This window comes from Leopardus geoffroyi, chromosome B3 (assembly GCF_018350155.1).
Source record: "Leopardus geoffroyi isolate Oge1 chromosome B3, O.geoffroyi_Oge1_pat1.0, whole genome shotgun sequence".
Classification (NCBI taxonomy): Eukaryota; Metazoa; Chordata; class Mammalia; order Carnivora; family Felidae; genus Leopardus; species Leopardus geoffroyi.
The window spans coordinates 45,812,331-45,938,711 of record NC_059337.1 but is presented as its reverse complement, the minus strand read 5'-3'; the positions used below and the strand labels follow the sequence as shown (position 1 = coordinate 45,938,711).

The 126,381-nt window shown below is 37.6% G+C and overlaps 2 protein-coding genes, 1 long non-coding RNA gene and 1 other non-coding gene across 9 annotated transcripts in view; all 4 read left to right on the top strand.

Moving 5' to 3' along the window:
- The first annotated feature begins 13,886 nt into the window (after positions 1 to 13,886).
- Positions 13,887 to 111,651, top strand: RNF111 (ring finger protein 111). Of its 5 annotated transcripts, none has more exons than XM_045449592.1 (15): positions 13,887 to 14,269; positions 19,565 to 19,667; positions 55,930 to 56,828; positions 73,466 to 73,592; positions 77,537 to 77,700; positions 80,674 to 80,868; positions 90,881 to 91,200; positions 95,076 to 95,334; positions 99,281 to 99,629; positions 101,269 to 101,421; positions 102,441 to 102,567; positions 105,796 to 105,888; positions 106,701 to 106,796; positions 108,112 to 108,239; positions 110,015 to 111,651. In XM_045449592.1, exons 2-15 carry the CDS (start codon positions 19,627 to 19,629, stop codon positions 110,130 to 110,132), a joined length of 3,069 nt encoding a protein of 1,022 aa, XP_045305548.1. In that variant the 5' UTR covers positions 13,887 to 14,269; positions 19,565 to 19,626; the 3' UTR covers positions 110,133 to 111,651. The 5 variants fall into 5 exon arrangements, with proteins under 5 accessions (XP_045305548.1, XP_045305552.1, XP_045305551.1 ...); XM_045449596.1 differs by lacking the exon at positions 19,565 to 19,667 and adding an exon at positions 16,563 to 16,675; XM_045449595.1 differs by lacking the exon at positions 13,887 to 14,269 and having other exon boundaries at positions 101,296 to 101,421; positions 108,136 to 108,239.
- On the top strand, positions 74,454 to 76,004 carry LOC123582944. Its single transcript, XR_006704659.1, has 2 exons — positions 74,454 to 75,132; positions 75,392 to 76,004. It is a non-coding gene; the product is annotated as an uncharacterized LOC123582944 (long non-coding RNA).
- Positions 96,922 to 97,055, top strand: LOC123584487. Its single transcript, XR_006705459.1, has one exon. It is a non-coding gene; the product is annotated as a U4 spliceosomal RNA (small nuclear RNA).
- Positions 111,652 to 123,390: 11,739 nt separating the features above from the next.
- CCNB2 (cyclin B2) overlaps positions 123,391 to 126,381 on the top strand; it is a 29,288-nt gene continuing 26,297 nt past the window's right edge. Inside the window, exon 1 of one of the 2 annotated variants that reach the window (XM_045449581.1) lies at positions 123,391 to 123,599. In XM_045449581.1, coding sequence (XP_045305537.1) covers positions 123,576 to 123,599 — 24 coding nt within the window. In that variant the 5' untranslated portion in view covers positions 123,391 to 123,575. The remainder of the gene's footprint in view (positions 123,600 to 126,381) is intronic. The other variant, XM_045449580.1, reaches the window with a different exon arrangement.

Genomic DNA, 126,381 nt, shown 5'->3' with positions numbered 1-126,381 from the left:
ACTTATTGGCTTTGACCAAAAGGAATCTAAAGCTAAATTTGTGGCTCACATCTAAAAATTGTCCAGGATTCTATGGTATGTATTTCTTGTGTCATCTCATAATTACTTCAGGCTGCATTTGGTATCCTCCCTTATTTTTAATTGTTTTTCTAAAGTGTTGATCTATCTACGTTTCTACCCTGATATTACTGTGCTCATGTAAGCTACCACAAGTACCATTAGAGAATAGGTTTGAGAGTATTTGCACACATAAGTAAATAAAAGATGGGTTCTCTATTCTGTTCCATTATCTATGTGTCTGTTTTTAAAAAGATTTTTAAAAGTATATTTATTTTGAGAGAGAGAGAGAGAGAGAGGCAGAGAGAGAGAGGGAGAGAGGATCCCATGAACCATGAGATCATGACCTGAGCCGAAATCAAGAGTTGGATGCTTAACCAAATAAGCCACCCAGGCGCCCCATCTTCCTCATGATTTTCTTAATAACATTTTCTTTCCTCTAGCTTACTTTATTATAAGAATACAGCATATAATACATATACACATTACATGTTAATTGATTATATTATCAGTAAGACTTTCGGTCAATAGTAGGCTACTAGTAGCTAAGTTTTTGGGGAGTTAAAAGTTATACATGGATTTTAGACTGCTTGGGGGTTTGGTGTTCTTAAACCCTATGTTGTTCAAGGGGTGATGTAATAGAGTTTGAAATCAAGGAACACAATGCCTCCAACTTTGTTCTTTCTCAAGATTGCTTTGGCTATTCCAGATCTTTTGTGACTCCATACAAATTTTAGGATTTTTTGTTCTATTTATGTGAAAAATGCCATGAGAATTTTGATCAGGATTGCATTGCATCTGTAGATTGCTTTGGATAGTATGGACATTTTAACAATACTAGTTCTTCCAATCCATGAGCATAAAATATCTTTCCACTTATTTGTGTCTTCCTCAATTTTTTCCCTTAATTTCTTGTAGTTTTCAGTATACAAATCTTTCAACTCCTCGGTTAAATTTATTCCTAGGTATATTATTCTTTTTGATGAAACTGTAAATGGGATTGTTTTCTTAATTTATTTTTTTTTTTAATTTTATTTTTCAACGTTTATTTATTTTTGGGACAGAGAGAGACAGAGCATGAACGGGGGAGGGTCAGAGAGAGAGGGAGACACAGAATCGGAAACAAACTCCAGGCTCTGAGCCATCAGCCCAGAGCCTGACGCGGGGCTCGAACTCCCGGACCGCGAGATCGTGACCTGGCTGAAGTCGGACGCTTAACCGACTGCGCCACCCAGGCGCCCCTTCTTAATTTATTTTTTGATAGCTTGTCATTAGTGTATAGAAATGCAACAGTGGGGCCCTGGGTGGCTCAGTCAGTTGAGCGTCCGACTTTGGCTCAGGTCATGATCTTGCTGTCCGTGAGTTCGAGCCCCACATCTGTTTCAGATTCTGTGTCTCCCTCTCTCTGTGCCCCTTCCCCACTCATGCTCTGTCTCTCTCTCTCTCCCTCTCTCTCTCTCTCTGTCAATAATAAACACTAAAAAATTTTTTAAAAAGGAAAAGAAATGCAACAGATTTTTATGTATTGATTTTGTATCCTGCAACATTACTGAATTCATTTATCAGTTCTGACAGTTTTCTGATAGAGTCTTTAGGGTTTTCTATATACAGTATTATGTCATCTGCAAATAGTGACAGTTTTACTTCTTCCTTACCAATTCAGATGCTTTTTACTTATTTTTCTTGCCTAATTACTGTGGCTAGGACTTCCAATACTATGTTGAACAAGAGTGGTGAAAGTGGGCATCCTTGTGTTATTCCTGATCTGAGAGGAAAAGCTTCCAGCTTTTCAGCTGAGTATGATGATAGGTGTGGGCTTGTTGTTTATGGCCTTTATTATGTTGAAACACATTCCTTCTATTCCCACTTTGTAGGGAGTTCTTTATCATAAGTGTTGTTGAATTTTACCAAATACCTTTTCTGCATCTATTGAGATGATCATATAATTTTTGTCCTTCTTTTTGTTAATGTGGTATATCACATTGACAGATTTACAGATGTTAAACCATCCTTGCATTACTATAATAAATCCCACTTGATCAAGGTGTATTAACCTTTTAATGAATTGTTGAATTTGATTTGCTGATATTTAATTGAAGGTTGTTGCTTCTATGTTCACCAAAGATATTGGCCTATATTTTCTTTTCTTATGGTGTCCTTGTCTGGTTTTGGTATCAGGGTGATGCTGGCCTCATAAAATGAATTTGGAAGAGTTCCTTCCTCTTCTACTTTTGAAAGAGTTGGAGAAGAATTGGTATTACTTGTTCTTTGAAATTTGGTAGACTTCACCTGTGAAGCTGTCTGGTCCTGGATTTTGTTTGTTGAAAGGTTTTTGTTTTATTGATTCTATATACTTGCTAGTAATTGGTAAGTTCATATTTCTTATTTTATGATTCAGTTTGGGTCAGTGCATGTTTCTAGGAATTTACCCATTTCTTCTAAGTTGTCTGTTTTTCCCCTCATTTCATTGATTTCTGCTCTTGGTTTTCTTCTGTATGAAATATTAAAAGTTAATTTTGTTTTCCAAAGTACAGTTTATATCATGTATAAACATAACAACATAGTACATAGACATAAGAGGTCTCAGATGATTTCTGTAAGTAGAATTTCAAGCACAATGTCCTGAACACATTTAAAGATGAAGAAGCACCCCCCCCCAACACACACACACACACACACACACACACACACACACACACACGACAAAGAAGCACACAAAGAGACAAGGGACCATGAGTTAAAATCAGCAGCAAAACCAAACAGAAGAAAACAATTCACAGGGACTCCAGAAATTTTAATTATCAGGCACAGTCAAGCTTGAAAATTTTAGCAAGGAGTTTTAAACTATAAAAAAGTGACATAGCAGATGTGGAAGGAAATCAAAATTCCAGAAATGAAAATGAAATACAAAAATTTTTTAAATGGTTTAGTATATTAGTCACGATCTAAGACAGAATTAGGTGACTAGAATAAATTACAGAATAAACTATCAAGAATGAAGCTGGGAGCAGTTAGAAAATAAATAAAACAATATAAAAGACAAGCAACATATCACACGCAGTGAGAGGATCTAACGTATTTAATTGGAGTCCCAGAAGAAGAGGAGAAGAAATGGATCTGATGCAATCCTTTGAAGACATGATTGCTGATAATCCACTAATTCAAGACGCCTTACAGAGCCCAAGCAGAATATATAAAAATAAATCATCACTTAAGCATGTAACAATGAAACTTTAATAAATCAAGACAAAGAGGAAAATGTTGAAATAGCCAGAAAAAAAGATGAATTAGCTTTGAAGAAGCTGAAGTTAAACTCACCACTGATATCTCAATGACAAGAGCTTCAAAAGACAGTGAAATGTTATCTTCACGGTACTGTGAGAAAATTATCATGCTAGAAATACTTCAGTAATGAAAGCAAAATTAATAAATTTCCAAGGAAAGTAAAAGATTTGCCCATAGAAGATAAGCATTAAAGAATGTTCTAGAAGTTGTTTGTCATGCAGAAGGAAATCTGGCATGAAAGATCAGGTGCAGAAAGCAATGGAGACCAAAGGAAATGATAATTGTGATGATGAGTCTAAATCACATTGTGAAAATAAGCGGTGTGAAAAAATAATAATGTCTGTGGCATTTAAATGATACAGTTGTAATACATGACAAAAAATAGCATAAGTGATGTGTGTGCATGTGTCTGGGGGTGTATGTGGTAAATGTTGCTCAACCATTTATGGATTCTTCCCAGGCAGGTATAAAGGTAACAATAATTTCTAAGGTAACCACTAAGGGAATGAAACAGAGTGTAACCACACTAAGTTGCCACTTTCTACTCACTAGGATGGCTATAATCAAAAAGACTGGTTAACAAGTGTTGGCAAGGATATGGAGAAACAAAAACTCTCAAATATTGCTGAATGTACAATTCACCAGCCACCCACTATGGAAAAGTTTGATGGCATTTCAAAGAGCTAATCTTATAATTACCATATGACCCAACAATTCCACTTTTGGATATACCCAAAAGAGTCGAAAACAGAGACTCAAAAAGCTACTTGTACATGAATGTTTATAACAGCGTTATCCACGGTAGCTAAAAGGTGAAAACAATCTGAGTATCCATAAGAGATGAATGAATAAATGATTTTGGGATTTTATAACTCATCTTCAGTTCTGGGTATTTATTTTCTTTTGTAATTTCTTTTCTCTATATTCTTTGTTCTCCCTGGAACTCGTATTAGATATTTTACTTCTAGGATTGGGTCTCTAGAACTCTTACCTTGTCTCTCATGTTTCTTTTCCTTGCCTTTATCCTTCAACTTTCTATTGAATTTTAGTTTCAGAAACCATCATTTTAATCTCTAAGCATTCTTTCTTGCTTTTTTGTAACATCCCTTTCCTTTCATAAGGATGCAATATCATTTTTAATTTCTGAAGATATTAGAGGTTTCAAATAATTTCCCACTGAGTTGTTATATTATGCCTACTCTCTATAGTCATTTTTTTAAATGTTCATCTTAGTCTCTTTTATGTTACAGTTTTTCACTCAAATATCTGGCATATCTTGGTTTGTCAATAAATATTTTTAAATGATGTAGTATAGCAAAACTAATGCAAAGTCTGTGCAAAAAGGTGATGCCTACTGCTATGCAGGTATGGGCAGGTACGGCCTAGAGGTATTTAGTATAGGTTGTTATACCAGCTGCTCTAGTTCTCCTCAACTAGTTCAATCTCTTTCTTTTCAGGATTGCCATCCTTGTTTTTTAACTTCAAAGCCTAGATGCCATATATTTTTTTACATGGTTAACAAAGGCATAGAGACTTTTGACCATGCTACATGTACACTTAAAATTAATCTCTTTCTTTTTTTTTTTTTTTTTTAATTTTTTTTTCAATGTTTATTTATTTTTGGGACAGAGAGAGACAGAGCATGAACGGGGGAGGGGCAGAGAGAGAGGGAGACACAGAATCGGAAACAGGCTCCAGGCTCTGAGCCATCAGCCCAGAGCCCGACGCGGGGCTCGAACCCACGGACCGCGAGATCATGACCTGGCTGAAGTCGGACGCTTAACCGACTGCGCCACCCAGGCGCCCCAATCTCTTTCTTTTATTTTGAAGTAATCTCTACATCCAACGTTGGTCTTTAACTCACAACCCCAACATCAAGAGTCACATGCTCTACCAACTGAGCCAGCCAGGCATCCATATCTCTCTCTCTCTCTCTCTCTCTCTCTCTCTCTCTCTCTTTCATTTCTCCATTTTGTTTCTCAGCCTCCCTTGTTTTGGGCCCATATATCTAGCCTCTGGTGTATTCTGTAAGAATATCAGCTCCCTCATTGGTGTAGCCCTTCTAGTAGTGTTTTGTGGTATAGATTTTTCCACTCTGCTATACCAGTTACTAGTTCTCTATCTGATTTCTATCTTCCAGATGTTTGGGAGGAATAACTCACTTGCTAACAATCTGCTCCCATTTTCTTTTTTTTTGGGGGGGTGTACTTTTTTTTTTTTTAACATTGTGTGTGTGTGTGTGTGTGTGTGTGTGTGTGTGTGTAGGAGAGGAGAAGAGAGAGGGAGCCAGAGGATCTGAAGCAGGCTCTGCACTGTGAGTGCGGAGCCCAATGTGGGTCCAGACCCACAAACCATGAGATCATGACCTGAGTGGAAATCAAGAGTCATCAGCCCAACTGACTGAGCCACCCAGGTGCCTGAGTTTGTATGTTTTTTGATTCCTTTATAATTTCTCAGGATGATGTTGGGGATAGTAGACACATATGGCCAGTCTATTATCTTTTACTGCGAGAGAACATTTAGTTGAATGATTTTTTAAGGAAGATTTTCTGTTTGAAGATCATCTTTTTAAAAATGTTTATTTATTTTTCAGAGTGTGAGAGTGAGACCAAGAGAGCACACGCAGGGGAGGGGCTGAGAGAGAGAGAGAGAGAGAGAGAGAGGAGAGAGAGAGAGAAGAGAGAATCCCAAGCAGGCTCCATGCTCCAAGCTGTGAGATCATGACCAGAGCTGAAATCAAAGGTCAGATGCTTAACTGATTGACCTACCCAGGCACCCCTGTTTGAAGATCATCTTAAATGTACATCTTTGAGAAAAAAATGCTAGAACTTTAGATGGTCTGAAAAACAATGTTGACATGTTTAAGTAGTTTTTATTCAGCAGGTGGCACTCTTTCCTAGTTTAACTCAATCCTAAAAGACTGAAGGTTTCAGAGTAGAATGATTTTATTTATCCTTATAATCCAAATAAATGAGATTTCAGAGTTTGCTCTTCGTCAACTTTGACCCGTTCATATTTTCAAAACTTAAAAACTTGGAGCAAATTTCAAAATAAGACATTACACTAAAATCTCTAAATAATCTTTCCAATGTTCTGAAACAGTAGTGTAATAATGACTTATGCTTTATAAAATGTGAAAATAGTTAAAATCTTACCAGAAGCACTGAATACTATAGTCATTCAGACTCAAGGTGTAAAATACTTTTAAAATCTCTTTTCATGACATGGGCAGTTTTGTTTATTTCTCTTCTTTTTTCTTCTATATACTTCTGAATAGTCCCCCATTATATGTTATATATTTCAAATGTACTGTATTATCTAAAAACTAAAAAATCACAGTCTCTGTTTGTAATCTTATAGCCCACAATTATATTCAAGGTACACGTTAGACAATTAAAGAATTGCAGTATGGTTTGGGGAAACATTTGATGTTTGGAGAAAACTTTATGTGATCTGTGAGTAGCAAGCAAGTAAATAAAAACATTTTTACTTCTTGTTCTGAATTTGCAAATAATTTGCCAGTGTGTAAATCATACTTGAAATTGTAATATTTGCAGGGTTTGTATAAATCTTACAAGCAAACTGTGAAATGTTAGAGCTCTGACATTGGAGATTATGTAGCCTAACTTAATGATCAGAAACTTGCGAATTTTTTAATGCTAACAGGAGTGAGTTCTTCAAAAATTATGGATTTTATTTTTTTAAGTTTATTTATTTATTTTGAAGTAGAGAGAGAGAGAGAGAGAGCATGCAGGAGGGTCAGAGAGAGAGGGAGAAAAAATCTTAAGTAGGCTCCGCACCATCAGCCCAGAGCTAGGTGCAGGGCTCGAACTCACAGCCTGAGATGAAATCAAGAGTCAGATGCTCGAACCACTGAGCCACCCAGGCACCCCCAGAAACTATGGATTTTAAAAACAGCATTGCAAAAACATTCCAAAAAGTGTTAAATTAATGTGAAACTTCAGTGGTAAACTTATGACCAATTTGACAAAGAGTATATAAATACTAGGGATTAGCAGACGAAACTAGTTCTGAGAACAGTTGGCAATCAATTCAGACACCTCAGTTGTGTTTCTAGGCCTATATGACCATGGTGGGTGGTGCCTTTCTCTTTCATTTTCCTATAGTTTTATTTGAAAATATACTTTCACAGAACCAGATGGCCTCAAACTTCTGGCCAGAATTAGGCCAGATATCCAGAACTATTTCAGGATACTTGAAATTTCTACAAAATTTCAGGCATTCTATGCCTCCCTCTTAGTCCATAATTTGTTGCCTCACTTTTTCAGAAACTGAGCCACATGGATAGTATTAGTGCTTCGTAATTCAAATGTGTCTTGAAGGCTGCATTCCAAAAGCAGTCAGAGAAACTTTAAAAATTACAAATAGTCACCAAAATTGTACTCTTTTGAGGTTATCCTTCCAAATAACTCCTCAAATTTTCTTTTTTTTTTAACTTTTTAAAATATTTATTTTTGAGAGAGAGAGAGAGCACACACGCGTGCACGAGTGCGGGAGGGGCAGAGAGCGAGGGAGACACAGAATTCAAAGCAGGCTCCAGGCTCCTAGCTGTCAGCAGAGAGCTGATGTGGGGCTCGAATCACAAACTGTGAGATCATGACCTGAGCTGAAAGCTGGACGCTTAACTGACTGAGCCACTCAGGCACCCCAACTCCTCAACTTTTTAGTCTATATTTCAAAATAGTTTCATTAGATTAAAAAATGACTTTAAAGTAGGTTAGTAATAGGAAAGAAGTTCTGTGTCTAAAGATTTTCTCTTTGTTTCTCTGTTTTACTTCTTCTGTATGTGTAATAAAGATTTATAATCTTTAAACAGTCTGTGTTTTATAATCTAAAATCAAAATTTATATACAAAGTTTTAAATCATTTGTTTTTATTTGAGAGAGAGAGTGCGCGCACAAGGGGCGGGGGGGAGAAAGGCAGAGGCAGAGAGAGAGAGAGAGAGAGAGAGAGAGAGAGAGAGAGACAGAGAGAGAATCCCAGGAAGTTTCCATGCTCATCACAGAGCCTGTTGCAGGGCTTCATCCTGAGCCTGTGGGATCGTGTCCTGAGCTGAAAATCAGGAGTCGGACACCAAACTGGCTGAGCCACATAGGCAGCCCTATATATAAAGTTTTAAGGAGGTCCTGTACTGCCTCAACTAAATCAGCAGTGTTGTAAAATCTGTAACATTTTCTTTTCTGTTTCAAGTTTCAGTGATATCCTTGTACATTAATTGGAAAGTAAAATGTTGTGAATCCCTAAATATTCTGACTAGTGCATCTCTTAGGTCCTTTTAATTCTTCCCAAACCTTTTCATCTGAGGAAATATATTTATTGAAATAATTATATTCAGCAAGTTCCCAAGGTCTCCGTAACTCATTGCATTTAATCTCCAAACATCATTTTCTTCCGAAGAGCTCTCAAAGCTGACCACACACTCAGTTACTCTCATTTGCAGACTTTCTGTAATTGTGAAGTATGCGATGGTTGGTGGGCATACCAGGCTTTCCCTCTGACTTTGGTAATTTGTAGAAATTGTTCCTTTTTCCCATTTATTGCAAGTGACCCATTAATTCAGCTCAGTATTTTTGTGTTCAAAGCAAGCTTCTCAAACTCCTGCCTACTAGATAGTTAGATACTGCTGGCCCATATATGCAGGCTAATTTGGTAAATTTTATTTTGCTGCAGTTTCACGCAAGCAGAATTTGGCTTGGACTATATGCTGGGTAGCTGTGATCTTTACACAGGAGAGTAAAATTAATTTTTGGAAGGCTTCAAATGATTTGATTAAGATTAAGGATTTCTAGCTTCTTAGTGGCAAAAATAGACGAGAGCCACATCTCCTTATTCTGTAAATTCAGTAAATATTTAATGAGCAGTATTTTTCTACTGAAGGGAGGACATGATTTGTTTTATTCTTAGTTTTTTTGGGGGGGTGTGGGAAGACAGGTATATATAAATATACTTCTAATAGAAGTATATGCAAAGATTGAAGAGAGTGCAAAAGCAGGAGTGATTATTAGCTCTGTTGTAAGAACAAGGGAGCAAGGAAAGGGAATGTTTCATGGAGGAGGGCTTTGAGGAATGGATAAGAGTTTGCTAAGCAGATAAAGCAGGGATGAAGAATATGGAGGAAAGAGGGAGGATATTTTAAGACAGAAGGAATAGTAGGTGCCAAGGCAGGGAGATACTGGAACACTATATTTTTTTTTTCTGGAGAACTACAAGTAGTTTGAGAAGTTCACCAAAGTCTAAGCTGGGACAGGCAATAGGATGGTGGGAATGAGTGGTGTGAAATGGCTCTGGGGAATCTGGATTTTGAAGAGCTTGATTTGACAAGCCAAGGACTTGTGACTTTATTGTGTAGGTGATGGAAGGTCCTTGAAGGATTTTAAGCAACTTAGTGTCTCAATCAGTTTCTACCATACTCCGAGAGTGGTTGAAGGTTGCACTGGGAGTGGTGGGATAATTGTGGTGGGAGCAGAAGCACAGAAATCAGGAAACTGTATGTAATTCAGGTGAGGGATCTCTCCCAATTCTATAATCTATAATCTACCATTATTCCCCTAAATACAACTTCCCTGGCACCTGACCTCTCAGTCATACCCCTGTCCCCCTATCTGTTCTGGGCTTCCTGCCTTTGATTTGTTGTCTACCTACCGTCTGCCCTGCCATCATGTTAATGACTATTCTGATTTTTTATCTCTGTCTCCTAATTACTCTCCACCCAGCCATTTCCAAAACTGCTGCCTTAGTAGATGACCTTACTTAGAGTTTCACAGAGACATCAAGGTCATTCAATGAGCAAGCCCTGGACCTGTCCCCTGAAGCTAACAAATTTAGTTCATTTGTGCAATCCTTTCCTCCCTCTCCTCACTTGTTTCAATGAAAGGAATATCCCTTCTATCCAAGGCTAATTCTTCTATCTGAGCTTTAAATCCCATTTCCTCTGTCTCCTTTGAGCATCCCTATATTTTCCATTATCTTTCATTTCTCTTTTTCTGCTACTCTCCTCCCCTGAGCCTACTGATAGGATTCAAACCTTCCCTTTCTTGACTCCATATCCTGCTAAATATAGGTCTATCTTTCTTTTTCCAGTTTACCATTTTCATGAAAAAGTACTGGTCCTTGTCTATGTGCAATGTTCAGTGCATTCTAAGCCAGGACTTATCAACTGGATCATTATGGCATTTTGGGCCAGATAATTCTTTGTTTTAGGGGCTGTCCTGTGCATTATAGGACGGTTAGCAATGTCCCTGACCTGTAGACATTAGATATCACCAGCATCTTCCCCGTTGTGACAACAAAAAATATCTTTGGACATTGTCAATCCCTGGGGGTCACAGTCAACCCTGTTGAGAACCTCTGTTCTAAAATGTATGACAGTTACTGAGATTACTCTTGTTTACAGATCTCCTTATTGCCAAACTAATGGACATTTCATATCTTTGATCACCCACTTCATCATTGAAACTCTTTTTCTCACTTGGCCTGCCACCTATTTGTTTGGGTTTTTCTTTCTTTGCTTTTGTTCTGGGCCATCCTTATTTTTCTGGGACTCTTCTTCATTCTTCCGCTCTTAAAATATCACCTTTCCCCAGATATCTGTCTCTTTTCACTGATATTCTGGGTGACCTCATCAAAATTACTGCTTCAGTGATCACAAGCTAATTCCTATCAAAACTCTGTCTTCAGCCCAGACTTTTCCTGAGCTCCAAACCCACATATCCAACAGCTTACTGGAATCTACACTTTGGCTAAATATTAGACACCTCAAACTCAACTTGCCCAATAAAGAAGTAATTATTTCCTTTCAACCTCCTTTCTCATCCCACCCAATCAAAATTTCCATACCCCAAAGTTGGGTTTTGCCATTCTTTTTCCTGAATGGTATTTCCACCCAACCGCTTACTGTAAATTTGGAAGCTTCTGAGATTCTCCTTCTCCTTCACTCCAGTTGTTTATGCTTCTTGTATCTGTCTCTTCCTTCTCATTCTCATTTCCACCACCCTCGTCACTTTTTGCTTGCCAGTTCAACTGGTCTTCGCCTCTCTATTTTTGTCCCTTTCCAATCCAGCCCCTACTCTGAATATATAATGATATCTCTGACAGTCAATCTGATTGTTACTCCTCCAGTTGATTTCCTTTAATGGCTTACCATAGTTTTAAGTATAAAATAGTTCAAATTCCTCATGCTAGCAAAAATAACCTTACTTAATCTGTTTCTATCTACTTTTCTTCCCTTATCTCTCAATAGTTTCTCTGCACAACACATTCAGTAGATCCTATTAGAGAATTTGCTTCTTGCTGTTTCTGTACCTTAGTGTACTGATCTCTTCTGCCTGGATGTTCTATTTGCTTCATTTGATTGTCTTCATTTATGTCGCAAAGTTTAGTTTACACATCACTTCCTCTTGGTTTGACTATGGTGTTCCATCTTTGTGTTCTCAGAGCACTACTACACCACCCTGTTCCTTCCATGTTATAGTGTAAATACAGTATACCTACATTTATTTATTTTTATTTATTTTGAACATGATGTGTTAGGGATACCTGTGGGACATTAAAGTGGAAATTACATATCCAGTAAAATAGCCATACGGGTCTAGATCAGTCCACACTGTCCAACAGAAGTATAATGTGAGCTACAGATGTAATTTTAAATTTTATAGTAGTTATACTTAAAAAGTAAAAGAAACAGGTGAAATGAACTTTAGTGGTATATTTTATTTAGTCCCAGTATTTCTCAACTGTACTATTGACATTTTTGGCCAGAAAATTCTTTGTTGTGGAGGGTTGTCCTGTGTATTGTAAGACGTTTAGCAGCACCCCTGGCCTCTTGTTAGTAGAGGTCAGTAGCCATCCTTCCCCCAAGTTGTGAACACCAAAAATGTCTCCAGATATTGCTAAATATCCCTGGGGGGGGGTGGGGAGGGGACGACAAAATCATCCCTGCTTGAGAAACACTGATTTACCCCAATCTAACCAAGATATTATTTCAACATGTGATGAATATTAAAATTATTGAGATTTTTACAATTTTTTTGTATTGTATCTTTGAATTGGATGTATATTTTTCACTTAATGTGCTTTTCAATTCATACTCACCACATTTCAAGTGCTCAATAGCTACATGGGGCCAGTGTCTACTTCCTTGAAGAGCACAGGTCAAGAGCTTGAAAAAAAGGTTAGGTCTGGAAATATCGTTCTGGAAGTACATGATTTTGAGAAGTCATGAGTCAATAACAATTGAAATCATGGCAGTAGATAAGATAGTCCAGGTAGAATTTTATGTTTAGAGCAAGAAAATAGGAGGACTGAGAAAATTCCTACTCCAATGCTCTTCCAGTTTTCCCACAAAACCTGTGATCTTTTCTTTTCTTTTTTTCTTTTTTAAAATATTTATTTTTGAGAGACGGAAAGAGCATGAGTGGAGGGGCAGAGAGAGAGAGAGAGAGAGAGAGGATCTGAAGTGGGTTCTTTGCACAGAGAGTCCGATGTGGGGCTGGAACCCAGGGACCTTGAGATCATGACCTGATCTGAAGTTGGGTCCTTAACTGACTGAGTCACCCAGGTGCCACTATTATTATTATTTTAATATATTTCCTTCACACAACAGTATGGAGAACACAAGTGAACAAAAGAAAACATATTGAGAAAGATAGGTTGATAACAAAGGGAGGGAATTAATGTTTATTGAACACTTAATTGGTAAATAATGTTCACAACATTATATGAACTGTCTTATTTAATCTCACAATAACCCTTTGAGGTAAATAATGTTCTTTTTGTAAAGAAACAATTTTATTTTATTTTATTTTTTGCTTAAGATGCCCTTTTATTTTCTTTTTAAATTGAAGTGTAACTAACGTTTTCTTTCTTTTCTTTTCTTTTTTTGGAAAGATTTATAAAGGTATAATGAATCCGAATGCTGTTAATTGGCATCATCAGGATTTGAAAGGAAGTCTGTCTGACTGATTCTAAAGCCTATATTCTCCTTCCGTACATCCTCCTAATGCACGTAATGAAGCAATTGCTATCTACTGATTTTCATAAAATAATTAAGAAGGCGTAGGTGATTGTACAGTCAGTTCCCAGGATATGTTACCACTTTTGATGTGATTCTGGAAGCAAATTCACCCTAAGATCGGGGTGCTATGATCTTTATGTGATTAGCGAGTATGATTTGGGTATCATTTTTTGTGTGTGACAGTAAACCGTGTTTTCGTTTAAATGTACTGTAAATGTAGTCAATAATTCTGTGGTTAATTGTACTTTTCAGTTACGAAAAAAAATTAGCCAATAAATAGTATTTTGCTTAAATGTAGAATACAATCACCAAGGAAAATAAAATAACGAGCTTCATGAAATCGTTAGGCTTCGCTAACAGACTTCGTAAAGCAAGTACAAAGGGGCAGGGCTGAGGAAGAGGGGGCGGGACATTGAGAAACATGAATCTGAGCAAGCGCAGAAACAGATATTAATGGAGGCGTGAAGACTACTGCTCCCTCACTTTCCGAACTGTCGTAAAGACCCTGAGTGTCGTGCTCTCTCGGTAGAGGAGGGATTGGTTAGGCGGCGGCAGCGGCGGCGGCAGGAGAACAGCAGCAGTGGCGGCGACGGTGGCGAGGTGTTCGGTCTGCGCAGCACAGAAACGCCCGCAGCTTCAGGGAAGGAGTTCTTGTGGGATCAAATCAGGCGTTCTGAACCCAGGCCGGGTGAACTGGGCCGAACCAGGCGCTGCCGCTCGTACGGTTTGGTGGCGGTGACAGACGCAGCTCTTGACTACAGGGGCCTATTAGGCCGAGATCTGAAAGCCCAGATCACTGGCTCTCGACGCATCCTCTTCCCCTCTTCCATCTGCTGTCTTCCTTCCTGGGCCAGTGATTCCCGGACTCTGGGAAAAGGGTAGCTAATGATTAAGGTGAGGGGGCTAGGGGGGAGGGGATCGATTGGAGGCCGCGCGTGCGCGCAACGGGGGAGGGGCCGGCCTGGAGGGGAGAAAGAGGAAGGGCTGCGGCCGCGGAAGGCTGGGGTCGGCGACCGGCCGGTTACTGCTGGCTCCATAGTGACTTAGGGTCTGGGTCTTCGCAGGAGAATTAATTGTGTTTGAGCAAAGCATTCGTCTACAGACACACCCACACCCCACAGTAAGGGAGTGTGGGTGAGGGGATTTCTTTTCCTCTTTGGACTCTACCTAGAGTCTAGGAAGGGGACTGAGGACTGAGGCGTGGGAGTGCGATTTGACAATGGAGTGATGAAGGTAACCCGCACCGGGGGTGTTGGAGGGCGCTAAGTCAGCCCCGACGGTTAGGGAGTTGCCGTCTTATGTGATCAAGGAAACGTCCGCGGAACAGCAGAAATACAGACGCGTCAGATTTTTGTGTAGAGTTGGTTTGGTCATTAGAAAAGAAGCTGTATATTTTATTATTGTCCTTAGGTAATTTGTCAGAGGCAGTGGCAAGGCTGTAATGGAAATATCTGTTCTGTACTGTAGAAATAGAGGTTTGTCACCATAGCTTTTAAATAGGCTATAATAGATCTTTACAGATACTTCTTAACGCAAGTCCCAAGTTTTAGTGCTTAAAAATACCAGGAAGTATATAGGGTATTCATTTAATTTGTTCATGTTCGTACTGTGAGGTGACTCCATTGTATTGTGTGCTTTCCTGTTTCTTGATTTATGTGCAGTATGAATTTAGAACTCTCTGGAGTGGTCAGGTGCCAGCTGACATAGACTTCATTTTATAGTTGTTTGAGCTTTTGAACCCGACTTAATACAAACTTTATTTTACTTGGTATTTTTATGTTTAATTTTCTTGTATTAGGGACCTCTTCAGTCGAAAAGAACAGCCTGGGGAAAATATAAGCTGAGGTCCCATTTGCTTTCCCATTTTGTGTGTGTGTGTGTGTGTGTTTGCTTTCAAACGTTAGAATGTGATTTCGATATTACGTGGAAGTTCTGTAATACTATTTTTACTCAGCTTTATTATGGTGAAGATCTACATTTTGATGGTTTGTTACTATATGTTTTTTAGTAAATATTTTCATGTCAATATAAACTGTTGCTTTTCATACTAAACAGTAGTCTTTAGTTGTGTTTGTGAGATAAAACGGGATGAGAGAGAGGCCCTCTTACTCTGAAAACAATCCTTAATTTTTTTTAAAGCCTTGAATTATTTTACTTTTGTCCATTTCTTCTCATTAACCTTGGACACATGACATTTTTCCCCTGCTCATTTGTTTGCCATCTAAGATTCAGAGTAGTATTCTAAAAGCTGGTGACGATGTTTGTGAATTCGTCTGAACAATATTTTAAGAAAAACTGGGAAGAGTGGAGACTCTCTCCTTGTTCACAGGGATGGTGGATCTTATATATGTGGCTCTTTACTTATTTTTTAAGTAATTGCTACACCCAGTGTGGGGCTCGAACTTAGAACACCCAGGTAAAGAGTCCCATGCTCCACCAACTGAGCCAGGCAGGTGCCCCGTTATTTTCATTTTAAAATTTAAACTGGGTTTAAAAACTCTTGAGTCATGCTAATTAAATTTTTTAGACATTTTATTATTTTGCCAAAGAGGGGTTTCTGTAACATGCTTTATTTACTTAGAGCATAGTTATATGTGTCTTGTTTTAACTTTTCCCTCTGTGAGCTAGGACTTCAATAGGAAGAAAAAAAGTGACAACATTAAAAATGATAATAATTAAAGTATGTTAGTAACTTGACATTAGCATTCTATGGGTGACATTATCTTATGAAAGAGTATAAGGCTGGAGATAGGAGATCTGGATTTTAGATCTAGCTTTGCTTGCTATTCATTAGATAGGTGACTTTATTGATAACCATCCTTGGCTTCTGATCTCTTTGAATTGTTAAATGAGAAGTGTGGGATGGCTTTCTAGGTTTCTCTAGGTCCCAATTTAATGATTCATATTTTTAGTTAGGTGTTTTTGGTACTTATTGGTGTATTCATTATAATTCAATTCCTAGAAAGAAGTGCTATACTGAGAGTTAAATTCCTTCATGTTTATATTAGGTGAGAAAAAAAAAAAGAAAAAAACCCAGGAGGCAGCCATGTTTGTTGTTCTAGATAATACTTCTCTCCCGTTGTAGATATTGTATATGATTTAATAGCTCTCATATGATACTAAGAGATGAAATTTGTTCTATTTCTGGTAATGCTCTTTAAATCATCCTGAATAATTTTTCTTTCAGAAACCTGTAATCGTTCAGTTAAAGTCCAGAATTGCGTTTGAATGCCTTACACCTCTGTTCTTTCTTTCCTGATCCCACCGATTCTTGGTAACAGCTGACCCAGGTTTCTACAGGTATTCAATTCATATCATTACACGTGGAGTGAGCTACAAATGTTTAAAAACAAATACAAAATTGAGCTTACATTTTATTTATTTATTTATTTATTTAAAAAAAATTTTTTTTCAACGTTTATTTATTTTTGGGACAGAGAGAGACAGAGCATGAACGGGGGAGGGGCAGAGAGAGAGGGAGACACAGAATCGGAAACAGGCTCCAGGCTCTGAGCCATCAGCCCAGAGCCTGACTCGGGGCTCGAACTCACGGACCGCGAGATCGTGACCAGGCTGAAGTCGGACGCTTAACCGACTGCGCCACCCAGGCGCCCCGAGCTTACATTTTAAATAAGGGTACTGAGTTATTACTTACTCAGTATGTATTTATTGAATGTCTCATGTTCTCAGTATTGTTTTTGGTCTCCAGTGAGGAAGGCACTTTGCCTTCAGGGAGTTGTTATTCTACTGTGGGAAACCTAATAAACAGAATAGTTTGAGGTAGTGGTGAGTGCCATGAAGAAAATAAGACCATGTAATGAAGAATGAGTGGAAGTGGAGCTGTACTGTGGATTGAGTGGTTAGGGAGGGCCTAACTTCTTTTTAGAGGTGATGAGTTGTGATCATTTACTAAAAAGAATCAGCCATACTGATAATTTTGAGGAACCTTGCAGATAAAGGGAACAGCAAAGGCATTGGATTGTGTTTGATTCTGGAGAATCTACAAGTGTAAGTTGTTTGGTTTGTGTGTTAGGCTTTTCCATAATTGCTGACAGACGATGTTAAAAATATTTTATGTGTAGCAACCAAATGTAATGTGTTGACCTTGTTTAAATCCTCACTCAAATCAATTGTAGGAAGTCATTTTTGGAACACTTTGGGGGAAATATGAATGTGAATGGATATCATATATCAAGGATATTAGATATTAAGGAATTATGTTAATTTTGTTAGGGATGATAATGACATTATGTAAACATCCATTGATGATTCTTGCCTCTGTTGATCTTTACTTTGATGGTTGCAGAATGCTTATTTCAAACTCTACCATCTCTAATCAATAGGCTGTTGTATGGAAGAAGCACTCTTTTATCTATTATCAATATGAACCTATCTACTTCGTGTTTTATTCAATGGATTATAAGTCCATTACTGTCTTTACTTATTTTGATGCTCAAATTATCCCGCGTTTGTCCAGTGAGAGCCTCTCCACCCTGGCTCCTGTGTTTTTTGACATACATAATTTTTTATGAATACTGTATTTCCTTTCTCTCTGGCACAACAAGAAGTTCAAGCTCATCTTATATCTTTCCTGTCTCAGTCTTGGAATCTCTAAGGAGCCCTGGTTCCTTTTAGTGGGGAGTCCAATTTGTCTTTGAGTTTTCTGTTTAATTTTTTTTTTTAACATTTATTTATTTTTGAGAGAGAGAGAGAGAGAGAGAGAGCGAGCGAGCATGAGTGGGGGAGGGGCAGAGAGAGAGGGAGACACAGAATCCAAAGCAGGCTCCAGGCTCTGAGCTGTCAGCCTAGAGCCTGATGCAGGGCTCGAACTCACAGACCACAAGATCATGACCCGAGCTGAAGTCGGACACTCAACCCATCGAGCCACCCAGGCACCCTTGAGTTTTCTGTTTATATATAGAAATAATCTCTTATTTCCTGGATCAGGACATCCTCTGAGAAACCTAAACTTAGATGTTGATAGTGGGTTTATATTTGTATGAAGATTTTATTTATTAAGTAAGTAAATGTAGTAATTTATTATATTTGCCATAAAACACTGTATTATTTTTCTATTTTTTAAAATAAATAAGTCCTGATTTGATCTTAATTATGATCAAATTAAATAGAAAAAAATAAAATATTATTTTACTTTGTGTTACATTTCATATGTTGAGGGTTTAATCACTTAACTGTTAAAAATGACAAGGTGTAGGGGTGCCTGGGTGGCTCAGTTGGTTGGGCGTCTGACTTCGGCTCAGGTCATGATCTTGCAGTTCGTGGGTTCGAGCCCTGTGTGTCGGGCTCTGTGCTGACAGCTTCCTCGGGCCTGCTTCGGATTCTGTGTCTCCCTCTCTCTGCCTCTTCCCTGCTCATCCTCTCTTGAAGAATAAATAAGCATTAAAAAAAAAATTAAAAATGGCAAGGTGTGCATACTTCATTGTTTTTAACTAAGTCATCAGACGTTCTAGTCTGAAGGAAATTGTTGCTTTTTAACTAGCCTTTTATTTTATTTATTTATTTATTTATTTATTTATTTATTATTTTTTTTAATGTTTATTTATTTTTGACAGAGAGAGAGAGACAGAGCCTGAGCCGGGGAGGGGCAGAGAGAGAGGGAGACACAGAATCCGAAGCAGGCACCAGACTCTGAACTGTTAGCACAGAGCCCAACACGGGGCTCGAACTCATAGACCACGAGATCATGACCGAAGTCAGACGCTGAACCGACTGAGCCACCCAGGCGCCCCTTAACTAGCTTTTTAAATGAGATTTTTAATTATAATATAGAATAATGTTTCAAATATGAGTGGAAATACATGGACATTTTTCTGGAAAGTTATTGTTACAAGGTATGTCTCACAGCCATTTTCTCACCTGTGTGTGGGTATTTGCTTTATTTATTTATTTTTTAACCCTGATTTGTAAGTATTTTTCCAGACAGTATTTTGGGCTTTTTTGTTTTTTAAAACAAGCTCTGGCCAGTTTTATTTAAGGAAAATTTTGTGTAATTTGCTGTTCACCAGTCTGTTCTGGCATGCTTCTAATGATACCAGAATCACCTGGGTCAATGATAGCCAGTGTGCATACTTTGTAATATTTCCCACATGCTGTGCCCAGTTCAGTGTTATTGCCACTCTAGTGATAGACACCAGTTTTGGCCAAACATGGTGTAATAATCTATTTCAGTTTTCCTCAGGGCTGGGCAGTTGTTGGTGAGGATCATCAGTTTTGCTTTGCCATGTCTGATCATGTTCAGCTGCTTGTACCCCAGTACATACTTCCACTTTTCGTAAGTAGTTGGAGACTAGAGGTAATTGACTCCAGCGACTTTTTTTGTCTTCTTTGCGGCCACCATCTTCCTGCCTTAGGTGAGGGATGGCCCCAAGCAGGAGCAGCCACCAAGATACCAGACAATATTTTGAATGGTTTTTAACCAGTTAATTTTTGAGGCAATTAATATATGTACATGGTTTAAAAATTTTTTTAATGTTTGTTTATTTTTGAGAGAGAGAGAGTCAGAGCGTGAGTGGGGGAGGGGCAGAGAGAGGAAGACACAGAATCCAAAGCAGGCGCCAGGCTCTGAGCTGTCAGCACAGCGGGTTCAAATCCACAAACTGTGAGATCATTACCCGAGCTGAAGTCGAACTCCTAAGAGGTTTTTTTTTTTTTTTCTGGTATTACTATCATATTTCTTATAGTATGCTTATATATCTGCTTAGTTACTTTTGATGTCAGTGATTTTGTTGTCTTTTAAAAAATATATTTAAGTTTTAAAGATAAAAGCAATACACAGGGTACCAAATTCATAAGATATGAAGGGTATACACAGAAAAATAAATTTTCTTGCCATCCCTCTTCTTTTCCCTGAAGATCTATCTCCTCTTACTATTTTATATGTATACAGCACAGCAGTATGGCCTCTTGTGGGGAGGTCTGCAAGTGTTTCAGCAAATTGGCTGGGTTGAATGAAACTATTTGATAATAGTAAGTTCTTCTTCACTACTTAACTATGTTGGCATTTGCAGTGATAGTACAAACAGTGATGGGCAAAACTGCTGGCCCTGCAGTGCGTATTAAGACCGTGGCTAAAACTGTACTAATAGTCATCATATTTTTCATTACTACACATTTACAAAGCCAGTTTCATTTAAGAATGAAAACCATGAAAAAAACAAAAATAAAACCAGTTTCTTTTAACAAAGTTCTTTATAAAGCAGTAAAACCTGTTTTATTAATCTTGTCCCTTGAGTACATGTCTTTTTAATATTTTTTTTCTTTTTAATATTTCATGTGATAAAATGAGAATGTTGTAAGGCACTTTTGCTTCATCCCAAATTATGCTTGTCTTGAAGAAAAGTACTTGTGTGATTGAGTTGCAGGATGAACTAGCAAACTTAGTTGCTTTTTTTTAATGGAACTGTATTTTTACTTGAAAGAATGAAAACTGTAGTTACTTAAACTTGGGTATTTGTGTATGTTTTCTCAAAAATAAATGAAGTGAGGGAAAACAACTGACAGAAATTATTGCCAAGATAAAATTAAGGCTTTCAAGCAAAAATTAGAATTTTGGAATGCGTATCTGCCACTATGAGTTTGGCAGCTTCTTAGGACCTTTTTGATGAAATTGATGGTAATATTAACAAAATGTGTATAAAATGACTATTGTATAATGAAATGTGTCAGTGTTTGGAAGATATGCATAACTTTGTGGACCAACTTTTCTAATGACCTGTGCATGATATTACAAAATCATGTATGTGCAAAAGATCTATTTAAGTGCAAGATAAATCAATAGATATTTAATGAAATGATAAGAAGTTTCATTGCTAAGTTATCAGATTCAACATTGCAAGTAACCTTTACAAAATTATACTTACTAAGTTTTGTTTTGGGTTAATATCAAAGAATAGTATATACACTTATCTGACAAAGTTATTAAAGATACTCTTTTTTTTTTTTTTTTAAAGTTTATTTATTTTGAAAGAGTGTGAGCAGGGTGGTGGGGGGCAGAGAGAGAGGCAGAGAGAGAGAGAATCCTAAGCAAGCTCTGTGCTGCTAGCTGTGGAGCCTGATGTGGGGCTCAAACCCATGAATTTCTTAGATCATGACCTGAGCCAAAATCAAGAGTCGGATGGTTAACCTACTCAGCCACCCAGGTGCCCCAAGATATTCTTCTCTTTTAAGTACATATTTGTGTGAAGCTGGGTTTCTTTTTTTTTTTTTTTAATGTTTATATTTATTTTTGAGAGAGAGACAGAGAGGAGGGTGAGTGGGGGAGGGGCAGAGAGAGGGAGACACAGAATCCAAAGCAGGCTTCAGGCTCTGAGCTGTCAGCACAGAGCCCAACGCGGGGCTCAAACTCATGGACCATGAGATCATGACCTGAGCTGAAGTCAGACGCTCAGCCGACTGAGCCACCCAGGCGCCCAAAAGCTGGATTTCTTATTAGACAGGATACAGAGGCAGATTTAAGAATCCAAGTTTCTTCTATTAAGTCAGACATTAAAGAGATTAGCACAAATGTGTAATAGTACTACTCTTTAACTTTTTTGAAAAGATAAAATGTTACTTAATATTAGCATGTAATAGACTTACTATTGCTGTTTTTAAAAAATAAATTTTTAAGCATTAATTTTATTTTCTAATATTGTATTAAATATAACCTAGAATTTAAACTTTTGGGAGGTTCTCACTTATTTTTAAGAGTCTAAAGGGGTTCACAAGTCAGAACGTTTGAGCCTTGCTGTGCCAGTTATCTTTTGACTTCTTATGGAAAAGAAATCCACACTTTTCTTCACCCTTTCTTTTGATATAGTTGTGTCACAACTTTAGGTTATTTTAAGTAATAACTCAACACGTATTTATTGAATACCAACTCTGTGTTCTAAGCTTTGGGGCACATAATAATGGTGAAAACAAAGACTAGGCTCTATTGGGAAAACAAGTAAATTTTACATATGGTGATTATGGCAATAACTGAGCTGGTAAAAGAAGATGGGAGTGAGGTTAACTTTTTAAATGTAAGATGATCGGGGATGGTCTCAGGGACAAGGAAACATTTTTAGCACAGACTGAAAGGAAACAAGTGAGATCCTTGTGGCTATCTGGGGGACATGCATTTCGGGCAGATTAAATAGCATAGCATACTTGGCCTGCTCAAGGAAAAGCCAAGAAGCTGTTGTGACTGGAATGGAGTGGATGAGGAGAATGGTGATTTCTGAAGATGGAGGTAGCAAGGGCTTATGTCCTTCAGTTTTAAGAAATATTTTTGTGTTAGCTTTCATGACATCTTAGTCATTTTTTTTTTTCTGTTCTTTTTTGTGAGTTGTTGTCAGATGATAAGATTTTGTTGCTCTTTCTTGTTGTTAGCTCCTTTTCTTTTTTGGTGAATTAAAATATTTTTTCATTTAGTGGGGATTGCAAGGAAATTTGAGAGAAAGCTACATGTATAATTTACCATGTTTAAACAAAATGTGAACTTTTGTTTTTGATAAATACCAGCAGCAAGTTACATTGTTGATACAGAAATTGGCTCTTCTCAACTCTTAGTGGTAGAATCATGTTTAAATATGTGAAAAAGTACACATGTAAATAGGTTCACTTTACAAAGTCTAAGTCTACTTTAACAACTATGTTCTTTAATAGAAAGTAGTCATTAAGTGAAGAAAATCATGTGATGTAATACTTTTATTACAAAACATCTGCAGACTGACTGTCACAGATTTGATTGTACTTTCTGTGAAATCACACTTCTTTAAAGAACTGTATATAGTACCAGATGAAAATGGCCATTTTATGGAATCTTATACAGCCATAAAAAAGGGATGAGATTTTGCCACTTGTGACAACATGGATTGATCTAGAGGGTATTATGCTAAGTGAAATAAGTCAAAGAAAGACAAATACCATATGATTTCACTTATATGTAGAATCTAAAAAATAAAACAAATGAATAAAGAAAAAGCAGAACCAGACCTATAAGTAAAGAGAACAAACTGGCGGTTGCCAGAGGGGAGAGGTGGGGATGGACAAAATGGGTGAAGGGGAGTGGGAGATACAGGCTTCCAGTTATAGAATGAATAAGTCATAGGAATAAAAGGTAGAGAATAGGGAATATAGTCAATGGTATTATATAGCATTGTATGACAGATGGCAGCATCTTGTGGTGAACATAGCATAACACAGAGAGATTGAATCACTATGTTGTACGCCTGCAACTAATGTTACATTGTCAACTATACTTAAAAAGTTTTTTGGTCATAACGAAAACAGGAGGACTAGGTCAAACAGAGACTGCTTTACCTCTATAAATCTGAGAGAATATGTAGAGAATTTTGGTTGTTAAAAACAATAGCTAACCATCTTTTTTTTTTTTTTTTTTTTTAATGTTTGTTTACTTTTGAGAGCGAGAGAGAGAGAGTGAGGGAGAGAGAGAGGGTGTGCAAGCCAGGGAAGGGGCAGAGAGAGAGGGAGTCACAGAATCTGAAGCAGGCTCCAGGTTCTGAGCTGTCAGCACAGAGCCCGATATGGGGCTTGAACTCATGAACCTCGAGATCATGACCTGAGCCAAAGTCAGACGCTTAACCGACTGAGCCACCCAGGTGCCCCTAACCATCTTATTTTCATAACCACCTTCCTGCCTGCGATTCCTCTGATTTGCCTTTATCCTTATTCTCCACTTGAGGTCTTTTTTTTAATTTTTAAATGTTTTATTTATTTTAGAGAGAGAGAGGAGATAGAGTATGAATGGGGGAGGGGCAGAGAGAGAGGGAGACACCGAATCAGAGGCAGGCTCCAGGCTCTGAGCTGTCAGCACAGAGCCCAACATGGGGCTTGAACTCATGAACCTCTGGATCATGACCTGAGCCAAAGTCAGATGCTTAATTGACTGAGCCACCCAGGCACCCCTCAGTTACTCCATTTTAATAGACCTTTAGCATTCTCCCACTGTGGAGGCTAAGTTCCAAAAATCTCCAAGGAAAATAGAAGACATTGTGGCTGAGTAACATAATCTTATATAAAAATAATGTCATTGGAACCAGAGTCGTGAGTGAACATATGAAAATGTGCATAACTATACATTTAATTTTTAAAATGTGAAAGACCAAAACCAGCAATTTCTGTCAGAATTAAGATCCAGATGTGTGTGTTAGACTTCGGGCAAGTTGCCTAACTTTCTATAATCCTTAGTTCCTTCGAGATAATAGTTTTTAGTGAGGATAAAATGAAATAAAAGCATGGCATGTGGTTCCTTAACAGACCTTACCTGATCTGGCCCTTGACCATCTCTGAACCATCTTGTGTACCATCTTTCTTTCCTCCCCTCCCCTTCTTTCTGTTGTTTGTTAGGCCTCTTCCTGCCACATGATCTTTCTTCTATTGTTTCCTCTGCTAGGAATGCTCTTCCTTTAGCACTGTGTGCTGTGGCTGACTGGTGGCTTCTTCCTTCTCATATTTCAGGTCTTTAGCTTCTTAGTGAGGAGCCCACTGATGGTCAGCTTTTCCTTTTTGTTTTATTTTCTTAATAGCACAAATTTCTCTCTAAAATTATCATGATTGTCTCCTTGTGCCTTGTTTGTCCTCATTTGCATCTAATTTTCATGAAAGCAAAGACTTTCTATATCCTGCTCATGGCTGCTGATCCCAGTGCCTACAACAGTGGCCACGTTATAATAGACTCTCAATAAATACTTGTTGAATGAAAATAGTAAACTGAATAAATGCTAGCTAATATATTATCAATGGTAGTATATCTTCTAAAATATTAATAAGCTACTGTAAAATTAATTTCTGTTGCCTAGTTAACGTTTCCAGATTCTGATCTGATCCCAGGTGCTTGGATGGAAAAAGTTTGGATCACCTAACTTGGATTTATCCTGTGATTTGCCATCACAGAGTACATCATTCTTTTTAAACTCTTGAAATTACCCATTTTATTCCCATGTGAATGAATATTTTTCTTCACAAATAGTAGTTCTAGATAGCAGTTCTAAGGCCTGAACTCAGTTTCAGTCATCTTCCTTTATCTTGAACAAGCTTCAATTTAAAATATTTTTTCTTTTCAGGGTGCCTGGGTGGCTCAGTTGGTTAAGTGTCCTACTCTTGATTTCCATTTGGGTCATGATCTCATGGTTTGTGAGTTAGAGTCCCACATAGGGCTCTGCTCTGACAGCCTGTGTGCACATGCTTTCCTGATTGTTCTCTCTCCCAAAAATAAATACTTAAAACATTTTTTTTCTTTTCTTTCCTGTCATTTTTATTAATCTTCAGTTGCTCTTTTTTCTGATTATCTCTAACAGGAAGAACTCATATATATACTGAAACCAAAATTCTAAAGATTGCCCATAAAGTATATAAGTAAATGTGTTTAGGCTAGACTTAGACATGTATGGAAATCCACATTGGGGTTAAGATTACTATATTTATCCAGAATGTGAGATTTTTGGGGGATAGAATAGTATCTTAACTATCTTCTAATTATGACCTTGAGCAGTGGCTAGTAGCAAAACAGCCAAAAAGGGTTTGTTGAATAAGGTGGCTGACATTAGCATAGAGGATCGTGAATCCTTGGTTTCTCCATACTAGTATCCTCAGTTGTCTAATAGGCTTGCTATTTTAGTTCTCGCCACTAGGATTTTCACTTTGCTGTCAGAATACACAGACCCAAGGTAGGCAAAAATGTCAGTCAAAATAACCTTGGAAATCCCTAAAGTTGGCCATAAAATATAGACATACAGTCTCTTAGAGTCCAGTGTATCCTGTTTTTCCTTTAGTATTGGAACAAATCACACTTCATTGTTAAACACTAGAAGAAGTAGTAGGCTGTGTTTATGGTTCATGTTGTGGGAAAAATAAATGGCTCTCAACATTAGAATCTGACAGACAGTAAAATGTTTATATCACGAGAGGCACATGGGAAGTGAGACCAACTAGAGAATGGTAAAATTTTATCTTTCTTGTGTTCATTTGGGTATATAATTATTGAGCAGAATTGCAAGCATAATCTACATGGTTTAAATTATTTTTTCGTTGTTTTCATATTGTTGAATTCACATTAAGGGTGTGCTCTCTACCCAGAGGTGTTTTTCCTAATCCAGTTTTCAGTATGCCTTTACCTTCAATCATTAGAATGTAAGTAACTCTGTTTTTTCTCCTTATGACTCTTAGTTCTTTAGAACATGTTCTTAATATCCTCCAGCTTACATATTTTGACCCAAATGATACAGGAAGAGCAAAAACAAATTTTGTTTAATAAACTTGTTGGACTTTATCCGAGGAGAAATTGTTTCCTTGGGCAGTTTTGCTCACCACATTAGATCCTACGTTCTCAGCCAGCTGCCATCTTTCCTAATCTAGTTTTTTGTTTCATTTGTATTTATTTTGTTACCCCACCCTTTGGGTGCTTTAACAGTTCAGGGGTTTTTGTTTTGTTTTGTTTTTTAATGTTTTCTTACTTATTTTGAGAGAGAGAGAAAGTGCAAGTGGGAGGAGGGGCAGAGAGAGAGGGAGAGAGAATTCCAAGCAGGCTTTGTGCTGTCAGCATGGAGTGACGTCTCCATCTCATGGTTATGAGATCATGAGCTGAGCCTGGGCTGAGCTGAAACCAACAGTTTGACTCTTAACAGTCTGAGCCACCCAGGTGCCCCCAGGGTTTTGATATGATCTTCAAGAGGAATTGAGGTTCATTTGAATAACATAGACTAACTTGAGGTGGGTGTACCTAAGAGGATTAAAGGCCTACCCCCCTCTCCCCCGCAAAAAAAGAAAGAAAACGGGAAGCTTGTGGATTTTTTTTTTTGCCAGGATGATTTTTTTTTTTTTAATGTTTATTTACTTTTGAGAGAAAGAGAGAGACAGAGGCATGAGCGGGGGAGGGCAGAGAGAGACACACACACAATGTGAAGCACGCTCGAGGTTCTGAGCTGTCAGCACAGAGCCCGATATGGGGCTTGAACTCATGAACCTCGAGATCATGACCTGAGCCAAAGTCAGACGCTTAACCGACTGAGCCACCCAGGTGCCCCTAACCATCTTATTTTCATAACCACCTTCCTGCCTGCCATTCCTCTGATTTGCCTTTATCCTTATTCTCCACTTGAGGTCTTTTTTTTTTTTTTTTAATTTTTAAATGTTTTATTTATTTTAGACAGAGGAGACAGAGTACGAATGGGGGAGGGGCAGAGAGAGAGGGAGACACCGGATCAGAGGCAGGCTCCGGGCTCTGAGCTGTCAGCACAGAGCCCAACATGGGGCTTGAACTCATGAACCTCGAGATCATGACCTGAGCTGAAATTGGACACTTAACCGACTGAGCCACCCAGGCGCCCCTGCCAGGATGATTTCTAAAAGCTAGGTGACTCTTCACCTTTAAAAATAATAATAAAAGCCAGCATGTGCATACATTATTTTGTTTAAAATTTACAAGAACCCTTTAAGGTAAATATTTCCATTTTTCAGATGAGGAGATTTAGGCATACAGTAGTTAGTAACAGTAATGGAGTTGAAGGGATTTAAGTTAGTAGGTTTTGACTCACCTGAGAAAGGGATTCTAAAATTCAGGGGCTTAACTAGTATTTTTGTATTGCCTTCAAGGAAGACATGAGGTATATTTTTATTTCCAATGGGCATGGTCTTTGTCAGAAGAGAGAAGGATGGTGATACTTTATTTGGTTGGTGTGATGGGCGTGCTTAATTTCTCTGCATATTCCAGATTTTCTATAGGGAACATCTTAAAAAAATTTTTTTTAATGTTTGTTTTCAAGACAAAGACAGAGACAGAGAGAGGGGGAGGGGCAGAGAGGAGACAGAATCCATAGCAGGCTCCAGGCTCTGAGAGCCTGATGCAGGGCTCGAACCCACAGACTGCGAGATCATGGTCTGAGCTGAAGTCAGATGCTTAACTGACAGCCATCCAGGTGCCCCTAAGTTTTTTTTAATGTTTACTTTTGAGATGGGGTGAGGGGCAGAGAGAGATATAGGGAACATATTTTAGACATCAATTTAAGTATAATTTATATATAATGTAAGGCATATATTTTTACTCTACAGTTCAGTGAGTTTTGGTAAATGTATATATCCATGTAGCCAACACTCCAATCAGGATATAAAATAATTCTATCACCTTAGAAAGTTTTTTCTTGCTCCTCTGTCATCATTCACCCCATCTCTTGCCATAGGCAACCACTGATTTGATGTTTGACATTACGAATCAATTTGTTCTAGAACTTTTTCTGTTTGGCTTCTTTTGCTCATCATGTTTTCCTTCTAGCATTTTGTTGTGGAAAATTTCAAACATAAAAGTTGAAAGAATCGTACAGTGAACACCCATTTCCCCATCACCTACATTCTGTAATTAATGGTTTGCTGTTTTTTGTTTTATCACCTGTCCATCTATTCATTCTTCTAACCATCTTTCAGTCATGCTTACTGGTTGGTGGTTTGTTTTTATGATTTATTTATTCATGAGTATATGAATTTATAAGTTTATTTTGTGAGAGAGCGAGTGACCCAGCAGGGGTGGAGTGCAGAGAGAGAGAGAGAGAGAGAGAGAGAGAATTCCAAGCAGGTTCTGTGATGTTCTGTTATTGTGCTGCCAGCACAGAGCCCACTGTGGGGCTTGATCCCACAACTGTGAGATCATGATCTGAGCCGAAATCAAGAGTCAACACACTAAGTCACCCAGGTGCCCCTGTTATGTGTTTTAAAGTAAATTGCTGAAATCAGTGCTTTTTTTTTTTTAATTTTTTTTAATGTTTATTTATTTTTGAAAGAGTGTGAGCAGGGGAGGGGCAGAGAGAGAGAGAAAGACAGAATCTGAAGAGGCTCCTGGCTCTGAGCTGTCAGCACAGAGCCCGACACGGAGCTTGAACTCACTATGAGCTGTGAGATCATGACCTGAGCCGAAGTAGGATGCTTAAACCGATTGAGCCACCCAGGTGCCCCTAGATATCAGTGCATCTTATCCCCAAACAAATTCAGCTTCCATATCATTAACTAAACTTGAATATTCATTTAATTCTTTGTTTTTATAGTAAAATTTACATACAGTGAAATGCATAAATTTTAAGTGTATGATTTAAGTTTTGCCAAAAGTTTGTTTGTGAACCCAAATCCTTATGAAGAAATAGAACACCAACACTTCTGAAAGTTCCCTCATGTACCCCCTACTCAGTTGTTTCTCCTACCCTTTAATCCTTTGTAGAACACAACCAGTTTTAATTTGCCTTTACCTTAGATTGGATTGGACTATTCTATAACTTCATATATATGGAATTATATACTTTATATCTGATTTCTTTCCCTTAGGATGTTTTTGAGATTTACCCATAATGTTACTTGTATCAGTGGTTCATTCTGTTACTGTCATTGTTGCTGCAGTTTGGTATTTATATATCATAATTTTTTTATATATCCTAGTTGATTTTTATATATCCTAGTTTTATATATCCTTGTTGATCTGTTTTTTCCCAAATTTTTGGTTGTTGTGAGTAAAGCTATGAACATTCACATACAAATTTTTTTGTATACCTATGTTTTCAAACCTAGGTGTGAAATTACTAGGTCATAGGTTAGATATATGTGTGACTTTATTAGAAGCTACCAAAGATCTGTACGTGGAGTTCCATTTGTGCCACATCCTTGTTAGCCTTTGGTGGTTTTGGTCTAAAAAATTTATCCTTTTATTGGGTGTGTAGTTTTATCTCATTGTGGTTTTAATTTGCATTTTCCTGATGACTGAAGATATCAAGCATTTTTTCATGTACTCATTGTCCATGTGTATATCTTTTGACAATTTTTTTTTGGGTGGGCTTCTCTTATTAAGATGAAAGAGTTTTGCATATATTCAACTTATGTGTACGTATTTATATACATACAAATTACACTTATGTAAATGGTTTTTTTTTTAATTTTTTGTATTTAGCTTGTTACCTTGCTTTTTTGTTTTAATGGTGCTTTTTTGTTTTCTTAATGGTATCTGTGAAGAGCAGATTTTCAGTTTGATGAAGTTTAGTATTTCAATTTATTTTAGGTGTATTTATTTTGAGAGAGAGAGAGAGCACAAGCAGGGGAGGGGCAGAGAGAGAGAGAGAGAGAGAGAGAGAGAGAGAGAATGAATCGCAAGCAGGCTCTGCACTGTCAGCACAGAGCCTGACACGGGACTTGAACCTGTGAGCTGTGAGATCATGATCTAAGTCAAAATCAAGAGTCAGTCGCTTAACCGACTGGGCCACTGCACTTGTAATTTATCGATTTATAAAAATTGAGTGGTGCTGTTTGTGTTCTATGAGACCTTTGTTCATGGTATGATGACATTTATCTTTTGCTATGTTTCTTTTAGAAGTTTAAGGTTTAGCTTATTTTTTTCCTGAATTTGTTTTTTGAGAGAGAGACAGAAAGCACCTGCGCATGCACACACATGCATGCAAGCAAGGAGGGGAGGGGCAGAGAGAGAGGGAGACACAGAATCTGAAGCAGGCTTCAGGCTCTGAGCTGTTGGCACAGCGTTCAGCAAGGCTCGAACCCACAAATCGTCAGATCATGACCTAAGCTGAAGTCAGATGTTTAACTGACTGAGCCACCCAGGGGCCCCTAAGGTTTAGCTTTTAGGTCTAAGTCTGTCATCCATTTTTTTTTTTTTTAAGTTTATTTATACATTTTGAGAGAGAGGGAGAGTGATTGCGTGCATGCGTGCCCATGTGAGTGGAGGAGGAGCAGAAAGGGAGAGAGAGAGATTCCCAAGCAGGCTCTGCTCTGTCAGTGCAAACCCTGACTTGGGGCTCTATCCCTCAAACCATAAGATCATGACCTGAACCAAAATCAAGAGTCAAATGCTTAACCGACTGAGCCACCCAGACACCCCAGTCTGTGATTCCCTTTGAGTTAATTTTTGTGTCTGGTGTGAGGTGTAGAGGTTAAGTTTTTTCCACATGGTTCACCAGTTTTTCCACCACCATTTGTTGAAAACTGTATTCCTTTGCTAGTATCTTGGCACCCTAATTGAAAATCACTTGATGATATGTATGAGTCTATTTCTGGACTCTCCAGTCTATCCTTATGCCACTACCACCCTGTTTTGTTACAGTTAGGTTTTAATCCATCATCTTGCTGTTTGTTTTCTATTTGTCCCATCTGTTCTGTATTTTGTTTTCCTTCTCATGTATCCTCTTTCGGGGTTGAGTTTTTTTTGTTTGTTTTGTTTTTTTGTTTTCTGTTTTTTGTTTTTTAGTTTTTTGGCATTTTTTTTGGTGTGTGTGTTATATTTTGTTTTCACTTTTGGTTTATTAGCCAAACTTGTTTTATTTTTTATCTTTTGTGGTTGCTCTGGGGTTTATGCTCTACATCTTTAACTTTTCACTTTTTGTCTTCAAGGAATAATGGACTATTTCACATGATATAAAAACTTAACACAGTCTACTTCTCTTTGCTCCCCTCCTATGCTTTTTGTTATTGTCATACATTTTACTTTTATATGTTATTAGTTTTGGGAAGATTTCCTCAAATTTAGGGTTATATTTAGAGAATAATTTTTACAAGGGTATCTCTATGACAAAAGATGCTAGTAGAACTTGCTTTATTCTATTTAACTTTTACAAAAGTCAGTGGGTGGTGATGATTTGTGAAAAAAGTCTTGAAAATTTGATAAATTCAGACTAGAAAACTTTCATATGAGTCTGAAAAAAGATGGTTGTATCATTTACTCTTTTTATAGAACTAGACAGAGAACTTGGAGCATTTGTGAATGAATATCTCTGAATATTACCCAGTTATTGACTTTAGGCAAATTATTCAGGTAAAAACAAACAAGCAAAATACCCCTTTATGTCTTTATCTATATATAAGCTAAATTTAGTGGCAGTATTTTACTTTTATTTATTTTTAATGATTTCGGTAATTATTCTAAGCTTTTATTTTCAGGTCTCGATTTTGTCACTCAATTTGTATGTAATACACTTTTCAGCTTTTTTTTCCTTTTTTTGTGTTTTTAAAAACTTTAATTTTATTTATTTTTAATTTAAATCCAAGTTTGTTAACATATAGTGTAATAATAATTAATAGAATTTAGTGATTCATCACTTACATATAATACCCAGTGCTCATCCTAACAAGTGTCCACTTTAAAAAAATTTTTTTTTAATGTTTATTTGTTTTTGAGAGAGAAAGCACCAGAGCGTGAGTGGGCGAGGGACAGAGAGAGAGGGAGACACAGAATCTGAAGCAGGCTCCAGGCACTGAGCTGTCAGCACAGAGCCCGATGTGGAGCCCAAACCCATGAACTGTGGGATCATGACTTGAGCTGAAGTCGGATACTTAACTGACTGAACCACCCAGGTGTCCCCCAACAAGTGTCCTCCTTAATGCCTCTCACTCCTTTAGCCCTCCCCTCCACTCAAGACCCCTCCAGCAACCCTCAGCTTGTTCTCTGTATATAAGAGCCTCACATGGTTTGTCTCCCTCTATTTTTATATTGTTTTTGCTTCCCTTCCTTTATGTCCATCTGTTTTGTATCTTAAATTCCACATATGAGTGAAATCATATAGTATTTGTCTTTCTCTGGATGGCTTATTTTGCTTAGCATAATACACTTTAGTTCCTTCCACGTTGTTGCAGATAGCAAGATTTCGTTCTTTTTGATTGCTGAGTAATACTCTGTTGTATATATATACCATATCTTTATCCATTCATCCGTTGATGGACATTTGGGCTCTTTCCATACTTTGGCTATTGTTGATAGTGCTGCTGTAAACATTAGGGTGCATGTGCCCTTCAAATCATCACTCCTGTATCTTTTGGATAAATACCCGGTAGTGCAGTTGCTGGGTCATTGGGTAGTGCCATTTTTAATTTTTTGAGAAACCTCTAGACTCTTTTCCAGAGTGGCTACACCAGTTTGCATTCCCACTAGCAGTGCAGAAGGGTTCCTCTTTCTCTGCATCCTCACCAACATCTGTTATTGCCTGAGTTGTTAATTTTATCCATTCTGACAGGTGTGAGGTGGTATCTCATTGTGGTTTTGATTTGTATTTCCCTGAGGATGAGTGCTATTGAGCAGTTTTTTTATGGGTCTCTTAGCCATCTGGATGTCTTCTTTGGAAAAGTGTATATTCATGTCTTTTGCCCGTTTCTTCACTGGATTATTTGGTTTTTGGGTGTTGATTTTGGTAGGTTCTTTATAGATTTTGGATACTAACCCTTTATCTGATATGTCATTTGCAGGTATCTTCTCCCATTTGGTTGGTTGCCTTTTAGTTTTGCTGATTGTTTCCTTTGCCATGCAGAAGCTTTTTATCTTGACTGAGGTCCTCATAGTTCATTTTTGCTTTTGTTTCCCTTGCTTCTGGAGACATGTCAAGTAAGAAATTGCTGCAGCCGAGGTCAAAGAGGTTTTTGCCTGCTTTCTCCTCTAGGATTTTGATGGCTTCCTGTGTTACGTTTAGGTCTTTAATCTATTTTGAGTTTATTTTTGTGTGTGGTCTAAGAAAGTGGTCCAGGTTCATTCTCCAAGTCACTGTCCAGTTCTTCCAACACCACTTGCTGAAGAGATGTCTTTATTCCATTGTATATTCTTTCCTGCTTTGTCAAAGATTAGTTGGCCATACGTTTGTGGGTCCGTTTTTGGGTTCTGTATTCTGTTCTATTGATCTAAGTGTCTGTTTTTGTGCCAGTACTGTACTGTCTTGATGATTACAGCTTTGTATTACATCCTGAAGTGGAATTGTGATGCCTCCAGCTTTGATTTTTGTTTTCAACATTACTTTGTCTGTTCCAGGTCTTTTCTGATTTCATACAAATTTTAGGATTGTTTATTCTAGCTCTGTGAAGAATGCTGGTGTTATTTTGATAGGGATTACATTAAATATGTAGATTGCTTTGGATAGTATCGACATTTTAACAATATTTGTTCTTCCAATCCATCTTCTTCAATTGATTTCATAAGCTTTCTATACTTTTCAGTGTATAGATTTTTCACCTCCTTGATTAGGTTTATTCCTAGGGATATTACGGTTTTTGGTGCAATTGTAAATGGGATCGGTTCCTTGATTTCTCTTTCTGTTGCTTCATTATTGGTGTATAGGAATGCAATCGCTTTCTGTAAACTGACTTTATATCTGAAACTTTGCTGAATTCATGTATCAGCTCTAGTAGTTTTTCAGTGGAGTCTTTTGGGTTTTCCACATAGAGTATCCTGCGTCTGTGAAGAGTAAAAGTTTGACTTCCTCCTTGCTCATTTGGATGCCTTTTATTTCTTTGTGTTGTCTGATTGTTGAGGCTAGGATTTCCAACACTATGTTGAATAACAGTGGTGAGAGTGGACATCCTTATCGTGTTCCTGACCTTAGGGGGAAAGCTGTCAGTTTACCAGTGAGGATGATATTAGTGCATTTTTTAAATTTTTTTTTTTCCAACGTTTATTTATTTTTGGGACAGAGAGAGACAGAGCATGAACGGGGGAGGGGCAGAGAGAGAGGGAGACACAGAATCGGAAACAGGCTCCAGGCTCTGAGCCATCAGCCCAGAGCCTGACGCGGGGCTCGAACTCACGGACCGCGAGATTGTGACCTGGCTGAAGTCGGACGCTCAACAGACTGCGCCACCCAGGCGCCCCATATTATTAGTGCATTTTTGTATATGGCTTTTATGATCCTGAGGTGTGATCCTTCTATCCCTTCTTTCTTAATGGTTTGTATCAAGAAGGGATGTTGTATTTTGTCAAATGCTTTTTTTGCATCCATTGAGAGGATCATGTAGTTCTTATCCTTTCTTTTATTAGTGTCATGTATCTATCCTTTCTTTTATTAGTGTGATGTATCACATTTTTTTTTTTTAATTTTTTTTTTCAACGTTTATTTATTTTTGGGACAGAGAGAGACAGAGCATGAATGGGGGAGGGGCAGAGAGAGAGGGAGACACAGAATCGGAAACCGGCTCCAGGCTCTGAGCCATCAGCCCAGAGCCTGACGCGGGGCTCGAACTCACGGACCGTGAGATCGTGACCTGGCTGAAGTCGGACGCTTAACCGACTGCGCCACCCAGGCGCCCCTATGTGTGATGTATCACATTGATAGATTTGCAGATATTGAACCAGCCTTGCATCCCAGGAATAAATCCCACTTGATCATGGTGAATAATTCTTTTCATGTATTGTTGGATCCAGTTTGCTGGTATCTTGTTGAGAATTTTTGCATCCATGTTCATCAGGGAAATTGGTCTATAGTTTTCCTTTTCAGTGGGGTCTTTGTCTGGTTTTGGAATCAAGGTAATGTTGGCCTCATAGAATGAGTGGAAGTTTTCATTCCATTTCTGTTTTTTGGAACAGCTTCAAAAGAATAGGTGTTAACTCTTTAAATGTTTGGTAGAATTCCCCTGGAAAGCCATCTGGCCCTGGACTCTTGTTTGTTGGGAGATTTTTGATTACTGATTCAGTTTCTGTACTGGTTATGGGTCTGTTCAGATTTCCTATTTCTTCCTGTTTCCGGAATTTGTCCATTTCTTCCAGATTGCCCAATTTGTTGGCATTGCTTTTCAGCTTTGTGTCAGTTGGGAATATAGTGAATATTCCACTTATGTCTTCACATGAAACCATGGCTAAAAACAAATTTTGGAATGCATGTTGTTGGCTCATTTTATATTGCTGATTATTGATACATTTCTTGACAGGTTTTGGGATTAATCTTTATTCTGTTTTAGCTTTCTATTATAGCTTATAGTTCCCTCACAACTGAAAGGTCAGTGAAGGTGAGACTGCTGCCTGATGTGAGAGGGAGGGAGTTTAGTGTTCATGTTCAAGATTAAGGGAGAATATAGGGTTCTATGTACTGTGGATTCTTCCCTGTATTATTAAATTGAAACAAATTCTGGGGGAAATTTGGTAATTATCTGGACCTTTGTTTAGTCGTTCTTAATGCTGAAAAATATCTCAAGAAGTCATTTTATTTTTCCTTTTTCTTCCTAACAATAATTCTAGACAAATAGTTGAAATAGAATGACATTTTTGAAGATTAGATGTTGTTTATCAGAAGATCATATGTTGTCTCTCAGAAAACTGGTTTTGTACATTTGTAGGTGTACTTCATCATTAAATATGTGTTTTATTCAGAGAACCTCTGCCATGGAAAACAGGGTGATCAAGTCTTATTTCTTCCCGCTTCACTCCTTTTCCTTTTATTCTTCCTAGAAAACCTTCCCTGGTGTACATACCCTCCCCTTTAGAACTGAATTAGGCTCTACTCCAATTTGTTTCAGTGCATACCTCTATTATAACACTTACTGTATTTTAATTACCTACTGATATGTTTCCCTAACTGCTAGACTCCAACTTGTTAAGGACAAGATTATGTCTTATTCATTTTTGTATTTAGAATATTTGGGACAGTCTGGCATATTTAAAATACTAAGGAAGTGTTTATTGTATGGTGTGTAACTTTGATGGGGCTGCTATGACAAAGTATTTCAGACTGGGTGGCTTGAACAACATAAATCTATTTTCTCCCAGTTCTATCGACTAGAAGTCCAAGAATAGGTGTGGTCAGGTTGGTTACTCCTGAAGTCTGTCTCCTTGGTTTGCAGATGACCACCCACCTTCCTGCTGTATCTTCACATGGTCTTTTCCCTGAGTCTCTGTGTGTGTCCACATTCCCTTTTCTTGTAAATGATACCAGTCAAATTGGATTAGAGCCCACCATATAACTTTATTTAATCTTAACTACCTCTTTAAAGACCCTATTTATACTCTTATTCATGGTATTAGGGGTTAGGCTTTCAGCATATGAATTGGGGGGAGATGCACAGTTAGATCCATAACACATGGATAGTTTGATTTGGCCTACATTCCAGCTAATGGTGATTTCTTTCTTTCTTTTTTTAATTGTTTTTATTTTGAGAGAGAGAGAGAGGGAGCAGAAGAGGGGCAGAGAGAGAGGGAGACAGAATCCCAAGCAGGCTTCACCCTGTCAGCACAGAGTTTGATGCGGGGCTCAAACCCACAGACTGTGAGATCATGACCTGAGCTGAAGTCAGGAGTCAGGCACTTAACCGACTGAGCCACCCAGGGGCCCCTAATGGTGATTTCTTATGGGCCAATACCAAATCAAGGTTGTCAAAGTTGGAACCACAGGTTTCCTAGCTTGTATAAGGAAAAGGTGGCTTAATTTTAATGTTTTGTCTTAATTCCCACTTAGGTAATTATATTTAATGATTAAGATGCTGTAACTTTTAGTGCTTTGAAGTGTACTCCCTTACTGTACTCATTTAATAATAGGTTTTCTTTATGTCAGAAAATATTTTTTTTTATGTCACAAAATATTGATAAAACATACATACATTTACACACATACCCGGGAACATGTGTGCTTTGTGTACATATTGGCTATGAAAGCATGATTGCTGAACATTTTAGCCCAGGAAACACATGTTTATTTGCCCAATTCCCAGTGGTAGTTTGGAAAGAATTCAGTAATTTCTCTATAGAAATGCCATGAATTATACATAATTTCCCAGTTTATGCAGATTCATGCCTTGCTATCCCAGTGGAGTGACCAGACAGTTGTAAGCTTTTTCTTTCTACATGGTAGTTCCAGCTTTAGATTTCCCTCCCTCTACCTCCCCAGCAGTCCAGTGTAAGATTTTTGGAGATGTTTTTGGCAGTGGTGAGGGGCTGGTGAAGTTGGAAAGCAGGGTAAGCTCCATCTTCACTCATTTGTCTCTTCCCTTTTTAAGGGATTTCCTTGGGAGAAATTTGTATATAATGCCCTAGTGCCCTTCCCTTTAAAAATAATAGAGCTTTTATTTTACAGTAGTTTTACATTTACAGAAAAGTTGCAAAGATAGTACGAAGAATTTGTTATGTACCCTTCACCCATTTTCCTTTATTGTTAACATCTTACCTATCATACATCTGTCACAACTAAGAAACCGACATTGGTACATTACTGTTAACTAAACTCCAGATATTATTTGAATGTAGTCTCCTCTGTTCTCACAGTTTCTCAGTTCTCATTGTTTTTTTATGATCTTAACAGTTTTGAAGAGTGTTCATCAGGTATTTTGTAGAATGTCCCTCAATTTGAGATTGTCTAATGTTTTACTCATTGGTTTCACTGGGGGTGTGGGTTATGTAGAAGAGCCCCACAGAGGTGAAGTTCCCTTGTTAGCAGCATGATTTACGGTATTAACCTTGATCATCTGGCCGGGGTAATATTTGCTGCATCGTAGTTATTCTCCTTCTTAGTCCTTTCTTTGGAATCAAGTCGGGAGCAAGTCACTAAAGGGAGAGGAGTTAAGCTCTACCCCCTTCCTGGAAGGTACGCATTTACATAAGTCATTTGGAATTCTTCTATAAGGAAGTTTTGTCTCTTTGCTCCCACTTATTTATTTGTTCGGTCATTTATGTCAGTATGGATTAATGAATATTTATTTTATACTTCGGGTTAGAATCTAATAATATTTATTTTGTTCCTACAGTTCTATTTTTTGGCCACTGGGAACTCTTTCAGGTTGGCTCTGGTGTCCCTTTGACATGCCTCTGTTCTTTTGAGTGTGTGTGTGTGTGTGTGTGTGTGTGTATGTGTGTGTGTTCTTTACTTTCTACTCCACGCTCATCTTGTATCTTCCCTGTCACAGATCTAGAACTGAGGAGCCCTGGTTGCTTTTTTATTGGAGAATGATATTAAAAATCAAAATTTGGATGCTGGGTCCTAGTGTCCTTTTTACTTGACTCTTCAGTTCCTATTCAGAATGCCTGGAAAGTCTGAACCTGGACATTTGGTTGAATGATGAAAGAGTTTTAGCATCACACATTTGTATTATAGTACGTTGTAGTATCTGTGTGTGTGCTTTGTCTTGTGCTCTGGAGTCATAAGGAACAGCTTTATAAAAGCACTTCTAAGCGTTTAAAAAAAGAAAAGTTGGAATGCTTTAGAAGAATGTGTGCTTATTTTAGGGGCAGGCAAGTAGGGAAAAGTCAGATACTTCTGTTTTATTTTGAGCCTCAAAAAATGAACTCTTCTTTAGATACAAAAAGAAAGGGTGTCATCAGGAAACCTGCCATGGACAAACAGATGTATTTGAGAACTCATGCTAACAGGAATTGTAGACTTCCTAAAGTCTGTTCCTCTCTGTCATCATCATCACCATCATCATCATCGCTACCATCATCAATAATATTAGTATTATTTTGCCATAGCTACTGTTACTCCAGCCTTACCTCTCTTTCCCATAATGCTGGCTTTTTTCTTTTTTTTCTTTTTAATTATAGAAATCATTTGCAAATGATTTGTAGACTGTCAGGACAGGTAAAAAAGATGAGGGAGATTGGAGCCTCTTTCCAATTGCTTTGGCTGGAGTTTGGCTCCAAGTAATGGAAACTGGAGCTTTTAAATGTATTTTTGCCTTGGGGCACCTGGGTGGCTCAGTTGGTTAAGCATCTGACTTTGCCTCAAGACATGATGTCACAGTTCATGAGTTTGAGCCCCCGTTGGGCTCTGTGCTGACAGCTTAGAGCCTGGAGCCTTCTTTGAATTCTGTGTCTCCCTCTCTCTCTGCTACTCCCCCGCTCATGCTCTGTTGCTCTCTCTCCTTCAAAAATAAATAAAAACATTCAGAAAAATAAAAAAAATGTATTTCTGCCTTGAAACTTTTTTATTAAACATTTTAGAAAATGAGTGGACCTTGATCTAGGAATGAGTTTATTGTTGAACTCTCTTGCAAAATCTGATTTGAAATAGCAATTGCAGCTCTAAGAAAGGTTTTAATTAGAACAGCAGAGTTTGTCCTTGTCAAAATGGTGAAAGAGCCGGTGATATTCACAAGTTTTCTAAGTTTCCTACTTTCTTATCCTTTAAAAATCTTTCAGTTCAGCCTTTATCCTCCTAATTATATTTAGCCTTAGATTTTAGGATTGGTACCCCCTAGGAACCAAAGTTTTTAAATAACCTGAGTCTCTATTTTTAAAAACATTTGGTTATTTTGCTTCATAAATTTCTCAAAATAAAAAGAAGGTAAAGAAAAAAATAAATAAATAATTATAGGTAAGATAGAGAAGTCACCCATGTTTTCCTTCTTACCAGTTTGAAGAAACTCTGTGAGTTAGGAATATAGTTTGGTATTTTGCAAGTATTTTGTGTATTTTAAAATTTTATTCTTTTACCACTTTTATGAATTTATATGCAGTTTTTTATACTGTTGAAATTTTCATGTTATTTTTTACATTTTCATTAAAAATTGAGATAATTTTGGGGCACCTGTGTGGCTCAGTCTTTTGAACATCCAACTCTTGATTTTGGCTCAGGTTATGATCCCATGGTCATGGGATTGAGCCCCGTGTCAGGCTCTGTGCTGAGTGTGGAGCCTGCTTAAGATTCTCTGTCTCTCCTTCTGCCCCTCTCCCCACTTGTGCACCCTCTCTCTTGCGCGCTCTCTCTCTCTCTCTGTCAAGTAAAAATTGAGATAATACTGTTAGTCACAATTGGCATGTTTCCTTGCAAGCAACTAAAATTTATTAACCGTATTGTTGTAAATATGCCTCAAACATGCCATGTACATGTTTATTTTACTGAGAACAATCTGTTTTCTGGTTGGCTCAGAATTACGATTCTGAACATCAGCTTTTATTCTGTGCTATATTACAGTGTTGTCCTCAGAATCTGTTCACATAAATAATCTTATTCTAGACAAACTGAACTTTTTAGTTTTTGGGACAAAAGTGCATTAGTTCTTCTGTCTCTTACTTGTTTTTAGGTGTTGCCACCAATATTCTGCTGTTATACCTGGAATCCAGACAACTAAGCTTATTAGAATTACATGTAAAATAAAATAGTCTCTAAATATTGAATTGCATGTGGTTTTTATGACAATTACCGTTATCCTTCAGAGAATAATTTTCCTGTAGGCTATGTTTCTAAGAATTGAAGTTGCGGAAATCTAACTTCCAAAGAAATGGACTATTTATTACTGCCTTACAGAAAGAGAAAAGAGTTATTTGAACGGTATGATAAGACTTGAAGAGTATTTTATGCACGACAATTGCAATTATGAAAGATACCATATTTTAATATGAATATTTGCCTAGATATGATACCAGCAAAAAACAGCATTGATTCCAAAGTAAGATACTTCTTTAGGGTTCTGCAGTTTGTGATTCTAGCTTGATTTTTGAGCAGTGCTCTGAAAAAATGTTGAAAGCTTCATGGTCATACTCTGGTATTTTGGCTCAAGTTTGGTTGATTCTGGGGATGTAGTCCTTGATTTGGTAAAGCAGCCTACCCTCCCTTCTTCTCTCTCTCCCTGCATCTCTTCTTTCCTTCCACACCGGGAGAGTAGGTAGAAAAGAATATAAGCTGGAGCACCTGGGTGGCATGGTTGGTTGAACGCTGACTCTTGATTTTGGTTCAGATCATGATCTTGCGGTTCATGGAATTGTGGAATCATAGGCTTTGGGCTGGCAGCGTGGAGCCTACTTAGTATTCTCTCCCTCTCTCTCTGCCCCTCCCCCACTTGCATTCACTCTTGCTCTCTAAATAAACTTAAAAGGACTATGAAGTAAGGTTTATCCATGTAATAACTGATTATAGTGGCTTTTGGTTGGGCTGCCTTAATAGCATAAAGTTGCCAGTTTAAGTCCTTTTTTGAGTGGAGGGATGCTGTTATCTATTTTCCAGTATAGGAGGGCATGTTTGATTAAGGGTCCTGATATCAATTGAAAAGTTAGAGATTGAGTAAAGGGAAATGAGATGCCAGACTTTATTTTGGTAGCCTCTATTTTCTATAAAGTAAGAGGCAGAGGTTAGTAATTTGCTCAAAATGAGAGGATGTAAAAGGAGGAGAGGGCTTGAGGAAATAAGTTAATATTGGAGTCCTTTACTATGAGGAAAGAAAGAGTTGCCAAGTTGTTACTAGTTTCGTTGATGTTAAAAAATTTCTTTTCAATTAAAAATAATTGGTACTGGGTTAGGATGATTTAAATATAGCAGCAGCCTAAAAGCAAAGGCACGTGGTTTAATTGATACAGAATTATTGCTAAGAAAAGTGTTTACAGAAGAAAGGGATAAAGAATTTAGAGCAGAGCTTTTTAGCTGTGTACTATGATTGGGTTGCAGGTATATGGAGATATCTTCAAGCCATGAAGATAGAGGGTCTGGGATGGCTGGAGCCCCAGGGCTGGCACCTTATAGATGTCTTATCTACCCTAAATGCCCAACATATATAATATTCTATGCGTATCATGACATAAAAAATAGTTGGGAAGCACTAATTTCTGGAGCTGGTGAGAGCCGTACTGAGGTGTATTACGAGGTCTTGCTGGTTAGTCAAAATGTGAAGTCAGGAGAAGATTAATAAATAGAATGGCTTCCAGGGTTTTGCCTTCTCAAATCTTCTCCTGTCTCAGACTTTTTTTTTTTTTTTTTTTTTTTTGCTGTCTTACTTATGATGCATATTCTATCATACAATACTCTTAGCTGTATGTTCTCTATATTCTGAATTTCACTTTTATGAAAGCAGATAATTTATTGACTAAGTGATTTTATTTTCCTCCAAGTAGATGATGCTAAAATCTGTATATTTTAGGCATAGTCCCACCTTGTTGTCTTACTATTATTTCAAAATCAAAATATCCAAAACTGAATCCCTGCATTCTCTTTCCAGTTAACTTTATTTCCAACAGAGACTTAACGTTTCCTGTAGATATCCAATCAGGAGGTCCCAGACTGGGCATTGGCTTTTTTCTTCTTTCCTGTTTCCCTATATTATTTCTTTGTCTTAAATGACTCTCACATTTTCCTATCCTGCCTTTTCCTTATTTCCTTATTTCAGCTCTCCTGTCTCCTCCCACTTCCCCCCTCCCTCCACTCCCACCTTCAAAGCTGCCCTCTGCTCCCATCACAACAAAGCTTTCTCCCTGGTCTCTGACTTTTCCTTCAAGCCTACGTCTGTCATGACAGTACCTCCTCAATTAAATTTTCTAAACTGTGTTAAGTGGAAGCATAGAATTCCTCACTTCTTGATAATTTGACTCCAGCTTATTCCCTCCCACTGAAACAAAAACAAAAGCAAAAACACCCATACCCCAAACATGAGAGTATTTAAATACTACCATCTCTGGCTACCATCATCTTGTACATCCTTCGTGGTTTGACATGGATGTCATCTTCTCTATGCAGCCTTTCCCAGAAACACCAGTTGCTTCCTCCTTTGTGTTCCCATGGAGGGTACTATTATTTATATCATTATTTATAGCATTCTATATTTTGGCTATTTACATTCTTTTGTGCTAAATTATGGATTTCTTGAAGGATAGGAGCCTGTATCTTATATCTTTGCCCAGAGATCTGGCATACAAAGTAGTTTTCTGTAACTATTTGAATAACTGAGCATTTTCGATATCAGTCAGAACTTTTCATCTTGACTTTTAGCCCACCATAATTTGGTTCCAGTCTACTTTAAAAAAATTTTTTTTTTTTTAACATTTATTCATTTTTGAGAGACGAGACAGACAGGCTCCAGGCCCTGAGCTGTTAGCACAGAGCCTGTTACGGGGCTCAAACCCACTGACTGTGAGATCGTGACCTGAGCTGAAGTCAGACGCTCAACCAACTGAGCCACCCAGGCATCCCCTCTACCTACTTGTATTTCCTTGCTTATAAGGATGTGCTGACTGTTTCTTTGAGGTTGTTTTTCTTCAAAGAGTCTTGTCTAAGCCACAATAACTTTTATTTTTGTATTTTTGATTTTTATTTCTCCTATAGCATCTTTCAGCATATGTGACTATAAGACCAAATCATTGTAAATTATTGACAAAAATTTGTTCAAAATGGTAAATGTGTTTCTGTAAAGATTTAAGATTCTGTTTAGCAGTATGGTTTAATTCTATAGTTAGCTCTTGCAGATTGTTAAAATTTGATTAAGATATTAGGTGTATTAAAACAGATAATTTCCATATTTTAAAATATTGATCATCTTTAAATTGGCTTCTACCACTTTAAAAAAGAATTTTCAACTCACTGAGTTCCAATCTCCAAGGAAACCTGGTGTCCACTTGAAGTTCAGTTTTGGAAACTGGAAGTTTAAGAAATAGTAATCTCTAAGATTAGTTTGTAAATTTGAAGTTTTGAAAGTGGCAGATTGATTTCTTAAAGAATTATCAAGAATGAAAGATGATGAAGGTTTGTTTTCCTTGTACATTATTTTTTTTACTTCTTACTCCTTTCAGTTAACCCAACAATACTAATTATTCTTTTAATGATGACTTTATGAAATGGTTATATGATAAATTATTATTTTCCAAGTATTAAAATTTCTTTGCAAAGGTAGCTCAGAAACAACATGCCTAAAACCATAGACCAGTATCAATAATTAAAAAGCGTAATCCATTTTTTAAAAAGGGGAGGGGGGGCGCCTGGGTGGCTCATTCGTTGGTTAAGCGTCCCTCTTTAGCTCAGGTCATGATCTCATAGCTCGTGAGTTTGAGCCCCAGGTCAGGCTCTGTGCTGACAGGTCAGAGTCTGGAGCCTGATTTGGATTCTTTGTCTGTCTGTCTGTCTCCCTCCCTCTCTCTCTCTCTCTCTCTCTCTCTCTCTTTCTCTGCTTCTCCCCCACTTGCGCTCTCTCTCTCTCAAAAAAAAAAAATAAACGTTAAAACAAAAAACAAAGTTCTCTCCTAGTCCAGCGGAGAAATAAAATATATTGTCTTTATTATTTTTTGTTCCTTTAAAAAATCCTGGTACTTTGATTTTTTTTAAGTTAATTTGTTATTAAGTTAATTAAGTTATTTTGAGAGACAGAGAGAGATGAGTGAGAGTGCATGGGAGGGGCAGAGAGAGAGAGGAGGAGAGAGTATCCCAGGCAGGCTGTGTGCTGAAAGCCCAGGGCTCAATGCCATGAACCATGAGATCATGACTTGAGCTGAAATCAAGAGTCAGATGCTTAAATGACTGAACCACCCAGGTGTTCCCTTGTACTTCGATTTTAAAGGGGGCAAGTGATTGTTTTATAAAAAATTCAAGCCACACAGAAGTTTGTAACACAAAAGTTAAAAGCTTCCAGCCCAGTGCTGTAAATCTCCCTCATACAATTTCAGTCCCAAACTAAGTATGTATTTTTCTATATGTCTTACATGCACATGTAAACAATAGTTGTTTTACAAAAAAAGGATTGTTTTATAGCAGCCTTCTGTACAATCTGCTTTATTTTATTATTATTATTATTTTTTAATGTTTATTTTGGGGGGGGGAGGGGCCGAGAGAGAGGGAGACACAGAATCTGAAACAGGCTCCAGGCTCTGAGCTGTCAGCATGGAGCCCGTTGTGGGGCTAGAACTCACAAACCACGAGATCATGACCTGAGCCAAATTCAGATGCTTAACAGACTGAGCCACCCAGGTATCTTGCAACCTGCTTTAAAAAAATTATCTGTACTCTCTGTATCCTTTTGTGCAGAACTTACCTTATTTTTAAAGGCTGCTCAGCAGTTTTATTTGTATACCTTAATTTTATCTTAGTTGTAAAAATCAAAACTTGATTAGAAAGGAAAAACACTTGAATCAGATTTTTCCTTGTACCTACATATATAGCTGTGTACAGTTCTTATTTAAAAAAATTTTTTTTGATGTTTGTTTGTTTTTGAGAGAGAGACAGACAGAGCATGAGTCGGGGAGGGGCAGAGAGAGAGACACACACACAGAATCTGAAGTAGGCTCCTGGCTCTGAGCTGTTAGCACAGAGTCCTACACAGGGTTTGCACTCATGAACCCTGAGATCATCACGTGAGCCGAAGTCGGATGCTTAACCGACTGAGCCACCCAGGTGCTCCCAGTTATTATTATTTTTAATTAAATGTTGATTATTCCAAAGTTCCAGTGAACAAAATGGCAAGAAATGAATTTGAATTATTAGTATGAATTTGAATTAATCTTTAAGTTTAATCTTCAGTGTTTCTAAAGGCAAAACATGTCCATGATGATAGTGTTTATGTTTTATATTTTAAAAAACTATGGCTTTCTTATAATTTGTAACAAAGCCAGTTTGGAATCTTTTATCATACAGAAATGAGGTGTTGCTCCACTTAGATGAGTTGTCTTTTACATCCTGTTGTACAGTTCTGTACTTTTTTGCATATAGATATTTTTTGGTTGATTCTTTTCGTTTTTTTGATAGAATATATTTTACATAACAGATTGTTAGCAGAATTTTTATATTTCATATTTCATGTTGCAATATAAATTCCAGAGTCCAGGCTTCTGTACCAGAAATGTTAGACATTGTGTGGTGTGCCCTTTGATTTTCAGTACTGACTTCCTAACTGGTTGAAACTGACTCCCTGATACTCTTCAGCCTTGCCAGGATCGATACACCGTTCATTTTGCTACTGGTCGTGATGTTACCATAATCATGGCTAGAGTAGTAGACTCTGTATATTGAACTCCACCTAGTTTGTACTGATAGGAGACCTAAATAGATGTTAGATGTATTTTCCTTTGATGACTAATACTTGAGGGTTTTAGAGTATTTTAAACAAGACAGACAAGATCATTAAGTTCATTGAGTAATAGAAACCTATTATTTGAGAGAGATTTACCTTTTTCCAAAAGTAGAAAGGTCTACTATTAGAAATGAGGGAGCATACAGCTCCCCAGAGTTAAATCCTCCATAGTAGTGTAGAATTATTTGTTTTCATTGGTTTTGTGACAAAGAAACTTAGTCCTTTATTTTTATACTTTAAGGTTCTATTGGAACAGTTGATTGTATGCCCTTCATTCACTCTAAGGATTTCATTTAGGTGAAAGGAAAGGTCTTAAACATCATGTTTCTTATCTCTGTAACTGCTCCGCTAGAAAAGGGATTCGTAACAGCTTTTACGCCAGGGACTCTGCCAGGTATTCTCATTTAACCCTTTAAGCAGTTTTATGAGATAGATACTATTATCCCAATTTTCTAGACAAGGAGTTTAAGTAATCTGCCCAAGGTGACACAGCTAGTCAGGGGCAGAGTCCAAGACTTGAACCCAGATCTGTTTAGTATACAAATGAATGACACTTACTTTTGCTTGACTATTTATTCTTTTCTATTAGTGATTCCACTTAAACATGGAAAAATCACCTTCCCTAGGGCACCTCTGTGGCTTAGTTGGTTAAGTGTCTGATTCTTGATTTTGGCTCAGGTCATGGTCTCACAGTTCATGGGTTTGAGCCCCGTGTTGGGCTCTGTGCTTGCGGCTGGGAGCTTGCTTGGGATATTCTCTCTCCCTTTCTCTCTACCCCTCCCCCCGCTCGCGTTCACTTACTCGCTCTTGTGCTCTCTCTCTCTCTCCCTCCAAATACATAATCTTAAAAAAAAAAAAAAAAAAAAGGAAAATCGCCTTCCCTGTTGTTATTCAGTATCTTTTTCCCGTAATGTTTTCCTGTAGTTCTTAGATAAGCTGTAGATTTTTTGATTATTATCATAATGCCTCATTTTCTCTAGCTTCATAGAATATTTTGAGAATATTTTATAAGACTTTTTAGTTTTACAATCTTCTGTTTGGTTGGTTGGTTGGTCAGTCAGCTAGTTCTCTTCCCTAAGTCATTTGCAAACAAGTCACGTTTCTGCATTGGAGGACAAAGACTTCATTCACAGAGGAGCTTTACCTGAGATAGTCAACCCTTTTGAAAGTCTCTAAAGGTAAACATGGTGCTATCTGTGCTTCTCAGTTCCCCTTTGCTCTTTCAGAGGAGATAGTGTTCCTGGGCATACCTCTCCTTGGGCAACTTTCAGAGTCTGACAGTTCTAAACTCCATTGTACTATATATACCTTCAGTCCTTTTAATGTCATGAGCAATAGTATCTAGAGCAGCATGGAATGGAGGATGTCCCTGAATCTCCTCGCATGGATATATAATACGGCATTCCTCGTTATATTAGCATAGACCCATCCAGTGATACTCCTTGTCCTACCACCTCTCTACCCGGATGATATCAAGGGTTTACTTTGGTACTGAGAAAAGTAAGAAATTCTGAGTTGCTTAACATGGAACTGTGAATAGATCTATGTGTTCTGGAGAACTGTGGATGACAGAGAATCTTTGAAGGTTAGGAGAACTAGAATGCTAGTTTCCCTTGTTTTATGATTTAAAAAATGTGCTAGTATTTTGGAGTCATATTAAAATTTCCTAATAATTTCTGCATAACTTTCATAGTAATTAATAGTTGTTTTCATGTAGGTCTTGTGTGTCTCTTGTTAAAGGTGATACTGGATATTAAATCTTTTTACCCCGATTGTGAATGGTATATTTTTGTTATTCTGTAATATTTTCTAAGTTGTTTCTATTTGTTTAAAGGCAAGTCACTGATTTTAGAGAATTTTTGTGGTATACACACATATAACTTCCCTGTGTTAGTATTTCCAGTGGTTTTCTTGTTGATCTCATCTGTTGATGTCATCTGCAAATAGTGACCCCCCCCCCCCAAAAAAAAAAATCACCTCCTTTTATTTATATCCATTCTCTGCTTTGAATGACTTGACTAGCCCTCCCGGAACAGTGTTATGTAGTGATGAAAACCTTCTTTTTCTTGATCTTGATGAGAACTAATCATCAGTTTTATTTTGTTTCTGAATTATGCAGGCCAAAGGAAACATGTGAGCTGAATCAAGCCACAATTCTCTGTTTTGAAGATTTATTTTTTAACACTGGACCTTGATACTCTCAGGGATATGAAAAGTGGTCTCTATAGACTTTCTGGAAGATGGAACTACTTTCCTATTTAATACTTACTATGAATCAAGAAACAGCATATAGATCAGGTTACCAATTTTATGGAGGAGAAAATCTTTTGGTGCCTTACTATTGCGTTTTGTGATCAGTTTCTCTACTTCAAGAACTTTTTGGGCCCTCACATATAAAGTAAATGTCTTCTGTAGTTCTAGGACTGTTGCAACTGAAAATTAGGTTATGATAAATGTTCAAGAAGTCTTAGACATTATTAGTTAAGCTTCTGACTCTTGGTTTCAGCTCAGGTCGTGATCTCACGGTTCGTGAGTTCCAGCCCTGTGTTGGGTTCCACACTGACAGCGAGGAGTCTGCTTGCAACTTTCTCTCTCTCTTTCTGTCCCTCCCACACTCACACACACACTCTCTCAAAATAAATAAATAAATTTAAAATAAAAAAGAGTAAGATACAAAAAAAAGAAAGAAAGAAGTTGGTTTTTAAATGGAGTGGATGTTAGTCCAGGTCCTCTGAGAAACAGATGCCCCAACAGGATTAAATGTGCAAGGAATTGGTTTTTTTTGTGGTAAAATATACATCATATAAAATTTACTATTTTAACCATTTTGTAAGTGTGCAGTTTGGCATTAAATATATTCACACTGTGTTGCAACCATCACCACCATCCATTTCCACAACTTTTTTAATCTTTCCTAACTGAAATTCTGTACCCATTTAACACTAATTTCCATTCCCCTCTCCCCCTATACTCTGTTGATCACCATTCCACTTTGTTTCTGAATTTGGCTAGGTACCTTATATAAATGGAATCATACAGTATTTGTCCTTTTGTGATTGGCTATTTCACTTAGCTTAATGTCATCAAGCTTCATTCATGTTGTGGCATCTGTCACAATTTCCTTTTTTTTTTTTTTTTTTAAGCCTATATTTTTTTAGAGCAGTTCCAGGCTTACAACAAAATTGAGAGGGAGGTTTATGAGAGACTTCTCATATACTCTCTGCCTCCACACATGCATGGATAGCCATCCCCTATTATCAACATCATTCACCAGAATAGTACATTCTTTAAAAATTTTTTAAATATTTATTTTTGAGAGAGAGAGAGACAGAATGTGAGTGGGGGAGGGGCAGAGAGAGAGAGAGACAGAGAGAGAGGGGAAGACATAGATTCCGAAGTAGGCTCCAGACACTGAGGTGTGAGCACAGAGCCCAGCGTGGGACTTGAACCCACAAACCACGAGATCATGACATGAGCTGAGATCATGCTCTTAATTGAGCCACCCAGGTGCTCCTCCTCCCCCCTTTGTTAAACCAAAGATGAACCTAGATTGACCCATTTCATCACTCAGATATCTATAGTTTACCTTAGAGTTCACTCTTGGGATATGTCTGTGGGTTGGGACAAATGTATAATGGTATGTATTCCTCATGATAATGCCAGTTTTTCATTGCCCTCAAAATCCTCTTTGCTTTACCTGTTCATCATCCCTCAGGCCCACTGCCTGCAACCACTAATCTTTTTGTCTCCTTAGTTTTGCCTTTTCCAGAATTTCTTGCACTGTAGTTGGAATCATTCAGCATATATATAGCCTTTTCAGGTTGGCTTCTTTGACTTAATAATGTGCATTTAATGTTCCTGCACGTCTTTTCATGGCTTGATAGCTCTTTTCTTCTTAGCACTGAATAATATTCCATTGTCTGGATGCACCGCAGTTTATCCACTCACTTCCTGAAGGATATCTTGGTTGTATCCAAGTTTTGCCAATTATGAGTAAAGCCGTTGTTAATATCTAGTGCAAGTTTTTATATGGATTCCTACAGTTTTAAGACTGAGCAGTATTTCACTGTGTATTTACATCACATTTTGTTTATCCATTCATCCGCTGATGGACATTGAGTTTGCTTCCTCTTTTTGGCTCTTGTGAACATGTGTATCAAATATCTGTTTGAGTCCCTGCTTTCTTTTAGGTATACAACTAGAAATGGAATTGCTGGATCATATTGTAATTCTCTGTTAACTTCTGAGGAATTGCCATATTCTTTTCCACAGCTGCTGCACCATTATACATTCCCACCCGCAGTGTGCAAGGGGTCCAGTTTCTCTACCTCTTAGTGATACTTGTCACTTTATTTTTTAGATAAATAGTCATCCTAATGAGTGAGAAGTAGTATCACGTTGTATTTTTGACTTACATTTCCCTAATGATTAGTGAAATAATTGAGCATCTTTTTATGTTCTTATTGGCCATTTGTATATCCTCTTTGGAGAAATGATTATTCGATTCCTTTGCTCATTTTCAATTTTAGGTTTGGATTCTGAGTGTTGCTTACTATTTGACAAGTCACTTAAACTTTCTAAGTTTTAGTATTTTGATGGAGCTAGACATGCAGAATATTGTATATGGCACAAAGTATGTGCCCACAAATTGGAAGATATTCTTTTTTTTCCCCTTTAGTGTTTTATAATCTGTATTTCTCTCTCTCCGCACTTTGTGAATTTTGTGAGGGTTAGGACTGTGATCTTAATTTTATAATGTCAGTAGTTGGATCATTGTATCATGCAGCCCCTGATACACACCATAATGGACCTGCTGGAACTGTTGATTCAATAAATGCAGTTTAAGTGTTCTGTGAGTTTTATCCTGGAAGTTTTTTTACATTATCCCACTTTCTTCCGCACTCTGATAACATTATAGCTATAATTGCTTCTTCTGGAACCTTTAGTGTATTGTCTGTAATTGTTTATTTCATCTTGATGCCTTCGGTCAGCAAGAATCAAGTGAATTATTTGATAGCTAACAGTCTATCCTCTGAACATTATTTCCTAGTTAGGTGAGGTTGTCTTAATCATTGGTCTTTTTTCACATTTTTATTATATCTAGCCGCCTAAAAGAAGTTTAGTTTGGCCATGTCACAATAGTTATTCTGACTAACTTCCTTCTTTCCATCAGGTATCAATCACTCTGAAAGTTAATTATTATTTGCTAATAAGTTTATCAAGGTTACCCTCACTCTTTTTCATAATTGAGTATATTATCAGATTGTGTGCTCCTACTACCTGTAAGAGCAGAACTGTCTCTTTAAGAAATTTAGTTTCTTGGGGTGCATGGGTGGCTCAGTCAGTTGAACTCATACTTCAGCTCAGGTCATGATCTCACACTCATGGGTTCGAGCCCCGCATAGGACTCTGTGCTGACAGCTCAGAGCCTGGAGCCTGCTTTGGATTCTGTGTCTCCCTCTCTCTGCCCCTCCCCGACTTACACTCTGTCTGTCTCTCTCTCTCAAAATAAATAAACATAATAAAAAAATTTTTGAAAAAAAAATTTAGTTTGTTTTGATGGGGCGCCAGGGTGGCTTAGTCAGTTAAGCTTCTGACTTTGGCTTGGGTCATGATTTCCGTGGTCCTGACTTCAAGCCCCACGTCAGGCTCTGCTCACAGCTCAGGGCCTGGAGCTTGTTTCATATTCTGTGTCTCCTTCTGTGTGTCTCTCTCTCTCTCTCTATCTCTCTCTCTCTCTGTCAAAAATAAACATTAAAAAAATGAAAAAAAAAGAAATTTCGTTTGTTTTGAGCATTTTGCTAACATAGTTGTGAGCCCAGAATGGTGCCTTTTGGGGTGAAACATCTTTCTTGCTAAATGAAATTTTGACTATTCAAAATATGTAACAAACCGTATTGTCCATACTATTTAGCTGTAAGTAGTGGAAGTTATTAAGCATTTAGGTGTACTAGGAGAGAGTATTCTGTCAGGTACTTGATTTCACTGGCACATAGTAAAATAAATATCAATAAAGGAGAGTTAAAAATTCAAAACGTGTTCTAATATCCCGGTGGTATAAGTATTATTTTTTTTCCACTTACATGAAAAAAGTGGATAAATAGTGGACATAGTTCTAGTTCCTTTTCTGATAATCTTTAAAACTTGTATAGAAAAATACAAAATCATCTTATGGATGTTTTTAAAAATCTTCTAGAGCTCTGTAAAATCTCTCATCAAATTTTTATTTAAACTTAACAATACTTATCATTGGTGGTTAATGTTCATACCAGTAATAATGACTGGTTATAAAACATATTTCAGTTTAGAAGTAGAGTTCCTCAAAGTTGTATCCATAATCTTAATGAGTTTTTACTCCCACTTCTGCTCACATAAGTGTAATTTATTAAAAAAAATTTTTTTTTTAATCTTTATTTTTGGCAGAGAGACAGAGTGTGAGCAGGGGAGGAGCAGAGAGAGAGGGAGACACAGAATCCAAAGCAGGCTCCAGGCCCTGAGCTTTCAGCACAGAGCCTGACACGGGGCTTGAACTCACAAACTGTGAGATCATGACCTGAGCCAAAGTCGGACACTCAACTGACTGAGTCACCCAAGCGCCCCACATAAGTGTAATTAATGATGTAAATTGCCAAATCCTAACCCTAATTTTTAGTTCTGAAAGTTAACATTTTTAGTCATTGTGCTTTTTTTCACGGAAGGTTTAAGGCTATCGTGACTATTGGTGCTATGAATAATATGGCTACACCATTTTACATTCCTAAGTGGGCTACACCATTTTATTTTATTTTTTTTTAATTTTTTTTTTCAACGTTTATTTATTTTTGGGACAGAGAGAGACAGAGCATGAACAGGGGAGGGGCAGAGAGAGAGGGAGACACAGAATCGAAAACAAGGCTCCAGGCTCTGAGCGGTCAACACAGAGCCCGATGCGGGGCTCGAAATCACGGACCGCGAGATCGTGACCTGGCTGAAGTCGGACGCTTAACCGACTGCGCCACCCAGGTGCCCCAGTGTGCTACACCATTTTATATTCCACCAGCAATGTGTGAAGATTCCAGTTCTATTATATGCTTGCCAACACTTGTTATCTATATTTTTTTATTATAGCCATCCTGGTGGGCTGCCCCTTGAATCTTAAATCACACATACCCATGCCTTATTATTAGATAATAATTATTATAATAATTAGATATAATTATTATTATTATTTTTATTATTATGATTTGTATTTGTTTTTAATGTTTATTTTTCAGAGGGACACATGAGCAGGGGAGGGGCAGAGAGCGAGTGAGACACAGAATCTGAAGCAGGCTCCAGGCTCTGAGCTGTCAGCACAGAGCCTGATGTGGGCCTCATGTTCATGGACTGTAAGATCATGATGTAAGCTAAAGTCAGACGCTTAACCAACTGAGCCATCCAGGTCCCCCATGATTTGGGTTTTCTTACATTTAATTATGGTGATCCTTGTCTGAGTGGCTGCCTCTTGTAATTTGCTCATTGCTGTGCCCATGTGTTCACCCATCTTTGTGTTCCTCCTTTATTACTGATCCTGCTGAACTCCATACAGGGCTTGATTTGGATGTAGCACTGCCTGTTCTTCTAAATAAGAATAATAGAAGGTAATATAGAAGATGGAGGTTTTGATAGCTTTATATAGCAGTAGGCTGTTTCTGGGGTTCTTGGATGGCTTAGTCAATGGAACATGCGACTCTTGATCTCAGGGTCATGAGTTCAGGCCTCACATTGGGCACGGAGCCTACTCAAAAAACAAACAAACAAAAATAGAAGTTGGCTGTTCCATTTTTAAAATTACTCTCCTCAGTTCTGATAATAGTTATATATTAAAATGAAGTGGGAGACCTGTGAGGTTGTATAGTCCTGTTAATTGTCATTTGTGGAGAAGGAAAAGACTTCCTACCAATACCTTTTTATCTTCTTTTTAGGAAGTGGTTCAAAAGTGCCTAACAAAAGTGAGTTTTGTTAAATACAAAACTCGTCTGTAGTCTTAGAAGTTAAGATAGTGGTTACAACTCCCAGTAGGTGGAATGACTGGAAGGGGATTTCTGGGATGCTGGTTACCTTCTGTTCTGTGATCTTAGAGGTTACATAGATACGTTCATTTTGTGAGAGTTCATTGAGCTATAAATTTAGAATACATGTGTCTGTTATACTTAAGTAAATGCTTAAGTTAAAAATGTTAACATTATTTAATCATATTTTGCTCTTGTCACAATTAACTGCCTTTTAATAAGTACATTCCATTTTGAGTCATATTTATTTATTACTTTTACATTATCACAGTTCTTGTGTATACATTACATTAATGTAGGTGCATTAATTTCAAGTCCTGTTGCTCAGCAGCCCCTGATTTCAGAGGTAGAAAGGTTTAGGTTCGTTTTAGGAAGTTTGGTTTTATGTTCTGGTCTACTGCTCTAACTGAATGATCTTTAGCAACTCACAGTCTTAGCTGGAGTCCTTCTGCATGTATCTAAAACTTTGGGAAATGCAGTAATTGTGTATTTTGTCTGTCATTGAGTTCAGATTCTCATCAGAGAACAAAGTAGTATGAAGAAAAGAACCATGGGAAAGAGAAGATCTATTTTTACTAGATCATTATTTATAGTAATCTTTCTAATATGGTAACCATCTACATGTACAAGAAATATTTAATTACCACTTTCAGGATACCAGGAGAAACACATTGACTAATCAGAATCTTTTGAATGCTAGTCCTTTAATCTCTGATTACTGTAATAGGTTTTGAAGAAATTGTTAGATTTTGACCAAATATGTTACTGAAGGTAGTAAGATACGTAGTAAGTTTTTAGTTAATAGAAGTTTTCAAGTAGGCTTATGTTCTATAATCTTTACTATATTTCTGAAAATTGAGTATGTGGAAGAGGTATCAGAAAAATACGCCTTAAAAGAACAGTAAAATGACTTATAGCCATTTTATATCCTGATATATCAGGGAAGGACAGTTCTGCCTTATTATAGGGATGTTCTCAGTGGAATCTGAAACTCTTCAGTTAGTATAATAAAACACATTAACCATCTTTTTAATCTCTAATTGTGTCTTTTAGGCCTCCCTTAAAGTTTCCCATGTCTCAATGGACTCCTGAATATAACAAGCTCTATACCTTAAAAGTGGATATGAAGAGTGAGATTCCTTCTGATGCGCCAAAGACACAGGAGAGTCTGAAAGGGATCCTCTTGCATCCACAGCCCATTGGGGCAGCCAAAAGTTTTCCTGCAGGAGTTGAGATGATTAACAGTAAAGTGGGGAATGAATTCTCTCATTTGTGTGATGATTCTCAAAAACAAGAGAAGGACATGAATGGTAACCAACAAGAGCAAGAAAAAAGTGTTGTTGTGAGGAAAAAACGCAAAAGCCAGCAGGCTGGCCCTTCTTACATGCAAAATTGTGTTAAAGAGAACCAGGGAATATTAGGATTGAGGCAACACCTAGAAACACCAAGCGATGAAGATAATGATTCCTCTTTTAGTGATTGTCTTTCTTCTCCTTCATCTAGTCTGCATTTTGGAGATTCTGACACTGTGACTTCAGATGAGGATAAAGAAGTCTCTGTAAGACATTCCCAGGCAATTTTGAGTGCTAAAAGTAGAACTCATAGTGCACGGTCCCAAAAGTGGCCTCGGACAGAGACAGAATCTGTTTCAGGATTGTTAATGAAAAGACCCTGTTTTCATAGCAGTTCATTAAGGAGACTTCCATGCAGAAAGAGATTTGTGAAAAATAATTCCTCACAGAGGACACAGAAACAAAAAGAGAGGATATTAATGCAGAGGAAAAAACGAGAAGTATTAGCCCGGAGAAAATACGCGTTGCTCCCCAGTTCTAGTAGTTCCAGTGAGAATGACCTCAGCAGCGAATCCTCTTCCAGCTCATCAACTGAAGGAGAAGAAGATTTGTTTGTTTCTACCAGTGAAAACCACCAAAACAATCCAACTGTTCCCTCAGGTAAAAATGTTTAAGTTGAGCAAAACCTGCTATTGCATTGTGTTTGTGCTTAAGTTTTTTCTACATTTTTGTGGATTTCATTGCTGTGAGAAGGAATCGGAGGCTCGATTAACTTTTATTTTTAAGCCATATAAATAAATTACTGACTGTAGTATTAAACCATGACTCTAAGATCCAGATTTTTTCAGATAGCTCTGTGATAGATTTCTTTCACATTCAACCACAGTAGTAACACTAAAAAAGTAATTAATATTATTTTTCCTTTAAGCACTCTGTTCTTATTGTTTACTAGTTATCTTGTCTTGATCTTTATAATTGAGAAATAATTCCAAGTATTTGAGAGGTGCTTTTATTCCAATACTAGAACACAAACTTTTAGTCCTGATTAATCAGTTAAAATTGAATAACTGATAGAGGACTAGCTTGAGTGCAGTCTCCCCTCCTCACAGTAAATATTATATTTAACTAGCATAAGATTATGTACAGTCTCTGAAGTACAGGTATGTTCCATATATACCGTTTTTACGGTTTGTTGTAATTTAAAGGAAGTTGATGAAGTAAACGTTGAATAAAGTCCGAATTGAGGGAAAAGATTAATTTCATGTGAAAGAATGGGGGAGGAGGAGAGCTTTTTAAAGGGCTAAGATCATGGTTTGTAATAGTGACACAAAGGTTTCCCAGTCTTTGCCTGATGTCCTGCTTGTCAAGGGTAGAGCCTGCTAATAATCTACTGTGCTGATATGCCATTTTTCCCTGTTTCTTTTCTCCTTCTGTAACGGGTTAAGTACAGAAGTACTTACCTTCCAAGATTCCCATTTCTATTTGTCTATCTGTGCCAGAACCCTGAAACCAGTAACTTTGATCTTTAGTCTAAGCCATGTCCAGTTTATTTTTTTTTAACCTACCCAAGTATTTAATTCTTTTTTTAGAAAGTTAATTTCTTTGTTTTGAGAAAGAGAGCACACATGAGGGAGGGGCAGAGAGAGATGGGGAGAGAGAAGAATCTCAAGTAGGTTCTGTGCTGTTAGCGCAGAGCCCAATGCAGGGCTCAGACTCACAAACTGTGAGATGATGACCTGAGCAGAAAACAACAGTTGGATGCTTAACCTGCTGAGTCCCTCAAGAGCTCCTCCAAGTATTTGTTTTAAAGAGTTCATTGAGATCATCTACAGCTGGGAGGAGGTTACAGCAACCATTCTCTGAGGTCTTTTGAGAAAGAGGGAGGCGAGAATAGGAGTTGTCTTGCTTAATTGCCATATTTTACATTTTGCCACATATTTGCCATTTTTCTCAGGTGGTTAGAATGTGAAGACTTATTTGGGGAAGAGGGAGCAGCAGAGCCCAATTTCTGCTTGAAATTAGCGAGGCAGAAGGGTTGGTGCTGTGAGGCAGAAGTTCCAAGGAGCTGGAATTTGTAGGAGGCATGAAGATAGAGTTGATGTAGGTCAATATCAGTGTTGTTTCTAGGAAGTAAGGAGTTCATATACTCTCAACTATTCAAGATAAATGCAAACTCTAGAATTCATTTTTAAATCTTATTTAATACTTTCTGTAGCATGTGGTTTTTACTGTCTTTGGAAGAGTTGCATTATTTCAGCATATTTTCATACATTTAAGAGGAATGTTTGTCTCTGGAAACACAAAGCCAAACATTGAAACAAAATTCTTTTATTTTTTTTTTCCTGGTTTTTAGACCAGTGTTTTGTTTTGAACTAATTTATTTGTTTTTTAAATAATGGTTTAATAATAACATTCTCATAGTGTGGAATTTTAAAAATACCAAGAATGTTTAAAATAAAAAACAGAAGTTTGCCACTTCTTCTTAGGTCCCAGTTTTATTACCCAGAAGTATTCAGTTAGCAGTTTCTTCTCTTACACAGAAAATGTGGAAACATATATAAGGGTAAATAAATACGAGTTTTTAAAATATTAGTGTGTATGGTTATCTCATTTTTAAAAAATGGTTGCATAGTAATGCCTTTCTTTGGATATTTCATAATTTATTTAGCCAGGTTATGTTGGTGAATATTTGCTGAATTGAACAGCCTTGTATGTACAGTTTTGCATACCTATGCGAGCATATCTTGAGGAATAATTTCTAAAAGTATATAGGAAGTTAACATGCATTTTAAAGTTTGCTAGTTATTATCATCAGAATGCCCTCCAAGGAGTTTTCATCAAGTTCCTTTACCTTCCAACAGTAGATGATGTCATGATGATAGTAAAAATACCTACTAGCCCTTTTCGGGTATTTACTCTATGCTGGTAATGTTCTGAGTGTTTATATGTATTTCTCATTTCATCCTCCCAGCATTCTTAGGAGGTGTCTTCTGTTATTATCACCCTCATATTACAGATAAAGCCTTTGTAAAACCATTTTAGAATGATTTATATTCAGAATTAACTGAAATATTGATGGGACATAGTTCTATTTTCAAGAAACTTCAGCTCTCAAAAACTGACTTGGATTCTTAAGAGAAGGGTTTTTCTTCTAGATTTATTTTTAGGGCTGGCTTTCTGACTCCAGTTCTGGTATGGTTTTGTGTGTTGGGAATTAGGAGAGGGTTGGAATATCTCAAATTTTAATTAGATTTATCTACTATAATAATATGACTTGTATGGATGGGTATTAGTTACTCTGGAGGTGCTGGGACAAAATTTTCACCCACTATCCATCAACACTTACTGGCTACTGCTATAGTGAGCTGATGGAAAGAATGTTTGATGTGTTTTGTTTTATCGTCAAACTCTCTAAGATGTAACAGTTGTATATACTTAACTGGTTTTACCAAGTCATCTAAGAATGAGTTGTCAGGACCTTATATTGTATAACAAGCATTAGTTCCGATGTTGTAATCAGTAGATTTCTGGGAAAACCCTATTTACCTTATCCTCATTAATTGTTTTTTAAATTTATTATGGCTCTCTTTTTAAGCAAAGGAAGCCAAAATGATATGTGACTTAGGTTGTTAGACTTTGAGTTATTCCCAGTTGCCAGTTAGTTGAGAATTTGTACATCCAGTTTTGTACCTGATAATATTTGCCAAGAGCTTCAGATACTTGAAAATAACCTAATAAAAGCTAAGTTTGAGAGTAGATGTTAAATTTTAGTGACATATTTCTGTGATCTATTCAGTGAACCTTATCTGAACTGCTGCTTAAATTTTTATATAGTCCTTGTATTAGCACTGGAAAATGCACATTTATTTCCCAGTTGTTGCTGTTTAATGACTATATTTTTTTTTTTCAACGTTTATTTATTTTTGGAACAGAGAGAGACAGAGCATGACCGGGGGAGGGGCAGAGAGAGAGGGAGACACAGAATCGGAAACAGGCTCCAGGCTCTGAGCCATCAGCCCAGAGCCCGATGCGGGGCTCGAACTCACGGACCGCGAGATCGTGACCTGGCTGAAGTCGGACGCTTAACCGACTGCGCCACCCAGGCGCCCCTAATGACTATATTTTTATTCACAGCTTAAAATATGTGTGTGTGTGTGTCTGTACACATACACACACACACACACACACACACACACACACACACACACACACACACACGTATATATCCAATAGATACATACTCATATTTTCCAGTTGCATGCCATACTGTATTGACTTAAGTGTTCTAAAAGTTTACTTTTAGGGGCACCTGGGTGGGCTTGTGCATTCATGCCCTGCATTGGGCTCCACAGCCTGGAGCCTACTTTAAAAAAAAAAAGTTTACTTTTAAACTTTAAAAGATAACCTTTAAGATAAATTTGAAGGGCACCTGGTTGGCTCAGTCAGTTAAGCGTCCGACTTCGGCTCAGGTCATGATCTTGCAGTCGGTGAGTTCAAGCCCCGCTTCGGGCTCTGTGCTGACAGCTCGGAGCCTGTAGCCTGTTTCGGATTCTGTGTTTCCCTCTCTCTCCGACCCTCCCCCGTTCATGCTGTGTCTCTCTCTGTCTCAAAAATAAAAATAAACATTAAAAAAAAAAAGATAAACTTGAAGATAACCTTTGGAATTATAAAGTCCTAGTAACTAGGAGTTATATTTGTGAAAATTTCTTTTCCTCCTTTTCCAGATAACATTGATAGAGCTGGGTTTTTTGTTGTTGTTGTTTGTTATTTTTATATGGAAATTTTCACACATAAAAACAGTTATACGTACATAATCTAGCTTCAGTTTTCAACATTCTGCCATTCTTCATCTCTCACCCCTCAATTTTTTTTTTTTTTCCTGGAGAATTTCAGAACAATTTCTAGATACCCTACCATTTAAGTTATTTTATATATTTCATATTTCCTGCAAACTGGTATTTAGATCTAAAAGCTTGATTTAATTTAACTTCAGGAACACTTCCTTGGTTGTGCTGTGTATTTCCTATTGTATCACTTGTTAAAATTGATTAGAGGGTTCTGATGGTGTCATTCTGATCCTTCCACTCTAAAGTTCCCCATCAACATTTCATGTAGTATTAGCAACAGCTTTGATGATCTTGCCCAGATCTGTTCTTTCATTTAGGGGTTGCAAAATGTTGACTTTCTAAATCTGTCATTCTGCTTACATTTATTAATGAAGGTTCTTCTACAAAGAATTCTTCAACTAACTGGTTATTCTGAAATGAGGTCCATATGAGAAAGGCAAGATGGATGCTTGATTTTACCACTTTTCAGAATGAATTGGTGCTCTAGCGGTATCCAAAGAGGAGTTTTCATTTTCAGGTATCATTATGAACTCATGGGTTTTAGCATAGTTAATGTATAGCAATCTTTTTATTCTGTTTGATGTTCAAATAGTTTCACCTTTGGCCAGTGGGATCATCTTCAAGTTGGGTTTATGTCCTTTTGATACCACCCCAGTGGTCTTTGACAAGATGGTCTCTGATAAAACAGGATGGTCCAGATCCATAGTTTACATTTCCTGCCTCAAACCTGGAAACAACCATTTTTTAAAAACTACTCCTCATTTCCTTTCATTGCTGAGTTATAGTTAGAGGCTATAGACTGGGAATTAAGGTGTTTGTTGTTCTACTGAGTTATTATTGCATTTCAGCATTTTTCTTTTAATGTTTATTTACTTTGAGAGAGCGCTAGTGAGGAGGGTAGGTGCAGAGAGAGGGAGGGAGAGAGAATCCCAAGCAGGCTCTGCACTGCTAGCGGAGAGCCGAGCATGGAGCTTAAACCCACAAACTGCGAAATCATGACCTGACCCGAAACCAACAGCCAGACCACCAACCAACTGAACTACCCAGGGGTCCCACTTTTCAGCGTTTTTAATGGACAAAGTTAGGAATATAAAGATTTTAGAAAGAGATAAATCATTAATTTTTATATGACTATTTCCATTGAAAGTTTAGGATTAGGGATTTTTATGTAAACTTCTGTTTTATATTTGGATCTCTTTACTCTTACATTGAAAACTGATTCTTTTTTTTTTAAAATCACCTGGGGACTTTATTTATTTATTTTTTTTCAACGTTTATTTATTTTTGGGACAGAGAGAGACAGAGCATGAACGGGGGAGGGGCAGAGAGAGAGGGAGACACAGAATCGGAAACAGGCTCCAGGCTCTGAGCCATCAGCCCAGAGCCCGATGCGGGGCTCGAACTCACGGACCGCGAGATCGTGACCTGGCTGAAGTCAGACGCTTAACCGACTGTACCACCCAGGCGCCCCGAAAACTGTGATTCTTAATAACAATTGCTTTTTGGCTTTATCCTGTACATACTATAAATACACATAAATGAAAATTCATAAATGAATAAAAATGAAAATATTTACAATTTACAATATTACAGTTATTACTAACAGCAATGCTAATAAAGATTTTTTTGGGTTCCTTTTTGCTGTTGGTCAGTCTTCTTTGGTTATGCCATTGATTTAATATGTATTTAGGTTCATTCGTTCAGAGTTTTTCTTTCTTTAAGGTATTTGTTAAAAGCTTTAATTTTGCTTTTTAATTATGTAAAACATTTACCTGGTTACAAAGTCAAAATTTTTTGTAATTAAAAAAAATTTACTTATTTTGAGAAAGATAGATAGTGTGAGTGTGGAAGGGGCAGAGAGAGAGAGAATCTCAAGCCTGATGTGGGGCTCGAATTCATGAAACTGTGAGATCATGACCTGAACTGAAATCAGGAGTTGGATGCTTAACTACTGAGCTACCAGGCGCCCCAAAGTCAAACCTTTTAAACAGGATTGTCTTCACTGAGCTCTAGTTTCCCACCTCTGCCCTCTCTTCCTATCTTTCTCTTTCTCACAGATAAGCGTTTTCATTACTTTTTAATTTTGTTATTCCATCTTTTTTCCTGTTCAATAATATAAATAAATATGTGTATTATTCTCTCTCCTCTTACCCAAAATATGTTTGTTGATTTTTTAGTTAACAATATGTAAAATTGTAACAATATAGAGAGATTATAGAGGAATTAAATCTGTATTTCATTCCTTTATTCATTGCTTTTCGTTTATTTTTTTTTTTACAGCTTTATAGTATTCCATTGTATAGTTATACCTAAGGATGTTCAGCCAATTTGTTGATGAATAGTTTACAGTCTTTTGCTGTTATAAACAGCACTGTAATGAATAACTTTTGGTATATGTTATTTAATATTTTTTGCCATTGTATCTTTGGAATAGAATTCTAGGAGGGGATTGTTGGGCCAAAGATAAATGCATGTATTGTTTTTAAAATAATAACTAAATTTCTTTCTGTGTTTTTGATGCCCACCATCAGTATTTGAGAGTGCCTGTTTGTCCAAAGCCTTTCTGTCAGAATTTATTGTCAGATTTTAGATTTTTGTGTCCATGTGATAGGTAAGAAACAGTATGGCAGTATATTTTTAATTTTTTAAATAAGTAATGTTGCATATCTTTTCATATCTTTAAAGGTAATTTTATTTTTTGTGAGCAATCTGTTCGTATCTTTTGCCTGTTTTTCTATCAGGATATTGGTCTTCATTCTTCCGCTCATTTTTAGTGCTTTATATATTTTATAATGGGATACAGAAACTATATAATCACACATTTCCCCTGAATTGGTCATTAGTCCTTTGACTTTGTTAGTGCTTTTTTACCATACCAGATTTTTTTTTTTTTTGGTCAGTCAAATTTATTGACCTTTATCTTTACTATTTCTGGGTTTTGAATCATAATTAGGAAAGTTTTTCCCACTCCAAATCAATGAGAGAAATAACCTGCTCTTCCCCTCTCTAATTACTTTTTTTTTTTTTTTTATTAAAATTTTTTTTTTTTTTCAACGTTTATTTATTTTTGGGACAGAGAAAGACAGAGCATGAACGGGGGAGGGGCAGAGAGAGAGGAAGACACAGAATCGGAAACAGGCTCCAGGCTCTGAACCATCAGCCCAGAGCCCGACGCGGGGCTCGAACTCACGGACCGCGAGATCGTGACCTGGCTGAAGTCGGATGCTTAACCGACTGCGCCACCCAGGCGCCCCTTTTTACTTTTTATTTTACATTTAAAGCACAGATCTATTTGATGTTTATCCTCATGTACAGTATGAAGAATAGATCCGCTTTTGTTTTTTTTTTTTTAATGTGGCTGTCCAGTTGTCCCAAATCACTAAAAGGTTTCTTTCTCCTGTTGACTTGAGATACCATCTTTGTTATATGTTATATTTCCATAGACATTTGGACCTATTTATGGAGTTTTCTTTATGTTCCATTGGTCTCCATATACATGAAGCACACTGTTTTAATTATAGACACTTAGGTTTTCTTGGTTATCTTTGCCTGTTTATTCTGCCAAGTGAACTTACCTTTTTTTAATTTTTAATTAAAAATTTTTTTTTTTGTAATGTGTACTTATTTTGGGGGAGAGAGAGTACGAGTGGGGGAGGGACAGAGAGAGAAGGAGACAGAATCCAAAGCAGGCTTCAGGCTCCAGGCTTCAAGCTGTCAGCCCAGAGCCTGACACAGGGCTCGAACTGAAAAACCATGAGATCGTGACCTGAGCCGAAGTAGGACACTCAACCGGCTAGACCACCCAGGGGCCACCCCCCCAAATGAATCAGAATGTTTATCTGAGGATAGTGGTAGTGGGGAGATATATAAAGGTATTGTTATTGGGATTTTATTTGTTGGCTAAATTAGAGTGAACTGACATATTTAGTATTTTGTATATTCCTTTTCAAGATTATGGCATTTCTTTTCATTTGTTGAAGTCTAGTTCTGTATCTGGCAGGGAATATTTTATAGCCTTTTTTAAATTTTATTTTTTTAGGAAAACAGCTTTATTGGGACACCTGGGCAGCTCAGTCATTTAAGCATCTGACTCTTGATTTTGGCTCACGTCATGATCTCATGGTTTGTGGGTTTGAGCCCCGCATTGGGCTCTGCACTAACAGTGTGGAGCCTGTTGGGGATTGTCTCTCTCCCTCTCTTTCTGCCCTTCCTCCACTCTCATGCTCACGTGCTCACTCTCTCTCAAAATAAAACTGAAAAAACAAAAACAAAACAGCTTTATTGAGGTATAATTTACCTACCGTAAAATTCATCCATTTTAGGTATGTGATTCAATGATTTTCAGTAAATTTAGTGTTGTGCAACCCTCACCACTGTGTGGTTTTACAACATTTCCATTAATTCCAAAAGATCCCGCCTGCTCGTTTGCAGTTAATCCCTGTCCACCCTTCAGACCTACACAACCTAATCTGTTGCTGTCTCTAAGACTTGCCTTTTCTGGACATTTCCTATAAATAAAATATAATATGTGATCTTTTGTGTCTGGCTTTTTTCCCTAAGTGTAATGTTTTTATGGTTCATCCATGTTGTAGCAGCTATCAGTGATTACTGTCTATTTACTATTTAGGTTTTTTTTGTATTATTCCATTAGATGGGTGTACCACATTTTGTTTACCCATTTGTCAGATGATTGACATTGAATTGTTTCTGGTATTTGGCTATTGTGAGTAATGCTATTGTGAACTTTTGGATACAAATCTTCCTGGATATGTATGTTATCATTTCTGTTAGCTAGATATCTTTGTGGATATGTATGTTTTCATTTCTATTGGCTAGATAACCAACAGAAAAATCCCAAAGAGGAGTCAAAGTTAGAGCAACAACTTCTATAAGTTTGTTACTGCAAAAGACAGCAGCAGTAGCAAAAGCAGCTAGTAACAGGAAGATGCTTTTAATAGTAACTAGCACCAACATGTTGAGTACTTACGGCACTGTAATGTAGTTTATATACAGAGTATGAGTTTTAGGGACACCTGGGTGGCTCAGTCAGTTAAGCATCTGACTTTGGCTCAAGTCATGCTTTCACAGTTTGTAGGTTCAAGCTAATAGCAGAGCCTGGAGTTTCCTTGGGATTCTGTGTCTCCCTCTCTCTGCCCTTCCCTTGCTTGTGCTCCTACTCCCTTAATAAATCAATAAATAAACATTAAAAAAAAAAGCATGAGTTTTAGAATTGAAATTAGGTTTGGATTCCGAGTGTTGCTTACTATTTCACAAGTCATTTAAACTTTCTAAGTTTCAGTTTCTTGATAGAACTAGACATACACAATATTGTATATGGCACAAAGTATGTGCCCACAAATTGGAAGCTATTCTTTTTTTCTTTAAAATGTATTTATTTATATTGAGAGAGAATATATGCACATGTGGGAGGGGCAGAGAGAGAGAGAGAGAGAGAGAAAGAGAGAGAGAGAGAGAGAAAGAAAATCCCAAGCAGGCTCCACACTGTTAGCACAGAGCCCAGTGCGGGGCTCGAACCCACAAACCATGAGATCATGACCTGAGCCGAATTCAAGAGTAGGATGCTTAACTGACTGAGCCACCCAGGCACCACCTGGAAGCTATTCTTATTATTCCAGGTACCCCTGGAAGCGTCATGCCAGACTTAAGACAGAGGAACCAGGGTAACCAATGGTTATACTGGCTGACATTTCTTATAGATGTTGCCAAGACAATCTGTGATCTCTTGTCAGGGAATAGAAATGGTCACTGAGTTAATGAAGAACTCTGTCAGTGAAGCCATTATTTTTGTAACCATTATTACAGTACCCAAAATTCTTTCCAGGCTGTTACGTGTTATTTTTCTCATGATGGTTTTCTTTTCTTCCCCTCATGATGTTTTAAAAGGTACAAACAACATAAGTAATTTTAAAAGAAATAGTTAAAATCACCTATAGTCTCACCACTCTAATGTCTTAGCTGTACTCAAGTTTCTTGTCCTTTAATATTTCTAAATGTAAGAGTCAGTGTGAAAATAAAAATGGTCCAATAAGAAATGACCAGGTTTTCTTTTAAACAATATTGAGGTTTAACTTCATACTTTTAGGCTCCTATTTCCTTTAAATTTGGTTTCAAATAATTGTCATTCTAGAAAAAAACACTAAGTTATAGATGCCAAAATCTTGCTTATTGTGATTATTATTTAGTTATATGTATTATGTTCAAGTTATGCTTGTAAAGTTCCTTTTTAGAAAAATATTTAAGCAAGAGAGTAAGACTATCAGTTAACTTATATAGCCTTTAGTTACAGAATCTGTGTTCATAAAAAATTATATAAATTGAATTTTAATGCATTAGCAAAGCTATCTTTGTGTCACTTATCACTGGAACTTCAAAATGTTACATTTATGTTAGGTTTTGCCTAATTGCGTATAAGGTATTTATAATTTTTTTTTTATAGGTTTTTAAGTTAGTTTCATGTGTGCAATACATGGAGAGAAACCAGTAATAAAGCTTATATGCAGGTATAGCTTTTTGCCCTATAGAATGGTAATGTCCAGTTGGTGGGTTAAAATAAGGGAAGTATTAAGAATCTATGATGTTTTATTAATATATATAATGCTTTTATTTTTATTTTTATTTTTATTTTTATTTAAAAAAAATTTTTTTTTTCAACGTTTATTTATTTTTGGGACAGAGAGAGACAGAGCATGAACGGGGGAGGAGCAGAGAGAGAGGGAGACACAGAATCAGAAACAGGCTCCAGGCTCTGAGCCATCAGCCCAGAGCCTGATGCGGGGCTCGAACTCACGGGCCGCGAGATCGTGACCTGGCTGAAGTCGGACGCTTAACCGACTGCGCCACCCAGGCGCCCCTAATGCTTTTAGTTTTAAATATAAAATTCCCTTTGTACCCCTGCCTTAAGCCACGTAATGTGGTTGATTATGAAGGAGGAATTGGAAAAGTAATTTGGAAATTGAATATAGGATATTATTTTAAATAGCCACTCAAGTGCTATTTTTTTTCTTTACCTATAAGATAGACATAGGCTATTAAAAAATACATTCTACCTCAATATGTCTAGGTGTATAATCTTTGGAACTTAGAAACTACTTCTGAAGTAACTTTCTCCAAATCAGATCATCGTTCATTGACTGATTTGCTGGTGGCTGCTCTCTTCTCCTCTTTGAAGTATCAGAGAGTACATTGTAGATCTTTGTCATGGGCTTGTACCTCTTCTAGATACTGCCCAGTTTTTGAAATAGTGCATATGTTTGATAATGTACAGCTGTATTAGAGGTGAAATTCAACGTTTCCAAGGAATGGCACCTTGGGTGAAGGAATAGATTGCATAAACCCCACAATGAAAGAAAGTTGAACGTTTGTTGTCTTTGTGTTAATAAGCAAGAGTTCGCTAAAAGTTGGGTAAAAATAAATATACAGTATCAATAGTATACCTACATACTAGGAGAAAAGAACAATAAAGGGAACTGGGGTGCCTGGGTGTCAAAGTCAGTTAAGCATCTGACTCTTGATTTCCACTCAGGTCACTATCTCATAGTTTGTGAATTTGAGCCTGGACTCGGGGGTTCTGTGCCGACAGTGTGGAGCCTGCTTGGGATTTTCTCTCGCTCGCTCTCTCTCTCTCTCTCTCCCTCCCTCCCTCCCTCCCTTCACCCCTTCCCCTCTCCCTCCATCCCTCTTTCTCACTCCCTTTCTCTATGTCCCCCTCTCTCCCTCCCCCTCCCCTTCTCCTTCCCCCTTTCCCTCCCTCCTCCTCTCTCTCTCTGCCCCTCCCCAGCTCCTGCGTGCTCGTTTGTCCACGCGCGCGCTCTCTCTTTCTCTCTCTCTCAAGATTAAATAAATTTAAAGAAAAAGAATAAAGAGAGCTCATTTACAAGAGAAACAAAGTCTCTAAGAATAATCTTTTTCAAATTTTCTTTAATGTTTGTTTATTTTTGAGAGACAGAGCACAAAGTGGGAAGGGGCAGAGAGAGAGAGGGAGACACAGAATCTGAAGGAGGCTCCAGGCTCTGAGCTGTCAGCACAGAACCCAACATGGGGCTCGAACTCACGAGTTGTGAGATCATGACCTGAGCTGAAATTGGATGCTTAACCGACTGAGCCACCCAGGCACCCCTCTAAGAATAATCTTAATAGGAGTGTATTTGACCTCTGTGAAGAAAATTATATAGCATTTGTTAGCATTATAATAAAGTAAACCCTACAAGTTTCCTAGAGATTTATAAAAGATGGTATTGGTAGATGGCAAGATATATTCTTGGATAAAAAAATATAGAGATGTCAGGACTTCATTGGTGTTATTTAATGCCAAATCAGTACAAATCTCAGGAATTTTCTTTTAGCCTTGATTTTATAATCCTGAAGAATTAAGAAAACCTGAGTCTACTTAGGTATCAAAATAGAATTATTCTAGTCTTTTCAACAAATGTTATTTGGCCATTTGTAGGTCCACATGCAAAAGAGATTAATTAATTAGACCTTTTATGTCATGTCAAGCACAAAAATTAACATAGAATTAATGTAAGATCTAAACTATACAACTTCTAGAAGAAATATAGGAGAAATTCTCAGTGACTTTCTTTTAGGCAGAGATTTCTTAAATATGTCACCAAAAGCATCATGCATAAAAGAAATTGCTAATTTGGATTTCATCAGAATTAAAGACTTAAAAAATTGTTTTAATATTTATTTATATTTGAGAGAGACACATAATGTGAGTGGGGGAGGGGCGGGGAGGCAGAATCTGAAGCAGGTTCCAGCTTCCAAGCTGTCAGCACAGAGCCCGATATGGGGCTCGAACTCACGAACTATGCGATCATGATTTGAGCCAAAGTTGGACGCTTAACCGACTGAGCCACTCAGGTACCCCGAGAATTAAAGACTTAAAAAAAAAATTTTTTTTTCAATGTTAATTCCTTTTTTTGAGAGACAGAGGCAGAGCATGAGTTGGGGAGGGGCAGAGAGAGAAGGAGACACAATCTGAAGTAGGCTCCAGGCTCTGAGCTGTCCGCACTGACCCTGACGTGGGGCTTGAACCCACGAACTGTGAGATCATGACCTGAGCTGAAGTCCAGCGCTTAACCAACTGAGCCACCCAGGCGCCCCGAGAATTAAAGACTTTTATGCTTCAAAAGAAACTGGAAAAAATTGAAGTCATGCTACCATCTGGGAGAAAATATTTACAAATAATGTATCTATAAAAGACTTGAATTACAAATATATAAAGAACTCTTACAACTCAACAATAAGACCAAGGTCCAAGTTAAACATGGACAAAAGAGCTGAACAGACACTTCATTAAAGTGACTAATAATAAGCACTTGAATAAAATGCTCAACATCAGAAATGAAAATTAATGAGATATCACTATACATCCACTAGACTAGCTATAATAAAAGACAATAATAATGATTGGTGAGAATGTGGAGAAACTGGAGCCCTCGATTTCCTGGTGGGAATGATTTGTCAGTTCCTTAAAAAGTTACACGTAAATTTATCATAGTACCCAGAAATTACATTTGAAAGTATTTACCCAAGAGAAATGAAAGTATATATGCAAAAACTTAACAGATTCATGTTTATACCAACTTTATTTGTGATAGCCAAAAGTGAGAAAAATCTAGAGTCCATCAACAAAAATATGGATAAACAAATTGTGGTATATTCACATGATAGGACACATTCAACCATAAAAGGAAATGAACTATTGATACACACAACTACATGAATAAATATAAAAATAATACACTGAATGAAAAAAGCCAGACACAAAAGTATATGTAATGTATGATTCCATATTTAGATAGAACTCTTGAAAATACAAACCAAACCATAATGACAAAATGCAGGTCAGTTGTGGGAGTGTATGCATGGACATGGAGGGATGATGATTTGACGGTAACAGAGCATACAGGATCTTTTTAGGGTATTGGAAATATTCTAAAATTGGATTGAGGTGATGGTTATGCTCTGTAAATTTACTGACATCAGTGAAGTATACACTTAAAATGGGTGAAATTTTTAGCTCTCAGTCTTCTTATGGGGAAATTCTTTTCAAAAACATGACATGTAAACTCTTGGCAGAGCTTGATGTAGATAGGTAATAGTAATGAAGAGAGACAAAAGTTTTTAAAAAGATTAAAGAAAAAAAAAAGACTGTGCCACATTTATGAAAAATACAGCAAGAGAAGAAATGGAACGGGACTAGTGTGTGTGTGTGTGTGTGTGTGTGTGTGTGTGTGTGTGTAACCATCTTAACCATTAAAAACTTTTTTTTTTTAATTTTAGAGAGCACGCAAGTAGGGGAGAGGGGGGCAGAGGGAAAGAGAATCTTAAGCAGACTCCATGCTTAGTGTGGAGCCCAATATGGGGCTCAATCCCACAACCCTATGATCATGACCTGAGCCAAAATCAAGAGTTGGATGCTCAACTGACTGAGCCACCCAGGCGCCCCTCCTTCTTAACCATTTTTAAGTGTACATTTAAGTAGTAGTAAGTATATCCACATTGTTGTGAAACATAATCTTCAGAACTTTTCCTCTTGCAGTCTGAAACTCTATACTCCTTAACTCCCTTTTCCCCTCTCCCTTAAGCCCTGGTGACCACCACTTTACTTTATTAATTTGTCTGCTTTAGTTCCACACATAAGTAGAATTAATACAGTATTTTAAAAATTTTTTGTAACTGGGTTATTTCACTTAGCATAATGTCCTGAAGATTTGTTCTTGTTGTAGCATGTGATAGTTTGTTCCTTTTAAAGGTTGAATAATACTCCATTGTATGCATATACAGTATTTTGTTTATCCATTCACCCATTGATGGATGTTTAGGTTGTTTTCACCTTTTGGCTGTGAGCTTGTGTGTGCAAGTATCTCCTTGAGACAAAATGTGAATTTTATTTTTATCCTTTTTTTTATTCACATATTTTTAAATATTTTATTTTTTTAATTTTAGAGAACGAGAGAGAGAGAGAGAGGTAGCCAGGGAGAGGGACAGAGGGAGAGAGAGAATCTTAAGCAGGCTCCATGCTCAGCGCAGAGCCCAGTGCAGGGCTTGATCCCACAATCCTAGGATCATGACCTGAGCCGAAATCAAGAATAGGACGCTCAACCAACTGAACCACCCAGGCAGCCCAAAATGTGAATTTTAAAGTATGAAAGTCATATCTTAGAAGCTGTTAAAAAAAAAAAAAAAAACAGCATTACCCTGACATAAGAATCTTTGTCAAAGGGGATGAATAGATGGCATTAAAATATAACCTAAAACACGTAAGAAGATTTAAGATAGGTATTAAAATGTAATAGAGGAAAATGAATTTTTCAGTAAATGGTTGGGGATAGCTAATTACCCATGGAGAGTGAGTGCCAGATTCTATTTATAATCTTATCTAATACCATAAACAAAAAATAGTTCTAGATGAAGTCAATAATTAAGGAAACACATTGAACAAAATATAGATGTATCTGTCCTCTAAATAAGGATGCACTTTACAAACTTAGAGCAATTTAGAAAAGAACTACAAAAGAAACGACAGATTTCGTAATTTAAAACCAAAGAGCTGGGGTGCCTAATGGCTCAGTCAGTTAAGTGGCCAACTCTTGATTTCAGCTCAGGTCATGATTTCATGGTTCATGAGTTCAAGCCCCTGCACCAGGCTCTGTACTCACAGCATGGAGTCTGCTTTGGATCTTGTGTCTCCCTCTTTCTGCCCCTCCCCTGCGCTCTCTCTCAAAAATAAATAAACGTTAGAAAAAAATTTCTTTAAGTTAACAAAAAAAGCTGCTTTGTATTTCTTAAAAGAATACCATATCTCATAAATAAAATCTATCTTGGGTAAAATTAACAGCAAATATACTATCTTTATTTTAGATATTAAAGAGTTATTATAGAATGTGAATATCTTATATAAGATCTTAATACCTTTAGATATTACAGGATTAATATTTCTATATAAGATCATACAAATTAATATGGAAACCACTGGGGTGCCTGGGTGGCTCAGTCGGTTAAGTGTCCGACTCTGCCTCAGGTCATGATCTCACAGTTTGTGGGTTCGAGCCCTGCATCAGGCTCTGTGCTGATAGCTCAGAGCCTGGAGCCTGCTTCGGATTCTGTGTCTCCCTCTCTCTCTGCCCCTCCCCAGCTCACACTCTGTCGTCTCTCCCTCTCTCAAGTTAAATAAACATTAAAAAAAAATTAAAATATATGGAAACCACTAAAAGTTGTAAAGAACAAATCATAAAAGGAAATAAACATGAAGATGCACAGATTAAGAGAGTAAGTACTGTTTTCACTATGTATGTTTAGCTCTGGTCTTTAAAAAAATTTTCTTTTGACAGGTTGGATTTTTACTTTTATAATGAATTTCATAGCCTTCAAAGTAAAAGTTTTTGTCTGTTAGTTTAAAACATTTTTCCTTTTTGTTTCCAGGAAGTATTGATGAAGATGTTGTGGTGATAGAAGCTTCCTCCACTCCCCAGGTCACTGCCAATGAAGAAATTAATGTTACCTCAACTGACAGTGAGGTGGAGATTGTAACAGTTGGAGAAAGCTATCGGTATGATTTTAATTCCTGTTTGCAGATGTGAAGTTTTAAATGTAAATATTTAAACATTTGTGCTGCAGATACTTGGATTCTTTTACCCCCTTTTTTTTTTTTTTTTTTTTTGAGACCTCATTTGAGCATAACCAGATTAGTGGTCTTCAAGCCAGGTTGCATTAGACTCACCTGGGAAGATAATAAAGTAAAATTGTTCCCTGGATCATATCCCGGACCAACAGAAAAGCACTGCAAATGTACAATGGGAGTTAAGAGTTAATGCTGCAGATAAACAGTAGTTTTACTTAGTGCTTTACAAAATTTCGTTTGTTTTATGATTCAGAGTTCATGAGCTTCTTTGAGTTTTAGATGTGAATAAAACATAAGTATTAGGAATGGTACTAAAAGTAAAAGTAGTGAAAAATATTAAGGAGTATTGATATTTATGTATTCATTTTTGTTCTAATCTATTTCAGGATTTCATTGATAGCAGTGAAATTTGTGCTATTAGGGCAATGTAGTATAAAACATATTTTTGTAATTTTTTGGGTCCTTCACTCAGTAATTTTATCTAAACCCTGAACTAAAAAATGAATGAAAATATGTCATTCCTTGATAAATAACTGGAAATAATATTGCCCTTTTGTGAATACTTTGACCAAAAAAAAAAAGAAAAAGGAAAAAAGAAACCATAACACTATTCATTTTGTGCTTTAGATGATTACAGATATTGATACAAAAGGCAGTAAAGTGTTCCTTTAATCCATTTGATATGCCAAACTAATCTATGGATGAACCTTAATTTTTGTGTTGGGATGAATTTAGAAATGCATTTGCTCTTTGTGTTTTAATTTGTGTTATTTATTAATTTTTTTTTTTTTTATTTTGGAAACATGTTACAAACATACTTAGAATGTGCTTCTCCATTTGTACTTTTCCATTGGCGTACCGCTTCTAATGGCATGGAAGAGAGCACTCTGTAATGTATCTGTTTCAGTTTTAAATGATTTTCCTAGACTCAAGAAAATTGGTACTCCATGGTAGGTGCCACAGTTACCCTGTGACTGTACGTAGTGCTTGATACAATACTACTCAGTTTTTATGAGCTACAAGGATTGCTGAAATGAAGGACCTATCTTTGTGGAACTGGAGATCTTTCTTGTCATGGAGGTGCTTAATGTTCAAGCAGATGCATTTACTATAGTAATGGACCACGATCTTGAAAAAGACACACAGTGCTCATGACCCATATTTTTTTCCTTACTGTTAAACGGGATATTAACTTTGTCACTGTTTAGCTGGCTTTTGGTCTTTCCTCTCTGAGAATGTATCCAGGGCCTCCTGGCTGGCTCAGTCAGTAGAATATGAGACTCTTGATCTCAGGGTTGTGGATTCAGGCTCCATGTTGGGTGTAGAGTTTGCTTAAAAACAAGATCTTTAAAAAGAGAGAGAGAAAGAATGCATCTGTGTTTCAGATTCTTTAATTTTAGGATTTGACAGTTGTCACTAATCATAGGGACCACTAAGGCCTCTGTGAAAACTATTCCTTATACATCAGGTTTTTATTTATTTTTTTATTTATTATTATTATTTTTTTTTTTTTTCAACGTTTACTCATTTCTGGGACAGAGAGAGACAGAGCATGAACGGGGGAGGGGCAGAGAGAGAGGGAGACACAGAATCGGAAACAGGCTCCAGGCTCTGAGCCATCAACCCAGAGCCCGACGCGGGGCTCGAACTCACGGAACGCGAGATCGTGACCTGGCTGAAGTCGGACGCCTAACCGACTGCGCCACCCAGGCGCCCCTATACATCAGGTTTTTAGTATAATATTTGAAGGTTTCATGAACTGCAAAGTGAACCTGGAACTTTTAATGCGTTCATTAAGAGCCTCCCAGAAATAATAGACTATTTATTTAGTCTCATTACAGTCTCTTGGTTTCTCAAGATTTTTGAATTGTGATCTCTCTTTTCATCCAAAACCATTTCATCCTGAGACATTTGTTTACTATCATGCCTTGATCTCCACAATTCTTGCTGGAATGCAGCGTCTTTTTTTGCTGTGTCTCCGGAATTCACCTTTATACTCCTGGTTACTTGAGAATTTCATTTTACAATTAGAGCTTCTTTCTAAATTCTTAGGCTCTACAATTCATTTTCAGCCCCGGTTCTTTTCTGAGTGGTCAAGCCTACATCCCTGATGACTATATATTAACGGATCTGGTTCACCCTTTCCATACAAGCTGACAATAAGCTTCTTTTTTTTTTCTTAAAGATAACTTTTTTTTTTTTTTTAATAATCTCTATACCCAATGTAGGACTTGAACTCACAACCCCAATATCAAGAGTTTCATATTCTTCCAAATGAGCCAGCTAGGTGCCCCTGACAATAATCTTTAAGCAGTTTTTACATTCAGTTTGGGCAAAAGGGAAAAAAATCAACTCATAAGCCCCACCTTTTTAAAACACTTCTTTTTCTCCTGAATCTTGAATAATATCCTTCTGAACCCTCAGTTCAGACTATTATAGTGAATCCTTGAGTTTTTTTTTAATACTTAGAGATAATTTAGTGGAATACAACACGATGCACATAATAAAAGATGATATCAGTGTTAGGTGTTGAGGGTTTGTGGTTACATGCTTTAAAAGCAAAAAGTGGGCTGGGGCGCCTGGGTGGCGCAGTTGGTTAAGCGTCCGACTTCAGCCAGGTCACGATCTCGCGGTCTGTGAGTTCGAGCCCCGCGTCAGGCTCTGGGCTGATGGCTCAGAGCCTGGAGCCTGTTCCCGATTCTGTGCTTCCCTCTCTCTCTGACCCTCCCCCGTTCATGCTCTGTCTCTCTCTGTCCCGAAAATAAATAAACGTTGAAAGAAAAAAAAAAAAAAAAAAAAAAGCAAAAAGTGGGGGTGCCTGGGTAGCTTAGTCGGTTAAGCATCCAACTTTGGCTCAGGTCATGATCTCACAGTTTGTGGGTTCGAGCCCCGTGTTGGGCTCTGTGTTGACACCTCAGAGCCTGGAGCCTGCTTCAGATTCTGTCTCCCTCTCTTTCTCTGCCCCTCCCCTGCTTGTGCTCTGTCTCTCTCTCTCTCTCTCAAAAACAAACAAAGCATAAAGTGGCTCAAACAAGTGATGTTTCTTATGACTACCAAACTAGTAAACTAGCTGTAAGTATCTTACCTGTCCTAATCCCAGAAAATCTCTGGTGCCTTGAATCTTTAAAAAAAATTTTTTTTTTCAAATGTTTATTTACTTTTGAGACAGAGACAGAGCATGAGTGGGACAGAGGCAGACAGAGAGGGAGACACAGAATCTGAAGTAGGTTCTAATCTCTGAGCTGTCAGCACAAGGCCCGACATGGGTCTTGAACCCACAAACTGTGAGAACATGACTGAGCTGAAGTTGGATACTTCACCAACTAAGCCACCCAGGTGTCCCACCTTGAATCTTTTTTTAGGACAATACCGGAAACTAATCTTGGTTTAGGACTCTCAAAGCCATGTTTTGCAAATTCAGTCTGGATTCAACATACAAGATTGTGTGGGTGTTATTTAATGTTTAACATATTGATGTTTTTGTTACTTTACCTGTGGTGAATAATTTCAGGTATTAAATAAAATGTAAATACTGGATTACAACCCGGTGAGTATTCAAAATAACCATTGAAAAGAGAGCAGCATTCTTGAAACAGAATCCTGTATTTTATACCAGTGATTGGTCTCACATATCATTTCACATATTCTCAGGTCAGTTGGTTGGTGAACATTTCATTCATCAAATGTTTTATTGAATGCCAGGCATTGTGCTAGTCATAATTTTTAATTCTATTACCATTATTTCCTTGGAGAAGAAACTTTATAACTTGAACTTCACAACATATTTTGTAAGAAAGGCTTATGATTTCTTAAGAACTAAAATTCTTGTTCATTTTTTTATGTTTACTAATTTAATATTGATGTCATTTAAGGTCTCGTTCAACTCTTGGACACTCCAGATCTCATTGGAGCCAAGGTTCAAATTCTCATACAAGTCGGCCACAGGAGCCACGGAACCGCAGTAGGATCTCTACTGTTATTCAACCCTTGAGGCAAAATGCAGCAGAAGTTGTGGACCTTACTGTTGATGAAGATGGTAGGTTGGATTAGTAACAGTGTAGAATTAGGAAGAGAACTGATAAAATCAGATACCTTTGTAGCTCCTAAAATGAAACTCCTGCCACTTCCTGTTAATATTATTAAACTACTGGAAAGTTTTTGGATATTCTAATCTTATTTTTCACTTGATATAATTACCTCAGTTTATAAATTGTGCCTAAAATTCTTTCGTTGTTGTTGCTCAGTAGTTATTTTCTTAGGAAAAAACTATTTTTTACAGGTGGTAATTTGAGCTACCCTCAGACTTACCTATTACTTTAATTTATAATATTAATGTCATGCTTTAACTTTGCTATGAAAAATAGAAGTGACAGGGATGCCTGGGTGGCTCAGTCGGTTAAGTGTCCAACTTTGGCTCAGGTCATGATCTCGTGATTCATGGGTTCGAGCCCCACGTCGGGCTCTGTGCTTATAGCTCAGAGCCTGGAACTTGCTTCAGATTCTGTGTCTCTGTCTCTCTCTGCCCATCCCCTGCTTGCATGCTCTTTCTCTCTCAAAAATGAATAAACATTAAAAAAAGAAAAATAGAAATGACACTTTTTAAATACAACAGAAAAGCAACATAACTTGAATTTACGTGGTTAATACTGGTTATTTGAAATGTCAGAATTGCTTTAAAAATTATGTTATCCTCTAATATTACCAGTACCTTTGTGCTGCTTGGCTGTGGTGTTTTCTTTGGGCTTGCAACTGCATCCAAGTAACTAAGAAAAGAAAGCTAGAATTGGAAAACAGGTGAAGGAAAGTGGTAGCATGTATGAATATATGAATATTTAGGTGTAGATTTTCCCACATAAGTGAAAATTACCCTAAGATAGTAGTTAGTTACATCTTAGAAGGAAATGGTCAGTCATAATTTCCTTAAAGGAAGATGATAAGCCTTATATGAATTTGTTACCTTTAAATTGGAGGAAGGATATATAAGATAGGTAGGAAGAAAGGCCTGGTACAATCAGCTCTTGTATGGATTGTTTGCAGCTTGGGTGATCAAAGCTTTCAGTGTATGACTACTTTGAATTAAGATGTTTATGAAGAGGTAATTTACTCCTATTATCTGCATTTCATTGAACCATGTCTCAGCTTTTATTTTGAAGTGCCATAAATTATCTGTAAGACAGTGATTAATATATTAGGGATTCATTTAAGATTACTCAAAGTTAATTAAATTAGGATTACTATGTTGGAAACTCTGTGTGTTTTCCCTGTGATGTCTGCCAGCCAGTAAATAGGAAAAGGTGACAGAGTAGTCTTTTAACCCATTGGAATTAGTTCGACCAGAATACTTTCACTAGGTTATAAGTATTCCAGTGATCATTAGATGCCTTCTTCTCCCTACTAGTTTCTCTCATTGGAAGACATCTATCTTATTAAAAGTAAGTCCAAAATATTAAGTATATCAGTTAGACCAGTGGTTCTTAAGTGCTGACCATTTTGTGCCCCTGAAGATATTTGGCAATATCTGCAGACATTTTTGGTTCTTACAGTTGGGGAAGAGTATTGCTAATGTCTAATGGGTTGAGGCCCAGGATGCCACTAAACATCCTAAAAGGCACAGGACAGCCGTGCCGGTACCGACTCCCATCTCTAGCAAAAAATTACCCAGCCCAAACTGTCAATACTGCTAAGGTCAAAATGTTAAATACCATTTGCCAATAAACAGAAGTTCCTTCCTCCCCTTTTTATGTATAAGGAAATATATTTGTTTATGCATCCAGAGTACAGTGTCCCATGTAGATCAGCAGGCACTATTTGTGTTTCAGGAATCCACTCAGCACACTGCATTGTATAGAATAGTTTATCCTCTCATTCTGTATCACATTAAGAGAGTCCCTTCTCAGATCTAATTGTTCTGTGCTTTGGACAGACTTATTTTCACCTTTTAAACAACTGTTTTCAGTCTGAAATATAACTTGTACATAAGTTAAGGTCTGCCTGATCAAAAAGAATGAAATCTTGCCATTTGCAACTACATGGATGGAACTAGAGGGTGTTAAGCTAAGTGAAATTAGAGACAAACATTGTATGACTTCACTCATATGAGGACTTTAAGATACAAAACAGATGAACATAAGGGAAGGGAAGCAAAAATAAAAACGGGGGAGGACAAAACATAAGAGACTCTTAAATATGGAGAACAAACAGAGGGTTACTGGAGGGGTTGTGGGAAGGGGGATGTGCTAAACAGGGAAAGGGCATTAAGGAATCTACTCCTGAAATCATTGTTGCACTATATGCTAACTAACTTGGATGTATATTTAAAAAATAAATTTGAAAAAAAAGAAAAATCTGCCTGAAATTTCTTTTACTTTCTACAAAAATTTTACTTTTGTTAGAAAGCACTGATGATTATTAATATTTGCAAACAAATTTTTGAAAAAGGCATGTAAGAAAGAGACTAACACAGTGTTAAAAATCATAGCTAATGTTTAAGTAGTTCCTATATGTAAACCATTATACAGAGTGCTTTATATGTGTGACCTCAGTTCATCCTAACAATAGTTGTGTGAGGAAAATTCTGTACTTTCCCAGTTCTACAGACGAGGAAATGGAGAGTGTTTAAGTAACTTATCCATGACTGTAGTGTCCATGCAGTCTGACTCTAGAATTCATTCTGTACCAGAGAAAGTGTAATTTGTAATACTGGTCTGATAGCCTGTGTTAGTAAAGGGGCTTTTACTTTCCTTTTCTCATTTTCTCCTTTGTGATCAGAAAATTTACATAATTGTTACCCAAAAGACTGTGGTAATCACCTGAATGTTAGAATATGCATATATGTTGATTTTTTTTTAATGCAGTAATTGTATTTTAGTAGCATGTCATTTTAATGTTGCATGCTAGCTTTATGAAAGCTTTTAAAGTTTAATAATTATAAAAATATTACCATGAATTAAAGTATAACCCATTACCTGATCTATTTTGAAATGCTGATTAAACATTTTGTATTTTGCAGAACCTACTGTAGTACCAACCACTTCTGCAAGAATGGAATCACAAACCACAAGCACTTCCATTAACAATTCAAATCCATCTACCTCTGAGCAGGCCTCTGATACTGCTTCAGCTGTCACTGGTAGTCAACCCCCCACAGTGTCAGAGACTTCAGCTACTCTTACAAGCAATAGCATGACTGGTACTTCCATAGGAGGTATGTAATAAAGTGGGGGAGCACCATTTTCGTTACTCTTTTTAGGAAAAGTATTCTTGTTGCTATATTAGCAAGAGCATATTTGTAGAATAAATCCTATGTGAGCAAAATAATGTCTTTAGAATTAGACTGTGATTTCATATTTCAGTTTGTGTGCTATATATTACCAAAGTGTCATAGCTCAACTGAAAGAGATCAGTGAGAATGAAATGGCTGACCAAAAATATGAGCAACAAAAGAAAAAATAGGTAAATTGAACTTCATCAAAATGTAAAACTTTTGTACATCAGAAACATTATCAAGAAAGTGAAAAGACATGGCCACAGCAACTTCTTACTCAACGTGTCTCCAGAGGCAAGGGAAACAAAAGCAAAAATGAACTACTGGGACCTCATCAAGATGAAAACCTACTGCACAGCGAAGGAAACAATCAGCAAAACTAAAAGGCAACCAATGGAATGGGAGAAGATATTTGCAAATGACATATCAGATAAAGGGTTAGTATCCACAAATCTATGAAGAACTTCTCAAACTCAATACCCAAAAAACAAATAATCCAGTGAAGAAATGGGCAAGAGGCATGAATAGACACTTCTCCAAAGAAGACATCCAGGTGGCCAACCAACACATGAAAAAATTCTCAACGTCACTCATCATCAGGGAAAAACAAATCAAAACCACAATGAGATACTACCTTGTACCTGTCAGAATGGCTAACATTAACAACTCAGGCAACAACAGATGTTGGCGAGGATGCAGAGAAAGAGGATCTCTTTTGCACTGCTGGTGGGAATGCAGACTGGTGCAGCCACTCTGGAAAATAGTATGGAGGTTCCTCAAGAAATTAAAAATAGAACTACCCTACGACCCAGCAATTGTATTACTAGGTATTTATCCACAGGATACAGGTATGCTGTTTTGAAGGGACACATGCACCTCAATGTTTATAGCAGCACTATGAACAATAGCCAAAGTATGGAAAGAGCCCAAATGTCCATCAATGGAGGAATGGATAAAGAAGATGTGTGGCACAAAAACAGACACATAGACCAATGGAATAGAATAGAAACCCCAGAACTAGACCCACAAACGTATGGCCAACTCATCTTTAACAAAGCAGGAAAGAACATCCAATGGAAAAAAGACAGTCTCTTTAACAAATGGTGCTGGGAGAACTGGACAGCAACATGCAGAAGGTTGAAACTAGACCACTTTCTCACAACATTCACAAAAATAAACTCAAAATGGATAAAGGACCTGAATGTGAGACAGGAAACCATCAAAACCCTAGAGGAGAAAGCAGGAAAAGACCTCTCTGACCTCAGCCATAGCAATCTCTTACTCGACACATCCCCAAAGGCAAGGGAATTAAAAGCAAAAATGAATACTGGGACCTTATGAAGATAAAAAGCTTCTGCACAGCAAAGGAAACAACCAACGAAACTAAAAGGCAACCAACGGAATGGGGAAAGATATTTGCAAATGACATATCAGACAAAAGGTTAGTATCCAAAATCTATAAAGAGCTCACCAAACTCCACACCCGAGAAACAAATAACCCAGTGAAGAAATGGGCAGAAAACATGAATGGACACTTCTCTAAAGAAGACATCCGGATGGCCAACAGGCACATGAAAAGATGCTCAACGTCGCTTCTCATCAGGGAAATACAAATCAAAACCACACTCAGATATCACCTCACGCCAGTCAGAGTGGCCAAAATGAACAAATCAGGAGACTATAGATGCTGGCGAGGATGTGGAGAAACGGGAGCCCTCTTGCACTGTTGATGGGAATGCAAATTGGTGCAGCCGCTCTGGAAAGCAGTGTGGAGGTTCCTCAGAAAATTAAAAATAGACCTACCCTATGACCCAGCAATAGCACTGCTAGGAATTTACCCAAGGGATACAGGAGTACTGACGCATAGGGGCACTTGTACCCCAATGTTTATAGCAGCACTCTCAACAATAGCCAAATTATGGAAAGAGCCTAAATGTCCATCAACTGATGAATGGATAAAGAAATTGTGGTTTATATATACAAGGGAGTACTACATGGCAATGAAAAAGAATGAAATATGGCCCTTTGTAGCAACGTGGATGGAACTGGAGAGTGTGATGCTAAGTGAAATAAGCCATACAGAGAAAGACAGATACCATATGGTTTCACTCTTATGTGGATCCTGAGAAACTTAACAGAAACCCATGGGGGAGGGGAAGGAGGAAAAAAAAAAAAAAAGAGGTTAGAGTGGGAGAGAGCCAAAGCATAAGAGACTGTTAAAAACTGAACAAACTGAGGGTTGATGGGGGGTGGGAGGGAGGGGAGGGTGGGTGATGGGTATTGAGGAGGGCACCTTTTGGGATGAGCACTGGGTGTTGTATGGAAACCAATTTGACAATAAATTTAATGTATTGAAAAAAAAAAGATGTGGTATGTATGTGTGTGTGTGTATACATATATATATACACACACAATGGAGTATTACTCGTCATTTAAAAAGAATGAAATCTTGCCATTTGCAAGATGGATAGAACTAGAGGGTATTATGCTAAGCGAAATTAGAGAAAGACAAATATTATATGACTTCATTCATATGAGGACTTTAAGATACAAAACAGATGGACATATGGGAAGGGAAACAAAAATAATTTAAAAACAGGGAGGGGGACAAAACATATAACACTTAAATATGGAGAACAGAGGGTTACTTGGAGGGGTTGTGGGTGAGGGTGGGCTAAATGGGTAAGGGGTATTAAGGAATCTACTCTTGAAATCATTGTTGCACTATATGCTAACTTGGATGTAAATTAAAAATAAATAAAACTGAAAAAATAAATAAATACAACTCTGGAAAATAAAGGAAAGGAATGACAGAATTGACTGCATAAAAATTTAAAATACATGGGCCAAGGGCACCTAAGTGGCTCAGTCGGTTGCACATCCAACTCTTGATTTTGACTCAGGTCATGATCTCAGGGTCATGAAACAGTCTGGCATTGTACTCATGTGCTGGGCATGGAGACTTCTTAAGATTCTCTCTCTCCCCTTCTCCCGTTTTCCCTCTCCCCACCTCCTGGCCACTTGCTCTCTAAAAAGAAAAAAAAAAATACAGGTCCTGATACATAACGTAAGCAAAAATTAAAAATCAAGAGAAAATATTTGTAATATATATCAAACTATGAGTCTCTGCAATATCCACCATGACTCCAAAAAAGGGGTAACAAAAAGACAAAATGAACAATGTAAAAATAGCAAAATATATAATAAAATAATGAAAGAACATTAAAAAAAAAGAAAGTGAAAAGACAGCCTACAGTGTGTAAGAAAAATACTTGAAAATCATATATTTGATAAGGGTCTAGTATCCAGAATATATAAAGAGCTTACACAGTTCAACAATTAAAAGACAGATAACCCTAGTTTAAAAATGGGCAGAGAATTTGCATAGGTATTTTTCCAAAGAAGATACACAGTTAATCAAGAAGGACATGAAAACAGCATACTTAGTTATTAGAGAAATGCAAATCAAAACCACAGCGAAGTATTACTTTATCTTCATCAGGATGTCTGTTACTCAAAAAAAACAAAAAACAACCAAAGAACAGGAAATCAGAAAATAGCCAGTGTTGACAAGAATGTAGAGGAATTGGAACCCTAATGAACATCTGGTGGAAATGTAAAATGGTGCAGCTGCCTTGGAAAACACTTTGGCAGTTCCTCAAAATGTTAAACCATAGTTATCATATGACCTACAATCTGACTCCTAAGTATGTCCTCAAAACAATTGAAAATGAGGATAGGGGTTTTTAAAAAAGCTTGATGTCCATTTTCTCAGTTTCTTTTTTTTTTGTTTGTTTTTTGTTCTTTTGATGTCATATCTATGAAACCATTTCCTAGTCCAGGGTCACAAAGATATTCCTGTATGTCATTAAGTGTTTTCAGCTCTTACCTCAGATTACTATGTTTCAGTTAGCAATGATACCTCTGGTACTTTCTCCTATGAGATGTTTAACTGAGCATTAAGCTAGCCTTCTTTGTTTCCTGGACAATGGCACAGAGATAGGAATTTGCTGACCATTTATTAACAGCGATATTATAGACCCTGTATCTCATAGATTGACTATATCTATGAGCATTAATAATGAGACCACCTTATACTATCATTTTTTATTTTTAGTTTTTTATTAAAATATTTTTTAATGTTTATTTTTGAGAGAGACTCAAAATAAGATTCTCTCTTATTTTGGGGAGGGGCAGAGCAAGAGGGAGACACAGAATCTGAAGTAGGCTCCAGGCTCTGAGCTGTCAGCACAGAGCCCGATGTGGGGCTTGAACTCACAAGCCGGGAGATGATGACCTGAGCTGAAGTCGGATGCTTAACCAACTGAGCCACCCAGGCACCCTATTTTTTACTTTTCATAGTATCTTCCTTTTTACAATATTCTCATAAGTTACATTGAGTAGATTAGGAAATTGCTTGTGGCTGGATTAGGTCTCCCTTCTGTGGGAAATTGAGAGTGGAAACCAGAATCCAAGGAGGTTTCCCGAAAGTGTCTTTTAAATACTATATTCTTTGAAAAAAATGTAGGCAGAAATGAAATGGGCTAATTTTTATTTCATTTATTGAGTGTATACTCTTTCCCAAGTACTATACTGAGTGTCTTCTGTATTGTTTTATATATTATTATTTAATCCTTTTAAGGATTAAAAAATCCTTTTAAGGATTTTAAGGATTAATCCTTTGTTAATATAACTCTTCCCATTTCAGAAGTGAAGACATCTGGAAGTTAAATACTTTCATCAAAGTCAATAATAATCTTTGAGGCAAAGATTTGAACTTTTCTCATTCACTCCTTTCCCCTGGTAGCTTTATGTACTCTCTTGTCTAGGTTTTATGTGACACAGTCCCAACTTTATTTCAATTCTGTCTCAAAGCTTTTATCTCTATTTATTTTTTAAGACTCTTGTTGCTCAGAATTCACATTTTATATCTAACATAGTGATGACATTACTACCTGAATGGTTTTCTCATGATACTATTTTGCCTATATTGATGATTACCTTTGGGATAGACTTGTTTGTGTTGCATTTCTCTGGACTAGGGGAACCTTGTTCCAGGCCAAATTGTTTTCTGTATAAACCTGATAGAAGTACATACAGATATTCAGACTATATTAGGAGCACTCAGTTCTGCTGGCTTCATTTCCTGCTAAGACTCTATAGAACTTGTTCTGTAGAGTTCTTTAGATTCTATTCCTTACTTTGCACCTTCTTGCATATTTCCAACCTTGAATCATTCAAGCCATCTAACTACTCCTGTCGAGGTTTTTAGATGGGACTGGTGAAAATCATAGAACTAGGCAGATTGGTGCCTCATAAATTTATGGAATCTAATCTTGGACTTTTGGTAATAAGTTGCCATAGGGTGATGTATCTCAGTTAATTCCCTGTCCTTCTTCTCCTTCCTTCTTCTTGCCTTCCAAAATTTTCTCATTCTCCTCAAAACTGTGATTTCCCCAGGGAAAAATAAAAAGTAAATGAAGGTTCTTGAGCACTCATAACTTCCAGCCCTCCATGAAAACCTTTATATCTATCCTTCTCTCCTAACTCCTGGTCCTTTAACTCCTTCCTATCCCTTCCAGTCCCTTTATTCATCCTCTACCTCTTGTCCCTTCTTGTGTCCTTGACCTTGCTTTAACAGTTATCTTCTCTATGTCTTCAGCATCTTTATTGGTTCCATGACCTTAGTATGCATGTGTACATTTGTGTCAAGTCTGTATGCACTTAAAAGGGTCTTCTGTATCTTAAACTCCTTCCTTTAACTTGCTTCTGACTCTTGTTAAAACAAACATGATGTTAAAAAACCTGGCAGTAATCTCATCTCTGTTTTCTCCCACAGCCCTGTTCATATCCTTTTTCCCTGGCCCATCTCATAACTGCACATGTTTTCAACTACCATGTGCAGTATGCCAGTGACCTTACATTTTGTGTTTCCAGAGCCCTCTCTTTGTTTTAAACTTTTATATCCAGCTGCCTATTGGACATCTCCTCTGGACCATTCTTTAGTCACCTCAAACTCAACATGCCCAGGCAGCTCATCATTTGTCTGGCTCTTCCATGTGTTCTTGTTTTGTGCATGCATATCTTATATATTCATTTATTCAGATGTGTTCATTGATTACACACTAATAATCAGGCACTGTCCTAGGCACTGGAACAAAACATAAATTCTCTGTCCTAACAGAACTAACGTTCTAGTGGATAATAATAGCTAACATCTGTTGAGCTTATGATGTTAGTCCATGATTTATCTGTATTAACTGATTTTTGTGATAACTTACAAGGCAGATTCTATTATTCTTCTCATTTTACAGGTGAAGTTACTTGCCTATGGTTATATGGTAGTGGAGCAAGAATTCAAACTTAGGAAGTCTGGTTTGGAGCCTGCACTCTTCCTTTCTGCCAGAATTTCTGAACCCTGACGTTATTGTCTTTGTGTTGTACAGTCTTTTGTATTGGGGGGTGGGGGGAGGTGTTTTTGTGCATTGTAGGATATTTAGCAGCATTTTTGGCCTCTGCCTACTAAATACTAGTAGTACCACTTCCCCTCCAGTTGTGACAACCAAAAATGTCCCCAGGTGTTACCATATGTTCCCTGGGGGGCAGCATTGCTCTGTGCTATATTAGAACCCAGTGCTGCTGTTATAATGCTGGTTGATTTAAATCTTACGTTGTTTCCATACTTGATGGTGATCTCCTTGAGGACTAAAGATCAAGTTACTCTCTTCTTAGCACTTAGCTCCATCATGCCTCTTTCCCCTTGTGAGGCTAACTTATATTTAGCAAGGGCTTATTGAGCCACCTACATTGTGCACGCCTATTTCTAGTTGCTAGAGATAAAACAACAGAGGTAGACAACAGCACAAGTTATTTTAAAGACCAGGGCTTTCATTTTCACCATTGTATTTTCCAGTGCCTTTTGTAGATCCTTTACCATGCCATTAGTATGTGTAAGACTTGCCAAATGATGAATAAATGCATAAATACATCTCAGTAATCCTGCTAGAATTACAAGAAAATACTTTAACCAGCTTGATGTTACTGAGCTGTGGAATTTATTTCTCTGGTGCAGGTTTGTTATTGGCCAGTTTTAGAGGACACTCTGTGAGCTGATTTTAATAAAAAGGAAGTGTTTTATTTGATTAGATCTTTGTGTTTCACTTCTAACATATGGCAATTTTCCTTGGTCAGTAATCTGGAACAAGAGATTCAGTTGCCTTTACTTAGGATTCCTAGCCTGTTTGGGCAACAAAGAGTCTCTCTACTATAAGAAAATAGATTACTAATTTAATGCGAAGCCAAACTGTACCCTAAGAAGTAGAACCATAAGGTCAGTCTTCTTTTTGAGGCTGAACTGTTAGTGATATGACCCTTTAAATATGTGTTCAGCTGTAAATATATTATAGTCATTATGCTTCCTCTTCTCTCACTCGGATTTTTATATTAGAAATATTTGAAGACAGTGAAGACAAGTTCTTTCTGAACGAATAAATATCCTGTCACTTCAGTCACAGCCTTACTAGTCTACAGATCTTTTGCTCTGGTTATACACTCTTCTCCTAAATTTTAGAGTTCCACATAATCCTTAAATAACTGGATTTGAAAATTAAAAGCATCTGAATTGGAAGGTCATTTAGTCTACCCGCTGAATGGATTTAGTGTTCCAGAGGTTTTAATCCTTTTTTATAAAGTAACACAATAAATGATACTCATTTGTACACTGTTTTGGCATGGGAGCTGAGATAAAACTTTAAAATGTTGCCGGAAGTAAAGTTACATAATAGTTATTGCTACAAATATTACACCATATAGAAAATAATTAATGTTTGATTCAGCATAGCAAAGATAGCCTGTTGATCATGGTTTGTTCCTGATAAGCTGGTTGTAACTTTGTCCACGTTATGTAAGAAAATGGAATGCAAATGAATGAAAGTGACATAATTATGGAACTGACTTTGAATCTGCCATAATTTATGTTATAAAAGTAAACCAACGCATGGGACGCCTGAGTGGCTCAGTCAGTTGAATGTCCAACTCTTGATTTCAGCTCAGGTCACAATCTCATGGTTCATGGGATCGAGCCACGTGTTGGGCTTTGTGCTGTGGTGCAGAGCCTGCTTTGGATTCTCTCTCCCTCTCTGCCCCTCTTCCTCTCGCTCATGTTCTTCCTTTCTCTCTCTTTCTCTCTCTCTCTCAGAATAAATAAACGTTAAAAGAAAAAGGTACCTTGACCTTCTTTTTGTCTCTCTCTCTCTCTCTCTTTTTTTTTTTTTTTCTGGTTACAAATTATTTGTGATGTTTAACGTCTCAACTGATGCTAATAAGGTAGTGCTAATTCTGGGAGGCAGAAAAACAAAAAATGAAATTTTTTTCCTATCCAAGTTCACAGATTCCCTAAGTACAGTTCTAAGATTAAGAACCTTTACAATAGAGTACAAGAAATTAGCCCAAATAGGACAGACTAGGAGCTTGGAGAAAAACAATGTACAGAGATTTTGAATGGAGATACTAACCCCTAACAGGGTTTGGATCACAGACCTTGCCCAGAAGAGAATCAGGAAAGGCAGGTTAGGACATGTATGAGAGGGCAGGCTTGGGAGAATTACAGGGAGGTTTGCTGCAATCAGACATATCAACCAGAGCCTGAAGCACCCCACCCAGATTCATTTTTGTGAGCCTGTAAATTCCCTTTATTATTTTAGCTAGTTTGGGTTGGATTTTTGTATTGTTTGTGAGTAACTAGAAGATTCCAAATTGGAAAATTGACCCAGAAGAGGTTGGCTAGGTTCTATGGGCCAAATAGGAGCAGGGTATCCCTGGTATTGGTTACTCTAGAAATAGAGCCAGAACAGTGGTCCTCCAGAATCGTAAGGGTTCTGAGGAGATAGCTTAGGAGTCAGGCGGGGAAAGGAAGAGGCTGATGTTTGCAGGGGGAAGGATAGGGCTCTAGGCTCCCCACTCCTCTGATTTTTATATTTTAAGTAAAAATTTTTATCTCCATTTTTACCTGTTTTATATGGTTTCCACATAATATGCAGCTTGGGGAAAGGGTGCTGTTTTTTAGGTGAGTTTGAAGCACTGGGGTAGACTTTCTCAGGGCACTTTTGCAGTTCTTCTGGTATGGAAGAACATACCTTCAAAATAACTCTGGGCATGTGGCAGAGAGCATCATCGGGACTCCCGTGTTTCCTACTTAGAGGATCATAACCTTTTCCAAAAACAATCATGCAAGTTCATTTATTTATTTTGGGAGAGTTTGTGGGGATGGGGAGGGACAGAGGGAGAGAGAGAATCCCAAGCAGGCTCCATGCTGTTAGTGTAGAGCTTGACTTGGAGCTTGATCCCACGAACTGAGATCATGCTTGAGCCAAAATCAAGAGTCAGACACCTAACCGACTGAGCCACCTGGAATGTTTTAAATTCAATTTAAAGTTAATCATTTGTTATGACCTAGGAAAAGATGATCTCTTTCCATGTTTAAATATCATGGTAGATATGAGCCTTCTGAAGAATTTAGGCTTTCAGAAAAATCCCATTGAAGATCACTGCCTGAAATTCTATGACATGCATATTAAGAATGTGGTATTATCATATTCTTATTTACAGAGATTTGAATTTTTAAAAAAATTTTTTTAATGTTTTTTTTTATTTTTGAGAGAGAGAGAGAGAGAGAGAAAGAGGTACAGAGAGAGAGGGAGACACAGAATCCAAAGCAGGCTCCAGGCTCCAAGCTGTCAGCAGAGCCTGACGCGAGGCTTGAACCTGTGAACTGCAAGTTCATGACCTGAGCCACAGCTGGACGCTCAACCCACTGAGCCACCCAGGCGCCCCTACAGAGATTGGAATTTAATTAACATTCCTTTAGCTCTTTATTTACTTGTACACAGTACCTATTATTTACACAGTGATACCTGATCATTTGATTGTTCTGTGCGTTTCTGTTTATTTCAAGATGACTCGAGGAGAACTGCATCTAGTGCTGTAACAGAAGCTGGCCCTCCTGCAATGCCAAGGTTACCTTCCTGCTGTCCCCAGCACTCACCATGTGGAGGGTCGTCACAGAATCACCATGCATTAGGACATCCACACACAAGTTGCTTTCAGCAGCATGGCCACCATTTTCAGCATCATCACCACCACCATCATACTCCCCACCCGGCTGTCCCTGTTTCTCCCTCCTTTAGTGATCCTGCTTGCCCTGTGGAAAGACCTCCACAAGTACAAGCACCTTGTGGAGCCAATAGTAGTTCTGGTACCAGCTATCATGACCAGGTATGTGGAATTTGATAAATGTTTCATTCTTAATTTTTAAAAATTGTGCTTTCCTTGGTGGGGCGGGGGGGGGGGGGTGGAGAACAATACTAATGATGCATTTTATATACCAAAAAAGTCATTTGTATTGCCCTTGCAAAAGTGGCCTAATTTCGTGGTTTGTGATTTTTTTTTTTTTTAATTAAGTCTCTAGGATTTTCCGATGGTCTAAATTATTGCAACTAATTGGGAGGATCAAGGATGTAAAAAATTAGAAGTGATACTGTTTTTTATTCTGAAATGGTTTTTAGTGTTTGTAGTTAAATAAGGTGAATCTGATCTTTGGAATTTTCTTTCAGAGTGTTGAAATTACAGTGTCAATGTGATTCATGAGAAATTGGGAAATTTTCCTAGTTTTTTACCTTCAGCTTTTACTCTGGAGCTTCCTTTTATCTCCAATCATCTAGAAATAAACAGCCTTCTCAGATGCGAACCAATGACATGGTTGCTCAGGAGCAGATGAGGTTTTTAGTTTATGGGAAATTGAAATTCCAGTTAAGTAATTTAGTTGATATTGGTGAGTGCTTAAAATGTCAAATAATATTAAATTAATATTGGTGGTCATATGGAGTAAATGAAGGTCATGTATTACATGCTGTTGTAACTTTTGCTGTGTCATCTCTGTGTATAATTGTGATATAAATCCGAGTGGGTACATACTTAAAAAAACACAACATAATCTCAAGGTAAAGCTGTAAGTGACATATACTAGAAAACAGTCAAAAAGAAAATTCAGAGCCACTCTTTGTCTGTATTCCCTGACCTTTCCTAAAGTACTTGCTTCATCTTTTTAAATTTTGATGGTTATCTCTCCTGGATCGGACAGATTAAAAATAACTAAGAGAGAGGGACATTCACTTAAAAAACAAAAGATGAACTGCTGTTTTTCAAGAGTAAATTAGAAAGGGTTTAGTAGGAAATATGATTAAAGAAATTTTAGACGATGTTTTGGTTCTGGTAAAAGTTCTAAGTATTAACATCTACTGATCATCTAAATCTGTTCTGCCTCTTGGGAATGAGGAAGCATCAAGAAAAACTTTGTAGTGGACTGAATGAAAGGTTTTGCTTAAAAGCAAAATTTTCTTTCACTAGAAATTTGAGCTTAAAGGGGGAGTTTATAAGTATTGTAGAAAAATGATGAAGTAAATCTACAGACTGCTCCCATATTCATTCAAGGGCTACCAAAATATGGGCCTTTTGTTTACAGACTCTTTTGTTGAACTAATAAAATAATACAACTAGTTTGAGAGATTGTGTATGTAACATTTTCTTTTAACCCAAGTGAGTTATTTATAGGTAGAATCTCTTTCACAGTTTTGTTCGTTGTAATATAAATGTAACCTACTCACTTATATCTAATAGAGGTATTTGGACTACACACAGAACTTGGGGAAAATTAAGGATCAGGCATTCAGTGGTGATAATGGGTATGAAGGAGAACAGAGAGTCAAGTTTTGACGGTAAAAACAATTTGGAACTCATATAGACATTTAGAGGCCTCTGAAATCAGCCACATGCTCATGAGATAACATCAGGTATCTCCAGTTGAGACTTGTGTGGGCACAACAGGAGGTGGAGGAGTGGGGGAAGCAAACTGATCTGAGGATTTCTGATTGTGTAGATGTGTTACGATTAGTGCCAGATTGTGGGTAGGCAGAAAAAGTTGAGGAGGATTAGGCCTGATAACAGAGAAGGTTCCGCAGTCACTTGACTCTCTAGCCTTTACTGCTCCTTTGGATGTAGCGTTCTCTTTTGAGAGAACAGTTCAGTTAGTGTTTTGCATTCCTTATCACCTTTGTAAAGTAATACTTGCATTTCTGTACCCATCTTGCTTACCCACTCTTTTCCTTCTAGAGTAAGAATTGACTGAACTGTTGGAATTGTGAAGAGGGTTCTCTTTGTAGTTTTTTTCCCCTTTCTCTTTTGATTCTTTACTTTTAACTTTACCCTCATTTCCTTCTAGGAGGATATTCACCCTACTTTACTCACCCTCTGCGAGTGTTCTTAATCACTGACTGGAGAAAAAGATAGGAAATTTGCTCATCTTCATAGTATGTTGATAATCTAGTCCATTTGCCAAATCTTAGCCTAAATAGGAAAATAGGGAAGGGATATAAATTCACAATCTTACAGTATTTTTCTTAAGCCTTATTCCCCAAATCAAGGGACATACATTGTATTTGCCAACTCAAAAGAAAGAGCCCAGATGTTTGCTTGATTGTAGACACATGATACGGAAGAAGAAAGGAGTTCTTTTTCACCTTCCCACTGCTTCTCCTGAGCCATCATTCTCCTTCCCTTTTAACAGTCCGAGCTCCTTTTGTTTCTGTTATCCCTAGAGCCAGAAGTCCATTGCAAGTACAGAGACCACTGTGATTCCTCTAAGGACTGCTGGGTGACTTCAGCCTCTAATAAATGCAGTTTCCTAGCTTTCTTCATCTCCAGCTCCTCAGCTTCCAGTATTGAACAGTTCTTGCATATAATTTCAAATATAACATCAAATTATTATTTTCTTTAATTACATTTTATTTATTTATTTTTTAAAATTTTAACATTTATTTATTTTTGAGACAGAGACAGAGCATGAACAGGGGAGGGGCAGAGAGAGAGGGAGACACAGAGTCTGAAACAGGCTCCAGGCTCTGAGCGGTCAGCACAGAGCCCGACGCGGGGCTCGAACTCAGGGACTGTGAGATCATGACCTGAGCCGAAGTTGGATGCTTAACTGACCAAGCCACCCAGGTGCCCCTTTAATTACATTTTAAAAATTACAGCTATACTCAACACTAAGTAAAAACTTGTATTTAAATTACTTAAGAATTGGGGTGCCTGGGTGGCTCAGTAGGTTAAGCGTCCGACTTCAGCTCGGGTTACGATCCCGCGGTCCGTGAGTTCGAGCCCCGCATCGGGCTCTCGGCTGATGGCTCAGAGCCTGGAGCCTGTTTCCGATTCTGTGTCTCCCTCTCTCTCTGCCCCTCCCCCGTTCATGCTCTGTCTCTGTCTCAAAATAAATAAACGTTAAAAATCAATTATTTAGGAGTACAAAGGGACAATTTGGTTTTTGTAATCTGCCTAGAGTAGATTGTGATCAAGTGAAGTGTTTTACTTAGGACTTTTCAAAATGCTTTGGGGGAGAAACTTAATTACTGGTGAATAGACATGGAATCTAGAGTCTGGTTTATTTTTCAGCTTAGTAAAGGGAGTTGTCTTAAATCGTATTTTTAATTTTTTAGTAAATGAAAAGGTTATGAGGCATACCTGGCTCATAGTTCATCTTGAATAATCTTCCACCCTTTATTGTCTTGGATAATGTTTGCGTTATTAGAGTTTTAGTTGAGTGCTTGCTATACACAGTTCAGAAACAGGACAGACAAGCTTTTACCTAGAATCCTTAATCTTCATTGGTGTGGTTTTACGTTTTCCAAAGGAGTCCTAAATTAATAATCAAAATTTGAGGGTAAAGAAGAATATGGATGTATTATTTTAAAGTTTATTTCTCTCTAAGATCTAGAGGATGGAAGAGAAATAGACCTTAAAATAATATATTAATTAATTTTTGTTTATCTTGTAGCGCGATCCTATGCTTGAGTTTTAAAAACTGATATAACCACTACAGTTTTTACAATCCAGGATATACATAGTATTTTTTGTTGTTGTTGTTGTTGTTGTTGTTTTGGTGCTAAATAGGTCTTCATACTAAAAATTTCACCATTTTGAAATTTTTAATTCAGAGATTCTATTTTTCTGGATTGCATTTGGAATACTTCTATAATATAACATGAAACAGTGTTTGGACCTAACTTCAGAAAAATAAAATACAGTTCCTCTTTATACAGCAGGCATTGCCAGTAGACCTGAGCAACAATGGTATCAGAAGTCATGGAAGTGGTGGTTTTCATGGAGCGTCTGCATTTGACCCCTGCTGCCCTGTTTCTTCTTCCCGAGCTGCAATCTTTGGCCATCAGGCTGCTGCTGCTGCCCCGAGTCAGCCATTATCCATAGACGGCTATGGATCAAGCATGGTTGCGCAGCCCCAGCCCCAGCCCCCTCCACAAGCCTCACTGTCATCATGTCGACATTATATGCCACCTCCTTGTAAGTATAAACTTAACAGGCAAAGAACTTAGAGGCATATAAATGAACCATTGTACATTCCTCCATGAAATAACCTTTCATTAATCCTAATCGGTACATTTTTGGTATATCCTTGGCCTGAGACTGGGGTGTATTTTTTTCCATTTCATTCTTTCTTCACCCCGCATTCCCAAAACAATTTTCTAAGTTAAATAGAACAGGTGTTGTTTATTTTTTATTTTTTATTTTTTTTAATTTTATTTTTAAATTTTTTTTTTTTTTTTCAACGTTTATTTATTTTTGGGACAGAGAGAGACAGAGCATGAACGGGGGAGGGGCAGAGAGAGAGGGAGACACAGAATCGGAAACAGGCTCCAGGCTCTGAGCCATCAGCCCAGAGCCTGATGCGGGGCTCGAACTCACGGACTGCGAGATCGTGACCTGGCTGAAGTCGGACGCTTAACCGACTGCGCCACCCAGGCGCCCCGAACAGGTGTTGTTTAAAAACATCAAGGAAATAAAAGTATTATATTTTGTCTCTTACATTTTAATATTTGCATTTTAATACATGAAATTGAAGTACATTGAATGGCACCTTAGATTCCTATGAAAGGAAATTTTAAGAGATTGAGATTTATCCTTTAGGAATAACTGGCAATTTGAAAGTTCAGTAGTTGTTGCTAGGCACAGGAAAGTGAGTTTTGACTAAAAATTCTGAGGGTCAGCTGAGGCATATGAGAGAACAACTGCACAGAAAGCTTGGCCGAATGCAAAAAGATTTCTGTATTCATTTGATGCAGGCAATTAATAGAGCCAGATGTGGCTTTTCTGAAGAAATTGAAATCTGTTTGGTATCTGAGTATCATAAGAAATGAGAGATACTCTTAGGCTGTGCAACACATATTTACTACTTTGTTATATTACAGGCTAATAATCAAATGGAAACTTAATAGATACTTTGGTTTAAAAAAAAAAAACAAACACTGAAAATTCACTGCCAGGAGTAAATTAGGAAGTTGGCAAGAACATTTGCTTTTGTTCTGATTACATGCAAGGGATAATTTTCAGTTACATATCTCATTAGACTTCTTCCATTCCAATAATTTTAAAAATCTGGGTTTTGCACACACAGCTGGAGTCAATCCAGAATTTGTACAGTGAAACCTGGTGATATATCATTTACCTTTTCAATAATACAACTTAAGATGTACAGTATAAGTTAGAAAACAGGTTTTGAAACAGTTTTTGCAAAGTATTGACCAATGAGCAAATTCTATGTATGAGCACTGGTATAATGTACAGGCTGTTTTGTGATACCTATTGATATTTATCTTTAATTGATCGTCTTTTATTAGGAACTCAAAATGTGTGGTTTTCTTCCCCCTCCCAAAAAATAATATAGTTAGCAATTTAAAGGGAACCTATTTTGCCCTAATAAAGAAGTGTTTTAGGTTTAAATTTGTTTTACTTTTATTATAAAAGTAACTTTCTTTACATCGTAAGAAGTTCAAACTACAGAATGACATAAATGAGAAGTTAACGGCCCTTCTCACATACCACTTATCTTGATACAATGAAGGTGACAACTGTTTGTAGCTTATAAAACCTAGCTTTGCACAGTGGCAGTATCGTAGCCAATGAGGTTTATCCGAGGCACGATTATTGCTAATTGTAGCTTATAAAACCTTTCGGAAGTTTTCTTTGTACACACAAAAGTATATATATGTCTCTCCTTTAAAAAAAAAAAAGTGGGATCATAACATATTATTTGCCTCTGTTTGTTGGTTTGTTTTTTTTTTTTTTTTCATTTTTAAAAATATTTTAATAGTCCATCTTAGATTTTTTTCCATATTAGCACATAAAAATCTAGGTTGCTATTCTCAATACCCTCATAATATCCCATTGTTTATTAAATCAGTTCTCTGTTGATGATCACATTATAGTTTTTTAGTCTGTAGGGTAACTTCTAGGAGTGCGATTGCTGCTGGGTCAAAGTGACATGTTGAACTTTCAGGAAACAATATCAAGAACTTTTTTTTTTAACTGTCAAGAACACATAAAATAGAGAAGGAAGGGAAACGGTCTGTGGGAATGCAGAATGTCACCTTTCTACAGTGGTTAGTAATCTGTTTTGTTTGGAATATATAGTGAATTATAGTAATGGCTGAACTTTCACCAGACACACACAAAAGATGGTAACTTGTGAGGTAATGGATGTGTTAATGAACCTGATTGTGGTAATCATTTCACAAAGTATATGTATGTCAAATCATCATTGTACACTTTAAATATATATAATTGTATTTGTTAATCATATCTCAATAAAGCTGAAAAATGAAATGATTGCTGAAGAGTTAAATAAATTGATTCATTCTGAAACAAAACTTTAAAATTTTGTAATATTTGTCAATATTATTTCTTGCCTAATGATTATAGAAATTGAAAACTTTGAATTAAAACTGGAAAAAATGCTCTGAATTTGAGGAAAGATAGCTAACAATGGTAAAACATAGCGACTTCTTTTTTTACGACCAGGTACTGAGTTTGGAGGCTTGGAGTAAAGCCTAGATTTGAAAACATGATATTTAGAAAATCACTTAAAAATTCCTTTAAATACATGCTAGTAAGGTGTCCTTTGAAAATGTGGTTGAAATGAGTTCATGCTTACCTATTCATTCATGCTGAACAAAGGGTGAATCAAAAGGATTAAAATTCAAGGTAATTCTTCTGTCATGAAACTAGAGAATGGCTATACTTCCATACCAGACTCCAAGAAAATCTTCCAAATACAGTGAAATTGAGGCTGAAATCCAAGGAAGAAACAAACATATTTTTAGACCTCAAAAAGATGCATATCTCCTCCAGTAAGAGAGATGTGTATTCCTCAGAGGGACTTTTCAGCAGCCACTTTGAAACATAACGAAGAAATGGGGGAAACCATCTTTATTAAGGCTAATTTCCATTTCAGGTTCTTTGCAAATATGCCCCTTCATCTTCTTACTGTAGCTCAGGAAAAGTGGCCTGGGGCAGGGAGAGAGAAGAGCAGCAATAAAAGAATATCTTTGCAGTCTTGTCCAGAAGAACTCTCAAGTTCCTTTTCTCTTTGTAGTGCTCTATAACTAGTAATCATAAAGGAAAGCAAGATTTACGTATTTGTGAACGTGTCAATTCTACATTTGACAAAAGCAAAAAACTTGCATATATGGTAAAACAAAATTAACAGAAGACAATTTGGAAAAATGTTTATACCTTATTATGACAAACTTTCCATGTATACAAAGAATACTTGTAAATCACTGAGAAAAAGGTGAATGATAGCCTAAGAATATGAATAGATATTCTGAGAAGAAATATAAGTGGTTAATAAATATAAGATTTTTCTGATTGTCATTTAAAAAAATTAGTAGTATAGGGTTTCAGGTACTCTTGTATGCTGTTGACTGAAATATTAATTATAGTAACCTTTTGGGAAGGGTATTTTGTTGACTGATATCTGAGTTTTAAAAGATTTTCTCAGACTAAGAACTATTTATAGGAATTTATGCTACAAAAACCGTGAGTAGTGTGTGTGTGTGTGTGTGTGTGTGTTTGTGTGTGCACACGCGTGTGCACATGCACTCATGCATATAGGTATGAAAGAGTACAAGAGGCGTCATACACACAGATGTTTAGTGTTGGGTTTCCCATTTTTATCAATGGCGATTTCTTTAATAAATGTTGGTGTATCCCTATAATAGAATGCTGTGAAGCTGTGCTATATTGACATGAGAAGCTATATGTATTGACATGAGAAGATACCTAAGATTATTCAAAGAAGAAAGCAGGTTGTAAAGCAGAATTGAGCAGACTCAAGCATTGATACAGTATCCATAAAAATTAAACGTGTACTAATATGTTTGTAAACTACAAAAGGAATATGTAACAGCAATATATGCTCAACTGCATGGTGCCTACATTTTTTTTACAGATGCCTCCTTGACAAGACCACTTCATCATCAAGCCTCTGCCTGTCCCCACTCTCATGGAAACCCTCCTCCTCAGACTCAGCCTCCACCTCAAGTGGATTATGTTATTCCTCATCCTGTACATGCTTTCCATTCTCAGATATCTTCTCATGCAACATCTCACCCTGTGGCACCCCCACCCCCGACTCATTTAGCCAGTACAGCTGCACCAATCCCTCAGCATCTTCCTCCCACACACCAGCCAATCTCACACCACATCCCAGCCGCGGCACCTGCAGCACAGAGACTGCATCCTCATGAAGTGATGCAGAGGATGGAAGTTCAAAGGAGGAGGATGATGCAGCATCCAACGTATGTTTTCTGTTTTCTAAAAGACGATCACGCTGTGTTCCTCTTCCTTCTTTTGCTGTTAGTTTTTAAAACTAAAATCTTTAGAAGTGATGTAACTATGCTGAATCCTCAGCTCACTAGGAAATTATTCTGTACTAACTAGAATTTTCCTTTTTCTTGTCCTGAGTTGTAGGTAGCTTGACAAAACAAGTCAATATCAGGCTATTTAAACAAATCAAACCATTTTCAGGGTATGACCCAGGGTCATTTATTTGTGTAAACCAGTCTCTTGTCGGTTTCTTCAATATCACATAGTAAAGATTCATGTTAAAATCGATGATCCTGAGGAACAACATATAAAGTTGTCAAGACTTAATTTGATTTATTCCAGAGGGAAGAAGAGTACTAGTAGAATTTTCAACAACTGACATTGAAAAAATAGTATTCTTTACCTGTTTATAAATTTAAATATTAAAGTATTGTACTCTCCAAACATCATGAAAAGACTATATATAAATGAACTTTTTGTTTTCTTTTAAAAAGTGAGGATATGATTTTCTAATTCATGGTAGCAAACTGTATTGCTCTAATTCTGCTTGCCTGTTTTTGTAAATAGAGTTTTATAGGTCAACAGCTATGCTTGTTCATTTATGTATTGTCTGTGTGTTCTTTCACACCACAAAGACTAAATTGAGTAGTTGAAATAGAGGCCATACAGCCTAAACAGCCAGCAATATTTACCATTTGGCCCTTTTCAGAATATGTTTGCAAAAACGCTTTCCTTTTTTGTTTGTTTGCAGAATTCTTGATCTAATTAATTTACCACATGTATAAATTCTTTCTTTAGTTATGTAAGGGTATTTCCAGAATCTCTGGCTATTACTGGCATGCTAATATAATAACTCTTTATATTAAAAGTTGGCAATTTAAAATTCATATCTTCCAGTATCTAGAAAAAGTTACGTTTTAAATCATTAAGCTTACACATGAAAACCTGTAAATATGTTAGAAAGTGGTAGAAAATAAGAATTGGACTATAAAAATGAATACTTGGAATCTTTTGTTTAAAATTTTATGACTATTTACATTTATAAATGTGGCTGACTTTAGACGAAGAGAATATAATAATCTGGGATACAGAATAAAGATGTGAATGGAGTTAATCTCCATTTCCCAGATGTGTTAACATGTATTTGCATGTGTTTGAAAACAGTGCCCAAGGTTAAAAGTTTTTTCTCTTAAAGTAAGTTTTAGTCATTAAAATGGGTAAATGTCATTACAGTGTAAAAGCAAAGCAAAATAAAAGTTTCCATTTTCCTCCCTTATTTTGTGCCTGCAGCATTTGCTAGGGTGTTTAATTTTTAAAATTCTGTTTCTACTCATTTCCTGTTACTCTGTGTAAAATATCTGCTGTAGGGAAAGCATACAAGATAATGTTAAAATTTTTCCTTGGAGGATATTTGAATTGGAGATATTGTAATAAATGAGCATTGAGATTTGTGGGGTTAGGGTGTCTTGATTTATTAATCAATAGATTATTTTATATTTTTATAATATATTGTTATAGAAGTAAATTTATGACTGATTTATAGATGTTTGTAATAATACTAGATTTTTTTTTTCTACATTAAGAAATAACCAATTATTCAATTATTTCCAGTGGTCTTTTTGTGTTCTGTGTTTCCAGGCGGGCACATGAACGGCCCCCACCCCATCCACATAGGATGCACCCAAACTATGGTCATGGGCATCATATTCATGTGCCTCAGACTATGTCCTCACATCCTCGACAGGCTCCAGAGAGATCTGCCTGGTCAGTATCATGTTTATTTCAAAGTTACGCTCAGGAGCCTGTGGTAAAACTATCAGAACAGATGCTTTGTAGTGGAATGTCATACAGAATGGTGATGTGGAGAGGCTGAATTCCAGCTTAGCTGTGAGGCACTGTCTCTGGGCAAGTTATAGAAACTTGGAGTGGAAAGAGGAACTTGAGTTCTGGGTCAGAGAACCATGTCAAATGAGAGTAGAGCTTTTTTGTTAATTGTTTTTCGGAAGTATCTGCCATTAAAGTTAACTCCCTAAATGGATCTTACTCTCACAACTTCCTTATCTACCCCCCTCACCACCACCTCTGTACTCAGATCTGCTTTATCACCACCAACCCCTGCTTATTGACAAGGGAAATGGAGCCTGCATCCTCCTAGGAGTGTGGTCTTTTTTAGAGAAATGGAAGCAGATTTGCATTAATTTTTCTTTCTGAATCCATTGTCTGTAGGCAGTCATTGAGATCTTGGTCCACAATGACATTTGAGGCAAAACATAAAATGAGAATCAATAAATGAAAATTTGGCATTTACCAATTTTACTCTTTCTAGAATTTTGTTTGACCTTGCTTTAAAAGGTATAGAAATGTTGGTTCTTCTAATTTTCCTGTTGACAGTAACCCAGAAACACTGTCCAACAAACAAGTCCTGGGAGAATCTGTAACATTCATATAAACCAGAAAACTAAACCCTATATTTTGTGTGTTCCTCAAGTAGAATCAGACTTTTAGATTGGAAGGAACCTTAAGGGTAATTCGTTGAATATTTCCTTCCTTTGTAGGATGTGAAACTGAGTACAAATGCTTTGCTTCTCATAGTCACAGAACTGAATTTTTGAGTTTTAATTGCTGAATAGTTAAGTTTTGGGGGTAAATTATCTCTTTCTCAGCTGTGTCAATTAAGAAACTTTAGATTACTCTAAAAAATGCAAACACGCTCCCCCGTTTCTGTTGATAATAAAGACACTCTAAGGATGGCTAAACGTTAAAGTGTTCTCCTCCTTCGTCAGGGAGCTGGGGATTGAAGCTGGAGTGACTGCGGCCACTTACACGCCTGGAGCGCTGCACCCTCACTTGGCCCATTACCATGCGCCACCTCGACTTCACCACTTACAACTAGGAGCTCTTCCTTTAATGGTAAAGGAGGAAAATATCAGAATTCTCACCTATTCTCCTTCTAAAAGTATTCTGTTCTAAGAAAAGTTAAATATTTTGTTGGGAATTTTTAAAAATATTCTGAATTGATATCGGTGTTTTAATAGAATTTGAGAATTATTAGACTGAAATTGTGCCATAAAAAACTAGATATATTGAAATCTGTATTTGTATTTGCATTGTGAAATGTACTCTTCTTTTTTTTTTTTTTTAATTTTTTTTTCAACGTTTATTTATTTTTGGGACAGAGAGAGACAGAGCATGAACGGGGGAGGGGCAGAGAGAGAGGGAGACACAGAATCGGAAGCAGGCTCCAGGCTCTGAGCCATCAGCCCAGAGCCTGACGCGGGGCTCGAACTCATGGACCGCGAGATCGTGACCTGGCTGAAGTCGGACGCTTAACCGACTGCGCCACCCAGGCGCCCCTGTACTCTTCTTAATATAAAAAATGACCAAGATTTTTCTTTTATACCAAGATGACAGTCTTTCCACTGTCACTGGACATATGCTTTATTTTGTCATAACTGCTAATGGTTCTGTTATGATGCATTCATTCTTTATTTTCTGATCTGCAGAAGGACTTTCCTAATTCTCTGATTTGAACAGACTGAGATCTTATCAGTACCAATTTGAGTTCTACAGAACAAGTTCAGCAAAGATAGATTGAATTTGCTATTCATGATACCTACTGGTTATAAAAGTGGTATAGAGTAGGGAGCTGTTTTGTTTTGTGAGGGTAAAGACACTGCAGGAATGGTTTCCAGGATGCTCTATCATACCTGCGACTTAGACTTTGGAGTTGGGAGTAGTACTTTACAGTGGTTATAGCATATAAGGAGCTGTCAAACAGCATAAGCACAAGGAACTCTGAGTAAGTTGGTATTTAAAGATCTTAGGCATGGGGGTCACTCAACAATAACAGCTAAAGCTGCCCCCCCCAAGAAACTGGGACTCAGGAACAAAGGAGACTAAGGGAGGGGTATAGGGTAAGAGCAGGTTTAAGTAATTTGAGGGGCAGGAGTTCCTTTCTGATTTTTTATTTTCCTTGGAGATGTGTAGGAGGTTGGGTTATCTGCTGAGAGGTGGGTAGTATTGATTTTGATCATAAGGAAAGTTGCAGATATTTAAATAATCTATTTGACAGTTAAAAGTTACTGCTTATTTTAAATTCTTTACCATGTATGAATTGTCTTTTAAAGCTATAAACTTGCTAAAAGCATGTTGTGATTCAGTGGAAGCTCACTAAAAAATAATACTGGAGATTTTATAAAGATGAAAGAATTGGGGCTCCTTAGTGGCTCAGTCATTTGAACGTCCAGCTGTTGATTTTGGCTCAGGTCATAATCTCGCGGTTGGTGAGATTGAGCCCCATGTCGGACTCTGAGCTGACAGCACGGAACCTGCTAGGGATTCTCTCTCTCTGTGTCTCTCTCTCTGCCGCTCCTCCCCCTCGTCGTACTCTCTATCTTTCTCTCTCAAAATAAATGAGTAAACTTAAAAAAAAAATAAAGATGGAAGAACAGTGCTCTGTCCTAGAATCTCCCTTTCCTAATACAGTCTACTCTTTTTTTTTTTTTTTTTTAACTTTTTAAATGTTTATTTATTTTTGAGAGAGCAAGAGTCAGAGTGCGAGCTGGGGAGGGGCAGAGAGAGAGGGAGACACAGAGTCTGAAGCCGGCTCCAGGCTCTGAGCTGTCAGCACAGAGCCCGACATGGGGCTCGAACTCCCAAAGTGCGAGATCATGACCTGAGCCGAAGTCGGACGATTACCCAATTGAGCCACCCAGGCACCCCAGTCTACTCTTGTTAAGCACGCTAGTTACATTCTGTAAAGTTGTGCAGACACTGAGGAATAACTATAGAGCCATTTTTCTTGTGGTAAATGCAAGTTTAGGTTACTGCAAGCATCTGGTCACAGTGTTGATCTGCTAACAACAGCCAGTCAATATATAATCTTGTTTTGATGTCCATTTTGGACATCAAAGTATCAGGTGTCCTGATACCATTATTATTATTATATTATATATTATTGAGTTGTTAACATTGAGCTCATGGGCCAGCAAAACTCAGGCCTGAATGAAGCTTATCTACGCTCGTTTTGTCCGTAAGGCATATTGAAGCCTTCTTGCACTAGTCCGCATTTAAGCATTATGCTTGTGGCCATTTTGAACAGCAAAGTCAACAGTAAAAAGCACAAAAATATGGAAAGCACGGCACTAAATAGACCGCAAAAAAGACCCATGTTTATAGTATAAGAGCTGAAAGAAGAATGCAGAGCCTTGTTCTACCCTAGATGGGAACGGGACAACTCGAGTTTTTTGCTGCTGTGCATGTCCACAAATGATTGAGAGAGCACGGGTATTAATTTTGGAGTTAGAAATAAATTTTATCAAGTAGGCAAATTCACAAGGGATCCATGAATAATGAGGATTGAGTACACCTAACAGAAGAATCAGAAAACACTATTAAAACTTTCATTAACAGGGGCACCTGGGTGGGCTCAGTTGGTTGAGGTCTGACTTTGGCTCAGGTTATGGTCTCATGGTTTGTAAGTTCGAGCCCCACATTGGGCTTGCTGCTGTCAGCATAGAGCCCACTCTGGATCCTTTGTCCCCCTCTCTCCCTTTGCTTTTCTCTGTACTCTCTCTCTCTCTCTTTCAAAAATAAAATAAAACATTAAAAAAAAGAACTTTCACTAACAGAACCAAACAATAAAAGGAGTAGGGTACCTATTGCCGTTAGGAAGTTAGAGTAAGGGAAATAAGTTTCATTGGAAAATTTTGTGCATTTTGATTTCTTTCTATGATTTAATAAAGTTCTCTGAAAGTGACAAAATTTTACGAAGGTTTTAGTCTTTATGCTTTTAGGCTACTAAGAGCAGCAGTCTTAACTTTGGGTATTTTCTATTTAGGAGTCTTTGTGCAAAATAAAACAGTTTATTAAAACAAGTTGTTATCTCATGGAACAGCTATTCTTGTTTTGTGTTTGTTTTTGTTTTTTTTTTTTTATTGTATTTTAAGTGTTACCTTACGAGATTATATTTGAAGAGGAACTTAATCCTTTTACAGAGCACAAACTTGCAGTTATATATACTTACTGAAGTTCAATTTTGTGACTAGCCGAATGGAGAGAATTGTGTCTCAATTATTTAGTGTGTTAAAACTTGAGCCTACTCTTACTTGATTTAGCCTATCTCTTCTATTAAAATAGGTTCCTGACATGGCAGGCTACCCTCATATTCGTTACATTTCATCAGGATTGGATGGAACATCATTCAGAGGTCCTTTCAGGGGCAATTTTGAGGTGTGTAATAAAATTAATGAGATAATTTGCAACGGTATCTTTAGTACTCTCTTTAATGTAGAGAGAGAATATATGATGTATGTATTCTTAGTATTCACAGTTGAATAGGATTGCCATGGTGGCTGGGGATCTGAATTGTTGATACTACTTCTGGGGGTTATCACAGAAAGATTTATAAGCGATATTTATCTTGGTATCAAAAAGTACCCAAAAGTTAAAGTTGAATAAATGAAAATACCTAATATAAAAGAGTATAGGTATTTATTAATTAAAGCAATATAAATGTCAGATAAAGAGCTATACCATTAAATTTGGGGTGGGGGAAACTTACTACTTTTGACTAAGCTCATTTTTAGAGAAATATTATTGGAGGAAAAAAACCCAAGTAATTTGGTTTGTAGCTAACTATCTTGTTTGAATTTTCAGGAAAAACAAATTATTTGAATATATTTGAAATTTTGTTTTGTTTCTTCATGTCACTTTGGAAGTTGAAGTCAGTAAACTATTGTTTCATTTGTTTCCCTATTTTACTACAATGATTTCATCTTCTTCTGGCATTCATACTTACTGACTCATACAGTACCTTGTAGTAATATGTTGCCCTAATCCGTAAAGATAACTTTGCCATACCACTTCAATTGGCTGAGAAAAGAATTACAAACAACGATTTGCCTTACCATATATGGCTTTTTGAACACTGTATTTATATTGCAGGTTTATAAATATGGGACTTCATTGCTTTTACAATATTGACAGTGCTGTTCAAGAAATAATCATCCTGGTTTTTAATACTAATTGTCCTTTACCTTCAGGAACTGATTCATTTGGAAGAAAGATTAGGAAATGTGAATCGTGGTGCATCCCAGGGGACAATTGAAAGATGTACATATCCACATAAATACAAAAAGGTAAGAATTTATTCTATGAAGTGTCTATATTATTATTGAAATGCATACAATTTAATATTATGGACCTTTTTGGAGATTGTGGAATCTAGCAACCCTATTATTTATTACCAAAACAACACATACATAGTTTTTTAAAAAATTGAAAGCCTGGGGCACCTGGGTGGTTCAGTCGGTTAAGCGTCTGACTTCGGCTCAGATCATGATCTGGCGGTTTGGGAGTTTGAGCCCTGCATTGCATTCTGTATGGACAGCTCAGAGCCCGGAGCCTGCTTTGGATTCTGTATCTCCCTCTCTCTTTCTGCCCTCCCCCACTTGTTTTCTCCCTCTCCTCCCTCCCTCTCTCTCTCTCTCTCTCTCTTTCAAAAATAAACATTAAAGAAAAAAATTTTTTTAATTGAAAGCCTAAAAATATACACTTGAAGTTTCTTACCCTGCTGTCTCCAGTCTTCCTTCCCAGAAGAAAAATCATAGTTAAGGATTTCTTAGGTAATGTTCCAGATATTTGTATGGATTTGCAATAACGTGCATATGTATGTGTTTTTCCTTTCTCCTTCAGAAATAACACAAAGTGGATGGTATGCACACAGTTTTGCACATTTTCTTTTCCTTCTCTTTCAGCCCTCACAAGTCACTCATATTCTTTTTTAAGAGCTTATACAAAACTTCATCATATGGCAATACCATTATTGAGCCTGTCACTTATGTGCACATTTAATTGATATACATTTTTTATATTCTACCCTCCACTCCTTATGTAGTAGTCTATCTAGAAGTTAAAGTGCAGACATATTAAATAAGTTTCTTTCAACAAGCAACAATGTCCTGTGATACACAGAGAATAATAAAGTATGAAAATTGCTGCCTTTGTAGTTTTTGTCTGTTTTCCAAGAGTATTAGTGAGGTGTTACCATTAAATTTAAGTCCTTTCAACTATGTAAGCTAATGATATAATTAGCAATAATTTATTTGGATCTTATTTGAACCATTCATTAGTAAGATAAAGTTCATTTAACTGTATTCATGATGGGACAAAAATAGAGTTCATGTTGTATATCCTCCTAATTGTGGATTACAAATAATAGAAACTAGTGAATTCAAACTAATGAATTTCTGTTACATTTGATTTTGCTTTTCATGCTATTTAAAGGTCTTAAAAGAACAGGTGGTGGTAGTCACTTAATTCATCCATTAATTCGTGACAGCTGTACCTGGGAAATAAGTTGTGGGTGTGAATGTGTGGTTTTGTTTTGTTTTTGTTTTTCAAATAAACACAGACTTTACTCAGTTGTTCAATAATGTCATCTCTACTAATAAGGTAACAACTGATTGGTTCTCACAGAGGAAACTGCACTGCAAACAAGATGGGGAAGAAGGGACTGAGGAAGACACAGAGGAAAAATGTACTATCTGTTTGTCTATTTTAGAGGAAGGTGAAGATGTGAGGTAACTAGACATTAATTATCTAAAAATCTGTTGTCAGAACTGTACGAGAGATTTGATTTGAAAGTAGGCGAGAAACCAAATAAAGATTACTGCTTCCATATCCTGTTATCAGTATCTGAAGTGTAGAATTCCCTTCTAGTGAGTGGAAGAATAGAAAGATGAGAGTCTCTGTATGACCAACAAAGGGATGGGAATGGGAAATACACAGCACACCAGGATTTGGCCAGGGAAATTTTGTGGTCAAATTGTCTTAAATATTGCAGAAAGGAGAATTTGGAGACTTGGGAGGCTAAGGCAGTTAAATTAATGTATTCTCCAAATCTTAAAGAGGGCAGTCCAGATTAGCTGCATGCAGTTTGTCTTACAGCATCTTTTGTAAATTAGGTTTGCCCTAAAATTTTCCCTCAACTTATAGGACAATTCTCTTTTTGCAGCTGCACAGTTTAGAAATGTTACTGTGCTAACCCACTGTTAATTTTAGGCATTTTCTTTTATAATCTCTTGAGTAATTGTTTTATTCCTATTGTGTTTTTTTCTAACGTAACATAATGCCATATGAAACAAGTTCTGAAACATATATAACAGAACTGTGTGATGATATTGTTGCCCTAATTTATAAGGATAACTTTATCATATTTCTTCAGTTGGCAGAGACAGAAAAAATATTATGAACAGTTGGCTACCATACCACATGTAAGGATATTTTAGAACACTGGATTTCCAATGAACGTTTATAAATATGGAAGGCAGTTGTTTTCACAGCACTGACAATCCTGTTCAGGCAGTAATTGGAATGCTTCTTTTTAGCTACTAATTTTATAAAATATTAGGAAGTCTGAAAATGTATGACAACTCTTTTAACAGTGGATGGAAGTATACATGGACACTTTTAAGTCGGTAACTTTTATCTCACTGTTCACTTAGATTTAATATTATCCTTTATTGCCTGGAAGCTTTATTTCTCAGTTTCTAATTGATAACTTAGCGTAGTACACTTAACTTCTTAACCTACTTTTATTTTTTCCACTAATTTTTTTATTGAGATATGATTGACATATAATGTATTAATTTCAAAGTATACAACATGGTTTGATAATGCAAATATATTACAAAACAGATTAACCTACCTAAAGGAGTAGCATAGTATTAAGTGGATATAACAATTATCCCATGAAAGCAATATTATTAGCCTTTATTCAGTGAGGTACTCAAGTTTAAGGTATAAAGATCATCTAGGTAGAAAATGATATTTGCATATTAAGACATTCCTTAATTAGTATAACATGCTATGTTTACAACATGAGTTCTAACGTTTTTGAGAGGGAATTAAATGCAATACGTTTTTAAAGTGTTGTATAAATGCAGTGATTTGATATTAAAAATACTTTGCAGTATTATGTAACGGGGAACATACTGCCAACCTCTGTGTTGGCAGTTCATGTATAGAAACCAAATCAGAATAATTGCCAGTGTAATTGTTCTTAAAATTGTAAAGATTACATATAATTTGATTTCATAGTTGTGACAGTTAATTATTGTGGTCATTTATACATTATATTGTCCAAAGTGTTAATATAGGTGTAACTTGTTAGAGAGGCTGTGTAAGTGTTGTGTGTTTGTTTGTTTGTTTTTTACAAAAGGGGAAGATGCCTGCTAACTACAAAACACTCATGGATTATTACATGTTATCATTTATTTGAAAATAAATGCTATGTGTAGTTGTCAGGAAATTCACTTTTGCAATTTTTGCTTTTTGTTTTGTTTGCCTATAATAGGCGCCTTCCCTGTATGCACCTTTTCCACCAAGTGTGTGTTGATCAGTGGTTGATCACCAATAAGAAGTGCCCCATATGCAGAGTGGACATTGAGGCCCAGCTGCCAAGTGAAAGTTGACACCATGTCTCAGAACTCTTGCCCTCCCTCTCATTCCCATCCTCCTGGTACTGCAGTCAACCAAAGATGGCGTGACTTACCTGCGCAGATTTGGAAGCCTTGAACTTAGAGTGCGGCTCTGCTATATGGTACAACTAATGCTAGACCTACAGTTTATGTATACAGTTGAGTTTGATGTATTTATAAAAGCTTTTTTTTTCTAGGTTTGACATTTTTCCTGTATCATTTTACTGTATTTTTGCATGGTTCCTTGTATTGCATTTCTTTGCACATATTATGGGCTTGTGACCCTAAACTTGCAGGCAAGATTAGCTGCTTTAGTAAGTAGAATTTTGTGGTCTTTTTGTTTTTTACATAGTACCAGGTCTTGAGAATTATGAATTTTTTTTATCCATTACTAACCTTTAATTTAATCAATCATGTGCTTTAGTTTAATGTATAAAGATCCTCTAGAAAATGATAATATTGTGTATTAAGACATTCCTTAATTAGGACAAAATGGCTGCTGTATATTTACAATATGGAGTTCTGAGTTAAATACCATCCTTAATACTGGGAACAGAATACAAACCATATTCAATCAGATGCAGGTGGTATTCACATCACCAGAGTGATCAATAGACATGTTCTTGGTGTATCCTTTTCCTTTCAGCACAACGCAGATAGAGTTGAATATTGATATCATACATATAGACTGCTGTTCTGATTGTATTTATCTTTTTCCTACATCATTTAGAACTTTATTTCCCTGATTCAGTTTTTGCTGCTGTGAAACAGCTCTGATGAACACTAAATATTAATTTCAATTAGCTGGATTGTACATACTTGCAGATTTAACAAAATTTTAGGGAAATTGAAGAAGACATGTAGAATTTTGTTCAGTCTTCTGCTAAGCACGTTACAGTAACGATATCTGCTTAACATTGATTTTGTAATAAACACATTCAGTCAGGAGTTAGAATTGCAGTCATTGGCAGGTATCTATGCATTCATAGAACTTCTAAAGGTCCCAGGATCACTTTTAAGGGATTTTATTAGTTTAAAGATAAATAAAGTCAGCTGAATCTACATGTCTCTTGTTTTATTTCTCTTTAAACTTGAAAACAGTAAATCTGCAGATACTGTGAGGCACAAACCTACTGTTGCTCTGGTTTTAGACGCCCACTTCATACATTACCAAGAGTCGATCACTGATTTAAAAATTTTAATTTCTATAGTTAAGATTTACTGCATAATATAGAATATAAAGTTAAGTTAACGTACTAACATTTCTCCTTTGGAGAAAGTTTTAATCCACTTCAGGATGCATATTATCAAGATACTTTCATATACAGGATAGCCTAATTTTATTTGTCTAAATATGCTTAATATGCCCCAGATTGCAAATGCATCAGTCAGTAACGTCACTGTCTGTATGTGGAAGACATGTTCCCATGGATCATATGTGAAGATGTCAGTAAGCTTGCATTAAGCCACCTGCTTTGTAAGTGGATTGATTAATAAATAACTTATATTTCTATTGTCTTTGTGTTTCATAATTAGTTTTATAAAAGTTTATATTAAACATCTTGGAGTTCAAAATAGTGATTTCACTCAAGTCGACATTTGCATAATTTTTGTATTCAGTTATGGCTATTTGCCTTTTTTGTATTAGTAATGTTACACTGTAGTAATTGTCAGTTTAAAACATGCCTTGACATAGTTTTATGTAGAGATGGAGGATGGACTATGGTTTAGAAATTTGGATAGAAAATAACATTGTTTTAAAAAGAATACTTGATGATAGGCTGTAGTTGTAGAAGGGCAAAGGAAGGAGACAGAGAAAGAGTGACATTGGCCTATGCCTGCCACCTTACTGGGGAAGAGAGCATGTAGCCTATCTTTGAGTAGCCTGCGATGGGTGTAGGACTTGGCACTAGAAAACCCAGGGTCATTGCCAAGGGTGGAAGAAGTATAGATGGGGAGAATTCTGTACAATTGAGTCCTCTTGATGTTCCCTAAAACACAAGAAGAACAGATAGATTTCTCTATTTTTTAATATTACACCAGATTTAGATGCACGACTACCTGTTGACCTGTTTTATAATTGCTACTGATTTTTTTTTTTTAATGTGGATAGAGCATTATTACCCTAAAGTTTATTTAATACAGGTATTTGTGGCATAAACCTGGATTGTTAATGCAGGAGCTTAGTAAGCTACTGCAATTAGTTACAGAAAATGTGATTAGTAATGAGCCAAGTAAGGAAGAATATAATTTTTAATATAACTTTTGTGCTTTGTTTTGGTGTCTTCCGTATCCTGCTGCATCTTATGTCAAAATGAAAATTTCAGTGATAGCTGTCCAAATACTTTAGAACTAAAATTCTTTTGTCAGAAAATTCTTATTTTTATTGTTGTTAATATGCAAGTGATAAACTGATATTTGAAACATTTTTCTTACTCTGGTGACTTTATTTTAGCTGCTAAAAACACTTCATCATTTGAACCATAACAGTTTGACATACAGAAAACTAACATTTGTTAATACTAAAATTAAAATACAGACTGAACATTTCACTATTAGTTTTTCACAAATGAGAATAGCTTAATTCCATAGAAAATACACCCTGATTTCTAATTTACCTTCCAACTCCTCTGGAGACACAGTGAATTTTTTTTTAATGTTTATTTATTTTTGAGAGAGAGAGAATGAGAATGAGCGGGGGAGGGGCCAGAGAGAGAGAGGGAGACACAGAATCAGAGGCAGGCTCCAGGCTCTGAACTGTCAGCACAGAGCCCAACGTGGGGTTTGAACTCATGAACCTCGAGATCATGACCTGAGCCAAAAGACGCTTAATTGACTGAGCCACCCAGGCACCCCTCAGTTACTCCATTTTAATAGACCTTTAGCATTCTCCCACTGTGGAGCCTAAGTTCCAAAAATCTCCATGGAAAATAGAAGAAATTGTGGCTGAGTAACATAATCTTATATAAAAATAATGTCCTTGGAACCAGAGTTGTGAGTGAACATATGAAAGCGTGCATAACTATTTACTTATTTTTTTTTTTTATTTTTTAGTTCATTTTTGAGAGAGAGAGAATGAGAATGAGTGGGGGAGGGGGCAGAGAGAGAGAGAGACACAGAATCCGAAGTAGGCTCTGGGCTCTGAGCTGTCTGCACAGAGCCTGACATGGGGCTCGAACTCACGAACCTCAAGACCGTGACCTGAGCCCAAGTCAGATGCCCAACTTACTGAGCCACCCAGGCACCCCACACAGTGAGTTTTTTACTTACTCAAGACTTCCTGGGGCACCTGGTTGGTTCAGTTGTTAGAGCATGTGATCCTTGATCTTGGGGTTGTGAGTCTCAGCCCCACATTAGGTGTAGAGGTTACTTTTAAAAATCTTAAAAAAAAAAAAAAAAAAAAAGACTTCATGTGTCACAATATTGGGTGTATCAAGGTTGAACTGTCTTCTCTCAGTTATAGATTCAATCATTCTAAATAATTTTCTTGAATTAAGAGTTACAGGGGCACCTGGGTGGATCAGTCGGTTAAGCATCCTACTTTAGCTCAGGTCATGATCTCATGGTCAGTGGGTTCGAGCCCCGCATCGGGCTCTTTGCTGACAGTTAGGAGCCTGGAGCCTGCTTCAGTTTCTGTGTCTCCCTCTGTCTCTCTCTGTCTCTCCCCTACTCATGCTGTGTCTCTATCTTTCAAAAATGAATAAATGTTAAAAAAATTACAGTTGACCCTTGAACAACACGGGTTTGAACTGCACAAGCCCATTTACTTATACATGGGTATTTTCAGTAAGTACAGTACAATAAAATGTATTTTCTCTTCCTTGTGTTATTTTTTTATTATCCTTATGATATATTTTTTTTAAGTGTATTTATTTTGAGAAAGAAAGTGTGCTCATCAGTGTGAGAGAGGCAGAGAAAGAGAGAATCCCAAGCAGGTTGGGATGCTGTTAGCACAGAGCCCATACGCAGGGCTTGATCTCACAAACCATGAGATCATGACCTGAGCCAAAACCCAGAGTTGGACACTTAACCACCTGAACCACCCAGGCACCCCAATCTTTATGATATTCTTTTAATTTTTTTTAATCTTTATATTTGAGAGAGAGAGAGAGAGACATAGTGTGAGTGGGGGAGAGGCAGAGAGAGAGGGAGACACAGAATCCGAAGCAGGCTCCAGGTTGTGAGCAGTCAGTACAGAGCCTGACGTGGGGCTTGAACTCACCAACCATGAGTTCATGACCTGAGCCGAAGTCAGACACTCAACCGACTGAGTCACCCGGGCACTCCCATGATATTCTTAACATTTTCTTTTCTCTTGCTTTATTGTAATGTAGTATATAATACATATGACATATAAAATATGAGTTATTGTTATGTTATCAATAAGGCTTCAAGTTAACGGTAGGTTATTAGTAGTTAAGTTTTGGGGGGGTAAAAAATTACACATGGATTTTCGTCTATGTGGTCAGTGCGTCTAACCTCCATATTGTCCAAGGGCCAACCATATGTCCAAAACAACTATTTGTTAACTAAGAAAAAAAATGTTAACCAATTTTGTGGTTAGGCTTACTGGGCACAATCTTCTCTTTGTCCTATGTATTCTGTACAAATTCACAGGCCACATAAATGATTTTTGGAGTTGTGAAAAGAATATAGGTTTTCGTGTCAGACGGACAAGGGCTTTGAATTGTGCAGCTTTGAACAACTTAAGCTTTCTGAACCTCATGTTTCTCATCTATAAGACAGACTAGGTTGTTAATTAGAATTAAATGAGGTAACAAAGGCAAAGAGCTTTGAATGTAGTATACTTACATTAAGAATATAAGTTCTCCCAGTGCTCACTGCATTCCACCTTTACCACCCAAAACAACTACCCTTGACCTTGATAACAAATGGTAGCATAGTACGGTGCTGAACCGTAGATCAGTGTTGTCTCTAATCTTCCTCTTATAGAGTCCAAGAAGCTAATTACTAGATAAGAAAGAACAAGCCTCTTTAGAACTTTGATTGATTGGAATTTTTATTCTACTCAAAGGATAGAGGATTCCTGGCACATTTGCCTTATTCCCTTGCCTTGCAGTCACAACAGGGGCACAGTTGCCTATCAGTACCATCCAGTGCTGTATTTTAGGCAGCCATTGCCAGTGGATCACAATTGGCAAATGATATCAAACCACTTGCCCTCTCTGAACAAAAGGAAAATTTTATGTAGAAATTAACAACTAGAATTTCTCATTCTCCCCTAAATTTTCTCCTCACCAAATCATGTTATGCAGCAACCTGGTGCCCATTAAAGGTTAATTAAGCACATACCACTGAGTTGCCTATATTAGCCTCTTCTAGGCTTATTTTTAGGCTAATAGCTATCACTGAGAGAGCATGTGGAAGGTATGGGTTTCCAGGAAATACTTTGATTAGTCCCAACAAATTGCATATCTCTTAATTCTTTATCATCACTACAGAGAATGAATTGGATTCACTAAATACTGATTTTCACTGTGGGCTGTGCTGAATCTTGAGTACACACTGCTAAATCAGTTTTGCTTTTGGTGGTAATGTTCAAATATACGCATGGGCAGGGGGAAAGCTTTGGAAAATGTAGAATTCTGCAGATTATCATTTGATACATTGTGCTCCATAATGAAAAAACTTGATTTTTTCCACTGCCTGTGTGACTGGTAGCATAACTCAAGACACTGAAGTTTCCAATCTGGCAGTTCAAGGATGACCCAAAGACCTGCCCTTTCCCCTCTTACATATGTGGAAATTCTCTCGTAATATGGGATGCTCCAGACTTGTTATCCTAGAGAATCTATTCTTTACATTTTCAAGAGCCTATGTAAGAAGTGTGTTAGACAAGGAAATTGGAAGAGATGTGGTATGTCTCCCATCCTGCATCCTGGCCTGCCTTTAAAAAGGAATGAGGGACGCCTGGGTGGCTGAGTTGGTCAAGCATCAATCAAAACTGTTGATTTTGGCTCAGGTTGTCATCTCACACTATTGTGGGTTCAAGCCCTGACTCGGGCCTGTGCACTGATTGCGAGGAGGCTGCTCGGGATTCTCCTTCTCTCTCTGCCTTTGCCCCACTTGTGCTCGCTCTCTCTCAAAATAAGCAAATAAACTTAAAAAAATAAAAAGGATTGGATGTCTTTTATTGAACTGCTGTCTAGACTACTATACTATTAGTATTTGCTCAGAGAATAAGTTCTTATGGTGTACCTGGCTTCTTAGCACTTCACTATTAGCCACACACTCCCCAAAGTTTTATATTCTCTATTGCTGTGAAATATTTAAATTTAGTGGCTTAAACATCAAACATCTTAGTTTCAGTGGATCCAGAATTTGGAAGCAGCTTAGTTGGGTACTTCTGGCTAGGGGTCTCTCGTGAGGTTACAATCAAAATGATAGCTGGGGCCGCAGTCATCTGAAGCCTTTCCTGTCTGGGTGATATGCTTCTTAGCTCATTCACATGGCTGTTGATAGGAAACTTTGGTTCTTTATTGGCTATTGGCCAAGAGTACCTCTCCTCCCCACCCCCCACCCTCCCATCAACAGCCATGCAAGCAAGCCATCCTGGAGCTAGTACAGATTCAAGGGGAGGGGAGATAGCTATGCCTGTTAATAGAAGTGGCAGCAAATTATAGCCATCTTTAACCTATTACAGTTAGGTAAAACGAGCCCTATTGCGTTATTAGAATTACTACTACAAACTTCCTAGGCACATTTAGTTTTTTCCCTCCTAAACCAAATTTTAGCATATGGAAAAGCCATGTGTGCAAAATGACCTATGTTCTCAAGCATAGTCATCAGGGGAATCGGTAGTGGAAGAACTTTAACTTCTCTACACTGATATCTGAGTAAAAGAAACCTATGGGAGGGAGATAGCGAAGTATTTCTGTAATTGGGAAATTCTTTCTGCAATATTCTTGTTAGGTGATTACTGTGATGTTTAATTCTATCTGTCAACTTAACTGTACCCTGGAGCGCCCAGACATTTGGTCAAACATCGTTCTGGGTATATCTGTGGGGGTGATTCTAGATGAGATTAACATTTGCATATCTGTAGATTGTGTAAAGCAGATTGCCTTTCCTAATGTAGGTGGACCCTGTCCAATCAGCTGAAGGCCTGCATAGAAAAAAAACAAAAACAAAAAAAAACTTGTCTCTCATGAGAATTCTTCTTGCTCATCTGTTTTTCTCTTGCCTTTAGACTCAAACTGAGACATGGGCTTTTCCTGGGTCTCTCACCTACCAGTCTTTGGATTTGGAACTACAGTAATGACTTTCCTGGGTGTCTAGCTTGCAGACTAGAGATTGTAGGATTTGTCAGCTTCCATAATTGTGTGAGCCAATACCATTTATATCTTATCTAGTCATGTGAGCCAATACCATATAATCTACCTTCCTTCTACCTCCCCTACTCTGTCCTCCCCTCCCTCCCCCTTCTCTCCGGAGACCCCTAACTACGCAGTGATCATGCCTCTAGTTATATGTACTTATTTAAGATGCACACTTATTTTATAAGCCATTACTGTTATTCTTTATTCTATATTCTAGAGTAATGCAAAGATCTGGTTTCTTCCTATATGCTAGATCTTCAGATTTTATAGGACAGCTATTTTGATTTTTTTTTAGATCTTCCCCAAGTGAAATATCCTTAGTCCCCTTGACTTTGTTTAACCTGGATCTTAAGCATCTTAGCTATTCTTGTCACCATTTTCTGGATACTTATTGTTTATTAATGTTTTTTAAAGTATGATACCTGTCGGGGCGCCTGGGTGGCTCAGTCGGTTGAGCGTCCGACTTTGGCTCAGGTCATGATCTCACGGTTCATGGGTTCGAGCCCTGCGTCGGGCTCTGTGCTGACAGCTCAGGGCCTGGAGCCTGCTTCGGTTTCTGTGTGTCTCTCCCTGCTCCTCCCCTGTTCACACTCTGTCTCTCTCTCAAAAATAAATAAAGATTAAAAAAAATTTTAAGTATGATACCTAGAAATAATCATTACTCCAGGTGTGATCCAAGCATGAAAAAGTACGAAATTACCTGAATTCAACTCATGCTATTGTGTTAGGTCTTGGAATGGTGGTATTTTCTAAGGGAGCAGAGGTTTCATAAAGGACAGTTGTGCAAATAGGAGTAAGAATGAATTGGAGGGGTGCCTGGCTGGCTCAGTCGGTGGAGCATGGAACTCTCGGTCCTGGGGTTGTGAGATTTAGCCCCACATTGGGTGTACAAAAAAAGAAGAAAGAAGGAGAAGAAGAAGGAGGAGGAGGAGAAGGAGAAGGAGAAGAAGAAGGAATCAGAAAAGGATTACAGAGTGAACGGAAATGAGACACAGTCTTCCCTCTGTCATCTCTGTGAAACTGGGATTGGCTCTCAGATCTGAGTAGGCCTGCACACCCCACAGGTACCGGTAAGTCCAGAATTGGGGCTGTTACTGAAAAGTCACTTGATATTCCAGCCAGGACACTCTCTGTACTCTGCAGCTCTTCAGTATTCTACCAAAGCTAATAGGCTCTGATTCAAAAATTAGAGTTCTTCACAATATTTATCTGTCATAATAGAGAATAGGAAATGCGTGAATAATTGAACAGCATAATTTTACATCTCTTGAGTTAGTGGTTTATTATCTTCAACAGAACTTGTACCTTTTTACTCTCTAAGGATGAGTAAATTCTATTGTTATCCTCTCATCTACCTTATCTCTATATTGTAAACACCATGAGGGCAGGCACCCAGTTTTTATGCCTTTTTTCCCCTTTAAGTAGTAGGCACTGTGCCTTGCTTATAAAAGGCATTAAACTTATTTAAAAACAAAGAACAACAACAACAAAACAACTTGGATAGCTCACAAGCTTGAGGTCCAGATTTTAAAGAATCATTTTGAATGGAGGCCCATGGAGGCACTAGAAAGTTGTTGGTTTCCCCTCTCTGGGTCTTCTTACTCCTGAGCAAGCTCATAGGCCCTAGACTGGGACATATGCATGCATACTGTTCAGCCAGTAATAGATTACCTAGTTACCTTCATGGGATGGATAATGTTGACCTTTTGCTTAACATGAAAGATATCAAGATGGATGCTTCCCCCTCCCAAGAAAATTAGCAAGAGAAGTTATTTCTTTCCTTTATAACTTGGTTTGGATAAAGCCAAGTTTTTCTTGAGAGAAAATTTCAACATAACCACTCAAAACTTTTATGTTGGGGAGCCTGGGTGCCTCAGTCGGTTGAGCGTCCGACTTCAGCTCAGGTCATGATCTCACAGTCCATGAGTTCGAGCCCTGCGTTGGGCTCTGTGCTGACAGCTCAGAGCCTGGAGCCTGCTTTGGATTCTGTGTCTCCCTCTTTCTCTGCCCCTCCCCTGCTCATTCTCTGTCTCTCTCTGTCTCAAAAATAAATAAAAACATTAAAAAAAAAAAAACTGGATGATTTGTCTATTTAAAATTTTTTTAAAAAAACTTTTGTTGCTTTACAATTATTTTCTGTCACTCACATTCAGTTACTTGTCAAGGTTCTGTCATTTCTCCAAAATTGCTTCTCATACCTGTTTCCATTTTTCATTTTTCACACTCATCCAAATCAAAATTTTGTTCCCTCTCACCAGGGAAACCTTTAACTTTCCAATCCACTATAATCCATCCTTCATGCTGCACAACAGGTCAGCTTTCTAAAACAAAGCTCTCACCAAGTCATTATGCTTCTTAAAAACGTCCCATGATTCCTCATTTTCTGGATCTTTTGCAGCTTTATCTTTTAAAAAATTTTTTTTATTTGTTTTTAAATGTTCATTTATTTCGAGAGAGGGAGAGAGAGAGAGAGAGTGTGTGCGTGCTCACACGTTTGGGAGAAGCAGAGAGAGAAGGAGGGAGAATCCCAAGCAGGCTCCACTCTGTCAGCACAGAGCTGGATGCGAGGCTCAATCTCACCTACTGTGAGATCATGACGTGGGCTGAAATCAAGAGTCAGACAGTTAACCAACTGAGCCACCCAGGTGCCCCTGCAGCTTTATCTTTAACATTTCTGTGATGCAAATGCCTTAGAGTACGTGTTTTTCCAGAGTTCTTCTCATTGCTCCCACTTCTTGAACACCTTTCCTGTCCCTGCCTGCTAAATTCTAACCCTTCAAAGCTCAGCTCAAACTTTTCCCTTCTAGTAAGCCATCCTTCATCCACCCGGAATCAGTCTTCACCTTTGTGAAGTATTTTGCCTCTTGTATTTTGCCTCTTGTAATAATTTTGTTCCTAAGCGTCTCCCCTTCACTGTTTTGAACTTGAGGGCACGGCTCATACTTTATTCTTCTCTGTGTTCCCTGCAGTGCCTTGCACAAACTGACACTTTAATGTTAATGTATAGCAAATATATTTTGCTAGTCTTGGCTAGTTGAGAGAAAAGAAGAAATCAGAAAGAGGTAGGCAGAAATGGGTGGGGTGGGTAACAAATGGGATAAGGGCAACTGAGGGAGAGAACATGGTAGTATATTAGGAAGATTGCTGGGTTCTGATAAAAAATCAGCTGGTGAAGGGGCAGGCACCTGGGCAGTTAAGTACTGGCGATCTGTGCTTTTGCTTGGCGTGCACCCTCTGTCTACAATAATCTCCCTTTACCCTATATGCACTGGAGTTCATATGTACATGTGTTTGAAGCAGTAGTTGGCCAAGAAATTAAAGTGAACAGGGGCACCTGGGTGGCTCAGTTGGTTGACTGTCTGACTATAACGCAGGTCACAATCTCACTATTCGTGGGTTCGAGCCCCACATCAGTCTCTGCTGTCACTACACAGCCTGCTTCAGATCCTCAGTCCCCCTTTCTCTCTACCCCTCCTCCTTTCATGCTCTCTAAAAAATAAAAACATTAAAAGGAACTGATGATATAGAATTTTACCATTGGCCTCCAAGAAATTTCTTTTTGGTAAATTTAATATTTGATTTCCTTTGATGACTGTTTCAAACTTTCCCCACTCTGCCAAATGTAAATAGAATGACAGCAGTAAATACAGTGGGAAGAGCACAGACCTGAGTACAAATCCTAGCTCTGAAACACAGAAGCCCTATGATTGCAGCCAAGACATTTAACTGCTGTGAGCCTTAGTTTCGTCATCTGTCAAGTTGGGATAATACGTGATGGATGTTAACTAGACTTGTTGTGGTGATATACAAATACCTAATCATTATGTTGTGCATCCGAAACTGATGTATGTTAATTATAGCCGAATAAAAAAATGACACAAAATTTGGGATAATACTACCTAATTTATCAATATTGTTATGAGGACTCAACAAGAAAGTTAATGTAAATTAATATATAGGAAGTGTGACCAATAAATGTTATGTGACACAGGAAGGAACAGGAAATACAGGAGGACTAGGGGCACCTGGCTGGCTCAGTTGGTAGAGCTTGTGACTTTTTTTTTTTTTAAGCTTACTTATTGAGAACATGAGCAGGGGAGGGGCAGAAAGAGCAAGAGAGAGAAAATCCCAGGCAGGGTCCTGTCAGCACAAAGCCCAACGTGGGGCTCTATCTCAGGAATTGTGAGATCATGACCTGAGCCACAATCAAGAGTTGGACACTTAACCGACTGAGCCACCCAGGTGCCCCCAAGCTTGTGACTCTTGATCTGCAGGTCCTGAGTTCAAGCCCCACATTGGGTGTAGACTACTTAAAAAATACATATGGACCACTATGCATTAAACAAAAGGTTGAATCAAAAAGTTTATTTGTAAAGTTCCAGGTTAGTTGCAGTGAAGGATACAAAAGAAATATTACTTCCATTTTTAATGAAAATACAATCTAATATGGATTAAATTATTCAATTTTGACAATGTAAAGTCAGTTAATAAAAGCACTTTACCATTCATGTTAACATTCCTGTTTACAAAGCCCTGTGAGAGGGTAAGGATTGTTATTTTCATAATTGTAGCTTTTGATAACATCACAATATTATAACAAGTAAAAATATTATCTCGCAACCTCAGCGCATTAAACATCTATTTTTCCTTCCTAAGACTTTTTCACTGCATACCTAATTTTTAGTCATCACTTCTTTCCATGCCACATAGTAGCTGCAATTATTCCTGTTTTACAGAAGAAGAAACAGGTTTAGAAATGTCAGATGCAAGGGCAAGGGCAGAATTTGATCCAGATTACTTAACTTCATTCAAGGTTCATTAGTACCCCAGTCACAGAGGTAAGCCATTTTTTTCCAAGAGTAGAACAGGTGGGAAAGTTTGTTCAAATAGAGGCTGCTATCAATTATCATTCCACCACCTTTACTGTGGGCCATTGGACTTTTCTTTTCTCTCTTCTTTCCTGTTCCTTTCCCTTTTTCCTTTTTTATTTTCCTGTCTTGACCTGATCCTCCCGCTCTTCTGCCCAAGGTTGGATCACACCTTCTTTCTCATTTTAAAATCTTCTACACATCATAGGGCCATTTATTCGAGGAATATTTATTGAACACCAACCATAATACATAGGGAAAACGTGCTAGGTGTTGGCAATATGCTGGAGAGCTTACATGAATCAGGAACCACAAAAATCACATTTGCCTTTTATTTTCCGCTACCTTTGGAGTCTTAGCTCTTCTTTTCTTTTTTAAATTTACTTATTTTGAGAAAGAGCGTGAGTTGGGGAGGGACAAAGAGAGAGGAAGAAAGAATGAGAATCCCAAGCAGGCTCCGCGCTGTCAGCGCAGAGCCCAACGAGGGACTTGAACTCAGGAATCCCCGAGATCACGACCTGAGCAGAAACCAAGAGTGGGAGGCTTAACTGAGCCACCCAGGCACCTGGGGAGTCTTAGCTTTTGAGTAAATGCCACAATTTCCACTCCTTTAACACACGTTTAAGTCTCAACCACCTAACAGCGCTGCCCGGAACCGCCCAGAGACGTCTATTCCACCACCCAGGACAACACAACCTAAGCTCTAACTCGAAATTTCCCTAACAGGAATAAAGGTTGAAAATGGCATTTCCAGTGTGTTCCCTAGAACGAACTTCTGCCCAGCCAGTACAAACGTAGAGAGACATCCTTACGTGAGACCTACTCAAAATTAAGAAAAGTCATCCTACGTCTGTCTGATTTCTTAATGAGACCATTTTATTTTTGTTGATTTTAGAGAAGAGACCGAGATTTAAAAAAAAAAAAAAAAGCCAGTAGGCGGAAAAAACAACCAGTTATTATGACAACCAAACGGGTCTGGAAAATTCAGCCAATCCACCTGCGGGAATGCCTCCTGCGTAGCCAATAGGAAGAGCGCGTCGTACGTAAGGCCGCCCAATGGGGGCGCGAGCAGCGCGGTATTTGAATCCCGTAACAAGGAGACATTGCGAAGATCCTAAGCAGTGCAGGCTGGAGTGCAGAGCTAACGGCGCCGCGGAAGCTTGTGTCCACCATCTCCGGTCCTCGTCCCTCCCTGGGTCGGGCTGGCACTCTTGCCTGTCCCTTCCCCCATGGCGCTACTCCGACGCCCGACGGTGAGTGGGCCCAGCCGACTCCTTCCCCCCTGCCCCCCCCCCCCCCCCCCCCCCCCCACTGACCAGGGGCTTTGGCGGAGCAGCCCCCTCATCCGCCTCTAGCTTCCCCCTCTAGCTTCTACTCAGGGCTTCTTCCTCTCAACCGCCGCGCCGCTTTCCCGTTCTGCCGGGCTATCTTTTTTCCCCGCGGCCCAGGCCTGCGGCCTGTCCTCTTTTCGGGCCTCTCCCCTCCTGGGATCCGCTCAGGGTTCCCCGCTTTCGCCCTGGCCAGTCCCAGCCCTAGAGTGGGGAAAGTGTAGGAAAGCGCCTCGTAGGTGTCACCTGTCAAGTGAGCCTTTCCAGCACTGGACTTCTCAGCGAGCGATCCCGTAGTGCTCTTTGTTGTTGGAGTGCTAGCTAAATAAAGGTTGTTGTAATTGCCTTCCCTGTTCTCAAACTCCGTGGTGGGGATGGAGAGCACTGGAAGAAACGTTGTAGGTAGTAAAGTGTTCTGAATGTTTGATCAAGTAACAGTTAAGGATTTTTCACATTTCGCTCTAAGTTTCCCATTTATTTCTGCATAGGAAGTCTCCCAGGCTAAGTTCACTAACGTACAGATTTGTCCCTTTCAAAAATTCAATTTCTTCAATCAAGTGTAAAAGAGATTTTACATTTAATGTAGAACAATATGGCAGACAGAAGGGTCCAGATTCATTTATTTCATCTTTGCAAAAAATCCAAGTGTTAATGGTGTTTTGGAGATTATATATATGTGTATATATATATGTTTGTTTTGTTTTTGTTTTGTTTTGTTTTTGTTTTGTTTTGTTTTCCTGTGGGCTTGACTTGTACCTGATCTGTTTTTCCTTTGCTGAAAAATAGAGGGCCCTGACACACCTGAGTTCTATCTTCCTGGCTATAAGGCTGGTTAAAAGCTGCCAGTTTTCTCCTCCATATGGATTTAAACTTAGATTACACATAAGCATTAAAATTTCAAATACTTTTTAAAATTGGCAGTTACTGCTGGAAAAAATTGAAGAGTGTGCTTTTGAGAATCCTAAAAATTCAGAATACAATCAGTACTTAATTCCTATCCTTTTGTGGATGTAAGTTAAACTGACAAGTAATTTTTGTCTAATCTGTCCCATGAAGTTCTTCCATAGTCAAATTCTTGTTTTTAAATGTTTATTTATTTATTTTGAGAGAGAGAGAGCATGAGAACATGTGAGCACAAGTGGGGCAGGGGCAGAGAGAGACAAAAAGAGAAAAAGAATCCCAAGGAGGCTCCCCACTGTCAGTACAGAGACCTCTGTGGCTCCATCCCACCAACCTTCGGATCATGACCTGAGCCAAAATCAAGAGTCCCATGTTTAACCTACTGGGCCATCCAGGCGCCCCCATAGTCAAATTCTTTCTATTCAGGGAAGGCTTGAGTTTTCTTCTGCCCCTCTGTTCTGGTAGGTCCATTCTGTCCATTGTGGAAGGCCCATTCAAATCTCCTGTTGGGAGATTTTTTTAGGATTGAAAAATTTAGGACCCACAGTTTTTAGGGATAGGACATGCTGTTTTTTTTCTCATGAAACGTTCACTTCTATAATAAACTTTTCTGTATGAATTGTTTTTTCTGGCAAGTTTTGTTTCTAAACATACTCTGTCTAAAGCAGGTTAAGGTCATCCAATAGTTTTTTATTTCATACCATTTCAACTTTGTCTGAATTTTAGAGTAAAATTATTTTACCTGTGAAAACTATTTCTAAATATTCTTTTTTAAGTATTTATTTCTAATGTTTATTTTTGAGAGAGAGACAGAGTGTGAGCGGGGCAGGTGCAGAGAGGGAGAGGGAGAGGGAGACACAGAATCCAAAGCAGGCTCAAGGTTCTAAGCTGTCAGCACAGAGAGAGAGCGAGAGAGCGAGCACGTGAGAGCAGGGTAGGGGCAGAGAGAGGGGGACACACAGAGCCCAATGTGGGGCTTAAACTCATGAATTGTGAGCTCATGACCTGAGCCAAAGTTGGACGCTTAAGGGACTGTGCCATCCAGATGCCCTCTGAATATTCTATTCTATTCTATTCTATTTATTTATTTACATTTATTTATTTTTGAGAGACAGAGAGAGACAGAGTACAAGTGAGGGATGGGCAGAGAGAAGGAGACACAGAATCCGAAGCAGGCTCCAGGCTCTGAGCTGTCAGCATAGAGCCACACCCGGGGCTCGAACCCACAAACCGCGAGATCATGACCTGAGCTGCAGTCGGATGTTCAACGGACTGAGCCACCCAGGTCCCCCAAGATGCCCCCTAAATATTCTTAATATAAGAGTGTCCCTGCTATGGCAGCCTCATTTTAAAAGGCAGTATCTCTAAAGATCATGTCAATAGGAGCACTTATTATTTGTAGAATGGCATAAAAATCAAAGCTAGTTTAGGTTTTAAACACTTGGACCTATTAAAGCTTTTAAATAAGTGTTTTAATTGTGCTTGTTATTAATCTCTCTAAAGTTGTTAAGTAGATGGGTAGTATACGGAGATCTCTAATAAGTGGGTGCTATGTGAGAAATAATCCCTTATCTGTAAACTTTTTTTTTAATGTTTGTTTATTTTTGAGAGAGAGAGAGAGAGAGAGAGAGACAGAGCATGAGTGGGGGAGGGGCAGAGAGAGGGAGACACAGAATCCAAAGCAGGCTCCAGGCTCTGAGCTGTCAGCACAGAGCCTGACATGGGGCTCGAACCCATGAACTGTGAGATCATGCCCTGAGCCAAAGTGGGACACTTAACCTACTGAGCCACCCAGGCACCCCCCCTT

Bases quoted from the DNA above. Each gene is read 5' to 3' on its own strand.
- RNF111 (XM_045449592.1), top strand. From the start codon at position 19,627: ATGTTCAGCTGCTTGTACCCCAGTACATACTTCCACTTTTC. The intron at 99,630-101,268 runs GTATGTTTTCTG...AATTATTTCCAG, and splicing joins AGGATGATGCAGCATCCAAC to TGGTCTTTTTGTGTTCTGTG. The intron at 102,568-105,795 runs GTAAAGGAGGAA...CTATTAAAATAG, and splicing joins TAGGAGCTCTTCCTTTAATG to GTTCCTGACATGGCAGGCTA.